Source organism: Bufo bufo, chromosome 10 (assembly GCF_905171765.1).
Source record: "Bufo bufo chromosome 10, aBufBuf1.1, whole genome shotgun sequence".
Classification (NCBI taxonomy): Eukaryota; Metazoa; Chordata; class Amphibia; order Anura; family Bufonidae; genus Bufo; species Bufo bufo.
In genome coordinates, this window is record NC_053398.1 from 143,882,363 (window position 1) to 143,989,772 (window position 107,410).

A 107,410-nucleotide genomic window follows, 5' to 3' on the forward strand; every position below is an offset into this window, starting at 1 on the left:
GCCACCCCTCTGTCCAGGCTACTACTCACCTCACTACATCCACAGCCGCCTGTCTGTCCAGGCTTCTACTCGCCTCACTACATCCACAGCCACCCCTCTGTCCAGGCTACTACTCACCTCACTACATCCACAGCCGTCCCTCTGTCCAGGCTACTACTCGCCTCACTACATCCACAGCCGCCCCTCTGTCCAGGCTACTACTCGCCTCACTACATCCACAGCCGCCCCTCTGTCCAGGCTACTACTCACCTCACTACATCCACAGCCTCCCCTCTGTCCAGGCTACTACTCGCCTCACTAAGTCCACAGCCGCCCCTCTGTCCAGGCTTCTACTCACCTCACTACATCCACAGCCGCCCCTCTGTCCAGGCTTCTACTCGCCTCACTACATCCACAGCCGCCCCTCTGTCCAGGCTTCTACTCGCCTCACTACATCCACAGCCGCCCCTCTGTCCAGGCTTCTACTCGCCTCACTACATCCACAGCCGCCCCTCTGTCCAGGCTTCTACTCACCTCACTACATCCACAGCCGCCCCTCTGTCCAGGGTTCTACTCACCTCACTACATCCACAGCCGCCCCTCTGTCCAGGGTTCTACTCACCTCACTACATCCACAGTGAGGTTAGCCTGACAACATCTTTCCTTGGTAAACCCATGCTGGTTATCACTTATAATATTATTTACAGTCACACACTCCTGTATATAGTCCTTCAAACATTTTTCCCACAACAGAAGTTAAACTAACTAGTCTATAATTACCTGTGGAGGACCTTGATCCTTTTTTGAATATGGGCACCACGTTTGCCTTGCACCAATCACTTGGCACTGTACGAGTACCTAGAGAATCTTTAAAAATTATAAACAGGGGCACAGCAATGACTAAACTGAGCTCTTTAAGCACTCTTGGGTGTAATCCATCTGGACCCGGAGCCTTGTTCACATTTACCTTATTTAACTTATCTTCGACCATATCTACAGTTAGCCAATTGAGTATATCACTGGATGTACTAACAGCCCAAGCACCATAGAAAACTCTGCCTTTTCCTTATCTTCAGTGACTACCCCACACACACACACACCATTATTTAGGGGTCCTACCTGCCCTTGTTTTTTTTATTTTATATATTTAAGGTGTTTTTGGGGATTTGTTTTGCTCCCTGCTGTTCGTTTAGTATTTTTGCTAATTTAATCTTTTTACAGATTTTATTAAGCCCTTTGTAATCTTCAAACGCTACAGCTGAACCCTCCGATTTGTATTTTTAAATGCCCTTTTTTTTTTGTCTTTTATTGCCCTGAAAATTCAGTGTCTTTGCTCTGCCTGACAGAGTTTGCTTCTTATAGTTTAGGGGGAATATAATTATATTGTGGTCACTATTACCCAGTGTTTCTGGAACAGTAACATTTCCAACAAGCTCTGCATCATTAGAAATTACCAGATCCAACAGAGCATCGCCCCTAGTGGGAGCTTCTACAGACTGGCCCATAAAGTCTTCAGATCACTCCTCACATACAGGCTCACACCACCGCCTTTTCTATTGACTCGGTCTTTCCTAAATAGTGTAAAACCCTCAACATTAACAGCCCAGTCATGTGAAGAGTCCAGCCAGGTCTCAGCCCCACCAACTACATCTATGTGTTCTTCTAGTACCACAGCCTCCAGCTCCCCCATTTTGCTAGCTAGACTTCTGGCATTTGTGAAAATACATTTTAAATTACTATTACCTGTAAAGCGAATATCCAGAATTTTTTGGTTACCTTGGTTGAGGTTTGTATGTAACAGGTTCTTGTTACCAGCAGTTCTATTTTTTCTTCGGTGTATAGTTCTGCCCAGTCTTCTCCCTACTTTCCTCACTAACCCCAGTCAACACTAAATTCCCACTGTCCCCTTCTATATCCCACTCTCTATCTACCCCCTTATTAGTATGACCCCCCCCCCCCACCCTCCCCCCAGATCCTAGTTTAAAAGCTCCTCCAGCCATCTAACCATTATTCCCCCAGGGCAGTTGCACCCTCCTCATTAAGGTGCTGTCCCTACTAAAGAGCCTGTAACAGACCGCGAAGTCGGCCCAGTTCTCCATGAACCCAAACCCTTCCTTCTTGCACCAGCTTCTGAGCCACTTATTTAACTCCCTAAGCTCCTGTTGTCTCTCTGGTGACGCTCGTGGCACTGGTAGGATTTCTGAAAACACTACCTTGGAGGTCCTGGACTTGAGCTTCTCTCCTAGTTCCCTAAAATAGTTTTTAAGGACCTTCCATCTCCCCCTGAATGTGTACCATGACCGTCGGGACTTCCCCAGCCCCACCCATCCGATTCGCAATATGCCGAACCAGAGCACCTAGCAGACAAAACACTGTTCAGCATTGACGGTCTTGGCGACAGATCACCCTGTCTGTCCTTATAGAGTCCACTACCACCAGCATCCGTCTACTACTCCCATCCTTCCTGCAGCGGTCACCCTCCTGGTTGCTAGGAGCATCATCCTGCTGCAGTGTTGCTGGCCCTGGGCTTTCATCCCTAATATCAGCCAAACAAGCATATTCACTAGGGCGTTCCAGCTCAACACTAGCCTCTATGGCACTTCTCCCTCTACCCCTTCTTCCTACATTAACCCAACTGCTGATCTGATAGTCCTGATCTTGCCCTCCTCCTCCCACCTCCATTTCACTGACCCCAGTCAGCGCCTGCACAGTGAGGTCTAAGCCTCTCTCCAGGTCTGCAATGACCCCAAATGTTTCAAGCTGCTTATTTAGATCCAAGATCAGAACTTCCAAATATGCAGCACGATTGCATCTAGTGCAAATGCATTCACCCTCGAATGGCTCTCCAAGGCACGGACACACTGCACAGGACACACACTTAGTGGCATTGTCCATGGAGCACATGTTTAAATGGGGATGAACAGTAAAGAAGGGAAACAGTAAATATGGGTTAGAATTAGACCCCGTCTGCTGCAGTTGGCGGACTAGCTAGAATCAAGCCAACAACACACAAGGAAATTCTATCAAACCTTACTTTCTTGCTCCTGGTCTTAAACTCCGGTTCTTTAAACTCCACTTATTCACAAGCCACTTAGTGCATCGAGCTTCAGGTAGAGCTGGTGAGCTGCGTCCAAGTGTGTTCTGTTTTGTCCCCATTGACACTGAATGGGGAGAAAACTGAAGCGTTTTCCGCCACATATATGAAAGTAGCCTTACGTAAATCTCTTTGCAGTGCGCTCCTCCCAGTACCAGCTGCGCAGAACTGAAACATTTATCTATATATAAAGTATAGAGTATAAAGAGATATATATATTACACATAGAAAGTTGGCGGTGAGTGTAATCAGGAGACAATGAGCACATCTAATAAGACCAGCGTTTTAGACGTCGGTCTTAATAACCCCTATACCTGGTGGTGGTTCCACCGAAGTTACGAAGACGCGCCGGCCTCTCCATTACTTTGGGGCATCCAGCACTAGTTCTAGATGTAAGACAGCTTCCTCGCTGTCTTACATTTAGACCGTTTTCTACGCCTAAAACAGGCGTAGAAAATTATGAATGAGACGGCCCTGCCGGCCCCTCCTCGTCCACGCCACGCTCGCAACTTTATACCTGCCGTGAGCGGCTGAAGTCGCAGAGAATGGCGCAATTGTTGCGCCTGAAATACGCCTAATTTAGGTGTATTTCAGAATAGTAAATGACCCCGTAAGTTAATAGTAAAATAAAAAAAATACCACATACACCAAGTGACCCACAAATAAGACACAGGAGAAGAGTTTATTAAAATCAGTGATGTCTAAAGATATTTAGTTATGGCTTGTTATAGAATTGTGATTCATTCACACACAGGCATCAGAGTATTAGGTGGTCCCCAGCAGCTGCACCCCTCACAGCAAGGCCGCGTCCCTGCAACACAACGGAAATAGAAGACCATCGATACCCCAAAAGTGGAGAGGATTAAAGGGGAGCTCCACTTCTGACAACATACAGCACTCCATAGTTAATGTTAGAGAACTTTATGGATATTCCTTGCTAAGTTACTTAATGTTCTCTTCTCCAATCAGGCCTAAAGCAGAACTCAGAATTTTGCTGGCTTCCTGGGAGTTTAGAAGACCGTGAGAGAGTTCAGCCGACAGGCGACATGTCTGACAGCGAGGTGGAGCTAAACCGTTGTCCGTTTCCAAGGGCAACCAGCAGAATTTTGATACGGATACAAAACTAACATGGGGAATTATCGGCAAAGTTACTGAACCTTTTATGTAGATTCAACTCCTGAAAATGTGGTTAAAAGTGGAATTACGTTTGGAGGAACACAAAGTATAGGCATGCTCCGTGACACAATATTCTGATTTAAAAAAAAATCCTGCAAGAATATGCAGAGGTTAGATAGGGTTAAAACCACACGACACAGGCACAGGGTATGGACGAGAGGTCGTGGTCACCGACATAAGATGAGGAGGTTCCATTCGAGGTCTGGATCTGGCAGAGATGTTGGGACGTTTCTTCTCTGTGCTTCAGATCCTGCTCGTTTTCTTGTGCGTGAAGACACCGGCAGGTCGGGGTTCAGGTTGCTGTAACGCTCAGGATGAGCGGCTGTCCGCCGAGTAAAAACGGTACATCAAGCCCAGAATCAGCACCGCCACCGCCGGGATCAGCCAAGTGGCCCATGAGCTGTGTGGATAAGAGGGGAAAACAAACCATAAGGCCAGGGCTTAAAGGGGTTGTCCAGGATGTCAATACAGATCTGGCTCTGGTACAACTACACCGCTACCTCCTTTGTGCAGTGGTCGGAGCTTGGAAATTCGGCGCTGCTCCCATTGGCTTCTGCGGGTACGAGCTCCAGTGAATGGTGCGGGGCACGGAACCCACATCAATCTGATATTGATGGCCTATCCTAAGGATGGGTGAACAATATCAGATCGGTGGGGGTCGGACACCAGGCGGCCTGAGGATAGGTCATCAATATCTGTAGCCTGGAAAACCCCTTTTAGCGTGTGGGGCATGAAACATGCCAAGAATCCCGGTGTCATACATGCCTCTTCGGGCCCTGCACCAAGCATAACACAGTATTAGTTTTGCCTCTTCGGGCCCTGCACCATGTATAACACAGTATTAGTTTTGCCTCTTCGGGCCCTGCACCATGTATAACACAGTATTAGTTTTGCCTCTTCGGGCCCTGCACCATGTATAACACAGTATTAGTTTTGCCTCTTCGGGCCCTGCACCATGTATAACACAGTATTAGTTTTGCCCACAGTGTTTCTTGTAAGTACACAGCCATTGTAAACACGGCACTTGGATTTCTTGTATGTAATTGGCCTGTGGAGGATGCCGTAGAAACATGCGTGTGCAGGCAACCCCAGAAGACAGCCACATGGCACCAACCCCCCAAGATGTCATCTGCAGTTCAAGGGCTTATGTCAGGGGTGGACTGGGAACTTAAAGTGGCCCTGGAAAAAAAAAAAAAAAAAAAAAAAAAAAAAAAAAAGTGGCCCCATGCTATAGGCAGGACTGATAGAAGATGGGGCAACAAGTAGGCGGAGCCAGCAATACCACACAATATACCGCCCCAGCAGAACCAAATACCACAGTGCAGCACAATATACTGCCCCAGCAGAACCAGATACCACAGTGCAGCACAATATACTGCCCCAGCAGAACCAGATACCACAGTGCAGCACAATATACCGCCCCAGCAGAACCAGATACCACAGTGCAGCACAATATACTGCCCCAGCAGAACCAGATACCACAGTGCAGCACAATATACCGCCCCAGCAGAACCAGATACCACAGTGCAGCACAATATACCGCCCCAGCAGCACCAGATACCACAGTGCAGCACAATATACCGCCCCAGCAGAACCAGATACCACAGTGCAGCACAATATACTGCCCCAGCAGAACCAGATACCACAGTGCAGCACAATATACTGCCCCAGCAGAACCAGATACCACAGTGCAGCACAATATACTGCCCCAGCAGAACCAGATACCACAGTGCAGCACAATATACCGCCCCAGCAGAACCAGATACCACAGTGCAGCACAATATACCGCCCCAGCAGCACCAGATACCACAGTGCAGCACAATATACCGCCCCAGCAGAACCAGATACCACAGTGCAGCACAATATACTGCCCCAGCAGAACCAGATACCACAGTGCAGCACAATATACTGCCCCAGCAGAACCAGATACCACAGTGCAGCACAATATACCGCCCCAGCAGAACCAGATACCACAGTTCAGCACAATATACCGCCCCAGCAGAACCAGATACCACAGTGCAGCACAATATACTGCCCCAGCAGAACCAGATACCACAGTGCAGCACAATATACCGCCCCAGCAGAACAAGATACCACAGTGGAGCACAATATACTGCCCCAGCAGAACAAGATACCACAGTGCAGCACAATATACTGCCCCAGCAGAACCAGATACCACAGTGCAGCACAATATACTGCCCCAGCAGAACCAGATACCACAGTGCAGCACAATATACTGCCCCAGCAGAACCAGATACCACAGTGCAGCACAATATACCGCCCCAGCAGAACCAGATACCACAGTTCAGCACAATATACCGCCCCAGCAGAACCAGATACCACAGTTCAGCACAATATACCGCCCCAGCAGAACCAGATACCACAGTGCAGCACAATATACCGCCCCAGCAGAACCAGATACCACAGTGCAGCACAATATACCGCCCCAGCAGAACCAGATACCACAGTGCAGCACAATATACCGCCCCAGCAGAACCAGATACCACAGTGCAGCACAATATACCGCCCCAGCAGAACCAGATACCACAGTGCAGCACAATATACCGCCCCAGCAGAACCAGATACCACAGTGCAGCACAATATACTGCCGCCTTCTTCACAGTATTCAACTGTATCACTGTCCAGAGGAAGGTAATACAGTTGAGTTCAGGAGGGCACCTGCGGCTGTTGAGCATCAGATCATTACGTACCTGACCTGTGGCCATCAGGAGAGCTTGAGTTGCCCCCTTGGCATCGGCCCAACGGGAAATTTCCCTGTAGGGTCTATGGGCAATCCGCCCCTGGCTCATGTACATCGTGGGGGGACTCCCCCATTTGAGACCTCTGAGAGTCAGATCAGCTCTTGATCGAGCAGACCCCTGAATTTCATGTATTACATGGGTGAATCGTAGTGTTATAGGGGATACGCATGGCCTGGAAAGAACACCTGAACCCTGGGGTTGTCTGAAGCCGGACCCACAGCAATCTGCTGAAGCTTCATCCTAAGCAATAAGAATAAAACCCCCTTTAAATATAAGATCAGAGGCCATTACCTTGATGAATCTGATGATGGTATCGCGGCATCCTGGAAGAGAAAGAAGAAAACAATTATCCGGCAAAAATATATTTTACCCGGCGAGTATTTTATATATTAACCTCTATCGAGCATAAAATAACCTCCATTATATCCTTATTCTTCTCTTTATGAGATGTGGGTAACTGGGGCCCAGCCGTAACAATAAAACCACCTGCCCAATACTGTGTAGGGGCATGGACTCCGCGAGACCTCTGGAGGTGTCCTGAGGTACCTGGTGACAAGACCTCAGCAGCAGATCCTGTCAAATGTGAGGCAAGACCTCCATGGATCGGACTTGTTTTTCCAGCCGATGCTCGATCTGCTGGAGGCAAAGTCATGGCCTTGAACGGTTCTTCATGTTCCTTAAACCAAAGAGGGCACTGCCATTGGGGAATACCGCCGCCATGAAGGGGGCTACTTGTCTGCCCTATCTTTAGGTAGGTGGTCGGGTACTTTTAGACTTGCGGTAGACTTTTCCAGCAGGCTGTTCCGGCAGGGGAACAACCTTCCGGATCCGTGCCACCAGAGGTCCGCTCCGGGCCCCATAAACTACCCGATGCCAAGACCCAGTGGGGGAGATTTATCAAGACTGGCAATTGTCTTTTAATAAATCGGTCGCATTTCTGCCCCTCCATGCGCCAAAAACTCCAGTCTCTAACCGACACCAGTTTATGGCACCAGTAATTGCCACCTGCTGAATTTACAGGAGGCCCCCGCCCCCTCCCCCTCCCGATACTTCAAAAAAGTGTTGACACGCTGTAAGGGGAGGTTCACACAACCGACTGTACAGAATTTCGGGGCGGATGGTCCGTGCTGAAATTCCACCAGCGGCCGCGTCCTTTCTACTTCCCATACATCTCAATGGGAGGCAGTGCTGAAGATCGCCTTACAGCAGCGGCCACGCTGAGAAGAGACATGTCCCTTCTTGGCGTGGCCGCGGCTTTACCTCCTACCTAACCGCCCCACATAAATTTAGGTCAGTGGTCGAGCATTTAAAAATGGTGCCCGCTCGTGAGCGCCATATCTGTCGGGTGCCTGATGAACTGACTGCTTCTATGTAGACCTGTAGGTCTCCATGGTTACAGACTACAAACAAACCTTCTGTAGTCAGATGCCACTCTGACATCGCCCTAAAGATTTGCAGGAAGTCCCACGTTTTTTTTGGCAACGATCTGACTGCGGTAAAGTGTCCATTCATCACGGCTCTAAGACGTTTTGGATTTAATGAAGGCGACACTAATGTGCTCCAGGAATAGCGAGATGCATTGTGATTATTATCTATGGTGCAGCCCCGAGTGTTTACCCAGCCGGGAAGGAAGTAACCGCCCCAAGGAAGATACAAGGTGGGGGGGGGGGGGGGGGGTAAGAGGCACAAGACACCATTAAGAAAACAATCAATAAGAACAATACGAAGTAATTAGTAAAATCTGAAATGATATTTAATCTGGGCAGGGCAGGCTGCCAGTAATGTGCAGAGAGTACAGCAGGGAAGCTGACAGCAGCATTACTGCCGAGGGAAGACACACCGGCTTTTCAGACAAGAAACAATGTTGAGGTACGTCCACGCGTGACAAAGTGAAGGGGTAAAGAATGAAACAAATATGTGGGAAAATCCGCCTCCGGAGCTGCCACTATGCAATGAAAATCTGACAATGCTGCAAATTTAAAAAGGGCATCTGTCAGCAGTTTTGTACCTATGACACTGGCTGACCTGTTACATGTGCGCCTGGCAGCTGAAGGTTCTGTGTTGGTCCCATGTTCCTATCTGCCCGCATTGCTGAGAAACATGATGCTTTAATATATGCAAATTAGCCTCTAGGAGCAACAGGGGCGTTGCCCTTGCACCTAGAGGCTCTGCTTTATGCCACTGCCGCATCCTTTGCACTTTGATGGACAGGACCAGGCAGTGTAAACGTCATCACCACGCCTGGTCCTGTCAATCAAGACAGTGCAGAGGGCGCAGCAGTTGCAGAGAGAGCAGAGCCTCTAGGAGTAACGGCAACGCCCCTGTTGCTCCTAGAGGCTCATTTGCATATATTTAAACATCATTTTTCTCAGCCATGCGGCCACATATGAACATGGCACCGACACAGATGCCTTCAGCTGTCAAGCGCACATGTAACAGGTCAGACAGGGTCATAAGTACAAAACTGCTGACAGATGCACTTGAAATTCTCCACCGCAGGTCAATTCCTAACGATGGTTTTCTGCAGCGTTTGGATGAGATTTGGTAAAATTTCATCTGCTTTCTAAGACACTGCAGTTTGTGCACCCACAAAATACAGAGGGTAAATTCACAGCATCTCCACCCCCCCCCCCCCTGTATGAACACGAAATGGATACGCTGTGAATTTTCTGCCTCAAAACTGCAGCACCAGCAAATGTGGAACCTACAGCATGTCAATGTAAAGGGGTATTCCGATCTCAACATTGATAGCATATCGCTAGGTTATATCACAAATGTTCGATAAGTGTGGGTCCCATATCTCCAGAATGGGGCCCCAAAATGAAGGAGAGCGCACTGCTATGGGACTTTCAAAAACAGTTCAGCAAGCACGCTCTGCTATTTTCAGAACTCCCACAGCAGTGAATGAAGAGGACGCTGCACCCAGGGCCAGCGTCAGCACCCAGCATGCCGGGGCCTGCTACCTCTGGGGGGGGCCACTGCATAGTGGTGTGCCAAAGGAAGGGGGGGGGGGGGTCAGTCCCGCTCTCAGGGGGGTGCTGGGCCTGCTACTATGAGTGCAGGGGAGTCGGCGGTCCTTTCATTCACTAACCGCAGCTCCTTTTCTCCCCCCTTCGGCCCAGCAGCGACGTCATGACATGTGTCTCACTGCTGCAGCGGGCCGGAGGAGAGAAGGAGCGGAGGGGGATGAGCTGTGGTTTGTGAATGAAAGGACCGCCGGCTCCCCTGCGCTCCAGCAATGACAAGTATGTGAGGGGGCCACTAGGAGGTCATTATATAGTGTGAGCGGCCCATACACAGTATAATGACCCCCAGTGCCCCCCATTTTGTATAATGATCACCAATGACCTTCCATTCAGTATAATGACCCCCAGTTCCCTCTCCATACAGTATGACCCCCTAGTGAGGGGGGGGGGGGGGGGTCATTATACTGTGTGCGGGTGCCACTGGGGGGGGGGGGGGGGTCATTATACTGTGTGCGGGCCCACCGGAGGGTCACTATACTGTGTGCGGGCCCACCGGAGGGTCACTATACTGTGTGCGGGGCCACCGGAGGGTCACTATACTGTGTGCGGGGCCACCGGAGGGTCACTATACTGTGTGCGGGGCCACCGGAGGGTCACTATACTGTGTGCGGGGCCACCGGAGGGTCACTATACTGTGTGCGGGGCATTGGGGGTCATTATACAGTTATAAAATGTATCGTTACGTCTGGTACCAGACAAAAAAGGGGACCAGCCGAAAGCAGCATCAGGGGGTCTCTAGCCTATGGCCCCCACACATTCAGCCATCTGATTCATTAGTTTAAGAAGAGTCCCAGCTTTTGGAGTCCAATCAATGTCACATTCTGGATCTGTCAGACCTGGATGCCAGTGGCAGAGGACCCCTTTAATAATGAATATACCAGTCGTACAGTAACAGCGCCCCTAGTGGCCAGATTTTATATATTTTTTTATTGCATGTAGGAGCCGCTCTTACCTTTTTACTGTGGTTTTGGCAGTCGTCCTGTAAAGCAAAGGGAAACAGATTAAAGAAATTCTCCAAAACGGCAAAGCAAATCATACACAAATCCGAAACCACCTGCCCGGTGACTACAACATACGCCACGTTACTAAAACCCGGAGGACCCGTCGCTGCCCCTGAGGTCTGTTTTTAGAAAACACATCCCATGAAATAACAATTTCTCATCACTCTACATTGTTCCGTTCCTCTGTTATTCCTCCAAGAAACGTATGAATAAACCGACCACTTGTTCTCCCCATCCCCCTTGTCTAAGGGTGCTTCCATACACAGGCGTATCGGACAGGGTCAGGCACTCACCCTAACTGGTAACGTCCAGTTGTTAATTTATTCATACGTTTCTAGGAGGAATAACAGAGGAATGGCACAACAAAGGGGGGCTCCAGAATTGGTACTTCCTGGGGGGATGGAAGTAGTTACTGAAACAGACATGTCAGGAGAGGGGATGGGTCCTCATGACAGAGATTCCTGGAACATTCGCGTACGTCATGGCGGCTGCTGTAATGTTTGTGTACAGTCGGACACAGCTGCCTAACCTGGAGGAAAACAGGCGCACGCGGTTCTATTTACCGCTACATACCTGCACAATGCTGCGAGGTGATGACGCCGCCAGGTGTGTATGGGTAAACAACAGGCAGTACATGCAAAGAACCTATAAAAGGGATCTCCGCTTTTAATAAGGGTGCGTTCAGACGGCAAACCGCGGGCACTGGCTGTGTGCACTTCGCATCATAGACGTCAACGAGCCCGCGATGCAGAAGATAGGACAGCGTTGAGGCACGGACCCGGAAGCCCATAGAAACATACAGAAGTCCCTGTCCGTACCTCCGAGGACATGTCCTATCTTTCGCCACATCTTGCGGATCGCGGACCCATTGAAGTCAATGGGCCTGCACCACAGTGCAGAGTGCACGCGGCCGGTGCCAGTGCTTTGCGGATGCGCGGGTTTACGGTCCGCAACACGAGCACATCTGTCATATGTTCGTGTGAATGAGCCCTAATCTAGAATAAGATTACAGTAAGCTGATCACAGTGATCCCCCCTAAAGCAATCGGCTGTAGTCTGTAAGGAAACCTGACAATAAGAGCGCCACCACAGGGGAAATGAAGCAGTGCGCCGTGTCCGTGCATATCAATGGGATAATACAGGACAGGTGCTCCAGAGAGTGACTGCACGTCACTCCGGGCAAAGGTTAAAGGGGCTGTCTGACCTCCAACCCCCCCTCCCCCCAAAAAATATAAAACACTAACCCTTTCAAAGTCCCTGTGTTCCAGTGCGGAGGCTCCTGACCCTGCTGTTTTGAGTCCCCAGGGGCCCTGTAATTATAGTGTCCCATCCGTGTTCACGTTGTCTCGGCAGTCTCCTGCCGTCCTGTAAAGCCAGCGATTGTCTGCAGCAGTCATGTGACCATGGACGAGAAATCATCGGTTCTCAGAGACCCGAAACAGCAGAGACAGGCGCTGGCACTGGGACAGAGGGGCTCTCAAAAGTGCTTTATTTTTATTTTTTTAACTAAAATTATGACAGACAAGAAATTATTTTTTATATTGGACAATCCCTTTAAAGAGGCTCTGTCACCAGGATCAGTGCTATTAAACCAGACATACTGCCTGGTAGGGCTCATCCTGCTGACAACTATACATTTCTGTTATGCTAAACAGCTGCATAGATATCTGTGTTTTATTCATATGCAAATGAGCAATTGGAGTACCAGGAGGCAGGGCTGAATCCTTGGAGCACTGCTTTGTAATACCCCCTGTGCTCTGCACACTCCCCCTCCCCTGGATTGACAGTACTAGACATGCTGAGGGTAGAGCTGTGTCCTAGCATCTACATATCATATACACTATGTACTATAGCTTCACCACACTGAGATCTGCTCAGAAAGCTCATCTACATATCATGTACACTATGTACTATAGCTTCACCACACTGAGATCTGCTCAGAAAGCTCATCTACATATCATATACACTATGTACTATAGCTTCACCACACTGAGATCTGCTCAGAAAGGACATCTACATATCATTACCACATAAAGACGTGGGGCTCACTAGTAACAAAAACCCGGGTCTATTCCCGGAGCACCCCTGTAATGTACAGTTAGGATAGCCTCAGTCAGACAAGGATCGGGTACAACCCTTACATGTTATATGTAACGTGACATTGATCTTACCGGATGCAGATCTCCCACGTAATACTGCGTCAGCATGTCCCGGGCATCAACAGAATGTCCGACATCTTCAAAGCTCTCTGTGGCATCGGCTCCGGCCTGCTCAAAGAGGACCTCCTCTCCTCCGGGATGCTGTGGAAATAAGACAAGATGAAGTCACACGAGGAAGAGCCGGAACCTTTATTTTCCTAATCTTCGATAACTATATGGTCACTACTATAATCCTGACATTTAAAGGGGTTGTCCTAGCTTATCACCGATCATCAGTATAGGCGATCAGCGAGCATACTGCCATGGGGACCAGCAGTGATCCCTAGAACTGGGGGCCATGAAGGGGTGCGCCACCAATGAGGCCACGTGAGGCACCAGGTAGGGGCAAGAGGGGGCAGCGGAAGGGAAGGGGTTAGGTTAAGAAATTGGCATTGGGGAGGGGAGGGGGGGGTGCTGTTTCAGGTTTCGCCTCAGTCAGCAGAAAGGCTAGGTGCACCCCTGGGGCCATGTCCCCCTATTTTATATGAAGCAACAGTCGGGCACTGCCCTACTACCCCATTAAAACTGAGCGCTGTACGTGGTTACCTCCGCCAGTCCCATAGACTTTCAATGGCGCATCAGGGCACATGCTTGACCTCCGCCAATGAAACACTTATCACCTATCCTGTGGACAGTGGTCATTCTGGGACAACCCCTTTAACACTATATAGATACCAAAAGAAAAAATTTTAAAGGGCATCTGTCAGCAGTTTTGTACCTATGACACTGGCTGACCTGTTACATGTGCGCTTGGCAGCTGAAGGCATCTGTGTTGGTCCCATGTTCATATGTGCCCGCACTGCTGAGAAATATGATGTTTTATTATATGCAAATTAGCCTCTAGGAGCAACGGGGGCGTTACCATTACACCCAGAGGCTCTGCTCTCTCTGCAACTGACGCCCTCTGCAGTTTGATAGACAAGGTTAGGTATGATGATGTTTACACTGCCTGGTCCTGTCAAAGTACAGAGGATGCTGCAGTGGCAGAGAGAGCAGAGCCTCTAGGTGTAACGGTAACGCCTCCGTTGCTCCTAGAGGCTCATTTGCATATAGTAAAACATCATTGTTCTCAGCAATGCAGGCACATATGAACATGGGACCAACACAGACGCCTTCAGCTGCCAAGTGCACATGTAACAGGTCAGCCAGTGTCATAGATACAAAACTGCTGACAGATGCCCTTTAAAGGGGTATTCCCAGGAGAAGTATTACTATGCAGGAGAAGGTTCACCTTCTCCTGCATTCAGTGGTGGACTGACATGGTCAGCAGCTTGCCTGCTCCCTCCGCTTCTCAAGAGCTGACTGCACTCCTAAGAGATGCAGGTGCATGTGAAGAGCTGCTGCCCACCCACAGAAAGGGAAGACACCAGAGCCGCAGAGAGGTGAGCAAGCTAAAGTGGTGAAAAATTACACTGGAGAGCAGCGTTATACCGCACTGGTATAGTTTAAAGGGGTTATGTGAGAGTATAAAATGTCCCCCAATATGCCGGACCCCCCACATGGAATATACTTGCCCCGCTCCCGCGTGCACGGATGAAAGCACCCGGTGTCAGGGGGGAGCAGCCAATGGCAGGCCGGGACGAGCCTCCCTAGCATCGCGAGTTTTCATCTGTGCACGGGGAGAAGCAGCAGGGGTGGTGCGGGGACCAGGAGCGGTGCGGGGACCCGGGTAAGTATATTCCATGTTGGGGGCCCGGCATATGGGGGGGGGGGACATTTTATACTCTTGGATAACCCCTTTAATGATGGTGTGCGTTACTCCAGATATTATTTAATTCATGGAAGACTGGATGTCGACATCTCGTGGTGCTGTGACCTTTGTATGCTGTTATTTAATCACAGGGTTGCAGACTTTTTAATTATAGGAGAAATTAATATCCACGTGAATTAATAACGTCAGGATCCGCTCAGTGACGCCTCACAACGGGTGTCTCTTAAGAAGCCGATATTTCAACACCCCCATGCTTTTCAGTGCCAGGGACAGAACGCCGTCTTTACGCCATCCCTTAGGCACCAAGCATCCAGTTCTACCAGTTCACCCTCATTTCATTCCCAGGGTTGCTTTTAGGGGCATTAATAAAGCCTCTTGCAGGAATCGGCTGTTTAAAGGGGGGCTCCAGATCACCAGCTTTGTAGAGGAGACCATACAGATTAGAATATAAAGGGCCATTTAATGACCGAGCAGAAGGACATGATTGGATAGGTAAAGGATTACAGGTATGGTCTGGGACTTACCACAAGAGGGAGTAAAAGAGCTTCCCCTGCTGCCCTATAATAAGGCTCTCAGAGGCTACCTTTGGGTAGGGCACCTTTTGGTGAGAGATCGATGACTGCTAGACATGCCCGTAACATACACTCAAGGACATTTTGCCCAGTTGAGACGAGACGCATCATTGAACTGAGGGCAGGATGGTCATTTCGACGAATTGCCCGCCATCTGACCTAGCTGTTGGGATGAGTGGATATTTGAGGGCACCACACTCGGGGAACAGGCTCAGACAGACCCCAGTGGAGAAGATCGGCTTCCAGCTGGCATTTCTCAGCAGGATATTGCTCGCCGCACACAGCAATGGATGGGCTCCGTGGAGGCAAAACTCGTCTCATGTGAAGTCGCGCGAGACTTCGGTGAATTAATTTGGTAATCACTTCTGCGTCTTTAAAAACATTTTAAAATAACAATCCAAAGTCGGGTTCGGTATCGAGGTACCGGCCGATGCCAAGCCTGACTTCGGATTAAGAATTTGACATGTTTTTAAAGAAACAATTCCCAAATTAATTCGGCAAAGTCTGGCGCGACTTCAGATGAAACAAATTTTGCCTCCACGGAGCCCATACATTTTAATGCTGTACAGAGAGAGGACCAGTACAGTGACTGCATCAGCAGAATAGTGAGTGCAGCTCTGGAGTATAATACAGGATGTAACTCAGGATCAGTACAGGATAAGTAATGTATGTACACAGTGACTTCACCAGCAGAATAGTGAGTGCAGCTCTGGAGTATAATACAGGAGAAGTAATGTATGTACACAGTGACTCCACCAGCAGAATAGTGAGTGCAGCTCTGGAGTATAATACAGGAGAAGTAATGTATGTACACAGTGACTCCACCAGCAGAATAGTGAGTACAGCTCTGGAGTATAATACAGGATGTAACTGAGGATCAGTACAGGATAAGTAATGTATGTGCACAGTGACTCCACCAGCAGAATAGTGAGTGCAGCTCTGGAGTATAATACAGGATGTAACTCAGGATCAGTACAGGATAAGTAATGTATGTACACAGTGACTCCACCAGCAGAATAGTGAGTGCAGCTCTGGAGTATAATACAGGATGTAACTCAGGATCAGTACAGGATAAATAATGTATGTACACAGTGACTCCACCAGCAGAATAGTGAGTACAGCTCTGGAGTATAATACAGGATGTAACTGAGGATCAGTACAGGATAAGTAATGTATGTGCACAGTGACTGCACCAGCAGAATAGTGAGTGCAGCTCTGGAGTATAATACAGGATGTAACTCAGGATCAGTACAGGATAAGTAACGTATGTACACAGTGACTCCACCAGCAGAACAGTGAGTGCAGCTCTGGAGTATAATACAGGAGAAGTAATGTATGTACACAGTGATTCCACCAGCAGAACAGTGAGTGCAGCTCTGGAGTATAATACAGGATGTAATTTAGGATTGGGAATGTATGTGCACAGTGACTTCAGTCGGTGCAGCTCTGGAGAACGAACGGAATGCTATGGACGCATGCGACAATTTTTCCTGCGTATACGTCAGCCAACAGAACCTAATACTTCTCACAGCTGAGGGTTTGCTACAATGTGTCCAATCTACAGAATCCTATGTGAGATAAATCTAGATTCCAGGCCGATACATTATAGCAAATGGGTCAGGAGAGAAAATCTATTGGAGCTGCTGCTGAGGGGTTCCGCTTTTGCCTTCACTTATCATAAGAAATACTTGTGCATTTTCGGCAATGATAATAAGGAGGGTCATCAATATGGCACCGCCGCCGCCAATCACCCGTTTGAAGAGGGCCAGTGACGTTAGGTCCATTGGTCACATGGCCTATTGTGAGCTGGGAACGGGCCTGGGTTGCAATACCAATCACAGCCACTATACAATGTGTGGCACTGTGCTCGGTAAGCGGAGAGCTGTGGCTGCCAGGTGTCGGACCCCCCCACCGATCTGATATCGAGGACTCCGCCTAGCATTCCCATGGCGAGACACGGTACGTCACTGGATCTGCTGAACAACCCTTTGCGCAATTCGGCACAGGGCAAGAGAGAGCATCGGAGCATGAAGTGCTCATCTCAGAGGGGCTGCCCGGGTGACACGAACCCGGACAACCCCAGTAAATGGTAAACCGATTGAATTAAGCCAGATTCATGGATAGGTTTTTTTTTTTTTTTGCCTCAGATGTTACATGGAGGTCAAAAGGTCTAGTGAACACGAAAAGCTTTGTTTACGTGCTTTTTTTAACTAATGGGGGTAAATCTGCCCTAAAAACATGCAGAAAACGCACAAAAACCGCATGGACTTACATGGAGCTGTTTTCTCAGCTTCCTATTCACTAAAGTGGGAGATTTAGCGCCGATTCTGCCCCAAGATAGGGCGCGGCGCGCGCGGCTTCTTTTTTCCATGTGTTAAAAAAAAAAGCAAGTGCTGCTTCACATTTAAATGAATGGGGGGCTGTTTTGAGGCTTTTTTTTGGGGGGGGGGGGGGGGGAACGATTTTGAAGCAGAAACTTTCCAAAATTGGCACCAAAAATACTCTGTGTGAACTGACCCTAAGGGAAATAGAAGCGAGTAATGGAAGCAACAGGAATACATAATGTAAACTGAGATTTAAAAAAACGCAGCACACAAGATTTGTTTTGTGTTTTTTTTGCAGTTTTTTTTGTGTCAATGGAATTTTTTCTTTCTGCATGGCGTTGTATTTTACCATAATGCTCTTGGAGGAAGGGGGGGGGGGGGGGGGGGGGGTACATCGAAGAAATATGCAAGGCATGCAAAAAATGGCGTTTGGGCCAAAGCTATTTGGGAAAAAACACCAGAAAAATATGTCTTAAAAAAACAACAACAAAAAAAACAACACTTCTGTGACGGTTATATTAAGCTTGTGAGGCTCTGGAAGGAGTTTCGATGCCTGAAGGAGGGAAGAAATGTTGCAAGAGAAATTACAGTGAGAGTTGGAAGCTATAAAAAGTCGCCCCACGGGCGCAGGGTTGACAGGCAATCGCTACCAGAGCATTAGGAAATGGCGGGGATGAAAAGACGCATTGTTGGAAGGTTACGCGGTAGATCTGGTGTAGGAAGGGCCGGCCTCACCTCATTTACCTTACTTCTAGGAAAAAACAAAACTGTGAAGTGAACCTAGAGTATCGCCCGACTACTGTCTACTCCAGGAGGGATAGGAGCAATCTGCGCCAGTCATGTGAATGATGGGAAATCCAATCTCCCTGCGGAGACTCTCGTTACATCACTACTTTAGGCCTTCTGCACACAATTTTGCAATCTGAAAAAATCCCGGATCCACAAAATACAGATGCGGTCCAAGCGCATCCCGCAATTTTCACGGGACCCCACTGTTATAAAGTCTACGCTTGTCCGCAAAATGGACAAGAATAGGACGGGTTCTGTAAACTGCAGCCTGGCTGCACAGATGTGGACGGAACACACGGATGGACTGTAGGTCATCTGTATCGGATCGTTGGGGGGGGGGGGTCCGACTCCCGGGACCCCCGTGGCTTTCTCTCAGCTTTACTAGACCAGTGACGTCACGTTCATTGGTCACGTGGCCATTGAAGTGAATGGGGCTGAGCTGTAATACACCAAGCACAGCCGCGGGTCGCCCCATAATGACAACCTACCCTATCCACAGGGTAGGGGCTAAGGGTCTGACCGTTTGAATGAGGCTGTGCTCACGATTGGGCGCTGCCCCTCCATTCATCTCTGCTGGAGACAGACGGGCCCTCGTTCTTGCCTACGTCCGTCAGTCCTATAAAGATGAATGGAGCTGCCCCCCCCCCCCATTCTCGGGATCTGCAAGGACCTCAGCAGCTGGCACAGGATTTTTGGTATTGACGGTCTATCCTCGGTTAAGACACCCCGCCGATCAGATTTTTTGGGGGTAGCTCCAGCCAGAATTATACAGCGCCACCCACTGTGTAGTGGATGGAGCTGGCAGCGCCGTAGTGACCATCTCCAACCAATATACCAGGGATCAGCATCCTTCCGTACTCTAGCTGATGGGAAACTACAACTCCCAGCATGCAAACATGCTCGACTGTTCTCACAACTCCCATAGAAGTGAGTGGGGCATTCTGGGAGTTGTAGTTTCCAAACATCTTGGAGAGCCAAAGATTGCTGGTCCCTGCACTATACAATGAACGACGCTGTGTAGATCTGGCGCCGGAGCTACCCCGAAGCAGCTGATTGGTGGGGATGCCAGGTGCCCCCCCTCCCGATCTGATAATGATAGCCTATCCCATCAATATCAAAATCCTGGTCAACCCCTTTAATTGCTGCAATACTGATCACAACCCGTGGACAAGCGGGACGCCGAGTCCACATGTATTCCGTGCAGATCTGCCACGGAGTGACCCTGTGCATCGCCCTTATACACGAGTACAGGCGGTCACGTGTCATGTCTATAGGTATTTTATACGTGGCCGCTACTGACCCGCACGCAGCTTTGCACTCTAAATAAACATTCGAGCACTCACGTAGGATGCCTCGTGGCAATCTAGGCGGAGGACACACCGCAGAACGCGCGGGGCTCGGTTTAATCTGGCCTTTAATGGATGTCACAAGATGTCAGTTGGGCGCGCACACAATTTACAACTGTGTGAACGTTACGTAGGGGCCACGGCGAACTCTTCACCTTGTTGAAAGTAGTGGTCCACCCTCCCTTACGGCAATTTACTATGCAGCGGGTGAAACGTGTGCCGTGTCGGGAAGCATGTTGCCTGGCCCACAGCACCCTCATGTGGCGAGTACCACTAACTGCAAGCCACCTGCAGCGAATATAGAATTAAAAGGCAGTTGCACGTGACAGTCCCATGTTGGCATTTAATGCTCCCACTATTGAACTCAGGGGCGCAGTCCTCGCCTGGTCTATTTAGGGATTATGGGGAACACCATGGGGTGCGATAAGCTTCCAACCAGTGCATGATCCTTGGAAGGTGCGGATTCTCCTGGATTTACTTGGCTACTACCTAGAGGTGGCGCTTAGAGACACAGGTTCCTTCCTTCTGGAGGAGAGCGAACGTGCATGCTCTGTAATATGTATGGTCACGTGGCTAGCGTTTGTTCCGTCTACGTCAAATGCAGAAAGGATCGGGCATGTTGAACGAGATAGTGGAGTGCCGATGTCTTTGAAGGTCCCAGCCCTGCCTGCGATGTATCCTAGCCGACCACACCTCTCTGGCGCAGCCTGCTGGTGTCTGTTAGTATCGCAACTATGTATATCCAACTGAAAAACAAACAAACAAAAATAAATAAATAAATAAAATAAATTGCTCGGTCACGCCCGAAATGCATGCAGGCGGAAGGGGTTAAAATTATATATTTTTTTTTATTAATTAATGATTATTGTAGGGTGTCTCATCAGCAGGCGTGTACAAGCTGTGCGCCAGGTTCTGCTTTCGATGGCCCTGGTTGGCCGGCGAGGTGTAGACGGGCATGGCTGCAGCGAAGCGATGATGCCGTCAGTCTGGCGGCAAAAACCGTACCTCGTTGGGCAGTTTTGTTCGTTTATTGGGGGTGTAACGTGCGTCCACCATACAGAAGACATTGCTCTGCAAGCACCATGGCGGGACCTGGTCTGACTGGATAGGGTCCAATACACCAGGACCGCATTGTCACTAGGGTCACACTTAAATCCTAACCACAGGCCAACAGGATGGGGTCTCTGATGACAACCAAATCTTCTGTTTCAAATAGCAACCATCAGAATCATATACGCAGACCCGGACTATCTAATAATTAGTTGTCACGGACCCTCCCCCATCACTGAATACTAATATACCCTCATTAGAAACCGCTTATATGTAATAAAAATATTAGATTTTTCCCTCCGGGGTTTTGCAGACCTAATTGCGACCATTCTTCTTCCTGGGGGCGCGTGCCTAAATGTGCACCTCCCCTTTAAGAGAAGCTTATAGGGATGCCCCCAATATCCCCCATTGGGGAAAATAACAAAGAGCAAGATCCCTTTGATCAGCCGCCAAGTTACTGCAAGTCAGGGGCCTTTGTGAATGACCCCTAAAGTCTGTTTTTTGTTTCTAGCTTGAATGGCGGAGATACCGTTACTTTTATATTTATGCAAATTAAAGGGATTCTGTCATCAGATTTAACCCCTTTAACCTAAACATATGCTCATGTCCAGACTAATCACTTACTTGAGGTGCCCAAGGGGAGCTCCGTTAATACAGGGTGCCCGGCCGCACCCCTCGCCGTCCGGTGCCCAGCGCCGCCTTCCCTGTCTTCAGCGCCGCCTCCGCAATCCTCCCCGTCCCTCTGCCAGATCCCGGGCTGTGAGAGGTTGGCGCCAATCTGCAGGTCATATCAGGGTTGAGCGAAGTGTGCATCAGGTCGGGCACATGCGCACTTCGCTCAACGAAGCCGCTGCCAGGAGTCGCCCGGACGCATCAGGCTGAGCCTAGTGTGCAGGCGCGGGATCTGGCAGAGGGACAGGGAGGATTGCGGAGGCGGCGCTGAAGACGGGGTAGGCGGCGCTGGGCACCGGACGGCGAGGGGTGCGGCCGGGCACCCTGTATTAACGGAGCTCCCCTTGGGCACCTCAAGTAAGTGATTGACAGGTTATTAAAACCTGTTTTTTGGGCAAATAGAGCCACAGTGAGGTTTAATAAGGCCAGCTTAGGATTCTTCTTATTAGTCTGGAAATGAGCATATGTTTAGGTTAGAGGGGTTAAATCTGATGACAGAATCCCTTTAATTAGTTGCAGCACCGAGGGGCTGGCTGTAGCACTAGGAGCTCTGCTACGCCCTGGTGCTCAGTATACATCCCTCCCCCCAATTTGACTGATAGAACAAGACATCTCACCTTGCCCTGTCTTCTGACGCCTGCGCTGTGGCTCACAAACTCTGGCCAAAGTCACAGTGCGCAGACACCGACGACCGATTCCACCTGGCGCTAGCGGCTTCAGAGACAGAGGAGGAACGACGACGCCGGCGCCTGCACACTGTGAATCTGAGGAGCTTTGTCAGCCTCAGCACCTGTCTATCAAATGGGACGAGGAAGGGGGTACTAAGTACCAGGGCGTAGCTGTAGTGGTGCTCCTAGTCCTACAGCCAGCCCCTCGGTGCTCCAACTAACTAATTTACATAAACATAAAAGAAATGGTATCTCCGTACAAGCTAAAAACAAAAGAAAGATATCCTTTTAGTCGGTATGATCGACCCTACCAGGCAGTCTAACTGGTTTATTGGGGCGGATCATGCTCCTCAGTGACCTACAGTGCACTTTCTCTTTAGAGACTTTGGGCAGCCACCTACTTCCTTACGCCGCCCTATAGATGCCCCCATACCAAAGTCCTACCTGATGACAGATTCCTCTGGCACACAGAACTATCCGCAGCGGAATTTCACCATCCGCCGTTCCAGCCCTACAGGATTGTGGGATTCTAGATCCATTTTCGGAAATAAGCAGCTTCAGTTGGGGTCACATTCCAGTTGGATTACCCACGGCGAGACCTGCTCCGCCAGATTCCTCCGACCTGCATTACTTACCCCGTCATCATGATTCTTTTAAGGATTTGCAGCTTGGATCTGCACTCCAGAACCCGATGGACACTGGATCTCTGTCGGTGGTCAGTACTCAGCACTTTGTATAAAAAGGAGGGGGATTCAGACCCAGAGAACCAGAATTTGGGGACTGTATATTGTGCCTGGCATCCAGCTGAAAAGGACATTTTATTGAAAGCCAAGTGAGCAAGGTTAAAGGGGTTTAACGGGTTACCGATAACCATGGCTCACCCTCAGGGTAGGTCATCATTATCAGATGGGTGGAGCTCCGACACTCAGGGGCCCCACCAACCATCGGTTCCACGCAGCCTCCGACAGCGGAACCACCACTTGGAGACATAGCGCTGTTTAAAATGTAATAGTTCATCAATTCCTTTAATAGAGGAACCACAGTGCTCAGTCAGGTGATCAGTCAGGTGATCAGTCAGGTGATCAGTCAGGTGATCAGTCAGGCCGACGGGACTAATACATTCTACATACAGCAAATCATGTGATGTCCCTTTAAGTGGCTGCATAAGAAAGATCCCAGCAGACGCGCTTGCTCTTCGGAATGTGTTTTATTAACGGTTCACAGAACGCGTTTCGGCGTGTCAGCCTTCCTCAACTGCACAGTACATACTGACACTGTCTCACATTATATAGACCTCAATCACATGGTCATGATGACATCATCAATCAATTAGTAACAGACATCACTAGCTAGTAATGAGAAACACCTGACCTCCTGATTCGTGTCCTTCCAGGCTAGCTGCGCGGCCGTGCTCTCCGCAAAAAACAACAAATGAAAAAATCAAGTTAAAAACACATGACCTCATAACCCCTATTAAGCCCCCGTGGATATAACGTATCCAACAGGCCTCCCTGCGTAACCCCAATCCCTTCAGATCCCCCCCCCCCCCCCTCCTCGGTGGACGGACCGGCTCTATGACCCGACATTTCAATTGTGCGACGGAATGATTGTGGTTGTGACAATGAGAAGGAACGAGTAACAGCAAATTGTGTTTCCGTATTGTAGATTTATAAACTCCTCTACCATTGGATAGGATTTACCCAAAATATGCCAGTGTTTGCGCACAATATTATCGGAAAGATGGTTATACGGGTGATATTTGTGTACAAATGGTATACGGGCACCTGGCTGTGATTCTGCCCGCCCTAGCCCTCCTCGCTTCCCCGAGTGCCCCGTCTGGGTAACCTCTGTCCCGGAACCTGGAAGACGTCTCCTCCATTCTCAGGGTTTGTATCTCAGGAGTTGACACGATCCTTTTAACCCTTAAAAACTGGGACTTGGGGAATAGCCTTTTTCAGGGGAAGTGGATGAGCCCTCTGGTAGTGTAGTGCGCTATTCCTATCCGTTTCTTTACGAAACAAATCTGTGGCCAGACACCCATCCGTCCGTTTCGATATTCGTACGTCCAGAAAACGGATAGTATGCCAATCATACGTCATAGTACATTTTAGTTCTTCCCAAACACTATTTAGATGTTCCAGCAGTACGTGGAGGGGCTCGAGGGGCCTCGCCCATACCCAGAAAATGTCGTCAATGTATCTTTTCCATACCATGACAAAACTCTTGAAGTATTCATGTGTATAAACATGGTGCTTTTTGAATGACGACATATATATATTTGCGTAGGACGGGGCCACATTCGAGCCCATCGCCGTCCCGCGTTGCTGCACATAAAATTGGTCACCAAACAGGAAATCGTTCTCATGGAGAACTAAATGTAACAAATCCCCAAAAATTGCTATTGTTCACTGGAATAACCCCTCGACTGCCACAAGGAGGGGGCGGCCTCCACCCCTTAGAAGGCTCTATAGAGGCGTAGAGGCTCACCACGTCTATCGTCACAAGCAAGCGGTCATTTGGGATATTAGTTAACCCCTTAATGATAAATTAGAAAGTGGGACGTGTCCAACAAAAATGATTCAGTATTTTTTACCAACGGTGTCAAAACTTTCTCCAATACAATTGCCAAGGGGGACAGTACGGAGTCGGCGAGGCCACGATTGGCCGTCCGGGCGGATTTATAAGTGTTTTGTGCACCTTTGGCAAAAGATAAAACACGGGTGTCACCGGTGAATGGTTAATCAAAAACTCGTATAACTTATCGTCAATAACCCCACGAGTCTTATAACCCAATGCCAATTCCATGATTTTCGCTTTAATGCGAAACACCGGGTTATAGTCCAATCTTCTGTATGTGGTGGTGTCGGATAATTGGCGATCAGCTTCTTGTATGTATTTATCCTTATCCATAATCACAATGGAGCCGCCGTTATCGGATGGGTGTCTGGCCACAGATTTGTTTCGTAAAGAAACGGATAGGAATAGCGCACTACACTACCAGAGGGCTCATCCACTTCCCCTGAAAAAGGCTATTCCCCAAGTCCCAGTTTTTAAGGGTTAAAAGGATCGTGTCAACTCCTGAGATACAAACCCTGAGAATGGAGGAGACGTCTTCCAGGTTCCGGGACAGAGGTTACCCAGACGGGGCACTCGGGGAAGCGCGGAGGGCTAGGGCGGGCAGAATCACAGCCAGGGACAAGGCAGGTGCCCGTATACCATTTGTTCACAAATATCACCCGTATAACCATCTTTCCGATAATATTGTGCGCAAACACTGGCATATTTTGGGTAAATCCTATCCAATGGTAGAGGAGTTTATAAATCTACAATACGGAAACACAATTTGCTGTTACTCGTTCCTTCTCATTGTCACAACCACAATCATTCCTTCGCACAATTGAAATGTCGGGTCATAGAGCCGGTCCGTCCACCGAGGAGGGGGGGTCTGAAGGGATTGGGGTTACGCAGGGAGGCCTGTTGGATACGTTATATCCACGGGGGCTTAATAGGGGTTATGAGGTCATGTGTTTTTAACTTGATTTTTTTCATTTGTTGTTTTTTGCGGAGAGCACGGCCGCGCAGCTAGCCTGGAAGGACACGAATCAGGAGGTCAGGTGTTTCTCATTACTAGCTAGTGATGTCTGTTACTAATTGATTGATGATGTCATCATGACCATGTGATTGAGGTCTATATAATGTGAGAAAGTGTCAGTATGTACTGTGCAGTTGAGGAAGGCTGACACGCCGAAACGCGTTCTGTGAACCGTTAATAAAACACATTCCGAAGAGCAAGCGCGTCTGCTGGGATCTTTCTTAGGCATCTTATGGGGATTGCCCCTTTCCCGTGCAGACATTGAAAAGGTCGTGAGCTGTCTTGTTTGGGAATTTTTCCTTTAAGTGCCTGGACCCCCCATTACAATGATGAAAGCTCTCCCCAGTCATACTGTATAAGACGGGTTCATGGCACACGTCGGGTCCTCGGCCGGAGGTATATGTCAGGTCATCTTCCCAACCTATATGTCCAATGATAGGCTGAAATGCAATACCACGCACAACCTGAGCAGAGGGGTGGCGCTGTTTCTGGGATAAAGCATCCATGCTTTTTCTAATCCTGTACAAGCCTTTTAAAGGGGACCTGTTACTATTCCTGACATGTATTAAAGATTAAATGAACACCCTGGATCACCTCTTCTTAACACTATCTTGTGCCATCCCTCTATTATTCCTGCCAGAAGTTTATGAATGAATTGCTAACTGGGTATCAACAGACGGTTCTATGTCCCGGCACAGTCTGTAACTGGCAGCGTTAATGGGAAAGGGTCAGATTGTGCATGGACCCAGTTAGCAATTCATTCATAAAATTCTAGTAGGGATATTAGAGGATCGCTACAACATGTGGTTATAGGAAAACATGCTCCAGAATTGTTATTACACGGGGAATCAAAGTAGTTACTATACCTGATAGGTCAGGAGAGGGGAAGGGTGCTCGCCTGAAAGGCTAATCAGAACAGATCCCTTTTAAGAGGACCCGTCCCCTCTCCTGACAGGCCTGTGTTAATAGCTTCATGCATTCTCTGTGTATTCTTGTGGCTCTATGTTGTGCCATTCCCTTATTATTTCTACTAGAAGTTCTGAATGAATTGCTAGCAGTCTGCAGTAAGGGTACAGAGGGGGGTAACCAGTTGGGGGGGGGGGGGGTGTCCCTGCGCAGTCTCACTCTATCCAATCAGTGCTGCTAGTGTCAGACTGTGCAGGTACACCCCCCAACTGGTTACCCCCCTCTGTACCCTTACTGCAGACTGCTAGCAATTCATTCATAACTTCCAGCAGGAATAATAAAGGAATGGCACATCATACAGACATAAGAATAGAGGCTCCAGAATTGTGGGGGATGCACCGGGCATGTCAGGAGGGGCGAGAGGTCAAACCTCAAATTAAAGGGGCTGTGCCAAGATTTGAACTTGTCCTCTATCCATAACTGTCTGAACATTGGGACCCCCCCCTTCTTGTGATCTGATTGTTCTGCCCCTCTGTTATTCCTCCCGGATAACTGGGCGTTACCAGTTGACTTACCTGCGCTGTCGGTGTGAGGCTGCATAAGGACACGCCACTACGTCAAGAAAAATGGTAACGCCCAGTATATTTATTCTTTTCCAGGAGGAATAACAGAGGGACGGTATTTCCTGTGGAATTCTGGCACTGACTACCGGTTGCATCACCACTTGTCGCCAGCGTACAGCTGCAGGCGACCTTTGTGCCCAGATTGTAGCACTGGAGCGCAAAAGTCACAACAACCAATATTCATTTCTATTATGAAGCAAAAAGACAAATCACTGCAAAAAAAAAAGTCGCACAAATCTCTGCAACCCCCAGAGAGATGATAGAGGGGAGCAAAGCATAAGCTCACCTCTTCCACGAATCTTGTGATGTCATACACTCGGCCGTGGATCACCAGCCACAGCTCCTTAGCGCTGTTCCTTTTCCTCACATCTTCCAAGGTGTAGTAAGTGACCGGAGACTCCTCGCCGGCGCTGCCTTCACTGCTCGCCATTGCTACAGTGGAGAACGCGTTACGTAACTCGCCGCGATCTGACTGCTCCCGGCTTCCGTACAAGCGCTCGGCTCCTGGACTCAGGCGCGGTCGCCTAGGTGACAACCAATCACCTTTGGGAAGGCCGAACGCGTGGGATTGGCCGACCAATCACGGACGCCGCTGGCTTCAGGCCATTGACGAATTAGAATATACGTCAAAAAGCGTGAAGCGCAAAAGCCATTTTTGAGAAGGGCAAAACCCGGCAGTGTCAAAGGTCACGTGCGACGTGGTACAGAGATTATTATAGGAAATGTTTTTCTTAATTCATTTTTATTAATAAAAGTACATAAAAATGACATCAATACACAGGTGCTGGTCAGCAGCGCTTTACAGGGCAAATTCATGTACAGTTATCACATATACTGTGTAAAATTGACAAGGGGCAATAAAAAAAATACTTGTCCAGTTTTTCTGCTCTGTTGTTTTTTCTTCTCATCTTGCTCCCATTGTCTTTGATACTCAATGGCTAAATAAATGAGTAAAGTTCTTATTCGCACTTCCGACCGGTGCATTGTTTCCTATGGGAAGGTGCATAACAAAACACAATAAAGTGCATATTGCAGAATCAGGGGCCGACATTACCAATAATAACACTATACAAAGGCCAAATCATATCGCTCCACCATGACCGTACCCATTTAGGTCCCAGTCATTAAAGGGGTCCTCTCACTTCAGCAAATAGCATTTATCATGTAGGGAAAGTTAATACAAGGCACTTACTAATGTATTGTGATTCTCCATATTGCCTCCTTTGCTGTCTTTATTAATTTTTCCATCACATTATACACGGCTCGTTTCCATGGTTACGACCACCCTGCAATCCTGCATCACAACACAAACAGTCGCCGGGTCTCTGGCGGCATGATGATGTCATAATACTCAAAGAAAGATATACAGGACGGCTCAGCCCTTGTTCCAATCCTTTGATACATCCTTATTCCTGATCTATTCTGACTTTGGGGGATCTGTCAGTCCTACCGATGTATTGTTTTGAACGGGGGCATTGGATAATATAGATGACGCTAGAAGAGGTGAATGTATTCTGTGTGGAATTGATTCAGTTTTTTTTAAGCATGATGTGTTTTTGCAATTGTTGCATCTTTCACATCTGTAAAGATTTATATTTTTATCTTTTGTATTTTTATCCTTGATATTTTTAATAAATTTTGATCTTTTATTCAGATGGCTTCCTGGTGGCCCCGACTGTTAGAGTGCCAATCTATATTTATTCGATGTCATAAATTATACTACCCGTGACCTGGCGTAAGAGGTCGTATTGATGTCATTGTGACCAGTGATGGTCAGTTCGCAGTGTTCGCCAGCGAACACATGCGGGCTGCCATCTTTAGTAAGGTAGACTCACCCGTCCGGCGATGCACAGGTAAGCCCTTACCTGTGCTGGGAGCCGGTCTGAAATCAAATGCGGTCACCGGGAGCAGGCAGTTCCGAGAACAGCCCGATGAAGGCCCCCGGCGACTGCATTTGATTTCAGACCGGCTCCTGGCACAGGCACAGGTAAGGGCTCACCTGTGCATCGCCGGACGGGTGAGTCTACCTTACTAAAGATGGCAGCCCCCATGTGTTCGCTGGCGAACATTGCGAACTGACCGTCACTGATTGCGACCATCCTGCATCATAGGCCTCGGACCTGACGACCCTCAGCCTATGAGGCTAAACAGCAGGGCACAAGAGCCAATAGCTCCCGCTGTTCAACTCCAGGGTCCGGTAGACCCCCCATTATTGGCGCACGGCCCGGCGGTTGGAGATCGCTGATGTAGGTGATACGTCACCAGTATGAAACCGGGCGTACGCTGACTCCACAGGGCGACTGGCTATTTGCATAATAGTCAAGATATGTCAAAAAAATGAATTATTTTCTTACGGGGAGATTTATCCTTTCATTTTCCAAAGGAAATCATATTGAAAGGTGGAATCTGATCGGTTGCTATGGGCAACTAAGCCAGTTTTCCTTTACAGCAGTTTTGATAAATCTCCCCCTTTTTTATTATTACGGGGGCTAACGATTTCTAAAGTATAAACCAGAACCATGAACTAGTGATGGCTTCCCGGAATACCCCTTTAAGCTGTTAGGCTACATGTCCGACCACACAGCGGAAATAAACTGCTGTCTGTTTCCCATGGCAACCAGCAGAATTCTGAAAGCATCTCTGGAATGGAGGAAAAAATAAAAAGGACAGAAAATAATAAAATGTTGGTCAAAAAGCGAACTGTATGTGGATAAAAAGGTGAAATGTAGTAGTCATACACCTGGCCGCACACAATTATGGCTCAAGCCTGATTCAGGAGGCCGTGGTTTTCGGCCATGTCCTATGTGTGTGCGCAGCGGACTGTACATGGACCCATAGGAGTCAATAGAGCAATTCACACCTCAATTTTTCTGCACAGAAAATCAAAGCTCCGTGTCTCACAGAACAAGGACCTGGAGACCATTGGAGGGATTTGTCTGTGGTGGTCACCAGGGTTGTGTCCTACGTGGACAGACGGACATCACGGCAACTTAAAAATTGAGAGGCCTGATGTCGTCTCATCTGTCAAATTTTTTTGGGGCACAAAAGCTGGTTTTATGGTTATTTTTTAAATTCTGTTCAGCTATTATCAGAGAATTCGGGGCACACAGGAGGCAGCCATGTTTATAGTACAACCTTCAAAAAAAAAAAAAATAATATATATATATATAATACAATCAACAAAAAACGGGGCGTGGTTTATGAATCTATAAATGGGCGGTCCTGTCGTTTGGGGGCGTTCTTTTGAACAAGGCTTGCAAATGCTGTGTAAACCTTGGCATGTTGTAATATGAAGAACAAAAAAATAAAATTGCGTTTTTGTGTCGTATTCGTTGGTTTATCCGTATATACAGGGTCATCCGTTTTTTAAATACCACAAAAATATAGCTAATAAGAGTCAGAATATCTGTTTCCGCCCTTCCCATCATGGCGACTGTGGCCTTCCAAGTCACGTGACGCCACCCCCGGAAGCGGGACCATTTCGCGGCGAATTTTGGAGAACAGAATGGAGGGGAGCTCTGACGACTGTGGCCCGTGGGCTCTGGAGCCTGTGGTAAACCAGTGGGTGCTGGAATACTTCTTCCAGCTTTACGCGGATGCCTTCAAGAACCGCCGTAATGAGGATTTCGTCCAGATACGGGATATCGTGTCAAGTGAGTGGATGTCATGTCCTGCAGGACTGCTTTACGAGGTGATGCCGAAAGAGGGGCGCTCCTTGGATGTTTACTTTGATGATGTCCGGATATGGGATAGAAGTCACTGTTTTTTTCTTTATTTACCCCCCCCCCCCCCCCCCCCCTCAACTTGGTTCCGTCCAACGTATTAATTTGTCCTTCTGAAGCATACCCGGAGCATTATGGGGCAGATCTGTGTAACTGTCACCCATAGCAACCAATCACAGCGCAGCTTTCATTTCATAGTCTGCTCTTCAGAAATGGAAGCTGCACTGTGATTGGCTGCTTTGGCCACAAGGCAAACCATGGCCTGGGTTGCTCCAATTTATATATTTTTTCTAATTTCTGAATTTTGTCTGCTGTGTGTGAACATCGTCTTACTGTTTCTAGAGAAGTTGTATCGCGAAATAAGTAGGTAAATTTGCTGACAAAGGTGGGTAACGGCGGTATCACGTCACCCCGCTTTTCCAGGATCAGATATATCCGCTAAATAGGTTTTGCCTAAATGACTAACAACGTGTGCGGCGATTCTTTTAGTAAGGGAGACTAATTTATAGCCACTGCCTAACGTAGTAGAGAATTACTTGCATACAAGAGCACGTAAGACCTTAAGGCCCCTTTCACACGGGCGCAATGCGTGATGTGAACGCATTGCACCCGCACTGAATCCGGATCCATTCACTTCAATGGGGCTGTGCACATGAGCGGTGTTTTTCACGCAACGCAGGCCCCATAGAAGTGAATGGGGCTGTGTGAAAATCGCAAGCAAGTGCGGATGCGGTGCGATTTTCATGCATGGTTGCTAGGAGACGATCGGGATGGGGACCCGATCATTATTAGTTTCATAATAGGATTCTTAATAAAGAATGCTAAGTAAATTAGGGATGGAGGGGGTTAAAAAAATAAATAATAATCAAACTCGCCTCATCCACTTGTTCGCGCAGCCCGGCCCGTCGTCTTTCTTCTTCTTTGAGGACCTGGGAGAAAAAGGACCTTTGGTGACGTCACTGTGCTCATCAGCTCATCACATGGTCCGTCACCATGGGGATGGACCATGTGATGAGCGCAGTGATGTCACCAAAGGTCCTTTTTCTCCCAGGTCCTCAAAGAAGAAGAAAGACGACGAGCCGGGCTGTGCGAACAAGTGGATGAGGCGAGTTTAATTATTATAAAAAAATTTTTTTTAACCCCCTCCATCCCTAATTTACTAAGCATTCTGTATAAGAATGCTATTATTTTCCATTATATATCCATGTTATAAGGGAAAATAATAAAATCTACACAACACCTAACCCGAACTTCTGTCAAACATGCCGATTTTTCTCACGGGCGTGAAAAACGCATTAAACCGCTTTGCACCCGCGCAGAAAAATTACGCATTTTCCCGCAACGCACCCGCATTTTGTCCGGCCCTCACATGCGACTCCCGTGTGAAAGAGGCCTAAGGTCTTGTGGCCATTAAAGGGATCCTCCGAGTCGTAGTTCTACTCTTCTGGGAGTCTGTTTAAAATAATGAAAAACGTACCTTACGGTGGCCCTGCCGATCCGGCTCCATCCTCTTCCCTGGGCTGCTGCAGCCGCGGTGTATTGTTTTGGCTGCTGGGTGACGTCTCATATACCGCCGCAGTCAATCGCTGATCTTAGCAGTCTCCTACGGTACACCACAGAGGCCAGTGTTTGGCTGCAGCAGTGAACGGGATGTCACTGCTGTAGCCAAGACAACACGCTGCGGCGGCACCCCTGGGGAGCGGACAGAGCGGTGACGCTGGATCGGCAGGGGGTGTTAAGGGGAGTTTACCATTATTTTAACTGGTTCCTGATAGGTTAGTTCTATCATAAAACAACCTGGACTGTCCCTTTAAATGGATCTACAGGCCCCAAGAGGGTTTTCTTCTGCTCTCTGGTCACTGACAGTGTGAATAGAGCCTAAGTTTGGAATTGCACCCGAGAGAACTGAAAGTGAATCGGAGGACAGTCGGGGTCCCTTCATATGTTGGCAGGTGATGGGGCGGGTTTCATATCCTACGTGCCTGTTGTCGTCCGACCGCGACTATATGTCATTGATGGCCTTTGTTTCTCTTATTTCTAGTATTAATGCAGCGACGTCTGAAGTCCGTGGAGCAGAACTCCCAGGTTCTACGTATAATGCAGCTCCTGTCCTGTGTTGAAGAAGGAGGGGATCTCGGTGAGTCAAGGCAGTTTACAGAATGCTCTTTATTTTTTTTTGGGGGGGGGAAGGTACGCCCCAGTGCCCTCAGAGTTGTTCTTCAGACATGTTTAGGATTCTGAATTCTTTGCTGCCGTTCCTCCAGCAGTTGATGTGACTCAGGCGTTTTACACCCCAATCACGGGCTGTGCAGTAGTGAATGCTGCGCTAATTTTAAAGGGGTTGTGCACGAATTTCCAGACCTCTCAGACGGGCAGGACCTGCGCTGTAGATCATACTAAGGCTACTTTCACACTCGCGTCTCTCTTGAGATCCGTCATAGAATCTCAATACTGGAGGAAAACGCTTCCGTTTTGTCCCTATTCATTGTCAATAGGGACAAAACGTGACTGAAGGGAACGGAGTCACCAGAATACATTTCGTTTCATTGCGTTCCCATGACGCACACAAAAGCGCTGCAAGCAGTGTTTCTGAGTACGCCCTGGGATGCAGAGCGAGAGGGAGCCGTCATGACTCACAATGTAAGTCAGTGGTGACGGATCCGTTTTCTCAGACACAAAAGAAAACCGATCCGGCGCCCATTCACTTACAACGGTTTTGGTGCCGGCTCCATCTTGGTCATTTTAGAGATAATACAACCGGATCCATTCATAACGGATGCAGACAAGTGGAATTATTATGACTGAAGCGTTTTTGCTGATCCATGACGGATCCAGAAAAAAGGCTGGTGTGAAAGTAGCCTTACCTGGTCCGCTGGTGCCGGCTCATTCTCTCCCAGCCCTCCGCTGCTTGTCTTAGGTCCTTCCATGTAAACTCTTGGTCTTACGCAGATGCAGCCAGTCACTGGCCTTTGCTTCCTGTGCGCCATGTCAAATGGTCACATGACGCAAGGGGAGCAGGTCACTGCTGCGGCCATTAATTGGCTGCATCTGCCTCAGAACAGAAATGTGCATGGAGGGATCTGAGACAAAGCAGTGTAGGGCGGGGAGGTCGCGGGCCCGGGACCCAGTGGCGGGGAGGTCGCGGGCCCGAGACCCAGTGGCGGGGAGGTCGCGGGCCCGGGACCCAGTGGCGGGGAGGTCGCGGGCCCGGGACCCAGTGGCGGGGAGGTCGCGGGCCCGGGACCCAGTGGCGGGGAGGTCGCGGGCCCGGGACCCAGTGGCGGGGAGGTCGCGGGCCCGGGACCCAGTGCCCGGATGTGGTAAGTATGATCACCAACGCAGATCCTCCCCAGTCTGAGAGGTCCTGAAACTAGTGCACAACCCCTTTGAAATCCACATCATGTTCATTCTGTTAGGGCTCTTTCAGACGAGCGAGTCCATTGCGGTAATCGAGCTCCGTGTGTGAGCGTTATCCTTCGCTCTGGACCCGGCTTGTCTTGCAGGAGCGCACGGCATTATCGTTAGTGTTGAGCGGGTTGAGCGAACCCAATTAGTTTGTAAACTTCGTTAACAATATAGCCTCCGTCCTACTGTAAAATGTGTGGGCTCTGCTGAGGTCTTTGCGAACTCGCGGCAAATATCGCGAGACTTGCTTCGTGTCGCGTCCATGACGTGACACTTCGTTTTTTTTGCATAAATTACAGTGTCAAAATCCAAAGCTGAACTCGGCTTCCTGCCTCATTAACAAAGCCAATACGTGCCACAAGTTCGCAAAGTCCTCAGCGGAGCCCATACGTTTTACGGTGCGGCTATATTGTTAACTAATCGGGTTCAGATACAGCACTAATTAACATGATTGATAATGCTATGTGCCTCTGCATGCTTTTCACTACAGAATCATACTGACAGCTTTATGTCGGTATAATCGTGTAGCAGTAAGGTCATGAAGAGGCACATAGCATTATCAATCGTGACAATGCCGCGTGCTCCGACAAGACGAGCGGGGTACAGAACGCAGGATCACGCTCACACAGGGAGTGAGTAGAGTTAGATTATATTGAAAGCAAATCTGCCTCCAGGTCACATGCACATAGCAGTGTCGTTTCAATTCCGCGCCAAAATCCACTTCTGTTACTTGCGGTTTTTGGATTTGAGGCGGATTTGCCCCTGGTCTCACTCTGCGTTGTAAAGGGTGAAACCTGCTCTGAAAATCCGCAAAAAATCAATTCACAGGCTGCGGATTTCAGATTCTACTCCGCATGTCAATTTCCATGCGAAAAATGTCATCTTACTCGGCTGGTACGGTGTTGGATTTGTCGCATGAAAATCGGAAATCTGAGTTTCAGATGCAGATTGTCTAATACAAAAATCCACAGCAGCGCCGGGCTCCCAGCTTTCTGGATATCCATGTGAGTCGTCTGCGTGCAGACTTGTTATGGACTGGTGATACCCATCATGAAGTCCTTCTCTGTATCTTCAGATTGTAGGTTTGATGAAAACGAGAACGAGACGCCGCTCGAAACGGCTGTTGGAATATTGGACTCAATGAACCAGGAGAAGACCTTTCCTGCTGATCTCATCAATACAAATCAGCAAATGCTTAAAGAGGCAGTAGGTTTTATATTCTTTTTATTGCAAATTGGTTCTCCTACAGTTGTTTAACCCCTTCCTGCGCCCCACATGTCTGGCACTGGAAGTATGTAGTTTCCACACCGCGTCATAGATGGACTGCACGGTGATAGCGCATGCTTATAAGCTTTCAGTGCTGTGGAAAGAAGCTTCCTCTATACCTCCAATTCCCCACAATGGGATATTGAGGTGCCAAGGGGGTTCCTGTGGCAGACAGGGGCTTAAAGAGGACCTCTCCTGACATGTCTGTTTTAATAGCTTCATGCAATCCCCATGTAATAACAATTCTGGAACATCTATTCTTGTGGCTCTATGTTGTGCCATTCCTTTATTATTCCTGCTAGAAGTTATAAATTAATTGCTAGCAGTCTGTAGTAAGGGTACAGAGAGGAGGTCACCAGTTGGGGCTGTGTACATGCACAGACTGACTCTATCCAATCCGTGCTGTCATAGTCAGTCTGTGCAGGTACAAACCCCCAACTGGTTGCCATCCCTCTGTACCCTTACTGCAGACTGCTAGCAATTCATTTATAACTTCTAGCAGAAATAAGAAAGGAATGGGACAACATAGAGCCATAAGAATAGATGAACCAGGATTGTTATTACATGGGGAATGCATGAAGCTATTAAAACATGTCAGGAGTGGGGAGAGGTCCTCTTTAATCCCATGTCTGCCACAGGAACCCCTCTGTACCTTTACTGCAGACTGCTAGTAATTTATTCATAACTTCTAGCAGGAATAATAAAGGAATGGCACAACATAGAGCCATAAGAACAGATGTTCCAGAATTGTTATTACATGGGGGATGCACGGAGCTAATAAACCAGACATGTCAGGAGCATCTAAGCCTGCCATGTACAGGTCACTAGGGCTGATAAGGCATTGTGTCAGTTATACGGTGACTGAGCAATCAGAAGATGGCATGTTCAAGTCCTCTAGAGGGACATACAACCCTCGCCCCCAAAAGATTGCCATTTTTCACTTGCACCAAAATGATTATTATTATTTATTTTTTTCATTCCATTGTCCAAGATAATGTAATGAAAATCAATATTAAAATACGTACCGGTATGTAGCCTAAAATGGCACCAACGAAAACTCGCTCATCGTGCATAGATAAAAATCCCTCACGTAAAAATACTAATGTTTTGGGTCTTTGAATGCAGCAGCGCAAAAATAGAGAAGAGAACTTGTATACGTGTGTTTGGTACAGGAATGCCGTAGGGAAACTGATGCCAGAACAGATCCTGTGGGTTTCTACTGCATCGTTTCTGGCATCTGGTGCGTCAGTTTTAACACCGGATGTCTCCCTGTAGCATGTAGTGTTTTTCTGTTCGGCGCTTTAACCCCTTCCCGACCTATGACGAGTATACTCGTCATGGAGCACTGCTACTTAGCGCTTCATGACGAGTATACACGTCATGGCATTAAACTGTCACCATGTCTGCAGACATGGTGACAGCGCTGAGGCATCTTGGGTCAATGCCGAGGGGTCAATTCAGACCTGTGGTTTGCAGCGCTTTCTGCAGTTTCTGATCCCCGCGGTCCTTGACCGCGGGGATCAGAAACTTTAAAATGCTGAAACCCCTGAATGATTTTATGCAGGGGGGGGGGGGGGGGTGTACGGGAGGCGATCTCCCGCCCGCCTCCTCTTGAATATTCATTGGCGTCCAGTGGGTATACCAGTGTGTCAGCACATTGCTGACACTCTGGTATAAACGGCTGACATCTGTGCTGTGATGTCAGCCGTTCAACCTTTTCCATACCGCGGTCCATACGGACAGCTGTATGGAAGAGCAGAGGTTAACAGTCAGGGAGCTCCCTCCCTCTCCCATCGGGGGGCTGCTGTGCCTTTGCAGCCTCCAGACAGGATGGTGTCACAGAGGGAGGGAGCCCCCCTCCTTCCCCTTCCCTATCTGCTCAGTTGTGGCAGACTAGGAAAGTTCCCATGGCAACAGGACGCCTTCTCAGGCATCCTGCTGTCCATGGTGCTGAACAGATCTGTGCTAAAGGCAGAGATCTGTTCAAGTGTAAGTAAAATACAGTACAATACACTATATAGTGTACTGTATTATACAGACATCAGACCCACTGGATCTTCAAGAACCAAGTGGGTCTGGGTCAAAAAAAAAAAAAAAGCGAAAAAAAGTTAAGATAAAAAAAAACACTTATCACTGAATAAAAATTACAAAAATAAAATACACTACACATATTAGGTATCGCCACGTTCGTAACGACCTGATCTATAAAACGGTCATGTTACTTTCCCCGCACGAACGCCATAAAAATAAAAAAAATAAAAACTATGAGGAAATTGAAATTTTGCCCACCTTACTTCCCAAAAAAGGTAATAAAAGTGATCAAAAAAGTCGCATGTACGCCAAAATAGTACCAATCTAACCGTCATCTCATCCCACAAAAATGATACCCAACCTGAGACAATCGCCTAAAAACTGAAAAAACTATGGCTCTCAGACTATGGAGACACTAAAACGTTTTTTTTTTTTTGTTTAAAAAATATTATTGTTTAAAACCTAAATAAATAAAAAAAAGTATACATATTAGGTATCGCCGCGCCCGTAAGAACCTGCTCTATAAAAATAGCACATGATCTAACCTGTCAGATGAACGTTGTAAATAATAAAAAATAAAAACAGTGCCAAAACAGCTATTTTTTGGCAAATTTTCCATTTTAATTCATATTTTCTCATAACAAAGCAAGGGTTAACAGCCAAACAAAACTCAATATTTATTGCCCTGATTCTGTAGTTTATAGAAATGCCCCATATGTTGTCGTAAACTACTGTACGGGCACACGGCATGGCGCAGAAGGAAAGGAATGCCATACGGTTTTTGGAAGGCAGATTTTGCTGGACTGGTTTTTTGACACCATGTCCCATTTGAAGCCCCCCCCCGATGCACCCCTAGAGTAGAAACTCCAAAAAGTGACCACATTTTGGAAACTACACCCCTCAAGGTATTCAAAACTGATTTTACAAACTTTGTTAACCTTTTAAGTGTTCCACAAAAGTTAATGGCAAATGGAGATGAAATTTCAGAATTTCTATTTTTTGTTACTTTGCCTCACAAAAAGTGTAATATAGAGCAACCAAAAATCATATGTACCCTAAAATAGTACTAACAATACTGCCACCTTATCCCGTAGTTTCCAAAATAGTGCCACTTTTTTGGAGTTTCTACTCTAGGGGTGCATCAGGGGGCTTTAAATGGGACATGGTGTAAATAAACCAGTCCAGCAAAATCTGCCTTCCAAAAACCGTATGGCATTCCTTTCCTTCTGCGCCCTGCCGTGTGGCCATACAGCAGTTTACAACCACATATGGGGTGTTTCTGTAAACGACAGAATCAGGGCCATAAATAATGAGTTTTGTTTGGCTGTTAACCCTTGCTTTGTAACTGGAAAAAATATATTAAAATGGAAAATCTGCCAAAAAAGTGAAATTTTGAAATTGTATCCCTATTTTCCATTAATTCTTGCGGGAACACCTAAAGGGTTAACTACGTTTGTAAAATCAGTTTTGAATACCTTGAGGGGTGTAGTTTATAGAATGGCGTCATTTTTGGGTGGTTTTTATCACAAAGGGACTTCAGACCTGAACTGGTCCTTAAAAAGTTGTTTTTTGAAAATTTCTGAGAAATTTCAAGATTTACTTCTAAACTTCTAAGCCTTGTAACATCCCCCAAAAATAAAATGTAATTTCCAAAATGATCCAAACATGAAGAAGACATATGGGGAATGTAAAGTAATAACTATTTTTGTAGGTATTAATATGTATTATAGAAGTAGAGAAATTGAAACTTGGAAACTAAAAATAAATAAAAATGATTTTTTTTTTACTCCATTTTACCACATGAAGTACAATATGTGACGATAAAACAATCTCAGAACGGCCTGGATAAGTCAAAGCGTTTTAAAGTTATCACCACATGAAGTGACACTGGTCAGATTTGCAAAAAATGGCCTGGTCCTGAAGGTGAAAATGAACCCGGTCCATAAGGGGTTAAAGGGATTGTCTCCTCTTGGACATTGAGGGGCATATCGCTAGGATATACCCCCAAATGTTTGATAGGTAGAGGTCCCATAGGTGGCACCTATCCTTAGAACGGAACCTGCAAAGTGATGTGGCCGCCCTCCATTCAATTCTGTGGGAGTGCCAGTGCTCGGCTATTTCTGTAAGCCCCATAGAAGTGAATAGAGCGGTGGCTGCATTTGCGCAGTAAGCTTCCCATTAATCTCAATGGGACTTCCGAAAATAACCAAGCATGCTGCTCAGCTATTTTCGGCACTCCCATACAAATGAATGGAGGATGGCCGCGCATGCCCGATGTGCCCTCAGGCACTTTGTGGGCTCCGTTCTAAGGAGAGGTGCGATATGCCCCCATTTAAAGGGGTTTTGCCATCTCAGACAATGGCGGCATATCGCTAGGATATGCTACCATTGTCTGTTAGGTTCGTTCCCATCTCTGGGACCCGCACCTACAATGAGAACGAAGCGGGGAAATGAACGGAGTTCACACTGCGCATGCGCAGCCGCCCTCTATTCATTTCTATGAGGCTGCCGAAATTAGGCGAGCGCTGGCTCGGCTATTTCCGTCTGCCCCATAGAAATGAATGGGAGCAGGGGCCGCGCGTGCGCGGTGCACTCCTATTCACTTCTATAGGAGCAGCGCTTGGTGGTGGACGGACCCTGCGAAATCCGGGGTCCTCCCCGCTCCGTTTTCGTTGTAGGGGCAGGTTCCACCTCTGGGACCCGCACCTAGCAGACAATGGGGGAATATCCTAGCGATATGCCCCCATTGTCTGAGAAGGGAATACCCCGTTAAGGCTATGGATGCTGGACTGGTGCACAGAGTGCGCAAAATAATTTTTGTCCAACTCTGACTGATGTATGAGTTCCACACACTTATAAAATCTTTGCTTGCTGTCAGTAAATGGAAAGGTTTACGTTCAGAAGGTGTAACCCAGTGCACTATCATTATTCCAAGCTTCTGCCCTGTTCCTCACGACGGTCTTGTCGTCTTTTCCAGGCGGTGGTTGCCTGTATACAGAAGCAGCAGTTCAGCAGAGCCAAGAGCGTCCTCAAGAAGCACATTGCGAACACCAGAAATACAAGAGTGAGTAGCAGCCAGTACCGTGAATGCTTAATGATGCGACCGCCCAATGTGGAATTGTGTCCTTCTGGAGGAAGGAAGAGAGGATGGTCTTCTCCAAGAAGATGTGGCAGAGCTGAAAAGTTGTCTCCGAACTTCTGTTCTGGATAAGGCTAGTAGTCTTTTGGAGAGATGTCACTGTATCGTTTCTTCGTGACCACACCTGTTCTTACTTTAACAGATGTTTTAGAGAAGTTCTGTCATGGTTTAATATTTATAGGGCCGGCGTGCCCAACCTGCGGCCCTCCAGCTCCCGGCTCGCCTGGACAGTTGTAGTTCTACAGCAGCTTGAGGGCCGCAGGTTGAACATCCCTGTTATAGGGGTTGTCTCATGATTGTCATGGTCTAATCCCTTTACCACCTATGCGTTTTGTGGGAGAACTCCAAGATTTATAGGGGGTTTTCCAGGACTAGAAGATTGATGGCTATCAATATCAGAACAGTGGGGGGGGGGGGGATTCACTGCACCCCCACCCTCAGCTAAGTGAAGGGGATCATTCATAGTTTCCAGGCACAGCTCCATACTTAGTACTGACTTTGTCTGTTGTTGCAGCTCAGCCTTATACACCTGGGATGGTACCAGGCGCCGCCGCCACTAAGGGCTGATTCACACCACCGTGTACTCTGTCTGGGAAACGTGAGCCGCGTGTCGGCTGCAGCTCCCCCTGACCTGACTGCTTATAGTGATTTATGATACAGTTAGATCCTATCATCATGTGGGTTCATCTCAGGGTACGTCCACACAGTCATAGATCATACCAGTGTATTACTGTAGTGCAGCGGCGGCATGAAGCGCACGGCGTGTGCATTCGGCCTGAAGCAGATTATTACTCCAGTGTTCAGGGCCTTTCTTCTCTAGAATACTATACGGCCTTATGGCATGGCAGTGCAGACAGGTTCTTGACGATCTGGTCTCTTTGGGATCTCCACCATACTGAATTGCACTTTTAAAGCGCAGGAGAGAGTTTTTAGTTTCATTATTTTTTATTCTTTTTTGTATACAGGCTATATAGATGTTGGCTGATTGCAGTCATTTCCTACTTTCATATACAGAGATATTTCTATATGATTTCTATGGAACCTATGTTTATTTTGAGACATTGGATTATAGAAAACACATTGCATACCAAAAACTAATAACTAAATAAAAATAAAGCTGAAAGAGAAATCTCATCCGCACTCTGCAAAAACTCTGAAGCATAAAATGTGTGGCTGGTTTGTTGCAGGACTTTGTGACTGAAAATCTGTTCCGTACATCTGAATTGATTTCTGACAATCCTATTCAGGTGACTGGGGCGGTTACACACATGTTCCCGTAACTATTAGTATGTCTATAGCTCTTCTGACAGCGACTGTGTCTTCTTTCAGCAGCTGCGGGCAGATCTGATGCATATCATCCAGGAGCGGAACATAAAACATCCATTGATTGCCAATTTTTCCTTGTCTACAATCAAAGACAAGGTTTACGATATGTTTGAGAGCCAGATTCAGAATATTCCATCCTTCTTGCTGACTGTAAGTGGTTAACAGTATCTAATAGATCCATTCATCCCTGTGTCTTATAAATGTTAAAGGGGTTATCCCATGACTAATGTAAAAAATGACAAAATATGACATCATATAGTACATGCCGATACCTTTCTAACAAAGCTAGAACCAGCCCTGGACCTCACATGGATCCAGAGATCTCCACATCTAGATTTATTTTAAGCTGACAGCTCATGGGGAGTGTCTTTTCTGCTGCAGCTAAGGGGGTGTGTCCATTCTGCTGCAGCTCTCTCCCTATCGCAGCTCAGGGGGCGTGTCCATTCTGCTGCAGCTCTCTCCCTATCACAGGTCAGGGGGCGTGTCCACACTGCTGCAGCTCTCTCCCTATCACAGCTCAGGAAGCAGTTGAAGGATGAAACTGAGCATGTGCGGCCACTTTAGTGAGCAGGTCAAAGAAATAAGAAAAAGAATAGAGAGCAGGTGGCGCTATACAGATAGATTTTATTTAATAACTCCGTAGCTATAATACATTTTTAATTACATGCAATTACAAAAGTATTCAGATCCAGGGGCTGGTTTGAAAACTGTAGAATATTTTTCGTGGGACAACCCCTTCAATGTTCTGAAGCAAAAAGTGCCTAATCCTAAAGGGATATTACAGCAAGAAGACCGGACTTTCCCCCTTGTAATTATTTATAGGCAAGGCCTTTTATTTTATGGACAAGGGGTTTTTCCGGTTTTCTCATTGACGAGCTATCTTCAGGATAGGTCATTGTTATTAGACTAGCGGAGGTCTGACTCCAGGCACCACACCGATCAGCTGTTTGAAGAGATCGTGGCTGGGACGCAGCGGCGGGGCAGTGTAATGACAGCTGCTGCGTCCTATGTCAACGGCGAACAGGTAAGCAGTGAAGAGAGTGGCACTCGTAAAAACGGACAGATTTAGGGAGAGGGTAGAAAGCCGCTGACAGACACCTCTCTTGAGGACAAAAGGATCAGGCAGTTGATCCTTCCCTGCCCTGACACGAGCCGCGTGTTCGGCCGACATAGATCGAATGTATATGGACAGCTTAATATTGTTTGGAAGGAACTTTCCAGATTCCTTGGAAGATTTTATTGATATCTGGATATAAATTAGGTTTAAAGGGAACCGGTCACCAGGATTTGGGGTATAGAGCTGAGGACACGGGTTGCTAGATGGCCGCTAGCTCATCCACAATATCCAGTCCCCATAGCTCTGTGTGCTTTTATTGTGTAAAAAAACCGATTTGATACATATGCAAATTAACCTGAGAGGAGTCAGAGCTTGAAAATATGACTCTTCTCTGGTCACACAAGTAAGATATGACTCTTTTATGTTAATTTGCATATGTATCAAATCGTTTTTTTTTTACACAAAAGCACACAGAGCTATGGGGACTTGGTATTGCGGATGTGCTAGCGGCCATCTAGCAACCAGTGTCCTCAGCTCTATACCCAATATCCTGGTGACAGGTTCCCTTTAAGATGAGAATTATCCTGACTTAGCCTTACTAACTTTGGTTCCTGTTTTAAGCTTGCACAGAAAGAACCTGCAGATTTAAATGGGAAGTGCAAGGAACATCTCGCCTCCGATAAGCAGCCTGAGCAGAGTTTGGGAAACGTTTTGTCTTTAGAGGAAGATTCCTTGACACCAGATCTTGAGTCTCGGATCTTGGTGTCCCAGAGCAGTGATGTCACCAGTTCAGCAAAGGACATTGGGTATGTATAGTCAAGCTATAACAATGAAGGCGATACATTTCAGTGTAAAGATCCCATTATGCCATGTTTTTCTAATCCTGTACAAGCCCTTTAAAGGGGGGTCGACTCCAGACACCCCTGCCGATCAGCTGTTTGAAGAGTCTGCGGTTTTCTGGGGAGACTGTGGCCTCTTCCAAGGCCAGTGACGTCACGTTCAAGTGAATGGGGCTGAGTGCTTGGTGAGCTGCGAAGAAGTGACCGCGGCCTCCACACACAGCTGATCTGATATTGATGACGTATCCTGAAACCCTTTTAATTTCGGCATGGTTGAAGACCTCCGTGATGAGGCCGTGGGGATTCATGAGCTGTATGTCCTTCTTGTCCTTATAGGTCAGAAGTAGACTGTGGTCCTACTTATAGCCTGTCTGCTATGAGATCTAAGTTCTTATTACTCTGTCAAGATGACAACCCTGATGTTAAATTCAGACACCTTTGTGAGACAGACTTCTGTAGGGAAACCGCCTATCTGCCAAGTGTCTCTAATAACACGCAAAACAGTAAGAGCCACCGTGCTTGCTCCCCCAGAGAGGAGGCTTCAGTCCTAAATGAGAAGGTACAGGGGAAATGCTTGACTCTCCACCAGTTGGTCATGGACCAGGACAGTCAAGTGGAAAGTGAAGAGGAAGAGAAACCTAAGGAGGAGAGTCCGAAGCCGCCCCAGCAACAGAAGCGCAGCAGTGCCGCCATCCGAAGACTGTTCAACTCGCCCGCCACACACAAAAGAAGGAAAACAGCGTAAGCACTTAATGCATGCCATACCACATCAGAGGTGTCTGAGTGTATGCACTAAATGTGGCCCCCAGCCAGTGCCAAATACGGGGCTGAAAAGAAAGCCCTGTATGGCTCTGAAAGAGATCATGGCATGCACCCCGCAACTCAAAAACAGGAGTCGGGTTGCGTCATGTTCTTTTCAGAGTTGCTGCACGTAGCATTCTATTTCTGCTTGCTGTCAATGACTGGAGACAGTCTTTGTTTCCATTAAAAGCAGTCTGTCACCAGGAAATTCACTGTTAAGTCAGACACCGTGCCTTATAGGACTAGCTCAGCTAATGAGGCCTTTCAATTAGCGCTGTTGTCTCATTATGGAGGACAAGTACCTCCGGGTCACTCTGTGCGCCCTTGCTCCTCCCTCGTCTTGATTGACAAGGCCAGCAGAGATGATTATTTATGAACCAGGCCCTATCTATCAAGAAAGAGAGGAAGGGGCGGGCGGGCGGAGGAGTAAGGGTGCATAGAGTACATAGGAAGGAGACCTGTCAGTCATCGTCTGGAGGAGGAGTGGGCAGTGAGCCTCACTCGGCCCATCTCCCTCGCAGCGTGGGGTTCAGCATGTACCGACCTCAGAGGGTCCGTCACTACGCTGTGCTCCCCTCAGTGATGGCGTCATAGTGCTGGTGACAGGTTCCCTTTGAAATAGTTATTTTATATAGATTAAGGGTGCATTCACACAACCGTGTAAATGGATCCGCAATTTTGCAGAGGGGGTGCGGACCCATTCATTTCAAAAGATGCGGACAGCACACCGTGTGCTGACCGCATCCGTTGTTCTGTTCCGCGGCCCCGCAAAAAATATGGAGCATGTCCTATTCTTGTCCGCAACTAAAGAATAGGCCTTCTCTATATATAGCGCCGGCCATGTGCGGTCCGCAAAATGCGTAACACACATGGCCGGTATCCGTGTTTTGCGGACTGCAAAACACTTACGGTCATGTGAATGCACCCTTAAAGTCCATTTTCTCCAGGATGAAGCAATGGTTTGCTAATTGCAAGGTATCCCTACCAGTGATGGCCACTTCGCAGTGTTCGCCAGCGAACACATTCGTAAGGTAGACTCGCCCATCCGGCGATGCACAGGTAAACCCTTACCCGTGTCGGGAGCCGGTCTGAAATCAAACGCAGTCACCGGGAGCAGGCAGTTCCGAGAACAGCTCCCGGCACAGGTAAGGGCTTACCTGTGCATCGCCGGACGGGTCTACCTTACTAGAGATGGCAGCCCGCATGTGTTCGGTGGCGAACACTGCGAACTGACCATCACTGATCCCTACATTCAGCTGGGCTAGGTCCACAATTCATGATGTCGGTGAATTTTCTAGCGAGACTCCAAGGGGCACATTTATTAAGACCAACGTTGTAGACGCCGATCTTAATAACCCCTATACCTGGCGGAGGATCTGCTGAAGTTACGTAGACTCGTTGGCATCTTCATAACTTTGGCGCATCCAGCGGCAGTTCTAAATTTAAGACCGCTTCGGAGATAGCGGCGCAACTAACCGTTAACTAATATAGGCGTGTATCAGGATAGTAAATGACTAACCCCCGAAAACAGCTCTCGCACACGTCGCTGTGCCTAGTAATGCAGTTCAACTCCTTTCCCTTTGGTTGTGAGGCCCCTTCATTCTGCTTATGTTCTGGGGTCTGCAGGTGACACCCCCTACCTTTCTAACATGTCCTCAAGCCTCCTCCTTTTAAGTCTAGATTATTTTCTGCTCATGCAGGCTCACCATTTATCAGTCTATCAGATCTCTAAGGGCGCCTTCACACGCTGCAGAGTTTGTTGCAGCGTTTTCCGCGATTTAAAATCGGTTCGCAGAAATCCACGTGTTTGCCAATCCATTTAAATGTCTGGAACTAATTTTCAGTGGCGCAAAATTCTGCAACTAAATCTGCAGCGTGTGAAGGCGCCCTAAGAAGCTGAACTCCTCTTGGGCGTGATCAAGGCGGGGTGTGAATGATAAATGTTTCCTTTCAGTGACAGCAAGCAGAAAAAGCTGCATACAAATAGGAAACAAAGTATGTCAATTGCCCAATTGTTTTGTAAAATTGAAAAAAATTAATATGTAATGTGCATTAAAATGATGTTAAGAAGTAGTCCTCAAGCTTCAGTCCTGGGAGCCAGCCGCTGGCAGAGGCAGGGTTCATTCATTCGTACATGTGTATATGGAAGCTGTAAGTGCCATCTGACGGCAGCGCGTATTGATCTCGTTTCCTCTGCAGTCGAGTCTCGGAAAAGGAAAGTGTTGTGGAAGAGCAGGACACGTGGAGCGACGAGGATGATCTGTTCCAGAGTAAGTGACTTGTGCTCCACAGCTACAGTAAAAACCTACTAGAAAGTGCCCCTCATTTATCAAAATTTAGAGAGTGTCCTTGTTGTCCATAGCGACCAATTAACAGTTTCAGAATTCCTCGGGTAAAACTAAAGTCGGACCGTCATTGGTTGCTATGGGCCGTGTCTGTGACTTCCTCTTGCATCTATTCCCAACTTTGTTCTCATTTGCATCACAAGAATAAACAGGTTTCTAGCTCTGGCAAGATTTTCTGAAATCCTCTGTACTGCTGGGCACTTCCTGTCCTACACTTGCATGCATACTTCTCCTGTTACTGATCCTGCCTAAATGCAGCTGCAGATTAAGGGCATGGATGCAGTGATCTCTCATGAGGTTAACGGCTTGTCCCACTTGTGTTCACTCCCTTTAATCGCTCAAGTGGACAAGCCGTTGTCTCCTGAGACATCAGTACATCCATCCGCTCAAACGCTCTGCACTGCTGTGATGCGTTCTAATCACGATTAGAGAGGTCACAGGTCATGCTTCATCAAATAAGCAAGGTGGGATATATTAAGACTGGCATTTCATACAACAAAACGCTGACTTAAAGGGGTTATCCAATACTATAAACAGCCCCCCATGTGCCGGGCCCCTCACAGGGAATATACTTACCCTGTGCTGCTCCTGGTCCCTGCACCGCTGCTGCTTCTCCCCGTGCGCCGATAAAAAAACATCCAAGGATGGGGGTGGATCAGCCAATGGCAGGCGGGGACGAGCCTCCCTAGTGTCAGCTGTGGTCCTAGGGAGGCCCATCCCCGCCTGCCATTGGGTCCCCCCCCCCCCCCTCCCCCGACCCTGTATTTTTTTCATCCGTGTACAGGGAGAAGCGGCGGTGCGGGGGCCAGGATTGGCGCGGGGAGCATGGTAAGTATATTCCCTGTGAGGAGCCCGGCACATGGGGGGGGGGGGGGGGCAGTTTATAGTATTGGATAACCCCTTTAAGCCTCATTTACACGTCCGTGCTCAAATCCATGAGAAGGTGGTCAGTGATGCATCCGTGAAGGATCCGTGTGTCTGTTTTTTGCTGTCCATGTGCCATCCGTGTTTCACTGACCCTGCACAGCTGAAAAATAATATTCAAAGCATCTCTTCCTAATGATCCGTGAAACACTGATGGCATTCGTGGCTTTCACGGACCCATAGACTATAATGGGCGTGATGGATCCGTGAACACGGACAAAATAGAGCGTGCATCCGTGATAAAAACATGGACCGTGCTAAAAAAAAAAATGATGTCTGAATACACACATTAAAATGATTTGGGACGTCTGTGGCGAACACGTACAGCACATGGAACACGGACGTGTGAATGAGGCCTTAAGATGGGCAAATTTAGTAAGAGGCCTTTTGATATATATATTTTATTATTGTAGTATAATAATTTTTTTTTTTTTTTTGCAGGATCTTCAAAATCTACCAACAGTACAAGCAGTTCTGGTAGGAGGAAGGTAAGTCGGCTGTGCTACGGAGTTCTGCCATATGGCTACTGCTTCTTCAGTCTAGGTATACATGTGAATATATGTTCTTTAGGTTTGGTTCATAGATAAGGGAAGTGCCTACACAACGATCACAGGGCCTCATGTACTTTAGGTAGCACTAAATCAGCGGAAACTCTTGGTACGAAAGTGAGAGGTTCCCATTAAAGGCAATCTGTCAGGTCTTCATGGCTACCAAACGCTGTGGTTAGGGGAATTAAGACACGTGCAAACATTCCCTCGTGGCCACAGATAGGTCTAGCATTGCAGAGTAACATTCCCATTATGGAAGCATATGAGGTCTCAAGTGTCCCGAGGGCAGTCCCAGGCCCTGCAAGTTAGATCATGCCCAACGGCTCCATACTGTGCATATACCGCAGCCATGTGTACTCCTTACAGAAGAGCTAGCAGGGCAGAGGCAAGACGTGTACTGTTAATGCACTGGGAAGTTTCAGCGCCTTATACAGACATGGCACACCGCTGGAGCCAGCAGTCAACACCAACAGAGGCACCGAGCAAGGTTTACTCCAGAGCTGGAGCGATTGCTATCAGGATAGGTCATTAGTATCTGATCGGTGGGGGTCCGACACCTGAGATCCACTGCAGGCCATGGGTAGTTTTCGTTGTCCTGATATTGGACCACTCCCGTTTCTCATTAATATTTCATAAGGGGAATTGCTATAGAAGCATTTGTCCAAGATGCATTTTTTGTAGTGGTAAAAACTGTGCCACGGTTTTGCAATTGCCAATGTGGTTTTTACAGGAGAAAACATGTAACTGCCGTGGGCAAGTGCTACATACAAGTACAAATCTGTGCAATTTAAGATGAAATGTTTTTTTTTTTTTTTTTTTTTTTTTTTTTTTTTTACTATAACAAAAAGCTGAATGTATAAACCCAGCCTAATATATCTTTCTTGTTAATGTCATTGTAGGACACAGCACCACGAGTATACGCCCAGCCACCACTAGGAGGCAACACTAGATATGAAAAAGGTGGGCTCCCGCCAGGTGGGCTCCACCCTCTCTACAGACACTAGGCTAATCCGTTTTAGTCTAGTGCCCGTAGGATCTTGGATGGAGCTTTTCCTCGATTTAAGAACTGTTCCTCCTTAGGCTGTTTGGAGTCCTCTCTCTTCTTCTCCACCATCTCTCAGACGAGACCCCACTTGTATCACCAGGGCCCGTCACTGGTTCCTTTTTTTTTCCTGAGGCTTCATGTGGCCAGGGATTTCTCCGGTCTTACATTTCACAGTGATATTTTGTTCCAGTTTTTCTGAGGCTCGATTCTCGCCCTCTTTGTGTGGGAACCGTGTCTTTACGTTCCCTTCTCCTGGCCATTACCGCGGACCCCCTTCTCCCCCAGAGGTTGGCTGCTTTCTCTGTTTCTCTTTTCCCACGCTCCCTTCCCATGGTGAGTCTTTGCTATTCTTTCTCTCCATCATTCAGCCTCCAGTGCTTCCTTGTGTCCTCTCTACCTTGGCCTTCACATGGTGTTTGCCACGGACAGGCCGTGTTTGAGACGATTTGGCATTTTTTCCTTGCTGGGTCCTCTTACTGGTCGGGTTCCTTTTGCTTCCAGGCCTTATGCAATCGCCTTCCTTTTGCCGAGGGGTGGTCCACAAGGTCTTCCTTAAGTTTGTCTCAAGGAAGTTTTTTTCCTTGGTTCAGGGCTGCTCCTGTCCTTTTCCCAGGCATTTTCTCTCCTGCCAGGTTCCCTCATGGTCTAATTTTTCTTGTTGGCCCTGTCTGGAGCATCCTTCTATATGCAGAGCGCTAGGCCATTACCAACAGACTCCTTCCGGTTGTGCTGCTCTCCTGGTTCTTCCAGGTCCTTCCTCGGGCTCTCTAGTGCGCACTTGTTTAACTCTCGGCTCTTGCGCAGGACGTCCAGCTCTGCTCCCCATCCTCTAGCTTCTTTATTTTCCCCACCTTGTGTTTCCCTTTGTTCCTTTCTTGCATATGGCTTTTTTTCCCAGGCACTTGTCCTTGGGATCCTGGCGGTCTCCCACAATTTTATTCCTTCGGACTCTTCCTGGTCCGCTCTGCTCACTTCCTTAGTTTTCTATCTACCCTTTCATGGCCTCTCCTGGTCCTGTTGGGTGACATGGTTCTCCAGCACCTGTGCATCCTTCTTTTTGCATGAGATTTCCTTCCCACCCTCAGGGACTGCTTTGGGACGTCCCATGGTGCTGTGTCCCCCAATGACATTAACGAGAAAATTTGGATTTTTGTACTTGGCGTAAAATTCCCTTTCTCGTTCAATTCATTGGGGGACACAGATCCCACCCCTTGTTTTAATTTCTGCTGCTGTTCGTCTTTCCTTCCCCGGTCCGGGACATGTTGGTTCTCTGCTTTTGTTTCTCTCTCCTACTGCTATTGGTTTTCATATCTGGCGTCGCCTCCTAGTGGTAGTTGGGCGTATACCCTTGGTGCTGTGTCCCCCAATGAATTGAACAAGAATGGGATGTTACGGTAAGTACAAAAATCAAATTTTACGCTCAGGTGGCGCCGGCTGAATACCCTGCTGTCTGCAGGCGGGGGTGATGCCCAGAGCTTACATTCGCTTATGTTTTTTTCCTTTTGTGGACTTGCAGTGGACAATAGAAGAAACTGATTGGATCAAGTCAGGAGTAGAAAAATATGGTGAAGGCAAATGGGCCCAAATCCTGAAGAACTATCCTTTCCACCTGCGCACGGCGATCATGATAAAGGACCGGTGGAGGACGATGAAGAAGCTTTGTCTGGTGTGAGGGAGGCCTGACGGCGGCCACGTTTCGTGGATCTCCACTTCCTGGTGTTGTGACTGCTGTAACTATCAGTTCTATTGTCTCTGGGAGACTGCGCTTCTTACCGTGTGCTGGACACACTCTGTATTCATGCCCTGGAATTACCAGTCATTGGGGGCCACAGTTCTAACATGATGTAGATCCTGCTATATACCCTGTCTGACTGGGGGGGTCCGGCAGATGTCACCGTAGCCATAAAAAATGACCTGTTCCTATGTTATCCATGTTTTTATGTTCAGACTTCTGGGAAAGCCTTGTGTAACACGCAGTTTGTCACGCAGCTTTCCTGGCGTACTCGTGGTGAGCGTCTGCCCGGCTAAGCAGCTGGTGAATATACTTCTACGTATCTGGGTGGAATTGCCAACGTACTTTAAAGGGGTTATCCAAGACTAATAAATGCCATCCCCCCATATGCCTGGGCCCCGCACAATGAATATACTTACCTGGCTCCCCGCACCGCTGCTGCTGCTTCTCCCCATGCGCGGATGAAAACATCCGGGGGGGGGGGGGGGGGGGGGGGGGGATGAGCCATCCCTAGCATCGCGGGTGACGCTAGGGAGGCTCATCATTGGCTACTCGCCCCCCCACCCCTGGCGGCGGTGCGGGGATCGGGAGCCGAGTAAGTATATTCAGTGTGAGGGGAGCATTGGTTGGCATTTAATAGTCTTGGATCACCAATTGTCAACGTCGATTTTATTTTTTAGGGCCAAAGTTCTACGCTGATACATTTTATAATAGCTTTTTTTATAGAAAAAAAAGTAAATATAAATTATATATATATTTTTTTTTAAAGAGCTCCAAATTCCCTATTTATTTTTTTCTCCCCCTCTTACATATTGCAGATGAGGAGATGGAGCCTGGCCCCTGTAGACAGTACAGGGGCCCCATTCTGTCTTCCAGGTGAAATCCCTAAGTGGTGAAGCTCCTTCCATTTGGGGTTTATACAGCGACTATTTATTTCTGTGTCCCTGAGCGCCCCCTGGTGTTGGCTGCAAGCAGCCAGCATTTTACCTATGGTTTGGTGAATGGAAGCAGGGGGTTTGGAGCTCTATATCAGGGAGGATTGATTTATGAAGTTAATCTGCGCCATTCTGTTCATTGTTGGGGGGGTACACGTTAAGTAAAATGTACCCGAATGATGGCAGTGCTATCGGTTATTCCTAGGTTCTCATTATATAAGAGGACGCCTATGTTGCTTTTTATAGTTTTATGTAAGGCAACAGAAGCTGCTTGCAGTGCACAATGCGTGCTCGGGGTCCTTCAGCCCACCTCTTAGGGCTCTTTCACAGGAGCGGATGGCGTGCGGGTAATACAGCAGAGACACGGAGCATTAACATGATAACGCTCCGTGCCTCTCTGTGACCTTGTTACTACAAAATCACGGGGACAACTTTATCTCGCTGTGATTTTGTAGTAAAAAGATCCCAGAGAGGCACGGAGCGTCATCAATCATGTTACTGCTCCGTGTCTCCGCTGTCCGGAGCGGGGCTTGGCTCTCTTTCCCGTACGGCATCCGCTCGTGTGAAAGAGCCCTTAGGGGTATGAGGGCTATCCGGACACAGCGGCACCTTTGTCCGGTATCGCAGGACAGTCCCACTTACTTGAATCTGCAATACCGGACACGTCCCATCACCAGACATAGCACAGTTTTGGGTAAAGACTAGATCCTTTTGTATGATCCTGGATTCCCTCTTTAGATGTCGCTCTTATTCCCTCCAGTTTCCTAAAGGATTTCAATTGTGTCCAAATATTAAAATGGAAGGTTATGCAAACGTGTACTTTAAAGTTACATTTTTGGGGGTGGATACTTTGCTGCATATTTTAGGGCTTGTAAAGGACCGACGCAGAATAACATTGTGCCATGCAACGTGTATATATTATGTACAGAATATTTTATCTGTTTGCGTTCTTCAATAAACTTTGCGTTTATTGTTCATGAATTGCTCATTTTTGTGTTTCTTGCCTCGTTTTAGAGTGCAAAATATAGAAAATCTGATTGCAGGGAACTTGCTTGACCTCACCTGGTGTAGGGCTTACATTAAAGGGGCTGCTTTCCTCCACGACACCGCCTCTGTCCACAGGCTGTATGCAATATTGCACTACCAGACACAACCCATGGACGGGCGGTAAGGATTTTTGGAAGAAAGCAGCGGTTTTCTTTTCTTTTTTTCTAATCCTGGACAACCCCTTTTAAGTGCCAAACAACAAACGGAATACTTTAGATGCTGATGTGGCAGCTATTAGACTTCCAAGTGCAGCTTTGGAGGTGACTAGAGTACTGGACAAAGAGGGCCAATTTTTTTGCATAGCCCCTCCATGTTTTGTGTAGTTTGCATAGTTTTAATGCCTGCTTGTTTCTAGCCTTGGGCCTGAGAAGTTGGTCTCCTTGCCTCATCACGGCGGGGGCTGCCCTTCTGGCAGTGGGCGGGTTAATGATTGCTGAGGTGTACCTCTTCCGTGGCTCAGACGCTGCCTCTGCCCGCTCACATCATGCTTTGTCTTGCTGTTCTCCTCCTGTCCCTCTTATGCCCACGCTTGGCACAGAAGTCTGAACCACTGAGCGGTCCCAGCTCGGAGCCTCTATTCCGGGGGGCAGATCGCTATGACTTTGCTATTGTGTTGGGTCCGGCAGGTACCGAATGCTTCTGGCACTATGCACATCAGAATGGCTTTTTCTACTTTGGGTACGAGGTAAGTGGACATCTGTTATTGCTTGTATCCCAGACCTATTCATCAACCATATAACCTGACCTAGTGTGACTCCAGCAGTGATCCATATCAATTCTACTTCCATCAAGTTCTAACCTCCAGCAGATGCCTACTGGTTCTTGCTGGGATTTATAGTGCCACAAGGAATCTTTATTTGTCTACTATGCCATTCCTTGTAGGAAATGACCATTTAATTCCTGCATTTCACATACGACGGTGCTTTTCTTTACATTGTTCCTTAGTGCTGACGCAACGGCTGAAACTTTAACATCTGCTGCCGGCCAAAATGTTCTCAGCCCGCCTTATCACTTATACCAAGGTGACCCGTTCCCAGTGCAAACAGCCTGTCGTATCCTAACAGTAGAGTCCCCTGGCATTAACATTTTACATGGGCACCAACAATCATCTGCCAGTCCTCATACTGATACTTGTAGTCATACCCTGTACCCGCTTGTATCGGTACACATCTATGCTGCACTAGCAGTGTCTGCGTGGTTTCCAGTTATTGCAATCAGAGTGAAACCACCCAAGTGGAAATCAGTTTTTTATTGTTTTTCTTCTCTCCAGGTTCAGTGGACGTCTGGCATCATGAAGAACAGACAAGTCTCTGCCTCAGTCCATGATCCTAAAGAATTTCTCATTGAGACTTCCAAGGACATGCGTGGGCAAATCAACTTCCAGACCAAGGAGACAGGTAAGGCTACTTTCACACTAGTGTTTTTCTTTTCCGGTGTTGAGTTCCATCCTAGGGGCTCAATACGGGAAAAAACGGATCAGTTTTATCCTAATGCATTCTGAATGGAGAGCGATCTGTTCAGGATGCATCAGTTCAGTCCCTCTTACGTTTTTTGGACGGAGAAAATACCGCAGCATGCCGCAGTTTTCTCTCCGGCCACAAATCCTGAACACTTGCCGGAATGCAGGATTTGGCATTAATTTCCATTGAAATGTATTAGTGCCGGATCTGGCATTAAGTGTTTCGGCAAAATGGATCCGGTTTTCCGGTCTGTGCATGCGCAGACCTTTTAAAAATGAAAAAAAAAAAAAAAATACCGGATCCGGTATTTTAATGCATTTGTCAGACGGATCCGTCTGACAAATGCATCAGTTTGCGTCAGGATTGCTGGATCTGGGAGGCAGTTGCGGCAGAGGATTCCGGCAGGCAGTTCTGTCGCCGCAAGTGTGAAAGTAGCCTAATAAGATGGGGTAAAAGAGGCCAAATTGTCAAGTGTTTTCCCAGATTTTCATTGAACTGTCCCGGACCAAATTAAAACCACGCGTCGCCCGTGCCTGGGTCTTCCTGTACAACGCACATGCTTCTGTTTTCTCTCCATAGGGTTTTATCAGCTCTGCATAAACAACTGGCAGAACAGCTTTGGCTCGGTCCAGGTGTACCTCAACTTTGGGGTCTTCTATGACGGAGAAGGACCCGAGCATGTTGAGGACCACAAGCAGAAGCTAAATGACACTCTGATAACCATCGAGGTGAGCTCTCTGCAAGCAGCACCATCAATATAATGGATGTGAAGAACCCTAGAGCTGGAGGGGTGCAACACAGCTAAGCATGCTGGGAGTTTGCTACTGTATTACAGCTTCTATGGGAAGATATCATTGAGATATGACAGCCCCATAGCGCACGAGGCCTAAGGCAACATTGACACAGCAGTGAAGAACGTTCATTTTTAAAGCATCTTTTATTTTGTCCGATTTTACTTACCATAAGCCTTTTTTCAGTTTCTCAGAAAGGCATATGTAAAAAATAAAAACGGTCCGTTTTCATGGACGTTTATTTCACTGCTGTATGAATGTAGCCTTAGGGCTGTTTCACACGAGCGAGTCCATTGCGGGAATCGCGCTCCGTGCAAGTGTGATCCTCCGCTCTGGACTCGCAGGAGCGCACGGCACTATCATGATTTATAATGCTATGTGTCTCTGCATGACCTTTTCACACCGAATCATAGTGACTTAAAGCTGTCGGTATGATTCTGTAGAAATAAGGTCAAGCAGAGGCACATAGCATTATAAATCATGATAGTGCCGTGCGCGCCTGCAAGTCCAGAGCGGAGGATCACACTCGCACGGAGCGCGATTCCCACAATGGACTCGCTCGTGTGAAACGGCCCTTAAAGCGCCTTTACACTGGCCAACCTAGGGAGCAATTATCAGAAACAATCTGTTAGTTCCCGATAATTGCCTGCTGGTCAGAGAAGAAGAGATCTGTTTGTACCCAATAATTGCCCTGCGTGACAGGACCTTTAGGCCTCTTTCACACGGGCGAGTATTCCGCACGGATGCGATGCGTGAGTTGAACACATTGCACCCGTACTGAATACCGACCCATTCATTTCTATGGGGCTGTTCACATGAGCGGTGATTTTCACGCATCACTTGTGCGTTGTGTGAAAATCACAGCATGCTCTATATTCTGCGTTTTTCACGCAACGCAGGCCCCATAGAAATGAATGGGGTTGCGTGAAAATCGCAAGCAAGTGCGGATGCGGTGCGATTTTCACGCACAGTTGCTAGGAGACGATCGGGATGGAGACCCGATCATTATTATTTTCCCTTATAACATGGTTATAAGGGAAAATAGCATTCTGAATACAGAATACATAGTACAATAGCGCTGGAGGGGTTACATTTTTTTTTTTAACTCTCCTTGATCAGAGGCCAGCATCTCCTTCTGTCTCCTTTGCTGAACAGGACCTGTGGTGAGCATTAATTACAGGAAAATGACCTGTGGTGACGTCACTCCGGTCATCACATGATCATCACCATGGTAAAAGATCATGTGATGACCGGAGTGACGTCACCAAAGGTCCTGTAACTGTACTTAATGCTCACCACAGGTCCTATTCAACAAAGGAGACAGAAGAGATGCCGGCTCCGCGATCAAGTGGATTAAGGTGAGTTAAATTATTATTATTATTTTTAACCCCTCCAGCCCTATTGTACTAAGTATTCAGAATGCTATTATTTTCCCTTATAACCATGTTATAAGGGAAAATAATAATGATCGGGTCTCCATCCCGATCATCTCCTAGCAACTGTGCGTGAAAATTGCACCGCATCCGTACTTGCTTGCGATTTTCACGCAGCCCCATTTACTTCTATGGGGCCTGCGTTGCGTGAAAAATGCACAGAGGAGCATGCTGCGATTTTCACGCAACGCACAAGTGATGCGTGAATCACCGCTCATGTGAACACCCCCATAGAAATAAATGGGTCGGTATTCAGTGCGGGTGCAATGCGTTCACCTCCCGCATCGCATCCGCGCGGAATACTCGCTCGTGTGAAAGGGGCCTTATTGTGTGCATTTAGCCTTAAAAGGAACCTGTTACCATGATCTTGGACTAGCGTCTGCAGTAATGCAGCGGTAATAGTCAAGATCACTTTTATTAAACTACCTCCCCCTGTTGCACTGGACTGCTGTGCGCAGGATTCTTCTGCATCGTGTCGTGTATTTCAGTGCAGCTGTTATGGCTGACAGTGGAGGAACAGGGGGCAGTGATCTGCAGTAGTACTAATGTATTACAGATTGTGGTGACAGATTCCCTTTAAATGGCCATCAGGTGTAGAACACGGATACAAATCATCAGGCGTATTGTAGTGTTACACTGGGAAAATGGGCTTGTGGTTTGACAGCAGAAGTTGGTGTGGATTCCATACCAAAAACAGATGGTCTTTTAAAAGGGTTGTCCAGTTTCCTATCTTGATCAGCAACCTTCGGCACTCCAGCTGCTGTGAAACTACAACTCCCAGCATGCAAACAGGCTCTGCTGTTTTTCTAACTCCCATAGAAGTGAATGGAGAACTCTGGGAGTTGTAGTTTGAGTGCTGGGGGTTGCTGATCACTGACCTAGGTCATCAATATCATATTGGTGGGGGTTCCGACTCCCAGCACCCCCCAATGAACAGCTGTCTGAAGAGAATGCAACTCTCCTGTAAGTGTCGCATTCACTTCAATGGGAAGGAGCAGTTGTAGTCACACTCAGTCCTATTCAAGTGAATGGGGGGAGGATGCTGCATTCTCTTTAAACAGCTGATCGGAGGGTAGGGGGGCCGGGAGTTAGACCCCTGCAGATAAGGCATCCGTATAGGAAACTGAACAGCTCCTTTAGGCCTCTTTCACATGACACAGTTTTTTTGTGTTTACAGGCCGTTTTTTGCGTTCCGTATATGGAACCATTCATTTCAATGGTTCCGCAAAAAAAAAAAAACTGAATGTACTCCGTATGCATTCAATTTCCGTTGAAAGATAGAACATGTCCTATTATTGCCCGCAAATCACGTTCTGTGGCTACATTCAAGTCAATGGGTCCGCAAAAAAAAACAAAACTGAACACATATGGAAATGCATCCGTATTTTTGGCGGAACCATCTATTGAAAATGTTATGCCCAGCCCAATTTTTTGTATGTAATTACTCTATACTGTATATGCCATACGGAAAAACGGAACCACAACGTTAACAAAAAACTGAACGGATCCGGAAAAAAAAGCCTGCAAAATGCTGAAAAATCCATACGGTCGTGTGAAAGGGGCCTTAAGGATGAGATCTACAACTTTAAATTCTAATTATTATTTTTTATCCCCGCTCCAGCAAAGCGCTCAGATTGTACAAGGTCGTGTTCTTCACATGTGGCGATACTACAACTTTGCTCGCATGAGGAAGGGCTCCGACTACTACAGGCTCATGTCCAACTATCAGTACGTGAACTGGTGGTCAGCGGGGACCAGCGTCCTTATCGTGGTCTCAGGCGTCCTGCAGCTGCATTTCCTGAAACGTCTATTCAACGTCAAGCCGACCACTGAGGGTCAGAAGCCCCGCTGCTGAGGGGGTCCACACTGAGGGGGGCGACTGCTGCATCTCGGAACTCTACCTGGACATTCACACCAATGGTGGGATCAAGACTCCTTGGCCTCCAAACCCCTAATATAAATTAGAAAAAAACATATCTTCCTGGTGCCGCTCTCTATACAAACTTATGGTATGAAGTCTATACTGGTTTAACACAATGGCTGCATTCACAGTTGTGCTGGCTTCCGAGTGTAATCTCCCAGTACTCCCTGCTCGCTCGCTGTAGGAAAAGCAGCCGTCCCACTGCATTTAGGGATACGTTTTTCAATAACTTATTCGCTGTTTCCATTGACAACCAGCAGAATTGTGAATGCAGCTCTGGCGTATAATGCAGGCTCTAACTCTGGATCTGTAACTTGAGTAATGCAATGTATTTACAAAGTTTTTCAACTTTTTTATGTGGATTTTTGTTTTCTTATATAAACTGTAGAATGATGGATATACCCAAATCACTCCTGCCGCATCTCAATAAAAGGACAGTGGAAAATCCTCTGTTTCATCTTGTTCCAGGAGGCAGTAAAGGAAACATTCCCTTTATACCAATCAGTCCGATGGTAAAGTAGTGATGAGGTCTATAAAATAAGACTGCCGGTCTGGCGACATCAGGGGGGCTTCAACACAGGAATGCAGATCTTGTACTGAGGGTCTCGTCACTATGGCAGTAGATGAAAGGAGCTGGAAAAGTCTTCGCCCAGGTCTCGGATTTAGGTCAGGGTGTCCTCATGTCTGATGTATTCTCCAACGTCTGCTTGGTGGAAGACTACAATCTGCATCGGGTCCAGTTTCCTACATTCTTGTGTTGATTTTGCAGCTACACCAAAGCCCTGGAAGGAGCAGAATGTAAAGAATCAGCAGGTCTGATCTAAGGCTAATGGCTTCTTGTAGAGCAGGGATCGGCAACTACAACTCCCAGCATGCTCTTTCCACCTGTGTGGGAGTTTAGAGAGCAGCCAAGCAAGTGTGCATGCTGGGAGATGTAGTTTCACCCCTGTTGTAGAGGAAGCAGTAGCACCCAGGTCCTTGTGCCTGAATGGGGGGTCCAAAGACCTTCCGCCACGTAAAAAGATGCCAGTATTATAAGCTGAATAAAAAGAAAATCGCAGGGTGAAACCCTACAGAAAAATAGTAGCCCCTGGGAATCCTGATTTTACATTATGCAGTATTATAAACTGCACATGGGCGGTGGGGGCCCGTTACACCTCTGGATTCTCTTTAGGGCTGCAGCTAACGGTTATTTGTCGATAATTTCACTGATTAATCAGGAAAAAACACCAAAATGGGGTTTATATGATTTTACTTGAAAAATTATGTTCAAAGGCCATATTAAAACAAATTGATGGCGCTGTTATGGGGAGGGGGATCTTCTCCTCGCCCCGGCCGTAACTTTTACTATAAATCAGCGAATCTTTATTACCTTACAATGAAGCTCCAGTAACAGGCGGCGGCGGCGTAACGTCACTTACTCACGTGACGCGCCTGCTCCGCCCACTTTATGAATGAAGCATGCGTGTCATGTGAGTAAGTGACGTTACGCCGCCGCCTGTTACTGGAGCTTCATTGTAAGGTAATAAATATGCGCTGACTTAAAAAGTAAAGTAAACCGCCCGCATAGCAACCAATCGATTAATCGTTGCAGCCCTAATTCTCTTTGGCACTCCCTGAATCCATGTTTACCTACTATAGGGGGCAGGGTGACATGGTAAACACAATGGCCTGTGCCCACTCAGCTAATCCTGGCATAGCACATCATTACAGAGTACCAGGAGGAGCCGATTGTCCATAGACTCCCGGTGGCCGATGCCCAGGGGGGCCACTCAAGCTCTCCTGATGGTCGCAGGTCAGGTATGTCATGATCTGATTCTCAACAGCCGCAGGAGCCCCTCCTGAACTCAACTGTATTATCGTCCTCGTGATGATCATAGAGTTGAATACTGTGGTTGGGGCGGCAGTATTTTGTGGTATTGTAGGCCCTGCCTACTTGTTTTGTCCAGTCTGTCAATTTGGACACACCTACAACATGGGGCCACTTTAAGTTCCCAATCCGCCCCTGAGCAGGAGTACCGATGTGGGCTCCTGTCTGTAGGAAGTTTGCTACAGTTCTGTGGAATCCGTACACCGCTGAGCAGTCAGTGATGTGTGAATATAAGGTGCGGTAGAAATCCGGACTTAGGTTGCCAATTTATTTCGCAAAAAAAAAAAACGAAAATCCCTTAAAGGGGTTGTCTCATTAAGATATGCCCCCATTGTCTTATATGTGTGGGACCCACACCTATATCTAGAACGGAGCCCTGCAAGTGGAGGAGAGCTCACTGCGCATGTGCAGCCTCCCCCATTCATTTTCTATGGGGCCGGCGAAAATAGCCAAGTCCCAAGATTTCTGTCGGCCCCATAGAAATGAAAGGGAGCGGGGGGGCCGGACCGGAGTCCTCCAGCCACCACCTTGCGGGGCTCTGTTTCGATATAGGTGTGGGACTCCACACCTATAAGACAAAGGGGGCATATCCTAGCGGGGGGGTGTGTCTGTTCTGCACAGGTCGACACTATCCAATCAGCGCTGCCAGACGACACCCCTCCCTACAGGTAACACTCAGCTGGACCTTCATTGCAAACTGCTATTAATTCATTCCTAACTTCTACCAGGAATAATTAAAGGATTGCCACATCAGAGTCATAAGAATAGATGCTCCAGAACGGGGAATGTAGGTAATTACTAAAACGGACATGTCAGGAGAGGCGAGAGCTCTTCTTTAAATGCACATAATGATGACCGTGTCTCAGGTTGTACAATAAATCCATACACTCACTGCTTCAACGTTTAAGACAACTAAAAATTGTCATACCTTCTTTCGGATTTTGGCTTACGTTATGCCCATCTGCGTCGCCGTTAAGCCATGCCCCCGCTCAAATGTGGTAAAAAAAAAAAAACACTAGATTTGTCTTTTTGGGCCAATGGCAAAATTCTAGATAGAATCTCGTCAATCGGGAATCCACCCCAACGTGTCCGTTTTTCCTGGACCGTGCCGTTACCATTTCTGAGCTGTAATGCAATCTATGACCCAAGTGACAGAGGAGACCTTACAACTAGGGGTATAGGGAGGAATGAAGCTTGAACAAGTAGACTTGCTTTCTCCCTGGAGAGCGTCAGCAAGCTGCCGCCGACATCTTTTATAGTAAAAGGCACCTTCCTCTGACACTTTTCTGAGTTTTCCACACGGGTGCAATGCGTGAAGTGAACGCATAGCACCCGCACTGAATCCTGACCCAGTCATTTCAATCGCAGCACGTTCTATATTTAGCGTTTTTCACGCAGCCCTGGCCCCATAGAAGTGAATGGGGCTTCAGTGAAAAACGCATCGCATCCGGATGTAATATGTTTTTCACTGATGGTTGCTAGGAGAGGTTTGTAAGTCTTCAGTTTTTTTTTACACGTGAAAAATGCATCAAAGGGCATTGCACCCGCGCAGAAAAAAACTGAAACAATGAACGCAATCGCAGACAAAACTGACTGAACTTGCTTGCAAGATGGTGCGAGTTTTACTGAACGCATCGTGAAAGAATCCGTATCTTTCGTGTAAAGAGGCCGCACTTCGATGGGGCCAGAGCTGCGTGAAAATCACTGAATACAGAACAGCCTGCGATTTTTCCTGAACACAGAACTGACGCATGAAAATCACTGCTCGTGTGCACAGACCCATTGAAATGAATGGGTCAGGATTCAGTGCGGGTGATGTGCGTTCACGTCACGCATCGCACCCGAGCGGAAACCTTGCATGTGTGAAAGAGGCCTAAAGCAGCACTTTGGCCCCATACACCAGACCCTCTCCAGTCATATCCGAGCCACACGCCATCACTTTCGACGATACACATTAGGAAAAGGAAATATTCACCAAGGGGATGTCGGCCATGGAGTAGACGATCACGCCCTGGTACTGCGCTGTGTTCTCCGTTATTCTTCCCAGTCCGGATTTAAGAACATGGTTGCCATACAAGAAGGACTGCTCAGCCCCCGGCTTCACCCACACCTTGTACTAAGAGGTAAGGAGACAGGCATCAGACTCGGGCCTCGCTGCAGGATGATGAGAGTAGAATCTGGCCACAGACAATCCATACAAATTACAATCACCTTTGCATATGGCGCCAGGTAATCCAGAGCCGTAACGTGGAGACGAAACTTCTGAGTCTTCGTAAACTTTCCGAAACAGGTTCCGAGAGACACCAGTTGGTCGCGGGCGATGTTTGTAGCCAATTTCAACATTTTCTCGCTGAAAGACACGACATGGACGGGTTAAATTCTAAACCATTAAAAGGACGTGTACATTCACAGCACATTTTTATAGCGCCATTGCATCTGAGGAAACAGGCTACCGTTTTGTGTACACAGCTCCTATGTAGATTCATGTGTATAAATGGCTGCAGACTACAATCTTTGTATATAATCTAACCCTGCAGTTCATGTGATATGTGGTGGGACAAGACTTCCCTCAGTGATAGCAGCCGACAGACGGTTCTCTGGGACATCCCCTTAAAGGGGCATTCTGCTTGTTACATGTTATCCCCTGTCCACAGGTTAGGAGGTCACTTTTAGGGCTCATGCACATGGCCGTTGCCCAGCCGTGCCCGTATTGCGGCCCGCAATACACGGGCAACGGCTGTGTCCACCCCGCATCATGGATGCAGACCCATTCACTTGGATCGGTCCGAAATCCGGAGCTGCGGTGCGGAACGGTGCGATTCCGTGGGGTTTCTCTCCGTGCCTCCGCAACGCACAAAAATAGAACGCGTTCAGTCTGTGGAATCCGCACGGATGTTGCCCGTGCATTGGGGACTGTAAACTGCGGTCCCCAATTCACGGAACGGCTGTGTGCATGAGCCCTTAGATTGGTGGGAGTCCCTACCAATCATTGGAATGGGGAACCGGTACCCGCCAGAGGCCCTGAAGTGAACAAAGTAGCAGGTTGGGCATGCGAACCGTTGCTCCATTCGCCTCTATAGCTGTGTCCTGTACTCGCCTGACTGCAGAGCCCTTCCTTAGAGGAGAATGGAGCAGCAGGGGCAAGACTGTGCATGCCAGAGCTGCCGCTCTGCTCATTTGGGGGGGGGGGTCTCTGAAGGGTACATGGTCCACGTTCTCATGAGCAGTGGGGGCCCCAGTGGTAGGACCCCCACCGATCTAATGGTTATTCCCTATCCTGAGGACAGGGGATAACTTGTAGAACAGTGATGTCCAGCTCTCAGGTGGCTAGGTCATCTAACCTACTCAGCACAGATCCGGGTTCTGTTCACACCCTCCAAGCAATCGGGGGCTTTTAAGGGAAGCGTACTGGATCTTTACTCTAAATACAATGCATCCATAGGGAATGAACTATCGCTCAGATCCAGATGGTTAACAAATCAGGGGCTTTTGGTAACAATAGAATAGTTTACAGCCGAGATCGTTCACGATTTAGTATCTCCCATTTTATTAAGGGCTCATGCACATAACCGTATGCCCTCCGACATACGGTCCGTGAGCAGGCCATATGTCCCGGAGCGGCATACATCGTGCGCACAGCATCATAGGTTACTATGATACTGCGCGTATCGGGCCGCCCGCGGGACGATGATCATATGAGTGCGGGACAATAGCCCCGAGGGCGGCCTGATGCACGCAGCATCATAGTACGGTGTATGCCACTCCAGGACATAGGGCCCGCATCTCTCGGAGGGCATACGGTCGTGTGCATGAGCCCTTAGTGATCATGTTTTGGTTGTGCATTTTATACTGCCTTGCTCCATGATTAAGACCTGTATAGGCTGAAACACCTCAGATTTCCTACAAGAGGGATACTGTTCTGCGCATTGGTTTTACTTGCTGGATCCACTTGTAACACCCCTTTAAACGCCACGTTCGCTCACCTGACGTAGTACACGCGGTCATTGTGCAGCCGGAAGCAGTAGGTTCCGTCGGGCCGGTCCACAAGAAGCTTTATGTTTTCTCCAATGCTGCGGATGGGAGAAGAAGAAGGAGGGGTGGTTAAGGAGTCCATTTCCAAAGACATCAAGATCTCCATTTGCTGTCAATGAATGGGGACATTCTCATTTGCACTGAGAAGCGGAAACCTGTACAGGCCCGTGTTTCTCGCAGCTGAGGATTTGCTACAGTTGTATCCAGTCTAAATACATCAGCAAACCTCTCTTCTGTTCTGATAGTCTGTTACAATGTATCAGTCTGGAGTTCAGCTGTGAGACATATTAGGAGCCGTTCACAAGTTCAGTATTTGGTGCAGATTTTGAGCTGAAATCCGCAAACTTGGTTACAGCCACTGGATATAAACAAGAATGTTCTCATTTACTGACAGCAAGCAGAGATCTGGAAAATGTTGGCGAATTGAAACACAGTTGGTCCCCAGGGCTACGTGACCTCTACCCCCCTTTAGGGCAGCACTCACTATTTGGAGAGCTTCTCGAACATGGTCTTGGTCTCCTCGTCGGTCAGCGGCCTCATCTTCCCCCCACGTGTGACACTGAAACAGCCGGATACCGAGGAGGCTCGCGGTGCACTCTGGGAAAGAGCTACACAGCCAATAGGACGGCACACTGTTCGTTTTCAATAAAGTTTGTTGACAAGTTATGCCTCCACTAACATGGCGGCGGTTTTTTTTTTTTATGACGTCATCGCAGGGCGCACAGTCAGCCAATCGCAGCGGTGAATGTCTTCTACGTCATGTTTGAAGTCAGAGCCCGTCTACCTCCGGCGACATGGCGGCGGTGGACGTGGAAGACGAGAGCCTCCTGGCCTCGGTGTTCAGGAATAGTTTCCCGGAGAGCTGGAGGGACAGCCCGGACTACGCCGCCTACCTGCAGGAGCTGAGCTCGTTCGGGGTGGAGAAGCTGCGGCGGGAGCCGGAGAGGCTGGCGGAGGAGCGGGCGCAGATCCTGCAGCAGACCCGGGACCTGGCCTTCACTCACTACAAGACCTTCATCCGCACGGCCGAGTGCACCGAGCTCATCTACCGGGACTTCGGGCAGGTGGAGGACAATGTGTCCCGGCTGCTCGGCAAGCTGCCCGGCTTCCAGGAGAGCTGCAGGTCCTGACACATTAGGCACTACTACCCCCATCCTGTCATCTGTGTCACTACTACTCTCACCAGTGCCACTACTCCTCCCATCCTGCTGCTGTCACCTTTACCACTACTACTACTCACATCCTGTCATCTGTCACTACTACTCTCATCACCCTGCGCTCACCTGGACAACTACTGCTCCCATCCTGCTGCTGTCACCTTTACCACTACTACTCATTGTCACCTGTCGCTACTACTCTCATCACTGTCACGATTGTCAGTACCTCCCCCATTGCTGTCGCTTGTGTCACTACTACTCCCATCATGTCATATTTCTTACTACTAATCCTGATCCCATCATGTCACCTCTGCCTTTACTGCTCCTATTCCCTGCTGTCACCAGTGCCACTGCTACTCCCATTCTGCTCCTGTCATCTGTGTCACTACTACTCTCATCATCCTGCAGTAACCTATGCCACTACTCCTTCCATCCTTCTGCTGTCACCTGAACTACTAATCACATTGTTGTCACCTGTCACTACTACATTTGTCATTACCACCCCCATTGGTGTCACATGTCACTACTACTCCCATTGTTGTTGCCTGTCACCACTACTCCCATTCTGTCATATTTCTTACTTCCACCCCTAACCCCTTGCTTTCACCTCTGCCTTTACTGCTCGTATTTCCTGCTGTCACCAGTGCCACTACTACCCCCATTCTGCTGCTGTCATGTGTCACCTCTACTCTCATCCCCCCTGCGGTCACTTATGCCACTACTACTCCCATTATGCTGCTGTCATCTGTGTCACTACGTTTCCCATCCCTCTGCTGTCACATTTACCACTTCTACTCCCATCACTGTCCCATGTGTCACTACTACTCCCATCGCTGTCACTTCTACTCCCATTGCTGTCACTAGTACTCCCATCCTGTCGTATTTCTCACTACTACTCCCAACCTCTTTTCTGTTCTCTGTGCCACTACTACTCCCATTCTCTGCTCCTGTCTGTGCCAATACTACTTCCACCCCCTGCAGTCATCGCAGCGTCTGTCACTAGTACTCCTATCTTCCTACTACTCCTCCCATGATCTCTCATTGCCCTTGTTTCCTGTGACCCTGCAGGGGGTTTGTGAAGCAGGCGGAGGAGATCAGCTCCAGCCGGCGGATGAACACGCTGACCCTGAACCGGCACACCGAGATCCTGGAAATCCTGGAGATCCCGCAGCTGATGGACACGTGTGTGCGGAACGGTTACTACGAGGAGGCGCTGGAGCTGGCCGCCTACGTGAAGCGGCTGGAGAAGAAGTTCTCTGCCATCCCGGTCGTTCAGGTGGGGGCCGAGCACTTATCATATACATGCATCCTATCCCTTCACTAGTAAATGGTGTTTTCAGTTCACTGACAGCAAGCAGACATTTTGGAGTCCTGCAAGTTATTAGAGACCTGCAGAACTCTTCTTTGACGCTAGGTAATTGTGTAGAATGTCCGCCTCTCACACTGTGGTGTGCTCCTCCTCTGCAGGGCATAGTGAATGAGGTCCGCCAGTCTGCGCAGCTGATGCTGACCCAGCTCCTCCAGCAGCTGCGCAGTAACATCCAGCTCCCGGCCTGCTTGCGGGTGATCGGCTACCTGCGCAGGATGGACGTCTTCACTGAAGCGGAGTTGCGTATCAAGTTTCTGCAGGCCCGGGACGCCTGGCTCCGCTCCATGCAGAGCTCCATCCCTCAAGACGACCCGTATTTCCATCTCACCAAAACCATTGAGAGCTGCCGGGTGCACCTCTTCGATGTCATCACCCAGTACCGGGCCATCTTCTCCGACGAAGACCCCCTGCTCCTCCCACCTCCTCCTGCAGGCTCCTTGCCGGTCAGCGAAGGGGCCATTTTCCACGGTTGGGTGTTGCAGAAAGTGAGCGAGTTCCTGCAGGTGCTAGAAAGCGATCTTCAGAGAGGCGTGGGCAGTCGTCTGGACTCTCTCTTAGGCCAGTGCATGTACTTTGGACTTTCCTTCAGCCGGGTGGGTGTAGATTTCCGCGGGCAGCTGGCCCCCATCTTCCAGAGGGTCGCTGCAGAGAACTTTTCACGGGCAGCAAAGGAGGCAGTGGAGAAATTCCTGGAGGAGATGAACATGTACACGCTGATCTCCTCCACGTCAGTCCTGAGCTCCAGCATCCCACCGGGACCAGCACCTCCTGCCCAACCCGGGACCCTGCAGCCTCCAATGGTTCTCCTGGACTACCCGCCCTTGGCCTGCTTCCTCAACAACATCCTGGTGGCCTTCAATGACCTGCGACTCTGTTGTCCAGTGGCTTTAACTCAGGAAGTGACCAACACGTTGCAGGAGGCTTTGGAAAAGGTAGGTGCCCCATGTGTCATGCTCCAGAGCAGATGATGAGACTTCTCATACCCTGCCGACCAATTGGAAGCGTGATGTCTTACAAGCTGCATTTCGGAGAACTACAATTTCATTGGTTTCTGAAAATCCAATACACGTCCTATAGTTTAGATTCAGGGCATTCAGAAAGGGTCAATCCTTACGGTTTGGATTTGCATATAGACATGCTGACTGTTTCCCAATCCTGTGAGAATTGGCTGGATCAGTAGGACTATAGGAAGACATTAAAGGGCAGATTTGTACCTGTTTCATGTGCACATGGCAGCTGAAGGCATCTGTGTTGGTCCCATGTTCATATGTGCCCGCATTACCGAGAAAAATTATGATTTATATATGCAAATGAGCCTCCAGGAGCAACGGGGGCGTTACCATTACACCTAGAGGCTCTGCTCTCTCTGCAACTGCTGTGCCCTCTGCACTTTGACAGGACCAGGCAGTGTAAGCGTCATCACACCTGGCCCTGTCAATCAAACTGCAGAGGATGCGGCAGTTGCAGAGAGAGCAGAGCCTCTAGGTGTAACGGCAACGCCCACGTTGCTCCTAGAGGGTCATTTGCATATATTAAAACATCATTTTCCAACTCATCCCTCATGACAGCACAACGGGAGGTTGTTCCCTTTTGACCTTTTTGGGACAGGAAACAGAGAGGTTAAAAGGTCCCTCCCACCTTCTCCCACCAGTGTTCTTCCTGTCCCTACAGAGGATAGATGCAGAGAGGTTCCCTGGGACTAGGATCGGGGGGGGTCTGGCCTCGAATAGCCTTGCTAACACCTCTCGGGGTGGAGGTCCCTTAGCAGCCTGGAACCCACCTGGCGGAGTCCGAGCCTATCTCTGACGGCCTGGGTTCGATCATTGGGTTCATCCTCATCTTTCCTACCCTGTAAGTGGCCGTGCCAGTACCTCTTATGCGGAGGTGCCCTGGCTTGCTCCTAACCCTGATGAAGTGGGTAATGCAGCTGGTGGTTACCTGACTATGGACGGCTTTGGATTCATGGAGCTTAGATCCGCTGGTCTGGGGTTCAGCGGCTGGACGGGGCCTTGTCTCCTCTCCTTACCAACGCTCCGTATGCAAGTGCTGGCAGAAGCTGCCCGACATTGATTGGTAAGTAAACCGTGTGTTTAACCAACTGGATCGTCTCAACGGTTCTAGTTACTTTGAGACTCTGTGTGTGGATCTAAATGGGAGCTCAGAGGATAGTAGCATCTCCTGCTTCTTCAATGAGGACTGAATGAGGAGTTAAAATTGACAAGGAGCCCGAAAAAGAGAAAGAGAGATAACGCAAGCCAAGGCCGCACATCGTAAAAAATATATGATTTATTGAAAGCGCACAAAGTCCAAAACATTTAAAATTGTATACAATTATATATCCATGTGTGGACCGAAAGATCCAGCACACAATTCATGGATGGAAGGTGCCCTTTATATCTGGTAAAGAATAGACATGGATATTGCATCAAAAGATACTTATCGTATCCGTTATTAGGCAGGTAAGAGGGTATTCAATTGACAAGGTCGCAGACTTAAATCTTTTAGGTCTAGCAACCTGGCTTCGTTATGTCTGACTTGATTCCTTTATCTAGGAAAAATGTATACTGTGCCGCCTCTGTGCCCGGCGCGCCGCCTCGTGGCCTCTGTGCCCGGCGCGCCGCCTCGTGGCCTCTGTGCCCGGCGCGCCGCCTCGTGGCCTCTGTGCCCGGCGCGCCGCCTCGTGGCCTCTGTGCCCGGCGCGCCGCCTCGTGGCCTCTGTGCCCGGCGCGCCGCCTCGTGGCCTCTGTGCCCGGCGCGCCGCCTCGTGGCCTCTGTGCCCGGCGCGCCGCCTCGTGGCCTCTGTGCCCGGCGCGCCGCCTCGTGGCCTCTGTGCCCGGCGCGCCGCCTCGTGGCCTCTGTGCCCGGCGCGCCGCCTCGTGGCCTCTGTGCCCGGCGCGCCGCCTCGTGGCCTCTGTGCCCGGCGCGCCGCCTCGTGGCCTCTGTGCCCGGCGCGCCGCCTCTGTGCCCGAGCAGGTGAGTGGTAGCTCAGTCTATGGACTCTACTATCATTTGGGGAGTGGAGTCGCCTGCAAGGCCTATTCACTATCTACAGTTTAGTGCAAGCTGTATCCATGGACAATATTAATGGAAATTGTATGTAATTCAAGGAGTGCAAACATCTATGTGTAGCGGCCATGTGCTGTATAGTATATAGTATACACCTGGAGATGGTATGGGTCAGCCTGACCAGAGCACTGAACTGTAGTAAAGATCCGGGCTGGGAATTCGTCTTGTATGGATTATAGCTATCCCTTCCATGGCAGTAAATTGGTTTATCTATCTCCAAGACAACTTATGCCCAACTAAACTTTTCTCTATGTTATTCTATCTAAGGGCGCTGATGTCACGAACATTAGGGACCCAGCCTACATTGCACTTAATACCCATAACCTCAGGGGCACCTCTGTCGCCTCCGGGAAGGAGACCCCCCCTCACTGCACGCCAACTCCCGGGAGACAGAAAACGGCAATGGAGCCGGTGCGTTCCTCTGCCCACATTCACACTGACGGCCATGCTCACACAGATGAGCTGCGGTGATGTACGCTGCACAGGTCCTGTCACCTTGTGCCGCTCCTCAGTCCCTGTGTCTCCGGGCTGGTGCCATGTAAAGATCTTGTGAAACCCTTAAGGTCGCCTCTGACCTTGAAGCTATGCGGGCAGGTGGGTTCGTCTGGAGGGTTCTTTCTCCTTTCTTCTTGAGTTCATACTAGCACCTCCTGGTACAGGATCCCAAGCTCGTCCTGCACCAGTATGGAGTTAATGGTGTGCCAGTGCCGCCAGCTGGGCTCGGTTTCCTACATAAACCTTGTAGACATTCTGGAGTTAGGTGTTTATCATATTATAACAATTAAGCTCTTGGGAATGAACTGCAATGGGGGTCTACAGTACATTGTTACTGGGTGCAGGGGGGGGTCTACAGTACATTGTTACTGGACAGTACATTGTTACTGGGTGCAGGGGGGGGGTCTACAGTACATTGTTACTGGGTGCAGGGGGCGTCTACAGTACATTGTTACTGGGTGCAGGGGGCGTCTACAGTACATTGTTACTGGGTGCAGGGGGCGTCTACAGTACATTGTTACTGGGTGCAGGGGGCGTCTACAGTACATTGTTACTGGGTGCAGGGGGCGTCTACAGTACATTGTTACTGGGTGCAGGGGGCGTCTACAGTACATTGTTACTGGGTGCAGGGGGCGTCTACAGTACATTGTTACTGGGTGCAGGGGGCGTCTACAGTACATTGTTACTGGGTGCAGGGGGGGGGGCTACAGTACATTGTTACTGGGTGCAGGGGGGGGGTCTACAGTACATTGTTACTGGGTGCAGGGGGGGGGGTCTACAGTACATTGTTACTGGGTGCAGTGGGGGGGGTGCCTGCAGTACATTGTTACTGGGTGCAGGGGGCGTCTACAGTACATTGTTACTGGGTGCAGGGGGCGTCTACAGTACATTGTTACTGGGTGCAGGGGGCGTCTACAGTACATTGTTACTGGGTGCAGGGGGCGTCTACAGTACATTGTTACTGGGTGCAGGGGGCGTCTACAGTACATTGTTACTGGGTGCAGGGGGCGTCTACAGTACATTGTTACTGGGTGCAGGGGGCGTCTACAGTACATTGTTACTGGGTGCAGGGGGGGGGTCTACAGTACATTGTTACTGGGTGCAGGGGGGGGGTCTACAGTACATTGTTACTGGGTGCAGGGGGGGGGTCTACAGTACATTGTTACTGGGTGCAGGGGGCGTCTACAGTACATTGTTACTGGGTGCAGGGGGCGTCTACAGTACATTGTTACTGGGTGCAGGGGGCGTCTACAGTACATTGTTACTGGGTGCAGGGGGCGTCTACAGTACATTGTTACTGGGTGCAGGGGGCGTCTACAGTACATTGTTACTGGGTGCAGGGGGCGTCTACAGTACATTGTTACTGGGTGCGGGGGGGGGGGCTACAGTACATTGTTACTGGGTGCAGGGGGGGGGTCTACAGTACATTGTTACTGGGTGCAGGGGGGGGGTCTACAGTACATTGTTACTGGGTGCAGGGGGGGGGGTCTACAGTACATTGTTACTGGGTGCAGGGGGGGGGTCTACAGTACATTGTTACTGGGTGCAGGGGGGGTCTACAGTACATTGTTACTGGGTGCAGGGGGGGGTCTACAGTACATTGTTACTGGGTGCAGGGGGGGGGGTCTGCAGTACATTGTTACTGGGTGCAGGGGGGGGGGTCTACAGTACATTGTTACTGGGTGCAGGGGGGGGTCTACAGTACATTGTTACTGGGTGCAGGGGGGGGTCTACAGTACATTGTTACTGGGTGCAGGGGGGGGGGGTCTACAGTACATTGTTACTGGGTGCAGGGGGGGGTCTACAGTACATTGTTACTGGGTGCAGGGGGGGGTCTACAGTACATTGTTACTGGGTGCAGGGGGGGTCTACAGTACATTGTTACTGGGTGCAGGGGGGGGTCTACAGTACATTGTTACTGGGTGCAGGGGGGGGTCTACAGTACATTGTTACTGGGTGCAGGGGGGGGTCTACAGTACATTGTTACTGGGTGCAGGGGGGGGGGGTCTACAGTACATTGTTACTGGGTGCAGGGGGGGGTCTACAGTACATTGTTACTGGGTGCAGGGGGGGGTCTACAGTACATTGTTACTGGGTGCAGGGGGGGTCTACAGTACATTGTTACTGGGTGCAGGGGGGGGTCTACAGTACATTGTTACTGGGTGCAGGGGGGGTCTACAGTACATTGTTACTGGGTGCAGTGGGGGGGTGCCTGCAGTACATTGTTACTGGGCGCAGTGGGGGGGTGCCTGCAGTACATTGTTACTGGGCACAGTGGCAGTCTACAGTACATTGTTACTGGGCACAGTGGTGGTCTACAGTACATTGTTACTGGGCACAGTGGCGGTCTACAGTACATTGTTACTGGGCACAGTGGCAGTCTACAGTACATTGTTACTGGGCGCAGTGGGGGGGTGCCTGCAGTACATTGTTACTGGGCGCAGTGGGGGGTTGCCTGCAGTACATTGTTACTGGGCGCAGTGGGGGGTTGCCTGCAGTACATTGTTACTGGGCGCAGTGGGGGGGTGCCTGCAGTACATTGTTACTGGGTGCAGGGGGGGGTCTACAGTACATTGTTACTGGGTGCAGGGGGGGTCTACAGTACATTGTTACTGGGTGCAGGGGGGGGGTCTACAGTACATTGTTACTGGGTGCAGGGGGGGTCTACAGTACATTGTTACTGGGTGCAGTGGGGGGGTGCCTGCAGTACATTGTTACTGGGCGCAGTGGGGGGGTGCCTGCAGTACATTGTTACTGGGCACAGTGGCAGTCTACAGTACATTGTTACTGGGCACAGTGGTGGTCTACAGTACATTGTTACTGGGCACAGTGGCGGTCTACAGTACATTGTTACTGGGCACAGTGGCAGTCTACAGTACATTGTTACTGGGCGCAGTGGGGGGGTGCCTGCAGTACATTGTTACTGGGCGCAGTGGGGGGTTGCCTGCAGTACATTGTTACTGGGCGCAGTGGGGGGTTGCCTGCAGTACATTGTTACTGGGCGCAGTGGGGGGGTGCCTGCAGTACATTGTTACTGGGCGCAGTGGGGGGGTGCCTGCAGTACATTGTTACTGGACGCAGTGGGGGGTCTACAGTACATTGTTACTTTTTAACCTCTGTTTCCTGTCCCAAGAAGGTCATAGGGGAACAACCTCCTGTTGTGCTGGAAACCGAATTACCGGTAAGTCTAATTCCTATTTTTCTCAGCAATGCGGACACCTATGAACATGGGACCAACACAGATGCCTTCAGCTGCTAATCGCACATGTAACAGGTCAGCCGGTGTCATAGGGACAAAACTGCTGACAGATGGGCTTTTAAAGGGGATGTCCCACCATAAGACCACACATGGCCATAATAGGAAATGCCTATTCTTGTCCGCTTCCGCTGACCCTCGTAACAAAACCATGGATGCGGACAGCACATGGTGTGCTGTCCGCATCTTTTGTGGCCCCATTGAAATTAATGGGTCGGCACCTGTTCAGCGAAATAGCGGAACGGATGTGGACGGATTCATACGGCCGTCTGACCCCTTGGAGTGGCAGCACACATGCCTGACCACCACTCCGTTCTTCTAACCAGTGCAGGTCCCAGCAGTCAGACCTACACCGATCAGATATTTGTCCACTATCCTGTGGGGAGGGGATACGTTCTACACATTCTATACGTTTATAGTGGACACCCCCTTTTAAGGCCCGGTCTGTACAATGACTGGCTGCATGGCCAAAGATTGCCCCATTCACTTGCATTATTTGTGATTTAGGCAGCGCTACATGGCGATCATCGATCGGAGCCACCAAAGTCAACATGTAGCTGTTGCCTTATTCACGCGATCTTTAACGGTTTAATCTCCAGGGCATGCTGGGAGTTGTAGTTATGTAACAGCTGTTATTTGGAGGAATTTCACTTTCATAGTCGTTTTTCTTTCTTTTTTTTTTTCTTCTCCTTAGGCCGTTAAATCCATCCTGACTTTCCACCGAGCTGAAGAAGCTGCTTTCAGCCCCCAGGAACGTGAACTCTTCACCCAGTTCTGCACGGTCTTCTTGGAGGACCTGACCCCGTATCTGAACCGCTGCTTGCAGCTCCTCTTTCCTCCAGCACAGAGGGCGCAGATACTTGGTAATTTTTTTTATTTTTATGTTGGGTACTGATACTAAACTACGGCCTGGGTTCTACTCCATTGTCCTCCAGAGCTGAATTCACAATCACGCAAGCTCCTGAGCTAACCTCTAGCTGTGTGATCAGTGTCTAAACCAGGCATCGGCAACCTCTGGCGCTCCAGCGGTCCGGAAACTACAACTTCCGGAATTCTCCTTTCGACTCCATCGGAGTTACAAGAACAGATAAGCGAGTGCACATGCTGGGAGTTGTAGTTTCACAGCTGTTGGAGTGCCATAGGTTGCTGACCACTGGTCTAAATAAAGCTGGCTCCGGTGAGAAGTATCCTTATTCTTCAGGCGTAGAATGCTGCATTGCGTTTTGGAGCTCCGCTAAGCGACATGCTTGTTGACTGTTGATGCAGCTTTGGAGTCAGTATGAGGGTAAGATTAGCAGCACATGTACAAGGTTATTCAGTCCGTGCAGTGATGTGCCTCTTGTGCTCCTTCCCTGTCCCTCTCAGGTGTCGCCCCTACTCACCTCTCCCGCTACGGCGATTTGGGTTCCATCAATGTTACTCCCCTGCATGAAGCCTTGGAGGGCATATTGCCTCAGAAGGAGCCTGAAGTGATTCCCGCACCTCAGGCTGAGCTGGAGAAGTCTCAACCACCCCTGGAGAACACGAAGACAAAGGACGATGCACAGGTGGTATCGCCGGCAGCCGCGCCGGACCCCCCGGCAGGAGATGCCTGACAACTGCACCTAGTGTGAACGAACTCTAACTTGGGGATGGGGGTCTGTCCATTACCAATAGCCGCAGCGACTGACGTTTACAGTGCTATAAAATATGCGCGCATAAATTATTGATTAATTGATACTTCTACTTGGGGAAACCGCTCGTGTCCTCGCGACCAATCAGAAGTGTGACTTATGGAAAGCTGCGGAAATGAGAGCTGCAATCTGATTGGTTGTACGGAGGATCGGTTTTTCCTACGCTGCGTCTGATCCTGTCTGAAATCATTAAAATGAAATGAGACTTCTCCGTGTATAGTAGAAGAATTCTCCGTATTAAAATCTACATATTTTACGATTTTTCTGGGTTCAGTGCTCTCATTTGGTGGCCGCCCTTCATCTGCATTGGTGTGGAGCGTCGGTTTTCCTTCGCTCTTGGAGTAGGTGGAAGAGTGAACTCGCCGTTTCATTTCTCTAAACGGGGCTTGCAGAATTCCATGTGTTTGCCGCCAAAAGAACCCCATTCATATGAAGCTAACGGATATTCATTTGCAGAAAAGTGTGTGAATGGGCATCAATTGATTTCTAAGAGTGCTGTGTAATCATGGATCTGGGGGCATTTACTTAAAGGGGTTTTCCGACTTTTTATATTGATGACCTGTTCTCCAGATAGGTCATCAGTACCCGATTGCCGGGGTTCAGAAAACCCTTTTAACCTCTCCCTTTTTATACCATTGCAGTCTATGGTAAAACCACTATGTTCCTATTAAAGGGAATCTGTCAGCAGTTTTAACCATGCTAAACTGCTAACAGCACAAGTTGGAAAGGGGTTGGAGAGGGCAGAAGCAACATACCTTGCCACATCCCACGCCACTTTGGGACACGCACCTATCTCTAGAATACAGCGTCCACAGTCCACAGTGTGGCTGCCCTCTATTAATTTCTATGGGATTGCGCAAAATAGCCGAGCAACGCTCTCGGCTGTTTTCAGCGCTCCCATAGAAATGACTGGTGGTTGGCTGCGCGTGTGCGGTGCGATTTTCTTCTATTTGGGAGCTTCGTTCTAGAGATGGGTGCGGGTCCTACCTGATGTTGGTGGCATATCCTAGTGCTATGCCACCAGTGTTCTAGGTTAGACATCCCCTTTAAGTGTTGCAGCTACTGAAGACTGATAAGGATGTAAGGGCACTTTCAGGAGCTCTGCGCCTCCAACGTTCATTGCTTCTGCTCCCATATGCTTTCTATAGATCCGTAATCCTCGGAGCCGATGGTATAGAGCGCTCAGATCTGCCCGTTAGTTGACCTTATCCTCTTTAAGGGCTTACACAAGACTGTATATTTCTTCAAGTCAATGGGGCTGTTCATACGTCTGTAACGGATTCCAGTGCCTGATCCAAGAATCTCGCCGCAGGTCCTATTGTTGTCCATCTTTGCGGATGAGAATAAGAAGAAATGGAAAACACAGGAAAACTCTCCGTTTTTCAAGGATCTGTTTTTTTGCGTATTGAACACCAGACACGGCCGTATACATGAGGCATTTAGGCCAGTTTTAGATGTGATGGCGGCATTTCTTGGACCGACCGCGGCTCGGCTGACCTGATCTCATTGCATCGTAGTGATCTGTGATGCTGTGCGTTTCAGCTTAGCTGTAGGTCCTCTGTCCCTTTAGGGCTCATGCACACGACTGTATGTATTTTGCGATCTGCAACAAAAACGGAACGGAACAGCTGGCCCCTAATAGAACAGTGCTATCCTTCTCCGTAATGTGGACAATAATAGGACACGTTCTATTTCTTTGTGGAACGGACATATGGAAAGCCATGGAAGTGAATGGTTCCACATACCGTCCGCAGAAAAAAATGGAACAGACTTGGAAAGAAAATAAGTTTGTGTGTATGAGCCCTGACCTATAGTATGAGTACGGCTCAGCCAAGCCTTGGTCCTTCAGATCCCGCGGTCGTCAGACGCAGAGTTCTACCCGGATCGCGCCCCGTCATCTGAAGTCTGTTCGTTTAGCTCCAATGAGAGAAAATACTTTGGCAGCTGGTCACCCGCTATTTGGGATAAATTACCCTCCCAACCATTTTCACATATTGTACATGTAATATCTTAAAGGGGTTGTCCGGGTTCATAGCTGAACCCGGACATCCCTCCATTTTCACCCAGGCAGCCCCTCTGATTTGAGCATCGGTGCAGTTCATGCTCTCCTTTGCCCTGCGCTAAATCGCGCAGGCCAAAGGCATTTTTTAGGAGTTCCGGTGACGAACCGGGCCCTCCATAGGGCTGCCAGGAACCCCGATGATGTCACCGCCACTGACGGGTGGGCTTTAGCGCTGCCCTAGCCAGTAAAATGGCTAGGGCAGCGCTAAAGCACGCCCGTCAGAGCCGGTGACGTCACCGAACACACTGCCGGGCGAAAGCTTCCGCCCAGCAGTGTATTGTAAACAAAAGAGCCCATACCCTGTGCGATCCAGCGCAGGGCAAGGCAGCGCATCAGAGCATCAGGGGGGCTGCCTGGGTGAAATTATGGGTATGAACCCCCTTTAAGGCTGTTTTTTTTTTTTCTGCTAAAACCAGCAAAATGCGAAGTCTAAGCTTATCTTTAGGCCACATTCAGATGTCATTCTTTACGCCATGAACAAATCCGCCGCAGTATTCACACGCCGGCTGTTTGCTGCGGATGAACTCTGCATCCGTTTTGCATCTGAATCTGCACGTAAGACGTGGATTTTCTTTCCGGCAGATTTGTCCATGGTGTAAAAGTATTCGTAAGGGTACGTTCACATGGCAGTGTAGTTTATGCAGATCTCGCTGCGTTTTCGCCCCAAAATCCACATGTGTTGGGGCGCATTCACACGACCATAGCGTTTTGCGGATCCACAGAACACAGATACTGGCTGTGTGCGTTCTGCAATTTGCGGACCACACATGGGCGCTACCATAATAGAAAAGGCCTATTCCTGTCACCATAGCGGACAAGAGTAGGACACGCTCTATCTTTTTTTCTTTTTTTTTTGCGGCGTAACAGAACCACGGATGTGGACCGCACGCTGTGTGCTATCTGTATCTTTTGTGGCCCCGTTGAAATGAATGGAAACGGATGCAGACTCGCGTGTGAATGAGCCCTTACTTGTAGATTTTGCCATGGATGAAATCTTAACTGAAAATCGGCACAAACAATTGACCTCCTGCAGATTTTAAAAATTCCCACCACTGGTCAATTTCCGCATTGGAATTGTATATATGATATTTTAAAGATCCCATCTACTTATCTGGCGCTGTGTTTCCCTGGGGATTGTCCAAGCGTAATATACACCGTGCACACATACCCGAATACTGCCCAAGTGTTAGCACCCATGTTACCGCTACCTCTACTGACTTAGTTCACCATAGGATCCTATGGGACAGATTCTGTTTCAGTATCAGTCAGGGACGGGGCTGCGTTACAGTCGACTGCATACAGCTTAAAGCTCATGCACGCGACCGCGCTCGGCCCGAGAAACACGGTTCATTCATCGGCCGCGTCTCTGCTGACCTGACTGGATCGTAGTAATTTATGATACAGCCAGTTCATATGTGATTGCGGGGCTATTGTACTGTACTGACAGGATGATGGGAGTACTCTGTAATAGCCTTGCGATCGGATCCGATATAGACTGTATCGTAAAGGACTATGATGTAGTCACTTGGGGTCGGGGGAGCCGCGCACAGCCTTGGAGATGAAGCCGATCGCTGTCGTGTGCATGAGCCCCTAACCCTTATTCCCACAAAAGGGAAAAACGGCCCTCGACAATAACGGGCTATGGATGTATTCAGACCTTTTTTTTAATGGACCGCCAAACAAAAAATAGCACATTTTTGTCCATTTTCACGGCACTGCAGCCTCCATGCGATTCAGCGGGGCTGATTTTCAGAAATGCATCCGTGGAAATTGTACTGTTTTGCCGCTTTCAAGGTTCGTATTTTCATTGCCGTCGTGCCGCCTGAACACACTGCGGAATATGTGCGGTTTTTCCGAGCTGAAAGTGTAAGAGATTAGACAATTCTCATGTAAACTTTTTGCTTTTTTATTTCCATGTGGAAATTGACCGGCCGTGCGGTTTCCAAATCTTCACCATGTCAATTATGTTGGCGGTTTGCTGCGTATTTCACCTTTTTCAATGGAAGGTTGAGATCGGAGGAAAAAACGCATAAAATCTGCACCAAAAACCACAATTAGAAATTGCAATTTTTGGTGCGGATATGCTGCAGAAACGCACGGAAATTCGTGTGAATCATATGTGCGTTCACCCACACCCGTGTGGCAGTCGGGGCTCATTCACACATAGGCGGGCACCGGCCGTGTGAACCCCGCATCACGGATGTGGACCCATTCACTTGAACGGATCCACAATCCGGAAGGTCGGTATGGAACTCCGTAGCGCTTCCGTGGGGTTTCTCTCCGTGCCTCCGCACCACAATTTTTTTTTATAAAACAAGTTCTATTTTTTTTGGCGGTGCGGATGGATCACTGGATCCGTCGCGGCAGCTGCATGGATGGTGTCTGTGCATTGGGGACCACAAACTGCGACTGGCCAAACAACGGCCGTGTGAACCGTAGCATAGGGATAGGATGATGATGGCGCTTCAGAATAGCGTGTGGTGTATTTTACCGCCGTGAATTTGGCTGCAGCAAATCTACCACAAAAGAAAATTACATTTTGCGGTGGATTTGTTGTAAACAAATCCGTGGCAGAAAAAAAAGAAAAAGTGTGGAACGCTAAAACGTGGCTGCATTAGGCCTGTCACAATGTGGCCTTACACAGAAAATTCCTTTGTTTTTAATGCAATTAAACCGTACGATTAATCCTCCACAGACAAGCCGGAGCAAAACCAACCAATCAGACCCCTTCTTTCATTCTGCAACCAGTACTGGGGAAATGTAAGCTGCAATCTGATTGGTGGGCAACACAGATTTTTTTTATTTTATTTAATTCTAATTGTATCCAGCTTTGGTTTTCATTCTGACAGCCCCTAGAAGGAGAACCTCTGCCCCCAAACCACACAGCTGGCAATTATCTCCTCAGACGGGCGGTGGAAAAGCGAGGAAAACACCCGCGTCCCTATAGGACACATTGACAGAGCGACAAACTCCTCACAGCACTGGCGGAGGAGACGGGACTACATTTCCCGGCATGCCTCGCGCGATGACGTCAGAGGAGCGCGCCGCGGCGCAGTGTGGGCGCTGCACAGGTGAGCGGTGTGTGTCAGGGTCAGTCTGAGGAGGGGGTTTCTTCAGGGTTCTGTATTTCCTCTGCAGGTAGGTGCACATGAGGCCAGGCAGAGGGGCAGTACATGACTGACCCCCCTATGCACATACACGTGGTATGGGGTCACCCCTGTAATGACACCACATTGAGGGGGCTTCCATAGGACAGTCTGAGAGTCTCCAGGTGTAATTAAAAAATGAGATGTATTAAGACTGGCGCCATTTTTCCACACAGCATGACCCCCCCCCCCCTTTCTAAATATTTGATCATAGACCTTAGATTTTTACGGCTGTGACGATTTCCAGCGTCGGCCAATACCCGGATCAGACATTTTGGAATTTCCTTTCTGATCCTTTGTTTCCCGACAGATAAGAGGCATCTGTGACAGCCCCTTATCTCCCCCCCTTCCTTGGTAATGAACCGTTTCGGTGCGTACAGACGACGGATTTTTCATCAAGTGCATGGACTAGTGTGACCCCATTAAGTGGTCGCCCAGGGCAACGGTGTTCATTTGATAACTGAAAGTCCACGAGCGTATGAAATCTACGGGTCGCGGTTCGTGGGCAGATTTCGGACGGTCCGAGAAGCCCTCAGGCTCCGTTCACGCAGCAGAGCAGTTTTCGCTGCATATCCGCACTGAAATCTTCACGCGGTTCATTGCCGACTGACGTAGATTTGCCCCAGAGTCGATTCTTCCCATTGCAGAGGGTGAAAATCTGCACAAACGGTTAAAATGCTGCGGATCTCAAAATCTACACGGATAAAAACATGCCTAATACCCTCCGCGTGCATATACCTTAAAGGGGTTGTCCGGGGGCCTAGATATTGATGATTAGGGATGAGCGAACTTCAAGTTTTGAAGTTCGGGTCTATGCTGAATTGCGTTACGGATTCCGTTAGCAAGGACCGTAACGCAATTCCATGACGGAATGCTTTTGGAGTCCTCTCCTGCATAACAGAAAGTGGACGGATCCGTTATACTGGCCATAGACTTCTTAAGGCGAATGCAACCATAACGGAATCCATAACGCCATTCACCATATATACTTGAAGTTCTCTCATCCCTATTGATGATCTATCCCCAGTATAAGCAATCAATATCAGATAGGTGGGGGGTTAGCTGTTTTGGGCAGCCACTGGCCCTGGAAGCAGAAGGTTTCATCCTCTTTAAAGGGGTTGTCCCAAGTTATAAACGTACGCCCCATCATCTGCGGGACAAGAAAGTAGGCTTCCCACATTGGGGGGGCGGCGGTCTTTCCAGCGGGTCTTAGGCCGAATGCACATGGACGTGAGTGGTCCGTGGTATCCCGGCCTGGCATCCTGCTGAGAGCAGGAGCGCACGGCGTCATTGGTTGCTATGACGCCGTGCGCTTCATGCCACCACTGCAGTACAGTAATACACTCGTAGGATCTATATTACTGTACTGCAGCGGCGGCACCAAGCGCACGGCGTCATAGCAACCAATGACGCCGTGCGCTCCTGCTCTCAGCAGGATGCCAGGCCGGGGTTCCACGGTCGTGCAAATTCGGACTTACGGCGGTAAAGGGCTGGTGTGAAAACCGGAGCAACATTTCAAGAATTCTGTTCAGAGATGCACCAAATTTCTCAAATGGCAGCTAATCAGACCGCTGCAAAAGGGACTTCAAAAACTGCCGTCCCGAGTTTCCCCCAATGTCTGATTGATCAGTTGCTTTCTTTTAGCAGATGAGGCGACCATGTTGTCTTCAAGGAGCTGCAGAGTCTTCGGTCTCCTCCTGTCCCATTACTCTCATAGTTTCGGTGGTGTCCAGCCTTTCCGCGTCTGCGCCTCCTGGACTGGAGTGAAGAAGCGCAGTTACTGGAGGTACCTGAAGAGGTCTATCCTGGGGGCCCCCTCCCCACCTTACAAGCGGGTGACTCAGACGGGAGATCCGGTTTTGCGGGTCAAGACTCAGACGGTTCCCCGAGACCGCATCTCGCACCCCGATACTCAGGTTGTTCTGAAGCGAATGGTGCAGCTCCTGAAGTCCTGTGGTTGTGTGGGACTAAGTGCCCCTCAGTTGGGGGTCCCTCTCCGCATTATAGCTTTGGAGCTCCGAGAAGAGATGTGCCAGTTGGTGCCCCCTGATGTGCGGGCGCAACGTGAGATGGATCCTTTCCCACTCAAGATCTTTATTAACCCCGCTATGCGTATTCTAGACTCCCGAAAGCTGAGCTTCCCAGAGGGCTGCAGCAGCATCCATGGATTTTCAGCAGTCGTGACCCGGTACCACGCCGTGGAGATATCAGGTGACATATGTGTATAAAGGGACATTTACATAAAAATGTGGAAAAAAGGGAGGCAAACGTGATTCAATGGCAAGGATAAAGCCACTGGTTTACATTTCGTTTCAACGTGAATTCAAAGCTATGAGAATAAGATAGGCTTAAGTGAATACTAAGCAGTGATACTATACATAAAAGATATGTACTATATGTATATACAGACCGATCACATACAGCTTTGGGCGCATTCACGTCACTGTTTTCCGTTCTTCTGATTTGTCGGAAGGAGATAAAAAAAAACAAGAACGGATCTGTTATTTTGAACATCCGTTATGATCAGTTTACATCCGTTTTTTTTCCGTTCCTTTTGAGACTCGTTATTTTAGATTGGAGAAAAAGTGTTGCTCGCAGGACTTATTCTCCTGTCTGCCATAATGGAAGGAACTGATGCAAACTGATCCCTTTTTTTTTTTTTCTGTACTTCTGATGGATCAAAAGAACAGAAAAGAAAAAGGTGATGTGAATGCGCCCTTAAAAGTAAGTAACAATCACTGTCGATCAATGCTATCAGTAGAGCTAAATCCCGTTACGCTCCCTCCAAAAAGGGTTATGGGATCGTCCAACTTCAAATAGTGTTGTTTTTTTTTTGTTTGTTTTTTTATAAATAGCGGCAGGACCTGTTGCTCCCCAGCGCTCAGTCCATGGGTCCACTCCGCTTCGATCCCTACTAGGGATGAGCGAATTGACTTCGGATTGAACATCCAAAGTTTATTCGCATAAAACATATTTCTAATACTGTACGGAGCAGGAGCTCCATACATTATTAGAATGTATTGGCTCCGATGAGCCAGAGTTATTGCTTTGCGAAGTCTCGCGAGACTTTGCGCAATAACTTCATAAATTTGTACTGTAAAAAAAACGGGTTCTGAACTCAGGTACCACTTGGAACCGAACCAGAGTTCGGGAAATGTTTTTTTACAGTATAAATCAATTCCTGAAGTTATTATGCAAAGTCTCACAAGACTTCGCAAAGTAATAACTTCGGCTCCTGCTCCATACAAGTATTAAAACGAAGTTTTATGCGAATCGACTTTGGATGTTTCATCCGAAGTCGATTCGCTCAGCCCTAGTCCCTACCTGTAAACTACTGGCACACACATGGGTCATGTGAGCCACTGCGGTCATGGACTGGCCACAGCAGTGTGATGTTTCTCCCAAGTGACACGTGGCCCCTTTAAAGGGGACTGCCAGTTCAGTAGCCTCAGACATGGAGGGAACACTGTGGTCACTGGGGATTTTAGGGTGCGGCCACACATGCAGGTTGTTTGTTTTTTGCTTTAAAAACTATAAAAAATCAGGAGTCAGTGATAAAAGGACAAAGTAATAAAGGGGTTGTCTGAGATGGTTAAAAATCTTTGACAAGCCCACAAATGGTCTAATTTTTTTTTTATATTCACCTCTTTCTCCAGCGCTGCCAGTCCTGGTGACAGGTCAGTATACGGCATGTAACCACTGCAGCCAATCAATGGCCCGGATAATGCCACGAACCGCCGATGCCCCATTGACTACAATGGGATCCAACCGCTTTCCTCCACAATGATGGCTTTTGGCCGGGCAAAAAGCCGAAAGAAAGCATTTATGCTGGAAAGCGTCTGGATCCCACTGTAGTCAGTGGGGATCCGGTGCTTTGCTGCATTATCCAGTTGTGGTGATGTCTGGCAAACTGTTCCTCTGCCGGATTTCATAATGCAGATGTGAACATAGGCTTAGCCACCAGTGCATGTATTTTGCCCGGGTTGCTGTGCGTGGGACGCCGAGGTTAATGGCACTGACAAACCAGGAGCTGATTTGCTAAGACCTGGCGCACTACTTGGCCTCTCATCCTCAGGGGATTAGATTTATCAAAACTGGTGTAAAGGAAAACTGGCTTAATTTCCTATATCAACCAGAGTCCATCTTTTATTTTTTCAGAGGCGTAAGGGCTCTTTCACACAAGGTGTCCGTTGCGGGAATCAGGCTCCGTGTGAGAGAGGGATCATGCGTTCTGGACTTAGGAAGCGCACGGCGTTATCATGATTGTCAGTATGATTCCGTTACAGAGAGGCGCACAGCATTGTCACCCATGATAAAGACATGCGCTTCCTAAGTTCAGAACACACAATACTTCTCTCATACGGAGCGTGATTCCCGTAAGGAGCCTATTAGCGGGTGAAAGGTATGAAATTGTTTTTTTACAAATCTAACATCCATCTAGTTTCAGTTATTTGACTGCTACCCTGGGCTTGCATTCACGGTGTATCTTCTGTTTCCATCTCTAGGCCTGAACGAGAAAGGAGAAGACACCAGCTGGAAGGCACAGGGCTGGGCGGCCCGGGTTGTCCAGCACGAGATGGACCACTTGGACGGAGTCCTTTATGTAGATAAAATGGATCCTCGGACCTTTGTGAATGTAACCTGGATGGAAGTTAATGACTGAAGTAAATTCCTTACCTTTTGCACGGCTGTTGTGAATCTGATGAATGTAGGCTGCCCCCTTGTGGTAGGAGGAGTTAATACAATTTGTAGACAGTGAAATAACGGTTCAGAAAGGTAGAATCAGGACGGGGTATTTTCCTAATAGAATTCCCACCGCGGCCTGCTTCTCCAGACTTTGCAGGTAACAGATGCATCACCCACTATGAACATATTTTTAGGTGTCATTTTAACTTTAAAGGAGTCGTCCCGTTTGCACTGGTATGGGGTATCAATATCCGATATGTACAGGTCCCACTCCAATCTTGAGAGCGGGCGCTGCTGTGAATGGAGAGTAAGCTGCCCGTACGTGGCTTTCTCAGTTTACTGCCATGTCCCATAGAGGTGAATGAAAAGGGAGGGGGGTTGCGCATGCGCGGTGTGCTCTTCATTCACAATAGGCCATAAATGTCCTGATGGGAGAGTACTCCCTTTAAGGACCCCCTCCCCCTCCTCACACAGCCTTAGATCTAAATACTACAGTTAGGCTACTTTCACACTTGCGGCAGAGGATTCCGGCAGGCAGTGCCGTCAAAACGTATGCAAACTGATGGAATTTGTCAGACGGATCAGAATCCTGATCCCTCTGACAAATGCATTGAAATGCCGGATCCGTCTCTCCGGTGTCATCCAGAAAAACGATCAGGCATTTATTTTTTTCACATTTTTTGCAGTCTGAGCATTGGCGCAGACCACAAAAACTGATCCATTTTGCCAGAACACTCGGGAGCCAGATCCGGCATTAATGCATTTCAATGGGAAAAAATGCCGGATCCGGCGTTCTGGAATTTTGGACGGAGATAAAACCGCAACATGCTGCGGTATTATCTCCGTCCTGAAAAGACAAAAAGACTGAACTGAAGACGTCCTGAACGGATCGCTCTCCATTCAGAATGCATTAGGATAAAACTGATCAGCTCTTTTCCGGTATTGAGCCCCTGTGACGAAACTCTATGCCGGAAAAGAAAAACGCAAGTGTGAAAGTAGCCTTAGCCATGTCTGCCGTCTCCACGAGGGGGAGTTTACTGTATATGGATTGAACGCACAGCTCCCCCAATAGTCACTGCCATCAGCCGAGACTCTTATACCAATGATCTATCCTTCCATCAGTATCTGTTTGGTGGGGGTCTGACACCCAGGACCCCTGCCAATAAGCTGTTTGAGGAGGCGGCACTCGCAGTAGCAAAACTTAGCTTAGGCCATGGGATGACATGGCCTAGACGCCGCTCAGCCCCATTGAAGTGAATGGGGCTGAGCGCAATACCAAGCAGAGGGCGCTGTGCTTGGCGAGCACGGAGAAGGCCGCGGCGCTACGGCGAGCACTGGTGCCTTTTCATACAGCTGGGACTCCCACCGATCAGATACTGATGACCTATCCAGAGGATAAAGTCTGAGAAAACCTGTGATCATGCACGTCTGACACATGGGAAGTGCGGATATAACTGCATTAATTATAAATCTTCACCCTCAGGCCGCATTGCTCGCCCCTCTGCTGTTGGCACACAGTGAAGTGTATGAGCAGCTTTATTTAAGAATGAGCATCAGACATAGGATGTGATTTGAAAGAGAGACATCGGATATATTTACAAAGCTGAACACTCATCCCCCAGTAATGCACACGTCAGCAAACCGGCAGGGACATGGGGGGAAGATACGAACTTGGGCTGGGGTAAAGGGGCCTGGGATGGGCAGTGTATTGAAACAAACCTGTCACTGCACCCAGGAGGACTCGAGGGAAAGGGACATTACTGTCAATTAGAAGTCAGTTGTAACTGCAAGTCAGGCATTGTGGGAAAGTTGGAGCCCCCAGAGGTTTGTTAGAGGAGGAGAACAGGAAAGGCCGTCACATTGAAGGTCTGGAGACTGATGAATGTAAACCTCAGATACAGAAGCTTGTTGAAGGTAAGTGGTGCCTCCCAGGGAGGGTAGGAGTCCTGGATATGGGGGAGGGTGGCCAGAGCCTGCAGTTTCCTGTGATCTTTTTGGTGGGGAAGGGGGGCACTTAAGAGATAAGCAAGCAAACCTGATGCCCCCCCCCCTCCCCTCGTAGGGCACAGTGCACTTCATCCCTCCTGCCCAAAGTCTTCTGTAAATTTCTTCACTTTCAGTAGGTCCTCCGTGTTTACAGTGGGCCGGGTGGTAGCCAAAGATCTCAGCATATCAGACTGAGGGAAAAAATAAATAAATGGGAGTTAGGGCTTATTCACACAACCGTATGGCCATGGTGCCAGCGTTGGGTCCGCGATCCACACGATACATTAAAAGATAGGACATGTCCTATCTTTTGCAGAGCAGAGGCAGGGATCGGAAGCCCATGGAAACACTCAAGACACCCTTCCATGGGCTTTCGGGTCAGTGTCATGTCCTCTCTTTTGACTTATTTTGCAGATCACGGACCCATTTAAGTCACAGCACAGAGTTCACACAGCCGGTGCCAGTGTATTACGGGCACGGCGGCCATGCATTAGTCTGAATGGGGCCTTAGGCTGAGGATACAGACATGTTGTGCGTACAATAACCCATACAAGATCCGCATTACATGGGGTTCCTTACTCACCATGCTCACTACAGGCTCCAGCAGTTTATCGCTGGCTACTTCCATCCAAGTCATCTCCAGGGCTCCTGGGTCTCCAGGAGAACAGGGTGTTAGGAGGTCATCCACTATGGCTCCAGGGTTGGTGCGAGAGGGACCTCGTACCTAGCAACAAATGCAGTGACATGAGTGGACCGCACACGCCTGCACTGCGGGCCACATTCACTCAGATTTTACCTTTTTGAAGTGTGTGGCTGATTGCACCTTGCGCACGGGCTGCATTAGCGCGTCTCTGACGATGATGCTAATGTCGGCTCCTGAGTATCCATCGGTTTTGTTGGCCAGCTCGCGGATGTTTGCTTCGCTCAGGCTGTGGACCGTATTACCCAAGTGCAGCCGGAACATCTGGGCACGAGCACCTTCTTCCGGCAAAGCGATGTATATCCGCTTCTCAAACCTGCAATTCAGGACACGTGCATCAGGACCGCCGTGCACCCTTCCAGCATACATTTTATGGTGAAGATCACAACAGACTCATCTATGTTCTTATGAGATGCGCAATTTGATTTGCAGATGATCGGATGGATAGAAGTCCTGCGCTCAATGCCGATTGTCTCTCCGGCTCAAAACGTGGATCATAGCTAAATGTTTAGTCGCTAGGGTCACCCGATCATAAGAATGCACTGGAGCAAGAGGCGCAGGCATCTTAATATATTTGAGCATCTTTTGGCAGTATGTGCACCAGAACCTCAAACCTACTCCAGCTTTAGGGATGCCAATTTCGGACGGAAATTACAGTAAACCCGCCTGGCTGTGGGGGGGGGGGGGGGGGGGGGGGCACACTCCTGCTAAGCCCTGTATACTTATGAGCAGCGTCAAATGGCGAAAAAAGTAGCAACATTTTTACCAATGTTGTTACAGTTACAGCCAATGAGAAATTCCTCCCTATGGGTTGATTTACATTGTGTGGTTTTGCAAAAACTTCAACGTGCTCAAATACCCCATTGTGGTCACTCATAGGCCTCATGCACACGATGTGCTCCGCAAACTGCGGATCCGCAAAATATGGATGCGGTACCTGTGCATGCTGCATTTTGTTGTGGACCCATTGACTTCTGAAAAATGTCCTATACTTGTTTGCAAAGTGCGGCCGGATTTGTTGAAGTCAATGGGTCTGCAACAACATGCAGCATGCACACGGACCGCAAAACGGACACGGTCATGTGCACAGCCTTAATTAGCAGACAAACCTCTGTACTCTCCTGATTTGGGCTCATGCACATGAACGTATTTTCTTTCCGTGTCCGTTCCGGTTTTTTTTTTGCGGACCGTATGCGAAACAATTTGTTTCAATGGGTCCGCAAAAAAAAAAACTGGAGTTACTTCATGTGCATTCTATTACGGTATGTCCGTTCTGCAAGAAATAGAGCATGTCCGCATTACGGACAAGGATAGGACTGTTCTATTAGGGGCCGGCTGTTCTGTTCCGCAAAATGTGGAATGCACACGGACATCATCCATTTTTTTGCGGACCGCAAAATACATGTGGTCGTGTGCATGAGCCCTTTGTAAGGGAGCTGCCACATATTCAGGTTTTTTTATTACGTTTTTGAAGCCATTGAAAAAAGTGGAGAAATTGCCCTTTTAATACTTTCTCTTCCATTATGATCCACACCTAAAAAACTGCATCATAAAGCCTGAACTGGGTGGCAGCACCCTTATTATACTTGTATCCGCCTTAATAACTTTATTTTAAGGGGGGGGGGGATACTTTTTTCATATCATATCAAAATAAATGGATGCGACTTTGTTTATTTTGCACCTTTTTAAAACGTATTTGTGACTTTTCTGGGAAAATGCGATTTTTTTATTTTATTTTTTAAACCATTAGATTTGGGACTTTTAAAAGCCAGACCAGACATAAGTAACACCCAGAACAGGCATCCTCAAACTGCGGCCCTCCAGCTGTTGCAAAACTACAACTCCCAGCATGCCCGAACAGCCTACAGGTATCAGCCTACAGCAGGGCATTGTGGGAGTTGTAGTTTTACAACAGCCGGAGGATGCTTGACCTAGAAAATACAACACCCCCTTAAAACAATCCGATTTATCAACTCAAATAGAAACACGTGATCAACTGGAGAAACGGAAACTTTCAACCCACAGAAAAACTGGTGGAAAAATAGGCGTTAAAAATTGTACTAGGATGATAAATGTGCCCCGATATTCTCACCTCCTCCTGATTGCAGAGTCCAGCACCCAGGGTATGTTGGTGGCGCCCAGAACCAAGATACCATCATTGTTATTCCCAACACCTGAAGAGTATAACAGAGCAAAATGTATAATGAATGGGCATTGTGGAGAGGTCATAGAGAATATGGCGCATGGACGGACAGCAGCATTAGGATTTCAGTTTGTTCAAACCTGCTCGGTGTGGGGGCAGGCAGATCAACCAGAAAACGACCGTACGAATGGGTCCGCATCAGTTCCAAAATTTTGCGGAACGGGTGCGGATCCATTCATTTCAATGTGGCAGCAAAAGATGCAGACAGCGCGCCGTGTACTGTCCGCATCCGTAGTTCCGTTCCGCAGCCCCACAAAAAACACAATCGTGGACAAGAATAGGCATTTCTATCATAGGGTCGGCCATGTGCGGTCCGCAAAATGTGGAACGCACACGGCCGGTATCCGTGTTTTGGGGATCAACAATTTGCGGACCGCAAAACTCATACGGTCATCTGCATGTAGCCTAATGGTGAAGTATGAAACTCTTTGTCAAGACCTTTAGGATAGTGACGCGCAGCTATAATCTGGCTGCTTTTCAACATCCATATTAATGCTGCAAAACCTCCCCACCCCCACCAGAGATCTGGGACGGAAGAACAGTGTGGGATCCAGGTGTTACATCATAATATGGGTGCAAGCATACCGCCATTAAGGCCATCTACACCTTCGGGGCAATTTTTTATGATTGCACTTTACTCATTTTGTGCTAAAAACAAAACAAAAAACATTTTTTCACAACGTCAGGAGATGAGAGTTACACATGAGCCGTCAGATAACAAGATTCAAAGAAAACAGACTGTGACAGCCTGCAAACAGACTAAGACTAACTCTTGTATCTCAGAAATGACTAAACATTTTTAATAATGACCAATGAAAAAAATGATTTTGAGCCCAAAATGAGTAAAATCTGATCATAAAAAAATTGATTTTGTAGGCTCAAATAAGAGCTTCAAAAGCATAAAAAAAAGTTAAATATATAAAAGTTTAAATCACCCCATTTCCGTAGAATAAAAATATAAATACATAAATAACAAAAAATATAAATACCATGGGCATCACCGCAATCAAAATCGTCCGTACTATTAGAATATAAAAATATTTTTCCAACACAGCGAATGGCGTAATGGAAAAAAGGGTCAAAATGGCCAATTTGCCATATTTTTTTTTTTTTTTTTTTTTAAAGTCTATATTTATTTTTACACTATTTAGACATAAAAAGAAAACCTACACATATGTGGCATCGTTGTAATCGTACTGACCCAGAGAATGAAGGGCGAGGAATTGCGTTGTTTTACCGCTTCCCACTGTTATATGCCATATTAAATGGTGGCATTAGAAAGTACAACTTGTCCCTGAAAAAAGAAGCCCTCATACCGCTGTGTGAACGGAAAAAAAATAAAAAAAGTTATGGCTCAAGGAACATAGGGAAGAAAAATGAAAAACGCAAAAATGAAAAAACCTCTGGTATGCTAAAGGTTCAGGATGAAGAGATTTTGAGCGTACCTCCAATTTACATTACATGGCATATTAGGTGGAGACCGTGGAGTAATGGGTATGGGCGAGGCAGCAGTTTACCTTGCATCTGCACCAGAAATTCCGTCTTGATTCTCCGAGCAGCTTCACTTTCATTTTCATTCCGGGAGCCGCAAAGCGAGTCGACCTCATCGATGAATATAATGGAAGGTTTATGCTGCCTCGCCAGCTCAAAGAGGTTTTTCACCAGCCTGTAAAGCATCGAAAGCAAATGAGGCGATGTCTGTCTCCGACACCTGCGTGTATGGGCGCTATCGGGACCACTCACTTCTCACTCTCTCCCAACCACTTGGACATCAAATCAGAGGAGGACACGGAGAAGAACGTAGAGTTATTGGCTTCGGTTGCTACAGCTTTGGCCAGGTAGGATTTTCCTGTTCCGGGTGGTCCAAACAACAAGATGCCACGCCAGGGAGTACGCTTTCCTTAAACAAAAAATAATAATAATTGTGCACATGTTAGAAGACAGAGGTTGCACTACAATCACTAGTAGATGAAGCTTTTAGAATGTGTGTTAATACTTTACACACTGATTTTTCCCACGTGCCTCCAAATTTCAGAAAAAACTATTCTATTTCAGGAGCGTGCACAACGGCGGTTTTTCTAAATCACCTAGATAGCAGATTTTGCTTCTAAATGGCAGCAGGGTGTTGTGGGCGGCTCATACCTATGGGTCCTGGTAAGGGGGCCAGCGCTGTAAGATCACATCCTGCAGTGCTGGCTCCTCAACAGTAGCTTATAAGAGTCCATTCACACGTCCGTATGTGTTTTGCAGATCCGCAAAACACGGACACCGGCAATGTGCATCCGCATTTTGCAGACCGAACATAGTCAGCACTCTCATAGAAAATGCCTTTTCTCGTCCGCAATGGCGGACAAGAATAGAGCATGTTCTATTTTTTGGCGGATCCGCAAATGCGGACAGCACATTCTGGCCCCATTGAAAATCAATGGTTCCATACCTGTTCCGCCAAATTGCAAACGTGTGAATAGATCCTAAATGTCCTACAACTCCGGTCCCTGTAGGGCCTGCAGTGGTCATGTGACATCATCGTTCACATGACCGCTGCAGCCAAACAATATCAGCGGACACATGTGCTTCAACGGCACATGACCAATGATGCCAGTGATTGGCTGCAGCAGTCATGTGAATAAAGAATGGCATGTGACCACTAAAGGCCCAGAGGGGATCGGAGTGACGGGGCATCTAAAAGATAAGTCTCTTTATTTTATATTGCCTCTTCTTGCTTTGTAACGATTACAAAAAAGTCCTGGACGGTCCCTTTAAAGCACAATTATGATCACAGACCATGCTCAGCATAACTGTATAGCGGCTTCTATACAATAGTAGTACATGTAAAAGAATGGGCAATCAAATTTTATAAGGGGGATATGATATCTTCCTCACCTTCCAGCAGCCTCGTCCTTAATCTGTCTGCAGTATCACAGTAAACAGCAGGCAGGGAGAAGGGGGGTGTGCAGCTGCAGCCTGTGTTTCTGTGATGCTGCATGCCATGAGAGGGGGGAGCGGAAGCAGGGAGACATCTGTGTCAGAGTACAGGGCACAGCACTCTGGGATGTGTGGGCAGAGGACCCTACACCAAGGTAAGGGCAGAGGACCCCACACCAAGGTAAGGGCAGAGGACCCCACACCAAGGTAAGGGCAGAGGACCCCACACCAAGGTAAGGGCAGAGGACCCCACACCAAGGTAAGGGCAGAGGACCCCACACCAAGGTAAGGGCAGAGGACCCCACACCAAGGTAAGGGCAGAGGACCCCACACCAAGGTAAGGGCAGAGGACCCCACACCAAGGTAAGGGCAGAGGACCCCACACCAAGGTAAGGGCAGAGGACCCCACACCAAGGTAAGGGCAGAGGACCCCACACCAAGGTAAGGGCAGAGGACCCCACACCAAGGTAAGGGCAGAGGACCCCACACCAAGGTAAGGGCAGAGGACCCCACACCAAGGTAAGGGCAGAGGACCCCACACCAAGGTAAGGGGAGAGGACCCTACACCAAGGTAAGGGCAGAGGACCCTACACCAAGGTAAGGGCAGAGGACCCTACACCAAGGTAAGGGCAGAGGACCCTACACCAAGGTAAGGGCAGAGGACCCTACACCAAGGTAAGGGCAGAGGACCCTACACCAAGGTAAGGGCAGACATACATATCTTACCGCATTGTGCCGTCAGCTCTCTAGCTGACACAGATAAAAACAAGCCAAAAAAAATGCCCTTTTTATACACAAGGGGGGAGAATTATCAAACTGGTGTAAATTAGAACTGGCTTAGTTGCCCATAGCAACCAATCAGGTTCCATCTTTCATAGCTCCTTTAGAAAATAAAAGGTAGCATCTGATTGGTTGCTATTGGCAACTAAGCCAGTTTCTACTTTAAACCAGTTTGATAAATGTCCCCCAAAATGTCAGAAAGACGAACCTGTGAAGAGATGGGGAAACTTAATGGGTAAAATCACGGCCTCCTTCAAAGCTTCCTTGGCCCCTTCCAGCCCGGCCACGTCATTCCAACTAACGTTCGGCTTCTCCATTACGATGGCACCTACAAATATTATAAAAATATATATAAAAATGAAATGAAGGTAGAAATAAGCCTAAAGCGGCAGAGAAATCGTAACACATAGAATGGCGGCATTAAAGAGGTTAATAACAGGACAAAATCCTGGTCATTACCAATAAGACTGAACAGCGGGAAACACTGACCTCAGACAGTACTGACCAGAAGAACGCAGCTACCCCCCCCTAATGTCCACTCCTATACAAAGGCCAGCTTGTGTTAAAGGGCTATTCCGGTTATAACAAGCTACTCCCTATCCACAGGATAGGGGATAACTATCAGACTGGTGGGGGTCCTACAGCTGGGACTGGAGCGGTTGGTTGGAAAAGCGCTCCGCTGCTCCGTTCATTTGTATGGGATCGCCAGAGATATTTGAGAACATCACTTGGCGCGCCCATAGAAATGAATGGAGTTGTGGCGCACATTTCCGACCAGCCACTTCGTCCAATTCAGGGGGCTCCACAGGGTTACGGGGTCCCCATGTTCGTGATTGGTGGGGGTCCCAACAATCTGATCAGGATAGGGGATAACTTGTTATAACTGGAATACACCTTTAACCCTAAAATCCCCCTATCACTATGCCTCCACTGTTCTCTATGTGATCCCCACTAATCACCGGCCTTCTTCTGGCAGTCCGTCCCACTTCTCATATCTTCTGCCATCTTCTCCCTCTTTCATCATTGCCACCTCCCATCTTCTACAATCCACAGAAGCTTCTTTACCCCGGACGTACCCATTAGTTGTTCCTGTAGTTTCTTTTTTTCTGGATTTTCTCCCTCACTGTCGCTGTCACTTCTGTGGGGACAGAAAAGAACATTGATGATTTGCCCATGGTTAAGGTCTACGGTATATGACCCTCTATACCAGCGCTGGTCATCCATGAGGGCACGGGTACACGGCGACATGCTGCTCACCCTTTCTCATTCTGGGACTCTTTCACAGGCTTCTTGCCTTGCTTGTCCTTGGTCTTTAGATAATCCTTAAGCTTCTCGGCTCTGTCCAGGTACTGCATGCACTTGGCTCGGATGCTCTCCTTGGCCTTGTCGCTGTGAGCTTCATCTGGAGGCAAAACAATATATATATATATGGTTTTCAGCATCCAAAAATCTCAATTTCTGTGATATATTCCAACCAGGAAAATTAGCATGATGAAGGGAGGAGGCCGCTGACAGACGCCTCTAGGGGCAGCGTATCTGCCACGGAACAAAAGGATAAGGCATGCTGAAATGCGACTGCCCGCTCCTTATCTGCCCCACACACATTAGATGGTTGAGCGGTCCTGTCTACATTCATCCAATGCTTAACCTGCGGCCCTCCAGCTGTTGCAAAAACTACAACTCCCAGCATCCCCTAATAGCTGTAAGCATGCTGGGAGTTTTTTTTTTTAAACAGCTGGAGGGCCGCAGGTTGGGCCTCCCTGATCTAATGTGTATGGGCAGAGTAACCCTGTGACAACCGCATCTCCTTCCACCCAGTCTGCCATCCATGACGAACACTTCCTTTTGGCTGTTTGTGGCATCTGTGGCAGGTTCTTCATGCCATCAATCTGCTGACCAAGGGTCACCATGGATGTTCTGCTGCTACCAGAGATGCCCACCATTGAATCCCTGCCGTCCCTCCACCTTGTGTCCGCAGACTTACACTTGATGGCGTGCAGGAAGTACTCCACCGCATGCTGGTACAACCTCAAAGCCTCCTCATAGTTCTTGTTCTTGTCCTCCTCTGTGGCTTTGGTGACCAAATCAATGGCTTTCTGGAAGGATGAAGAAAAGTTTGGATCAATATACACGAAAGACAATTCACGTGCCCACTGGGCAAAATGCAGAAATGCTCCTTTGTCTGGACATTGCGGTCACATAGTTATAGCGCCCCCTGGTGTTCCTTCACTTCCCACTCAGAACGTCCAGTGATTTTCTAGTGGCTGCCTGAACATTAACCGGAATTACTCCGCTGCTCGCCTACAAGAGGATCGGGGCAGTGCACCCGAGCTACTGGACACGTGGGACCACCGCCACTAGATGTACTTGGCAGCATCACACTGACACGCCCTAAACGCGTCCCCAGGGGTCTGCTGGTCCGATGTCTGGCCGTACGTATCAGTATACACCTCTATAAATGGGGGTGGAATAGCATATTGGACAAGGAGGAGAAGAGTAGGGATCAGGGTGGTAGTGACAAGAGAAGGGACCAGAAGGAGTCCGTCCAGAAAACACGCAATTCCGACTGTTCATGACAAGGGGCGCTATAGGAACGCCCTGGACTGAAGTGTGGGGATTACACACAGATTATACAGGCCTATAGCGCTGGCATCCAACATGTGTTTCACTGAGGAAGAGAAAGCATCATCACATTGTACTCCACGTGGCGGTTTTACGATTGATCACATGAGAAATAGAATAAGAATAAGGCAATGCTCATAGAAGCAGGAGGTGAAAGGTCAGTGAACTGATGTGGATGGCTCTCATTGATAACGTACCATACAATACGATTGGGTTAGATCATCCTCCCTCAGGGTCTTCTGCTATTTTGCATCAGGCGGCAATATCTGTAGCATCACATCCTAATGAGCACACCTTATGCATAGGTGATTTTAAAGGGGTCCTCCGTGCTCTTAATAATCGATGACCTATCCTCAGCATAGGTCATCAATATCAGATCAGTGGGGTCCCCTGATATTGATGACCTTTTCTGAACCCCTTTAACATGCTTCATGACCCCTCCTTAGATCAACTTGGTGCGAGAGTGTATGCTACCACCCCGCTACACCTATCCTAGACAAATATATTAAGTTTTATGGGACCTTATATCAGTCTAATATCGACAAATCTAGGGATTAAATAGATTCCTAGTTGGCAGGGAGAAAACCTTGACCTCGAGCAAAGGATGGCACTGGATGCGTCAATAACACTAGAGGAAGTCCAGCAAACTATAAAAGAGCTTAATAACGGAAAATCTCCGGGTCCAGGTGGCCTACCGTAGGAAGTTTATATGAGATATACTCGGCGGTAGAAACAGGATCACTCCCCACGTCATTTCTGGAATAAACTGTAATTTTATTGCTGAAACCAAAGATCCTCTGGAATGTGGTTCTTGCCGACCGAGAGCGTTCATCAATGTGGATTATAGAATCCTTCCATGCATATTAGCTACCAGACTCAACCGGCTAATCCTATCCTTGATAAACCCAGATCAAACAGGCTTTATGCCCGGAAAGTCAACCACGGTTAATGGGTTTTAGACGCCGATCTTAATGAAGGCCCATAGCTGATGGAGGATCCGCCGGAGTTTTGAAGCACTGGCCTCTCCATAACTTTGGCGCATTCTGCGCCATTTCTAAATGTAAGACGGCTTCCTAGATGCGTTATATTTACACCCTTTTCTACACCTAAAAAAGTCGTAGAAAATGATGAATGAGACGGACCTGCCGACCCTTCCCCGCCCGCGCCACAGTCCCTATATCCACACACTGCCGTGTACAGACAGAGGCGTACCGTGAAAGCCTGACAGGGCGTGCGGACTGTGGCGTGGGTCATCACGAATTCAATATGTCAGACTATGCATAATGCTCAACCCACCTCTTCACGTCCTGGACGCCATAATGTGTAGCTCCCAGCCAGCCGGCAAACACCAGCCCTCAGGGCACTATCGCTCGTTACCATTCCTTGATGTAATGTTATTACAATGTTAATTCCGGTATTGAGATCCGGCGGAGGAATTCAATACCGGAAATAAACGGATCCGTTTGGATTTTGCACATCAGGATGCATCCGTTCCGTCAGCATGCGGTTGTGTGAAATCAAATCGTAAAAAAAAAAACAAAAACTGATCCGTCACCGTTGACTTACATTGCTTTTAGTGACGGATCCGTTTTTTTTTTTTTGTTTCTATGACCGGACACAAAACCGCAGTTTGCAGCAAAACTGAATGCTGCCGCAACGGAAGGCTTCCTGATGCATCCCGAAACGGAAACGGTTTTATTTTGGGTTTTGAGATCCTCTGCCGGATCTCAATACCGGAAAACAACAACACAACGTGACCTGTGACAATTGGGAACTCGCTTGTGTATCAGTCGTCATTCTCACTACATTATTACTGCCCTGTGTCTCGGATACAAAAGTAGTGCAGGGCTCGGGGGCGTGGCCTGTGCGGTTGTCACCCTTCTGTCATCTGAACCATGTGACTCCTGCAGTCACCAGCACTACCTGAGTCACGGGGATATATTTAGAGGCCGCACATCACATGACAGGTACCTTGCAGCGGATGTCTGGGTGCAGTCAGATCACTATGAGGTCAGACGGAACCGGAAAAGCAGGAATTCAAGGAAACAATAAGGGCCAATGTTCCCCTGATCCTGGAGGAGGATCTGGGCTCTTCTGGGAACCGCCGCCAGATGATAACTAGACCATAGGACAAGGGTCAGTAGTCCTGGACCATGGACTGAACCTAGGGCTAGAGCTGTCTGGTCACATGATCATACTGGGGGGGGGGGGGGGGGGGGGGGGGGGGGGGGGGGGGGGGCTGAGCTTCTATGTATGTTTTCCTACACATGCATGCTCGGCCACTCATGCACGTGGGAGCGTCTTCTCTCTCCAAGAATCTGCCGATGAGTAAGAACCAGGAGAGCCTCAGACCATCGATATAACGTTGTCACGGTGGGGAGTGGGGGAAACCCCCCCCCCACCCACCCACCGTACAATGGGGAGCAAACAGGAAAACAAGTAGGCCAGAGGCTGGGATAAGGGAGCTGGTCACCTCCTATAGCATCCCTAATCCTCGCCGTATGAGCGGACCTGGATGGTAGGACAGCTCATACCCAGGAAACCTAGGACCCTGAGTCGCCCTGATAATCCCTCAAATAAAGAAAGGGCAGAGACGACCTGTTCATCCCAGACACGGATGAACAGGAGTCTCCACCGGCCTAGCTGCAATGAAAAAGAGGAGACTGTATACAGTAACTGGATACAACACACTTACCTGCCGCAGCAACACCGACTGGAACCCGAGCATGAGTACTGGTGCCCACACACCATACAGGACACAGTACAAACAACCACACCCAGGTATCCAGCACACCAGTTACTACCTGGACCCCTATGCAGCAAGATGCACGGCGGCCCCAGGCAGCGCTGCATACAGGCTTGTGGTTCCCCCTCTGGGGAACCCTGACACCCCCTTCTGGAAGCACACCACACAGGGAACACGTCTAGCAAACATGCTGGACTATAGACACCAACAGACCAGACATGTAACAACCACTAGACAAGACAACAACCACCCATACATAAACAACGCCAAACATATGCAAGAGTAGTGAAGGGAAGGTGAACAACAGGAACATAGGGGAGACATCATGGTGACCTTGATGTTCCACAAGGTGGCCCTCAAGCACTGGGCAGATGCCGGGCAGGAGCACAGCTCCAGCACACAGCAAGGCTGAAGGAACACTGAACCCAGCCAACAGGCCACAGGCAATATAAACCTCGTGGCCAAACCTAAACCCCCCCCCCCCCCCCCAGCTAGTTAATTAACCTCTCCGGCACCAGACAGGGAAGGCCCCAGGAGAAAGGAGCAGGCACCTACACGCTGCAACCACAACACGCACGGCAACCGTGTCACGGCGCACACCAAAGGCCGTGACAAACGTGTGTTATAACGTGCGTGGCCAGCTTAAAGAGGACCTCTCACCGCTCCTGACATGTCTGTGTTAATAGCTTCATGCAATCCCCATGTAATAACAATTCTGGAGCATCTGTTCTTATGGCTCTATGTCCTGCCATTCCTTTATTATTCCTGCTAGAAGTTATGAATGAATTGCTAGCAGTCTGCAGTAAGGGTACAGAGGGGTGGGTGGGGGGGGGGACTATGCTGTAACACTTGAAGGAACTGGGAAAACTCTTTTTTTTTTTTTTTGACATAATGCGTGGTACAAGCTTGGAAGATATTTCATATTCGTTCTTCCTTAAATGGGTATTCCCATCTGGATATACCATAAACGTCTCATGGGCGCAGCCTCACCTCGGGGACGGGGAGAAAGCTGCGCATGTGAGGCCACCCTTTATTCATCACTATTGAACTTACAGAAAAAAAACAACCTGCTAGTAATTCATTCAGAATTTCTAGCAGGATTAATAGAGGATCAGAACATCATAGAGTCATAAGAGTAGATGCTCCTGAACTGCTATTACATGGGGAATGCAAGTAGTTACAGACATGTCAGGAGAGCGGGGTGCTGAAGAGTCACGGGGCCAGTTCTGTAAGCCCGGCTAGTGCCTCTGAAATCCTGCGCATGCGCTGTAGTATATCCTTCTGCAGAGCATTCAGCTGAGGTGCATACACCTTGGTTTCACTGGTGCACCGTGTGCAGAGTGCTCTGCAGAAGGGGGTATCACAGCTGACCACAAGTTCCTTTTAAAAGGGTTTTTCAGCACAAAAAAAGCTAAAGCTTTTTGCTGTAAAAAAAAAAAAAAAAAAAACAGAAGCTATAGGCCCCCTACTTTTGAATTTCCATTGGTGCTGGGGCCCTCTGCTGCGCTCCTGTCTCGACACGGCAGGAAATGGCTTTGAATGCTGCTCAGCCAATCACTGGCCGGGGCGGGTCATTGCTGCAGGCTGTGATTGGCTGTCGGGACGTCGGCAGGAAGCTGAATACAGCAGGGACCCTGTCATGATCAGAACGGAGCGGAGCGGAGGGGAATCTAAGTTCTGTCCTTTTTTTACAGCATTTATTTTATTTTTTGTGCTGGAATTCCACTTTATGTCCAGAACAGAAATATTCGGCAGCGGTTTTGTCTGCGGATTCGCCGCAGGTTCCATCCCTATATATTAAAGGGGGCGATATCTCCTTTATTCTGCAGGGAACGTCCCCGCTACATGAGGACTGGCATTTGCTGCGGATTTCATATCTGCCTTGTGTGAACGCACACTTGCGATCTACACGGGGATTGCGGGGACACAAATTACGAAACTACTGCGTCTAGATAAGATGCAGCGCGGCAGTGACGAGATGTGACGCCGCAGCCTGGCGTCCATACCGCACCGTCCTGGAGGCTCCAGCCACGCGCTATACTGAATACAGGATGCACACGCTGTACTAGACAAGGACTGTGGCCCCCTGACCCTCACACCTTACAGTCTTCGGGTAGCCTGGCCTGCAATCACTGGCGCGGACAGGCAGGGGTTAAACAAGTCTGTCAGTCCGTCCACAGGCTCACGCCGCCATCCCTGCCTCATATACATTACTAAGAAGTAGGGGCTATGAGGGCAGGACCAGACTACGCAGGGGGTGTCTGTTGCCATGGAGACACAAAGAAAAAACCCGTGGATATCCTGGTCGTACACCCTGCGTGACGATCACCCGAGGTATGTTCACATGGACCCCGCTGTCACCTATTTAGTGATGTCAGGAGTTTCAAGGGTCAAAACTGCTGACAGACTCCCTTAAAGGGGTTGTGTCACGAAACATATTCTACAGTTTTCAATCCTGGATCGGAAGACTTTTATCATTAAAAATGTAGTCATTCTATGAAATGTATCTGTACGGCGCCACCTGCTGTTTGCCATTTTCTTTATCTTTTGTCCGTCTCGGTGACCTGGTAGAACGTGCTGGCGCCAGTGTCTGTCCTGTTAGAGGGAGAGGGCGGCAGCGGGAAGGACACGTCCCTTTACCCAGGGCTGGGGATGTCCTAGTGAAGGATTAGAATGATTCAGGGTCTGGGAAAGCTGGGTTACAACTGGCATACATTATATCACCGCTCCTATAGAGCTTTCCTGGGTAGATCGGTCACTCAGGGTCTGGGAAAGCTGGGTGATCACCAGCATACATTACATCACCGCTCCCATAGAGCTTTCCTGGGTAGATCGGTCACTCAGGGTCTGGGAAAGCTGGGTTACAACTGGCATACATTATATCACCGCTTCCCAGGTAGATCTGACACTCAGGGTCTGGGAAAGCTGGGTGACAACCGGTACACATTACATCACCGCTCCTATAGAGCTTTCCCGGGTAGATCTGACACTCAGGAGTCTGGGAAAGCTGGGTGATCACCAGTATAGTCTACATCACCGCCCCCATAGGACTATCACCCAGCTTTCCCGGGGAGATCTGTCACTCAGGAGTCTGGGAAAGCTGGGTGACAGCCCCTGTGGATTCCTCAGGGCAGACATATTTCCCAGAAACTGATAGTCCTACAATGGGTTCCTGAGAACCGGGCAGTAAAGGGTCGGCCGGCTCCTCTACATCCATCCAGCTGCCCGTGTAGGGGGGCAGAAGACAGCCCAGCCGCCCCCCCAAAACCCGGCAATAACGCCCCCCCAGACCTCAGCCCCCTTCTCCGAACCCCGCCGATACCTGCAGAGTTGACGTTGTCATCTCATCTCCCGGTCCCGGTCCCTCAAGGGTTCCTTTGGATTCCGGGGCCTGTCACTTCACCGGAACCGGAAGTGACATCTGGTCGAAACCATAAAAAAACCACACAGCATGAAACCGGAAGTAGCTCTACAGATCATGTGACACGTTGCGCGAGGACTGCGGCGGATGTCATGGTAACCATGACGCTCCGGCCATTGCTAAACTACAGTTCCCAGCATCCTTCAGGAATCGGAATGTACCATTTGGAAATATGAGACCTCCTCCCCTGAAGACTGTTGTAAAAAACAAAACGAAAAAAAAAAAAAAAACAGGCCCCTAAAACCGTAGAGTGTCCCTTAAAATGTTTAAAAAAAAGTGCAGTATGTTCCGACTGTGGCCACACTACCGCCTCAGGGATACATGCTGGGAGTTGTTGTTGGCAGCAGTCCAGCCACAGGTTGGAGAACATGAGAACCATATTCTGAACCATGTGCTCCAGCAGTCCCATAGAGATGCATGGAGCTGCAGTGCACATGCCCCACCATCAGGTATAGCGGCCCTGTTCTCATGCTTGTAGGGGTCCTAGCGGGAGGAACCCCACAATCTAATAGTTAACCCCTATCCCAGGGATGCCCAACCACCTGCGGCCCTCCAGCTGTTCAAAACTACAACTCCCAGCATGCCCGGACAACCTACAGCACGGCATGGTAGGAGTTTTACATCAGCTGGAGGGCCGCAGGTGGCTGGGCATCCCTGCCCTATACTGTGTATAGTGCAGGGATGGCCAACCTGCGGCTCTCCAGCTGTTGCAAAACTACAACTCCAAGCATGCCCAGACTGCCTTTAGCTTTCAGCCTACAGCAGGGCATGGTGGGAATTTTAGTTTTACAACAGCTGGAGAACCACAGATTGGCCATCCCTGGTATAGTGGATAACTTGCTACAACAAGAATACCTCTTTAAAGTGCACCTGTCAGCAGTTCTGTCCCTATGACACTGTCTGGCCTGTTAAATGTGCGCTTGGCAGCTGAAGGCATCTGTGTTGGTCCCATGTTCATATGGGCAGACTAGATGGGCCAAATGGTTCTTATCTGCCGACACATTCTATGTTTCTATGTGTCTGCATTGCTGAGAAAAATGATGTTTTAAAGCCGCTCTGTCACCAGGTTCAACCCTAATAAACCAGACGTACTGCCTGGTATGGCTAATCATGCTGATTAAAACGATACCTTTCTTTTGTCTGTATGATAAACAGCTGCAGAGAAATCTGTGTTTTTATTCATATGCAAATAAGAGGTTTGAGCACCAGGAGGCAGGGCTGAATCCTTGGAGCACTGCTTTGTAACACCCCCTGTGCACTGCACACTCCCCCCCCCCCCTTCCACTTGATTGACAGGACTAGACATTAGCATGCTGAGGACAGAGCTGTGTCCTAGCATCTACATATCATATACACTATGTACTATAGCTTTACCACACTGAGATCTGCTCAGAAAGCAAATCTACATATCATATACACTATGTACTATAGCAGGGATGCTCAACCTGCAGCCCTCCAGCTGTTGTAAAACTACAACTCCCACGATGCCCTTCTGTAGGATGTAGCTTGTCAGGAAATTATGGGAGTTGTAGTTTTGCAACAGCTGGAGGGCCACAGGCTGAGCATGCCTGTACTAAAGCATCACCACACTGACATCTGCTCAGAAAGCTCATCTACATATCATATACACTATGTACTATAGCATCACCACACTGAGATCTGCTCAGAAAGCTCCTCTACATATCATATCCTCTATGTACTATAGCTTCACCACACTGAGATCTGCTCAGAAAGCTCCTCTACATATCATATACACTATGTACTATAGCTTCACCACACAGATCTGCTCAGAAAGCTCATCTACATATCGTATACACTATGTACTATATCTTCACCACAGATCTGCTCAGAAAGCTCCTCTACATATCATATACACTACAGGTCCTTTTCAAAAAATTAGCATATTGTGATAAAGTTCATTATTTTCTGTAATGTACTGATAAACATTAGACTTTCATATATTTTAAAATCATTACACACAACTGAAGTAGTTCAAGCCTTTTCTTGTTTTAATATTGATGATTTTGGCATACAGCTCATGAAAACCCAAAATTCCTATCTCAAAAAATTAGCATATCATGAAAAGGTTCTCTAAACGAGCTCTTAACCTAATCATCTGAATCAACTAATTAACTCTAAACACCTGCAAAAGATTCCTGAGGCTTTTAAAAACTCCCAGCCTGGTTCATTACTCAAAACCGCAATCATGGGTAAGACTGCCGACCTGACTGCTGTCCAGAAGGCCATCATTGACACCCTCAAGCAAGAGGGTAAGACACAGAAAGAAATTTCTGAACGAATAGGCTGTTCCCAGAGTGCTGTATCAAGGCACCTCAGTGGGAAGTCTGTGGGAAGGAAAAAGTGTGGCAGAAAACGCTGCACAATGAGAAGAGGTGACCGGACCCTGAGGAAGATTGTGGAGAAGGACCGATTCCAGACCTTGGGGGACCTGCGGAAGCAGTGGACTGAGTCTGGAGTAGAAACATCCAGAGCCACCGTGTACAGGCGTGTGCAGGAAATGGGCTACAAGTGCCGCATTCCCCAGGTCAAGCCACTTTTGAACCAGAAACAGCGGCAGAAGCGCCTGACCTGGGCTACAGAGAAGCAGCACTGGACTGTTGCTCGTCATTCGGAAATCAAGGTGCCAGAGTCTGGAGGAAGACTGTGGAGAGGGAAATGCCAAAATGGTCTGGGGTGCCATGTCAGCTGCTGGTGTTGGTCCACTGTGTTTTATCAAGGGCAGGGTCAATGCAGCTAGCTATCAGGAGATTTTGGAGCACTTCATGCTTCCATCTGCTGAAAAGCTTTATGGAGATGAAGATTTCATTTTTCAGCACGACCTGGCACCTGCTCACAGTGCCAAAACCACTGGTAAATGGTTTACTGACCATGGTATTACTGGGCTCAATTGGCCTGCCAACTCTCCTGACCTGAACCCCATAGAGAATCTGTGGGATATTGGGAAGAGAAAGTTGAGAGACGCAAGACCCAACACTCTGGATGAGCTTAAGGCCGCTATCGAAGCATCCTGGGCCTCCATAACACCTCAGCAGTGCCACAGGCTGATTGCCTCCATGCCACATTGCCGCATTGAAGCAGTCATTTCTGCAAAAGGATTCCTGACCAAGTATTGAGTGCAGAACTGAACTTAATTATTTGAAGGTTGACTTTTTTTGTATTAAAAACACTTTTCTTTTATTGGTCGGATGAAATATGCAAATTTTTTTAGATAGGAATTTGGGGTTTTCATGAGCTGTATGCCAAAATCATCAATATTAAAACAAGAAAAGGCTTGAACTACTTCACTTGTGTGTAATGAATCTAAAATATATGAAAGTCTAATGTTTATCAGTACATTACAGAAAATAATGAACTTTATCACAATATGCAAATTTTTTGAAAAGGACCTGTATGTACTATAGCTTCACCACACTGAGATCTGCTCAGAAAGCTCATTTACATATCATATACTCTATGTACTATAGCTTCACCACACTGAGATCTGCTCAGAAAGGACATCTACATATCATGTACACTATGTACTATAGCTTCACCACACTGAGATCTGCTCAGAAAGGACATCTACATATCATATACACTATGTACTATAGCTTCACCACACTGAGATCTGCTCAGAAAGCTCATCTACATATCACATACACTATGTACTATAGCCTCACCACACTGAGATCTGCTCAGAAAGGACATCTACATATCATATACACTATGTACTATAGCTTCACCACACTGAGATCTGCTCAGAAAGCTCATCTACATATCACATACACTATGTACTATAGCCTCACCACACTGAGATCTGCTCAGAAAGCTCATCTACATATCATATACACTATGTACTATAGCTTCACCACACTGAGATCTGCTCAGAAAGCTCATCTACATATCATATACACTATGTACTATAGCTTCACCACACTGAGATCTGCTCAGAAAGCTCAT

At 48.3% G+C, this 107,410-nt stretch overlaps 6 protein-coding genes across 8 annotated transcripts; 3 read left to right on the forward strand and 3 right to left on the reverse strand.

Moving 5' to 3' along the window:
- Positions 1 to 3,736: 3,736 nt before the first annotated feature.
- LOC120980683 (cytochrome b5) lies at positions 3,737 to 27,977 on the reverse strand. The gene is made up of 5 exons (XM_040409925.1): positions 27,775 to 27,977; positions 13,209 to 13,337; positions 10,990 to 11,016; positions 7,303 to 7,334; positions 3,737 to 4,649 (listed from the first exon to the last, which is right to left on the reverse strand). The coding sequence occupies exons 1-5, from the start codon at positions 27,916 to 27,918 to the stop codon at positions 4,559 to 4,561; spliced, it is 423 nt and encodes a 140-aa protein (XP_040265859.1). The 5' UTR covers positions 27,919 to 27,977; the 3' UTR covers positions 3,737 to 4,558.
- A 2,998-nt stretch (positions 27,978 to 30,975) lies between these two features.
- Positions 30,976 to 52,082, forward strand: TERF2 (telomeric repeat binding factor 2). 2 transcript variants are annotated; one of them, XM_040409697.1, is made up of 10 exons: positions 30,976 to 31,141; positions 33,252 to 33,347; positions 35,691 to 35,821; positions 40,890 to 40,976; positions 42,381 to 42,527; positions 44,056 to 44,240; positions 44,610 to 45,014; positions 47,274 to 47,344; positions 48,785 to 48,831; positions 51,453 to 52,082. In XM_040409697.1, the coding sequence occupies exons 1-10, from the start codon at positions 30,994 to 30,996 to the stop codon at positions 51,606 to 51,608; spliced, it is 1,473 nt and encodes a 490-aa protein (XP_040265631.1). In that variant the 5' UTR covers positions 30,976 to 30,993; the 3' UTR covers positions 51,609 to 52,082. The 2 variants fall into 2 exon arrangements, with proteins under 2 accessions (XP_040265631.1, XP_040265632.1); XM_040409698.1 differs by lacking the exon at positions 44,610 to 45,014 and adding an exon at positions 47,064 to 47,069 and having other exon boundaries at positions 47,271 to 47,344; positions 51,453 to 52,080.
- Positions 52,083 to 53,267: 1,185 nt separating this feature from the next.
- TMED6 (transmembrane p24 trafficking protein 6) lies at positions 53,268 to 59,479 on the forward strand. The gene is made up of 4 exons (XM_040409699.1): positions 53,268 to 54,335; positions 54,921 to 55,047; positions 55,690 to 55,838; positions 58,956 to 59,479. The coding sequence occupies exons 1-4, from the start codon at positions 54,135 to 54,137 to the stop codon at positions 59,187 to 59,189; spliced, it is 711 nt and encodes a 236-aa protein (XP_040265633.1). The 5' UTR covers positions 53,268 to 54,134; the 3' UTR covers positions 59,190 to 59,479.
- Positions 59,480 to 59,689: 210 nt separating this feature from the next.
- NIP7 (nucleolar pre-rRNA processing protein NIP7) lies at positions 59,690 to 65,753 on the reverse strand. The gene is made up of 5 exons (XM_040409700.1): positions 65,642 to 65,753; positions 65,109 to 65,195; positions 63,337 to 63,475; positions 63,101 to 63,241; positions 59,690 to 60,037 (listed from the first exon to the last, which is right to left on the reverse strand). Exons 1-5 carry the CDS (start codon positions 65,695 to 65,697, stop codon positions 59,918 to 59,920), a joined length of 543 nt encoding a protein of 180 aa, XP_040265634.1. The 5' UTR covers positions 65,698 to 65,753; the 3' UTR covers positions 59,690 to 59,917.
- A 127-nt stretch (positions 65,754 to 65,880) lies between these two features.
- COG8 (component of oligomeric golgi complex 8) lies at positions 65,881 to 86,251 on the forward strand. 2 transcript variants are annotated; one of them, XM_040409592.1, is made up of 5 exons: positions 65,881 to 66,280; positions 67,383 to 67,590; positions 67,782 to 68,615; positions 75,195 to 75,363; positions 85,887 to 86,251. In XM_040409592.1, the coding sequence occupies exons 1-5, from the start codon at positions 65,952 to 65,954 to the stop codon at positions 86,042 to 86,044; spliced, it is 1,698 nt and encodes a 565-aa protein (XP_040265526.1). In that variant the 5' UTR covers positions 65,881 to 65,951; the 3' UTR covers positions 86,045 to 86,251. The 2 variants fall into 2 exon arrangements, with proteins under 2 accessions (XP_040265526.1, XP_040265525.1); XM_040409591.1 differs by lacking the exon at positions 85,887 to 86,251 and adding an exon at positions 75,866 to 76,433 and having other exon boundaries at positions 65,883 to 66,280.
- Positions 86,252 to 87,585: 1,334 nt separating this feature from the next.
- On the reverse strand, positions 87,586 to 103,483 carry VPS4A (vacuolar protein sorting 4 homolog A). Its single transcript, XM_040409907.1, has 11 exons — positions 103,352 to 103,483; positions 96,646 to 96,757; positions 95,919 to 96,063; positions 95,738 to 95,799; positions 94,870 to 94,989; positions 92,700 to 92,856; positions 92,474 to 92,622; positions 90,846 to 90,927; positions 88,850 to 89,069; positions 88,637 to 88,777; positions 87,586 to 88,244 (listed from the first exon to the last, which is right to left on the reverse strand). The coding sequence occupies exons 1-11, from the start codon at positions 103,370 to 103,372 to the stop codon at positions 88,143 to 88,145; spliced, it is 1,311 nt and encodes a 436-aa protein (XP_040265841.1). The 5' UTR covers positions 103,373 to 103,483; the 3' UTR covers positions 87,586 to 88,142.
- Positions 103,484 to 107,410: the final 3,927 nt, after the last annotated feature.

Coding starts and splice junctions, on each gene's coding strand:
- NIP7 (XM_040409700.1), bottom strand. CDS start 65,697: ATGAGGCCGCTGACCGACGAGGAGACCAAGACCATGTTCGAGAAGCTC. Junction 65,196..65,641: donor TTCGAGAAGCTCTCCAAATA/GTGAGTGCTGCC, acceptor TCCCATCCGCAG/CATTGGAGAAAACATAAAGC. Junction 60,038..63,100: donor CCATGGCCGACATCCCCTTG/GTGAATATTTCC, acceptor TGCTCCTTCCAG/GGCTTTGGTGTAGCTGCAAA.
- VPS4A (XM_040409907.1), bottom strand. CDS start 103,372: ATGACAACGTCAACTCTGCAG. Junction 96,064..96,645: donor CTTCCTGCACGCCATCAAGT/GTAAGTCTGCGG, acceptor TTTTGCCTCCAG/ATGAAGCTCACAGCGACAAG. Junction 89,070..90,845: donor GACTCTGCAATCAGGAGGAG/GTGAGAATATCG, acceptor CCTGAATTGCAG/GTTTGAGAAGCGGATATACA.
- TERF2 (XM_040409697.1), top strand. CDS start 30,994: ATGGAGGGGAGCTCTGACGACTGTGGCCCGTGGGCTCTGGAGCCTGTG. Junction 33,348..35,690: donor TGAAGAAGGAGGGGATCTCG/GTGAGTCAAGGC, acceptor CTGTATCTTCAG/ATTGTAGGTTTGATGAAAAC. Junction 42,528..44,055: donor TTCCATCCTTCTTGCTGACT/GTAAGTGGTTAA, acceptor TCCTGTTTTAAG/CTTGCACAGAAAGAACCTGC.
- TMED6 (XM_040409699.1), top strand. CDS start 54,135: ATGCTTTGTCTTGCTGTTCTCCTCCTGTCCCTCTTATGCCCACGCTTG. Junction 55,048..55,689: donor CTTCCAGACCAAGGAGACAG/GTAAGGCTACTT, acceptor TTCTCTCCATAG/GGTTTTATCAGCTCTGCATA. Junction 55,839..58,955: donor ACACTCTGATAACCATCGAG/GTGAGCTCTCTG, acceptor TCCCCGCTCCAG/CAAAGCGCTCAGATTGTACA.
- LOC120980683 (XM_040409925.1), bottom strand. CDS start 27,918: ATGGCGAGCAGTGAAGGCAGCGCCGGCGAGGAGTCTCCGGTCACTTAC. Junction 13,338..27,774: donor TCACAAGATTCGTGGAAGAG/GTGAGCTTATGC, acceptor TTATTTCCACAG/CATCCCGGAGGAGAGGAGGT. Junction 4,650..7,302: donor CCATCATCAGATTCATCAAG/GTAATGGCCTCT, acceptor TTATCCACACAG/CTCATGGGCCACTTGGCTGA.
- COG8 (XM_040409591.1), top strand. CDS start 65,952: ATGGCGGCGGTGGACGTGGAAGACGAGAGCCTCCTGGCCTCGGTGTTC. Junction 67,591..67,781: donor CTGCCATCCCGGTCGTTCAG/GTGGGGGCCGAG, acceptor CCTCCTCTGCAG/GGCATAGTGAATGAGGTCCG. Junction 75,364..75,865: donor ACAGAGGGCGCAGATACTTG/GTAATTTTTTTT, acceptor TGTCCCTCTCAG/GTGTCGCCCCTACTCACCTC.